General features: G+C 48.4%; 2 protein-coding genes and 1 long non-coding RNA gene across 4 annotated transcripts; 1 reads left to right on the top strand and 2 right to left on the bottom strand.

Moving 5' to 3' along the window:
* Window positions 1–43,347: 43,347 nt before the first annotated feature.
* On the top strand, window positions 43,348–98,243 carry SCAP (SREBF chaperone). The gene is made up of 23 exons (XM_073677085.1): window positions 43,348–43,500; window positions 62,868–63,079; window positions 73,777–73,900; window positions 77,272–77,429; window positions 77,700–77,920; window positions 79,104–79,209; window positions 79,309–79,481; window positions 80,087–80,213; window positions 80,340–80,452; window positions 80,539–80,633; window positions 83,229–83,327; window positions 84,365–84,577; window positions 84,648–85,093; window positions 85,211–85,402; window positions 91,354–91,555; window positions 91,632–91,747; window positions 93,136–93,727; window positions 95,610–95,695; window positions 95,768–95,850; window positions 96,160–96,326; window positions 96,418–96,498; window positions 96,573–96,779; window positions 97,015–98,243. The coding sequence occupies exons 2-23, from the start codon at window positions 62,958–62,960 to the stop codon at window positions 97,258–97,260; spliced, it is 3,969 nt and encodes a 1,322-aa protein (XP_073533186.1). The 5' UTR covers window positions 43,348–43,500; window positions 62,868–62,957; the 3' UTR covers window positions 97,261–98,243.
* Window positions 46,328–63,082, bottom strand: LOC141264780 (uncharacterized). Of its 2 annotated transcripts, XR_012320010.1 has the most exons (3): window positions 61,895–63,082; window positions 57,093–57,205; window positions 46,328–46,552 (listed from the first exon to the last, which is right to left on the bottom strand). It is a non-coding gene; the product is annotated as an uncharacterized lncRNA (long non-coding RNA). The 2 variants fall into 2 exon arrangements; XR_012320009.1 differs by lacking the exon at window positions 46,328–46,552 and having other exon boundaries at window positions 56,792–57,205.
* A 1,742-nt stretch (window positions 98,244–99,985) lies between the features above and the next one.
* Window positions 99,986–111,313, bottom strand: ELP6 (elongator acetyltransferase complex subunit 6). The gene is made up of 7 exons (XM_073676450.1): window positions 111,124–111,313; window positions 104,866–104,944; window positions 104,547–104,617; window positions 102,296–102,423; window positions 101,834–102,023; window positions 100,606–100,752; window positions 99,986–100,410 (listed from the first exon to the last, which is right to left on the bottom strand). Exons 1-7 carry the CDS (start codon window positions 111,175–111,177, stop codon window positions 100,297–100,299), a joined length of 783 nt encoding a protein of 260 aa, XP_073532551.1. The 5' UTR covers window positions 111,178–111,313; the 3' UTR covers window positions 99,986–100,296.
* Window positions 111,314–144,179: the final 32,866 nt, after the last annotated feature.

The following is a 144,179-nucleotide window of genomic DNA, read 5'->3' as shown; positions in this document are numbered from 1 at the left end:
GGCAGAAGTGTGGAGAATAAGAGGCAGAAGTGTGGAACATAAGGGGCAGAAGTGTGGAGAATAAGGGACAGGAGTCTGGAGAATAAGGGGCAGAAGTGTGGAGAATAAGGGGCAGAAGTCTGGAGAATAAGGTGCAGAAGTGTGGAGAATAATGGACAGAAGTGTGGAGAATAAGGGGCAGAAGTGTGGAGAATAAGAGGCAGAAGTGTGGAGAATAAGGGGCAGAAGTGTGGAGAATAAGAGGCAGAAGTCTGGAGAATAAGGGGCAGAAGTGTGGAGAATAAGGGGCAGCAGTGTGGAGAATAAGGGGCAGAAGTGTGGAGAATAAGAGGCAGAAGTGTGGAGAATAAGGGGCAGAAGTGTGGAGAATAAGAGGCAGAAGTCTGGAGAATAAGGGGCAGAAGTGTGGAGAATAAGGGGCAGCAGTGTGGAGAATAAGGGGCAGAAGTGTGGAGAATAAGAGGCAGAAGTGTGGAGAATAAGGGGCAGAAGTCTGGAGAATAAGGGGCAGAAGTGTGGAGAATAAGGGGCAGAAGTCTGGAGAATAAGGGGCAGAAGTGTGGAGAATAATGGGGCAGAAGTCTGGAGAATAAGGGGCAGAAGTGTGGAGAATAAGGGGCAGAAGTCTGGAGAATAAGGTGCAGAAGTGTGGAGAATAAGGGACAGAAGTGTGGAGAATAAGGGGCAGAATTGTGGAGAATAAGAGGCAGAAGTGTGGAGAATAAGGGGCAGAAGTGTGGAGAATAAGAGGCAGAAGTCTGGAGAATAAGGGGCAGAAGTGTGGAGAATAAGGGGCAGCAGTGTGGAGAATAAGGGGCAGAAGTGTGGAGAATAAGAGGCCGAAGTGTGGAGAATAAGGGGCAGAAGTGTGGAGAATAAGGGACAGGAGTCTGGAGAATAAGGGGCAGAAGTGTGGAGAATAAGGGGCAGAAGTGTGGAGAATAAGGGGCAGAAGTGTGGAGAATAAGGGGTAGAAGTTTGGAGATTAAGGGACAGGAGTCTGGAGAATAAAGGTCAGAAGTGTGGAGAATAAGGGGCAGGAGTCTGGAGAATAAGAGGCAGAAGTGTGGAGAATAAGGGGCAGGAGTCTGGAGAATAAGGGGCAGAAGTGTGGAGAATAAGGGACAGAAGTGTGGAGAATAAGGGGGCAGAAGTGTGGAGAATAAGGGGCAGAAGTGTGGAGAATAAGTGGCAGGAGTCTGGAGAATAAGAGGCAGAAGTGTGGAGAATAAGGGGCAGGAGTCTGGAGAATAAGGGGCAGAAGTGTGGAGAATAAGGGACAGAAGTGTGGAGAATAAGGGACAGGAGTGTGGAGAATAAGGGGCAGAAGTGTGGAGAATAAGGGGCAGAAGTGTGGAGAATAAGGGGCAGAAGTGTGGAGAATAAAGGGCAGGAGTCTGGAGAATAAGGGGCAGAAGTGTGGAGAATAAGGGGCAGAAGTCTGGAGAATAAGGGACAGGAGTGTGGAGAATAAGGGGCAGAAGTCTGGAGAATAAGGGGCAGAAGTGTGGAGAATAAGGGGCAGGAGTGTGGAGAAAAAGGGCAGGAGTGTGGAGAATAAGGGGCAGGAGTGTGGAGAATAAGGGGGCAGAAGTGTTGAGAATAAGAGACAGAAGTGTGGAGAATAAGGGGGCAGAAGTGTGGAGAATAAGGGGGCAGAAGTGTGGAGAATAAGGGGGCAGAAGTGTGGAGAATAAGGGGGCAGAAGTGTGGAGAATAAGAGGCAGAAGTGTGGAGAATAAGAGGCAGAAGTGTGGAGAATAAGGGACAGGAGTGTGGAGAATAAGGGGCAGAAGTGTGGAGAATAAGGGGCAGAAGTGTGGAGAATAAGAGGCAGAAGTGTGGAGAATAAGAGGCAGAAGTGTGGAGAATAAGGGGCAGAAATGTGGAGAATAAGAGGCAGAAGTGTGGAGAATAAGGGGCAGAAGTGTGGAGAATAAGGGGCAGATGTGTGGAGAATAAGAGGCAGAAGTGTGGAGAATAAGAGGCAGAAGTGTGGAGAATAAGGGGCAGAAGTGTGGAGAATAAGGGGCAGAAGTGTGGAGAATAAGGGACAGAAGAGTGGAGAATAAGGGGGCAGAAGTCTGGAGAATAAGGGGCAGAAGTGTGGAGAATAAGGGGCAGAAGTCTGGAGAATAAGGGGCAGCAGTGTGGAGAATAAGGGGCAGAAGTGTGGAGAATAAGAGGCAGAAGTGTGGAGAATAAGAGGCACAAGTGTGGAGAATAAGAGGCAGAAGTGTGAAGAATAAGGGGCAGAAGTGTGGAGAATAAGGGCAGAAGTGTGGAGAATAAGGGACAGAAGTGTGGAGAATAAGGGGGCAGAAGTGTGGAGAATAAGGGGCAGAAGTGTGGAGAATAAGGGGCAGAAGTCTGGAGAATAAGAGGCAGAAGTGTGGAGAATAAGGGGCAGAAGTGTGGAGAACAAGGGACAGGAGTCTGGAGAATAAGGGGCAGAAGTGTGGAGAATAAGGGGCAGAAGTGTGGAGAGTAAGGGGCAGAAGTGTGGAGAATAAGGGGTAGAAGTGTGGAGAATAAGGGACAGGAGTCTGGAGAATAAAGGGCAGAAGTGTGGAGAATAAGGGGCAGGAGTCTGGAGAATAAGAGGCAGAAGTGTGGAGAATAAGGGGCAGGAGTCTGGAGAATAAGGGGCAGAAGTGTGGAGAATAAGGGACAGAAGTGTGGAGAATAAGGCGGCAGAAGTGTGGAGAATAAGGGGCAGAAGTGTGGAGAATAAGGGGCAGGAGTCTGGAGAATAAGAGGCAGAAGTGTGGAGAATAAGGGGCAGGAGTCTGGAGAATAAGGGGCAGAAGTGTGGAGAATAAGGGACAGAAGTGTGGAGAATAAGGGGGCAGAAGTGTGGAGAATAAGGGGCAGAAGTGTGGAGAATACGGGGCATAAGTGTGGAGAATAAGGGGCTGAAGTGTGGAGAATAAGGGGCAGGTGTCTGGAGAATAAGAGGCAGAAGTGTGGAGAATAAGGGGCAGGAGTCTGGAGAATAACGGGCAGAAGTGTGGAGAATAAGGGGCAGAAGTGTGGAGAATAAGGGGCAGAAGTGTGGAGAATAAGGGGCAGGAGTCTGGAGAATAAGAGGCAGAAGTGTGGAGAATAAGGGGCAGGAGTCTGGAGAATAAGGGGCAGGAGTGTGGAGAATAAGGGGCAGGAGTGCGGAGAATAAGGGGCAGGAGTGTGGAGAGTAAGGGACAGAAGTGTGGAGAATAAGGGGCAGGAGTGTGGAGAGTAAGGGGCAGAAGTGTGGGGAATAAGGGGCAGGAGTGTGGAGAATAAGGGGCAGAAGTGTGGAGAATAAGGGGCAGAAGTGTGGAGAATAAGGGGCAGGAGTCTGGAGAATAAGAGGCAGAAGTGTGGAGAATAAGGGGCAGGAGTCTGGAGAATAAGGGGCAGAAGTGTGGAGAATAAGGAACAGAAGTGTGGAGAATAAAGGTGCAGAAGTGTGGAGAATAAGAGGCAGGAGTGTGGAGAGTAAGGGGCAGAAGTGTGGAGAATAAGGGGCAGGAGTGTGGAGAGTAAGGGGCAGAAGTGTGGAGAATAAGGGGCAGAAGTGTGGAGAAAAAGGGGCAGGAGTCTGGAGAATAAGGGGCAGAAGTGTGGAGAATAAGGGACAGAAGTCTGGAGAATAAAGGTGCAGAAGTGTGGAGAATAAGAGGCAGAAGTGTGGAGAATAAGGGGGCAGAAGTGTGGAGAATAAGAGGCAGGAGTGTGGAGAATAAAGGGGCAGAAGTGTGGAGAATAAGGGACGGGAGTGTGGAGAGTAAGGTGCAGGAGTGTGGAGAATAAAGGGGCAGAAGTGTGGAGAATAAGGGGGCAGAAGTGTGGAGAATAAAGGACAGGAGTCTGGAGAATAAGGGGCAGAAGTGTGGAGAGTAAGGGGCAGAAGTGTGGAGAATAAGGGACAGAAGTGTGGAGAATAAGGGGACAGAGGTGTGGAGAATAAGGGGGCAGAAGTGTGGAGAATAAGGGACAGAAGTGTGGAGAATAATGGGACAGAAGTGTGGAGAATAAGGGGGCAGAAGTGTGGAGAATAAGGGACAGGAGTCTGGAGAATAAGGGGCAGAAGTGTGGAGAGTAAGGTGCAGAAGTCTGGAGAATAAGAGGCAGGAGTGTGGAGAGTAAGGGGCAGAAGTGTGGAGAAAAAGTGACAGAAGTGTGGAGAATAAGGGGACAGAAGTGTGGAGAATAAGGGGGCAGAAGTGTGGAGAATAAGGTGCAGAAGTGTGGAGAATAAGGGGGCAGAAGCATGGAGAATAAGGGACAGAAGTGTGGAGAATAAGGGGGCAGAAGTGTGGAGAATAAGGGGCAGAAGTGTGGAGAATACGGGGCATAAGTGTGGAGAATAAGGGGCTGAAGTGTGGAGAATAAGGGGCAGGAGTCTGGAGAATAAGAGGCAGAAGTGTGGAGAATAAGGGGCAGGAGTCTGGAGAATAACGGGCAGAAGTGTGGAGAATAAAGGGCAGAAGTGTGGAGAATAAGGGGCAGAAGTGTGGAGAATAAGGGGCAGGAGTCTGGAGAATAAGAGGCAGAAGTGTGGAGAATAAGGGGCAGGAGTCTGCAGAATAAGGGGCAGGAGTGTGGAGAATAAGGGGCAGGAGTGCGGAGAATAAGGGGCAGGAGTGTGGAGAGTAAGGGACAGAAGTGTGGAGAATAAGGGGCAGGAGTGTGGAGAGTAAGGGGCAGAAGTGTGGGGAATAAGGGGCAGGAGTGTGGAGAATAAGGGGCAGAAGTGTGGAGAATAAGGGCCAGAAGTGTGGAGAATAAGGGGCAGGAGTCTGGAGAATAAGAGGCAGAAGTGTGGAGAATAACGGGCAGGAGTCTGGAGAATAAGGGGCAGAAGTGTGGAGAATAAGGAACAGAAGTGTGGAGAATAAAGGTGCAGAAGTGTGGAGAATAAGAGGCAGGAGTGTGGAGAGTAAGGGGCAGAAGTGTGGAGAATAAGGGGCAGGAGTGTGGAGAGTAAGGGGCAGAAGTGTGGAGAATAAGGGGCAGAAGTGTGGAGAAAAAGGGGCAGGAGTCTGGAGAATAAGGGGCAGGAGTCTGGAGAATAAGGGGCAGAAGTGTGGAGAATAAGGGACAGAAGTCTGGAGAATAAAGGTGCAGAAGTGTGGAGAATAAGAGGCAGAAGTGTGGAGAATAAGGGGGCAGAAGTGTGGAAAATAAGAGGCAGGAGTGTGGAGAATAAAGGGGCAGAAGTGTGGAGAATAAGGGACGGGAGTGTGGAGAGTAAGGTGCAGAAGTGTGGAGAATAAAGGGGCAGAAGTGTGGAGAATAAGGGGGCAGAAGTGTGGAGAATAAGGGGCAGGAGTGTGGAGAATAAGAGGCAGGAGTGTGGAGAGTAAGGGGCAGGAGTGTGGAGAATAAGGGGCAGAAGTCTAGAGAATAAGGGGGCAGAAGTGTGGAGAATAAGGGACAGAAGTGTGGAGAATAAGGGGCAGAAGTGTGGAGAATAAGGGGGCAGAAGTCTAGAGAATAAGGGGCAGAAGTGTGGAGAATAAGGGGCAGAAGTGTGGAGAATAAGGGACAGAAGTGTGGAGAATAAGGGGGCAGAAGTGTGGAGAATAAGGGACAGGAGTCTGGAGAATAAGGGGCAAAAGTGTGGAGAATAAGGGGCAGAAGTGTGGAGAATAAGGGACAGGAGTGTGGAGAATAAGAGTCAGGAGTGTGGAGAATAAGGGACAGGAGTGTGGAGAATAAGGGGCAAAAGTGTGGAGAATAAGGTGCAGAAGTGTGGAGAATAAGGGGCAGAAGTTTGGAGAATAAGGGGCAGAAGTGTGGAGAATAGGGGGCAGAAGTCTGGAGAATAAGGGACAGGAGTGTGGAGAATAAGGGGCAGAAGTCTGGGGAATACGGTGCAGAAGTGTGGAGAATAAAGGGGCAGAAGTGTGGAGAATAAGGGGGCAGAAGTGTGGAGAATAAGGGGCAGGAGTGTGGAGAATAAGAGGCAGGAGTGTGGAGAGTAAGGTGCAGAAGTTTGGAGAATAAGGGGCAGGAGTGTGGAGAGTAAGGGGCAGGAGTATGGAGAATAAGGGGGCAGAAGTGTGGAGAATAAGGGACAGAAGTGTGGAGAATAAGGGGCAGAAGTGTGGAGAATAAGGGGGCAGAAGTCTAGAGAATAACGGTCAGAAGTGTGGAGAATAAGGGGCAGAAGTGTGGAGAATAAGAGACAGAAGTGTGGAGAATAAGGGGACAGAAGTGTGGAGAATAAGGGGGCAGAAGTGTGGAGAATAAGGGACAGGAGTCTGGAGAATAAGGGGCAGTAGTGTGGAGAATAAGGGACAGAAGTGTGGAGAATAAGGGGACAGAAGTGTGGAGAATAAGGGGGCAGAAGTGTGGAGAATAAGGGACAGAAGTGTAGAGAATAAGGGGGCAGAAGTCTAGAGAATAAGGGGGCAGAAGTCTAGAGAATAAGGGGCAGGAGTGTGGAGAATAAGGGGGCAGAAGTGTGGAGAATAAGGGGCAGAAGTGTGGAGAATAAGGGATAGAAGTGTGGAAAATAAGGGGGCAGAAGTGTGGAGAATAAGGGACAGGAGTCTGGAGAATAAGGGGCAGAAGTGTGGAGAGTAAGGGGCAGAAGTGTGGAGAATAAGGGACAGAAGTGTGGAGAATAAGGGGACAGAAGTGTGGAGAATAAGGGGGCAGAAGTGTGGAGAATAAGGGACAGAAGTGTGGAGAATAAGGGGACAGAAGTGTGGAGAATAAGGGGGCAGAAGTGTGGAGAATAAGGGACAGGAGTCTGGAGAATAAGGGGCAGAAGTGTGGAGAGTAAGGTGCAGAAGTCTGGAGAATAAGAGGCAGAAGTGTGGAGAGTAAGGGGCAGAAGTGTGCAGAAAAAGTGACAGAAGTGTGGAGAATAAGGGGACAGAAGTGTGGAGAATAAGGGGGCAGAAGTGTGGAGAATAAGGTGCAGAAGTGTGGAGAATAAGGGGGCAGAAGTGTGGAGAATAAGGGGGCAGAAGTGTGGAGAATAAGGGACAGAAGTGTAGAGAATAAGGGGCAGAAGTCTGGAGAATAAGGCGCAGAAGTGTGGAGAATAAGGGGCAGAAGTCTGGAGAATAAGGGGCAGAAGTGTGGAGAATAAGGGGCAGAAGTGTGGAGAATAAGAGGCAGAAGTGTGGAGAATAAGGGGCAGAAGTGTGGAGAATAAGGGAAAGGAGTCTGGAGAATAAGGGGCAGAAGTTTGGAGAATAAGGGGCAGAAGTGTGGAGAATAAGGGGCACAAGTGTGGAGAATAAGGGGTAGAAGTGTGGAGAATAAGGGACAGGAGTCTGGAGAATAAAGGGCAGAAGTGGGGAGAATAAGGGGCAGGAGTCTGGAGAATAAGAGGCAGAAGTGTGGAGAATAAGGGGCAGGAGTCTGGAGAATAAGGGGCAGAAGTGTGGAGAATAAGGGACAGAGGTGTGGAGAATAAGGGGGCAGAAGTGTGGAGAATAAGGGGCAGAAGTGTGGAGAATAAGGGGCAGAAGTGTGGAGAATAAGGGGTAGAAGTGTGGAGAATAAGGGGCAGGAGTCTGGAGAATAAGTGGCAGAAGTGTGGAGAATAAGGGGCAGGAGTCTGGAGAATAAGGGACAGAAGTGTGGAGAATAAGGGAAAGAAGTGTGGAGAATAAGGGGACAGAAGTGTGGCGAATAAGGGGCAGAAGTGTGGAGAATAAGGGGCAGAAGTGTGGAGAATAAGGGGCAGAAGTGTGGAGAATAAGGGGCAGGAGTCTGGAGAATAAGAGGCAGAAGTGTGGAGAATAAGGGGCAGGAGTCTGGAGAATAAGGGGCAGAAGTTTGGAGAATAAGGGGCAGAAGTGTGGAGAATAAGGGGCAGAAGTGTGGAGAATAAGGGGCAGGAGTCTGGAGAATAAGAGGCAGAAGTGTGGAGAATAAGGGGCAGGAGTCTGGAGATTAAGGGGCAGGAGTGTGGAGAATAAGGGGCAGGAGTGTGGAGAATAAGGCGCAGGAGTGTGGAGAGTAAGGGACAGAAGTGTGGAGAGTAAGGGGCAGGAGGGTGGAGAGTAAGGGGCAGAAGTGTGGAGAATAAGGGGCAGGAGTGTGGAGAATAAGGGGCAGAAGTGTGGAGAATAAGAGCAGAAGTGTGGAGAATAAGGGACAGAAGTGTGGAGAATAAGGGACAGAAGTGTGGAGAATAAGGGGCAGGAGTCTGGAGAATAAGAGGCAGAAGTGTGGAGAATAAGGGGCAGGAGTCTGGAGAATAAGGGGCAGAAGTGTGGAGAATAAGGAACAGAAGTGTGGAGAATAAGGGACAGAAGTGTGGAGAATAAAGGTGCAGAAGTGTGGAGAATAAGAGGCAGGAGTGTGGAGAGTAAGGGGCAGAAGTGTGGAGAATAAGGGGCAGGAGTGTGGAGAATAAGGGGCAGAAGTGTGGAGAATAAGGGGCAGAAGTGTGGAGAATAAGGGACAGGAGTCTGGAGAATAAGGGGCAGAATTCTGGAGAATAAGGGGCAGAAGTGTGGAGAATAAGGGGCAGAAGTGTGGAGAATAATGGGCAGAAATGTGGAGAATAAGGGACAGGAGTCTGGAGAATAAAGGCCAGAAGTGTGGAGAATAAAGGGCAGGAGTCTGGAGTATAAGAGGCAGAAGTGTGGAGAATAAGGGGCAGGAGTCTGGAGAATAAGGGGCAGAAGTGTGGAGAATAAGGGACAGAAGTGTGGAGAATAAGGCGGCAGAAGTGTGGAGAATAAGGGGCAGAAGTGTGGAGAATAAGGGGCAGAAGTGTGGAGAATAAGGGGCAGAAGTGTGGAGAATAAGGGGCAGGAGTCTGGAGAATAAGGGGCAGAAGTGTGGAGAATAAGGGACAGAAGTGTGGAGAATAAAGGTGCAGAAGTGTGGAGAATAAGAGGCAGGAGTGTGGAGAGTAAGGGGCAGAAGTGTGGAGAATAAGGGGCAGGAGTGTGGAGAATAAGGGGCAGAAGTGTGGAGAATAAGGGGCAGAAGTGTGGAGAATAACGGACAGAAGTGTGGAGAATAAGGGACAGGAGTCTGGAGAATAAGGGGCAGAAGTGTGGAGAATAAGGGGCAGGATACTGGAGAATAAGAGGCAGAAGTGTGGAGAATAAGGGGCAGGAGTCTGGAGAATAAGGGGCAGAAGTGTGGAGAATAAGGGACAGAAGTGTGGAGAATATAGGTGCAGAAGTGTGGAGAATAAGAGACAGGAGTGTGGAGAGTAAAGGGTCAGAAGTGTGGAGAATAAGGGGCAGGAGTGTGGAGAATAAGGGGCAGAAGTGTGGAGAATAAGGGGCAGAAGTCAGGAGAATAAGGGGCAGAAGTCTGGAGAATAAGGGGCAGAAGTGTGGAGAATAAGGGGCAGAAGTGTGGAGAATAAGGGGCAGAAGTGTGGAGAATAAGGGGCAGAAGTCTGGAGAATAAGGGACAGGAGTGTGGAGAATAAGGGGCAGAAGTGTGGAGAATAAGGGACAGGAGTGTGGAGAATAAGGGGCAGAAGTGTGGAGAATAAGGGGAAGAAGTGTGGAGAATAAGAGGCAGAAGTGAGGCGAATAAGGGGCAGAAGTGTGGAGAATAAGGTGCAGAAGTGTGGAGAATAAGGGGCAGAAGTGTGGAGAATAAGGGGCAGAAGTGTGGAGAATAAGGGACAGAAGTGTGGAGAATAAGGGGGCAGAAGTGTGGAGAATAAGGGGGCAGAAGTGTGGAGAATAAGGGACAGAAGTGTGGAGAATAAGGGGACAGAAGTGTGGAGAATAAGGGGGCAGAAGTGTGGAGAATAAGGGGGCAGAAGTGTGGAGAATAAGGGACAGAAGTGTGGAGAATAAGGGGGCAGAAGTGTGGAGAATAAGGGGGCAGAAGTGTGGAGAATAAGGGACAGAAGTGTGGAGAATAAGGGGACAGAAGTGTGGAGAATAAGGTGCAGAAGTGTGGAGAATAAGGGGCAGAAGTGTGGAGAATAAGGGGCAGAAGTGTGGAGAATAAGGGACAGAAGTGTGGAGAATAAGGGGACAGAAGTGTGGAGAATAAGGGGGCAGAAGTGTGGAGAATAAGGGACAGGAGTCTGGAGAATAAGGGGCTGAAGTGTGGAGAGTAAGGTGCAGAAGTCTGGAGAATAAGAGGCAGGAGTGCGGAAAGTAAGGGGTAGAAGTGTGGAGAATAAGGGACAGAAGTGTGGAGAATAAGGGGACAGAAGTGTGGAGAATAAGGCGGCAGAAGTGTGGAGAATAAGGTGCAGAAGTGTGGAGAATAAGGGGGCAGAAGTGTGGAGAATAAGGGACAGAAGTGTAGAGAATAAGGGGCAGTAGTCTAGAGAATAAGGGGCAGAAGTGTGGAGAATAAGGGGCAGAAGTGTGGAGAATAAGGGACAGAAGTGTGGAGAATAAGGGGGCAGAAGTGTGGAGAATAAGGGACAGGAGTCTGGAGAATAAGGGGCAGAAGTGTGGAGAATAAGGGGCAGAAGTGTGGAGAATAAGGGGCAGAAGTGTGGAGAATAAGGGACAGGAGTCTGGAGAATAAGGGGCAGAAGTGTGGAGAATAAGGGACAGAAGTGTGGAGAATAAGGGACAGAAGTGTGGACAATAAGGGACAGGAGTCTGGAGAATAAGGGGCAGAAGTGTGGAGAATAAGGGGCAGAAGTGTGGAGAATAAGGGGCAGGAGTGTGGAGAATAAGAGGCAGAAGAGTGGAGAATAAGGGGCAGGAGTCTGGAGAATAAGGGGCAGAAGTGTGGAGAATAAGGGACAGAAGTGTGGAGAATAAAGGTGCAGAAGTGTGGAGAATAAGAGGCAGGAGTGTGGAGAGTAAGGGGCAGAAGTGTGGAGAATAAGGGGCAGGAGTGTGGAGAGTAAGGGGCAGAAGTGTGGAGAATAAGGGGCAGAAGTGTGGAGAATAAGGGGCAGGAGTCTGGAGAATAAGGGGCAGAAGTGTGGAGAATAAGGGACAGAAGTCTGGAGAATAAAGGTGCAGAAGTGTGGAGAATAAGAGGCAGAAGTGTGGAGAATAAGGGGGCAGAAGTGTGGAAAATAAGGGGCAGGAGTGTGGAGAATAAGAGGCAGGAGTGTGGAGAATAAAGAGACAGAAGTGTGGAGAATAAGGGGCAGAAGTGTGGAGAATAAGGGGGCAGAAGTGTGGAGAATAAGGGGCAGGAGTGTGGAGAATAAGAGGCAGGAGTGTGGAGAGTAAGGTGCAGAAGTTTGGAGAATAAGGGGCAGGAGAGTGGAGAGTAAGGGGCAGGAGTGTGGAGAATAAGGGGCAGAAGTCTAGAGAATAAGGGGGCAGAAGTGTGGAGAATAAGGGACAGAAGTGTGGAGAATAAGGGGCAGAAGTGTGGAGAATAAGGGGGCAGAAGTCTAGAGAATAAGGGGCAGAAGTGTGGAGAATAAGGGGCAGAAGTGTGGAGAATAAGGGACAGAAGTGTGGAGAATAAGGGGGCAGAAGTGTGGAGAATGAGGGACAGGAGTCTGGAGAATAAGGGGCAGAAGTGTGGAGAATAAGGGGCAGAAGTGTGGAGAAAAAGGGGCAGAAGTGTGGAGAATAAGGGGCAGAAGTCTGGAGAATAAGGGACAGGAGTGTGGAGAATAAGGGGCAGAAGTCTGGAGAATAAGGGGCAGAAGTGTGGAGAATAAGGGGCTGGAGTGTGGAGAATAAGGGGCAGAAGTGTGGAGAATAAGGGGCAGGAGTGTGGAGAATAAGGGGGCAGAAGTGTGGAGAATAAGGAACAGAAGTGTGGAGAATAAGGGACAGAAGTGTGGAGAATAAGGGTCAGGAGTGTGGAGAATAAGGGGGCAGAAGTGTGGAGAATAAGGGGGCAGAAGTGTGGAGAATAAGGGGGCAGAAGTGTGGAGAATAAGAGGCAGAAGTGTGGAGAATAAGAGGCAGAAGTGTGGAGAATAAGGGACAGGAGTGTGGAGAATAAGGGGCAGAAGTGTGGAGAATAAGGGGCAGAGGTGTGCAGAATAAGAGGCAGAAGTGTGGAGAATAAGAGGCAGAAGTTTGGAGAATAAGGGGCAGAACTGTGGAGAATAAGAGGCAGAAGTGTGGAGAATAATGGGCAGAAGTGTGGAGAATAAGGGGCAGAAGTGTGGAGAATAAGAGGCAGAAGTGTGGAGAATAAGAGGCAGAAGTGTGGAGAATAAGGGGCAGAAGTGTGGAGAATAAGGGGCAGGAGTGTGGAGAGTAAGGGGCAGAAGTGTGGAGAATAAGGGGCAGAAGTGTGGAGAATAAGGGGCAGGAGTCTGGAGAATAAGGGGCAGAAGTGTGGAGAATAAGGGACAGAAGTCTGGAGAATAAAGGTGCAGAAGTGTGGAGAATAAGAGGCAGAAGTGTGGAGAATAAGGGGGCAGAAGTGTGGAAAATAAGGGGCAGGAGTGTGGAGAATAAGAGGCAGGAGTGTGGAGAATAAAGAGACAGAAGTGTGGAGAATAAGGGGCAGAAGTGTGGAGAATAAGGGGGCAGAAGTGTGGAGAATAAGGGGCAGGAGTGTGGAGAATAAGAGGCAGGAGTGTGGAGAGTAAGGTGCAGAAGTTTGGAGAATAAGGGGCAGGAGAGTGGAGAGTAAGGGGCAGGAGTGTGGAGAATAAGGGGCAGAAGTCTAGAGAATAAGGGGGCAGAAGTGTGGAGAATAAGGGACAGAAGTGTGGAGAATAAGGGGCAGAAGTGTGGAGAATAAGGGGGCAGAAGTCTAGAGAATAAGGGGCAGAAGTGTGGAGAATAAGGGGCAGAAGTGTGGAGAATAAGGGACAGAAGTGTGGAGAATAAGGGGGCAGAAGTGTGGAGAATGAGGGACAGGAGTCTGGAGAATAAGGGGCAGAAGTGTGGAGAATAAGGGGCAGAAGTGTGGAGAAAAAGGGGCAGAAGTGTGGAGAATAAGGGGCAGAAGTCTGGAGAATAAGGGACAGGAGTGTGGAGAATAAGGGGCAGAAGTCTGGAGAATAAGGGGCAGAAGTGTGGAGAATAAGGGGCTGGAGTGTGGAGAATAAGGGGCAGAAGTGTGGAGAATAAGGGGCAGGAGTGTGGAGAATAAGGGGGCAGAAGTGTGGAGAATAAGGAACAGAAGTGTGGAGAATAAGGGACAGAAGTGTGGAGAATAAGGGTCAGGAGTGTGGAGAATAAGGGGGCAGAAGTGTGGAGAATAAGGGGGCAGAAGTGTGGAGAATAAGGGGGCAGAAGTGTGGAGAATAAGAGGCAGAAGTGTGGAGAATAAGAGGCAGAAGTGTGGAGAATAAGGGACAGGAGTGTGGAGAATAAGGGGCAGAAGTGTGGAGAATAAGGGGCAGAGGTGTGCAGAATAAGAGGCAGAAGTGTGGAGAATAAGAGGCAGAAGTTTGGAGAATAAGGGGCAGAACTGTGGAGAATAAGAGGCAGAAGTGTGGAGAATAATGGGCAGAAGTGTGGAGAATAAGGGGCAGAAGTGTGGAGAATAAGAGGCAGAAGTGTGGAGAATAAGAGGCAGAAGTGTGGAGAATAAGGGGCAGAAGTGTGGAGAATAAGGGACAGGAGTCTGGAGAATAAAGGGCAGAAGTGTGGAGAATAAGGGGCAGGAGTGTGGAGAATAAGAGGCAGAAGTGTGGAGAATAAGGGGCAGAAGTGTGGAGAATAAGGGGCAGAAGTGTGGAGAATAAGGGGCAGAAGTGTGGAGAATAAGGGGCAGAAGTGTGGAGGAATAAGGGGCAGAAGTGTGGAGAATAAGGGGCAGAAGTCTGGAGAATAAGGGGCAGAAGTCTGGAGAATAAGGGGCAGAAGTGTTGAGAATAAGGGGGCAGAAGTGGGGAGAATAAGGGGCAGGAGTCTGGAGAATAAGGGGCAGAAGTGTGGAGAATAAGGGACAGAAGTCTGGAGAATAAAGGTGCAGAAGTGTGGAGAATAAGAGGCAGAAGTGTGGAGAATAAGGCGGCAGAAGTGTGGAGAATAAGGGGCAGGAGTGTGGAGAATAAGATGCAGGAGTGTGGAGAATAAAGGGGCAGAAGTGTGGAGAATAAGGGGCAGAAGTCTGGAGAATAAAGGTGCAGAAGTGTGGAGAATAAGAGGCAGAAGTGTGGAGAATAAGGCGGCAGAAGTGTGGAGAATAAGGGACAGGAGTGTGGAGAGTAAGGTGCAGAAGTGTGGAGAATAAAGGGGCAGAAGTGTGGAGAATAAGGGGGCAGAAGTGTGGAGAATAAGGGGCAGGAGTGTGGAGAATAAGGGTCAGAAGTGTGGAGAATAAGGGGCAGGAGTGTGGAGAGTAAGGTGCAGAAGTGTGGAGAATAAAGGGGCAGAAGTGTGGAGAATAAGGGGGCAGAAGTGTGGAGAATAAGGGGCAGGAGTGTGGAGAGTAAGGTGCAGAAGTTTGGAGAATAAGGGGCAGGAGTGTGGAGAATAAGGGGGCAGAAGTGTGGAGAATAAGGGACAGAAGTGTGGAGAATAAGGGGCAGAAGTGTGGAGAATAAGGGGGCAGAAGTCTAGAGAATAAGGGGCAGAAGTGTGGAGAATAAGGGGCAGAAGTGTGGAGAATAAGGGGCAGGAGTGTGGAGAATAAGGGGCAGAAGTGTGGAGAATAAGGGGCAGAAGTCTGGAGAATAAGGGGCAGAAGTGTGGAGAATAAGGGGCAGAAGTGTGGAGAATAAGGGGCAGAAGTGTGGTGAATAAGGGACAGGATTGTGGAGAATAAGGGGCAGGAGTGTGGAGAATAAGGGACAGGAGTGTGGAGAATAAGGGGCAGAAGTGTGGAGAATAAGGGGCAGAAGTGTGGAGAATAAGGGACAGGAGTGTGGAGAATAAGGGGCAGAAGTCTGGAGAATAAGGGGCAGAAGTGTGGAGAATAAGGGGCAGAAGTGTGGAGAATAAGGGGCAGAAGTGTGGAGAATAAGGGGCAGGAGTGTGGAGAATAAGGGGCAGAAGTGTGGAGAATAAGGGGCAGAAGGGTGGAGAATAAGGGGCAGAAGTCTGGAGAATAAGGGGCAGGAGTGTGGAGAATAAGGGGCAGAAGTGTGGAGAATAAGGGGCAGGAGTGTGGAGAATAAGGGGCAGAAGTGTGGAGAATAAGGGACAGAAGTGTGGAGAATAAGGGACAGAAGTGTGGACAATAAGGGACAGGAGTCTGGAGAATAAGGGGCAGAAGTGTGGAGAATAAGGGGCAGGAGTCTGGAGAATAAGAGGCAGAAGTGTGGAGAATAAGGGGCAGGAGTCTGGAGAATAAGGGGCAGAAGTGTGGAGAATAAGGGACAGAAGTGTGGAGAATAAAGGTGCAGAAGTGTGGAGAATAAGAGGCAGGAGTGTGGAGAGTAAGGGGCAGAAGTGTGGAGAATAAGGGGCAGGAGTGTGGAGAGTAAGGGGCAGAAGTGTGGAGTATAAGGGGCAGAAGTGTGGAGAATAAGGGGCAGGAGTCTGGAGAATAAGGGGCAGAATTGTGGAGAATAAGGGACAGAAGGCTGGAGAATAAAGGTGCAGAAGTGTGGAGAATAAGATACAGAAGTGTGGAGAATAAGGGGGCAGAAGTGTGGAGAATAAGGGGCAGGAGTGTGGAGAAAAAGAGGCAGTAGTGTGGAGAATAAAGGGGCAGAAGTGTGGAGAATAAGGGGCAGAAGTTTGGAGAATAAGGGGGCAGAAGTGTGGAGAATAAGGGGCAGGAGTGTGGAGAATAAGAGGCAGGAGTGTGGAGAGTAAGGTGCAGAAGTTTGGAGAATAAGGGGCAGGAGTGTGGAGAATAAGGGACAGGAGTGTGGAGAATAAGGGGCAGAAGTGTGGAGAATAAGGGGCAGAAGTGTGGAGAATAAGGGACAGGAGTGTGGAGAATAAGGGGCAGAAGTGTGGAGAATAAGGGGCAGAAGTGTGGAGAATAAGGGACAGAAGTGTGGACAATAAGGGACAGGAGTCTGGAGAATAAGGGGCAGAAGTGTGGAGAATAAGGGACAGGAGTCAGGAGAATAAGAGGCAGAAGTGTGGAGAATAAGGGGCAGGAGTCTGGAGAATAAGGGGCAGAAGTGTGGAGAATAAGGGGCAGAAGTGTGGAGAATAAGGGGCAGGAGTCTGGAGAATAAGGGGCAGAAGTGTGGAGAATAAGGGACAGAAGTGTGGAGAATAAAGGTGCAGAAGTGTGGAGAATAAGAGGCAGGAGTGTGGAGAGTAAGGGGCAGAAGTGTGGAGAATAAGGGGCAGGAGTGTGGAGAATAAGGGGCAGAAGTGTGGAGAATAAGGGGCAGAAGTGTGGAGAATAAGGGACAGAAGTGTGGAGAATAAGGGACAGGAGTCTGGAGAATAAGGGGCAGAAGTGTGGAGAATAAGGGGCAGGATACTGGAGAATAAGAGGCAGAAGTGTGGAGAATAAGGGGCAGGAGTCTGGAGAATAAGGGGCAGAAGTGTGGAGAATAAGGGACAGAAGTGTGGAGAATATAGGTGCAGAAGTGTGGAGAATAAGAGACAGGAGTGTGGAGAGTAAAGGGTCAGAAGTGTGGAGAATAAGGGGCAGGAGTGTGGAGAATAAGGGGCAGAAGTGTGGAGAATAAGGGGCAGAAGTCAGGAGAATAAGGGGCAGAAGTCTGGAGAATAAGGGGCAGAAGTGTGGAGAATAAGGGGCAGAAGTGTGGAGAATAAGGGGAAGAAGTGTGGAGAATAAGGGGCAGAAGTCTGGAGAATAAGGGACAGGAGTGTGGAGAATAAGGGGCAGAAGTGTGGAGAATAAGGGACAGGAGTGTGGAGAATAAGGGGCAGAAGTGTGGAGAATAAGGGGCAGAAGTATGGAGAATAAGAGGCAGAAGTGAGGCGAATAAGGGGCAGAAGTGTGGAGAATAAGGTGCAGAAGTGTGGAGAATAAGGGGCAGAAGTGTGGAGAATAAGGGGCAGAAGTGTGGAGAATAAGGGACAGAAGTGTGGAGAATAAGGGGGCAGAAGTGTGGAGAATAAGGGGGCAGAAGTGTGGAGAATAAGGGACAGAAGTGTGGAGAATAAGGGGACAGAAGTGTGGAGAATAAGGGGGCAGAAGTGTGGAGAATAAGGGGGCAGAAGTGTGGAGAATAAGGGACAGAAGTGTGGAGAATAAGGGGGCAGAAGTGTGGAGAATAAGGGGGCAGAAGTGTGGAGAATAAGGGACAGAAGTGTGGAGAATAAGGGGACAGAAGTGTGGAGAATAAGGTGCAGAAGTGTGGAGAATAAGGGGCAGAAGTGTGGAGAATAAGGGGCAGAAGTGTGGAGAATAAGGGACAGAAGTGTGGAGAATAAGGGGACAGAAGTGTGGAGAATAAGGGGGCAGAAGTGTGGAGAATAAGGGACAGGAGTCTGGAGAATAAGGGGCTGAAGTGTGGAGAGTAAGGTGCAGAAGTCTGGAGAATAAGAGGCAGGAGTGCGGAAAGTAAGGGGTAGAAGTGTGGAGAATAAGGGACAGAAGTGTGGAGAATAAGGGGACAGAAGTGTGGAGAATAAGGGGGCAGAAGTGTGGAGAATAAGGTGCAGAAGTGTGGAGAATAAGGGGGCAGAAGTGTGGAGAATAAGGGACAGAAGTGTAGAGAATAAGGGGCAGTAGTCTAGAGAATAAGGGGCAGAAGTGTGGAGAATAAGGGGCAGAAGTGTGGAGAATAAGGGACAGAAGTGTGGAGAATAAGGGGGCAGAAGTGTGGAGAATAAGGGACAGGAGTCTGGAGAATAAGGGGCAGAAGTGTGGAGAATAAGGGGCAGAAGTGTGGAGAATAAGGGGCAGAAGTGTGGAGAATAAGGGACAGGAGTCTGGAGAATAAGGGGCAGAAGTGTGGAGAATAAGGGACAGAAGTGTGGAGAATAAGGGACAGAAGTGTGGACAATAAGGGACAGGAGTCTGGAGAATAAGGGGCAGAAGTGTGGAGAATAAGGGGCAGAAGTGTGGAGAATAAGGGGCAGGAGTGTGGAGAATAAGAGGCAGAAGAGTGGAGAATAAGGGGCAGGAGTCTGGAGAATAAGGGGCAGAAGTGTGGAGAATAAGGGACAGAAGTGTGGAGAATAAAGGTGCAGAAGTGTGGAGAATAAGAGGCAGGAGTGTGGAGAGTAAGGGGCAGAAGTGTGGAGAATAAGGGGCAGGAGTGTGGAGAGTAAGGGGCAGAAGTGTGGAGAATAAGGGGCAGAAGTGTGGAGAATAAGGGGCAGGAGTCTGGAGAATAAGGGGCAGAAGTGTGGAGAATAAGGGACAGAAGTCTGGAGAATAAAGGTGCAGAAGTGTGGAGAATAAGAGGCAGAAGTGTGGAGAATAAGGGGGCAGAAGTGTGGAAAATAAGGGGCAGGAGTGTGGAGAATAAGAGGCAGGAGTGTGGAGAATAAAGAGACAGAAGTGTGGAGAATAAGGGGCAGAAGTGTGGAGAATAAGGGGGCAGAAGTGTGGAGAATAAGGGGCAGGAGTGTGGAGAATAAGAGGCAGGAGTGTGGAGAGTAAGGTGCAGAAGTTTGGAGAATAAGGGGCAGGAGAGTGGAGAGTAAGGGGCAGGAGTGTGGAGAAAAAGGGGCAGAAGTCTAGAGAATAAGGGGGCAGAAGTGTGGAGAATAAGGGACAGAAGTGTGCAGAATAAGGGGCAGAAGTGTGGAGAATAAGGGGGCAGAAGTCTAGAGAATAAGGGGCAGAAGTGTGGAGAATAAGGGGCAGAAGTGTGGAGAATAAGGGACAGAAGTGTGGAGAATAAGGGGGCAGAAGTGTGGAGAATGAGGGACAGGAGTCTGGAGAATAAGGGGCAGAAGTGTGGAGAATAAGGGGCAGAAGTGTGGAGAAAAAGGGGCAGAAGTGTGGAGAATAAGGGGCAGAAGTCTGGAGAATAAGGGACAGGAGTGTGGAGAATAAGGGGCAGAAGTCTGGAGAATAAGGGGCAGAAGTGTGGAGAATAAGGGGCTGGAGTGTGGAGAATAAGGGGCAGAAGTGTGGAGAATAAGGGGCAGGAGTGTGGAGAATAAGGGGGCAGAAGTGTGGAGAATAAGGAACAGAAGTGTGGAGAATAAGGGACAGAAGTGTGGAGAATAAGGGTCAGGAGTGTGGAGAATAAGGGGGCAGAAGTGTGGAGAATAAGGGGGCAGAAGTGTGGAGAATAAGGGGGCAGAAGTGTGGAGAATAAGAGGCAGAAGTGTGGAGAATAAGAGGCAGAAGTGTGGAGAATAAGGGACAGGAGTGTGGAGAATAAGGGGCAGAAGTGTGGAGAATAAGGGGCAGAGGTGTGCAGAATAAGAGGCAGAAGTGTGGAGAATAAGAGGCAGAAGTTTGGAGAATAAGGGGCAGAACTGTGGAGAATAAGAGGCAGAAGTGTGGAGAATAATGGGCAGAAGTGTGGAGAATAAGGGGCAGAAGTGTGGAGAATAAGAGGCAGAAGTGTGGAGAATAAGAGGCAGAAGTGTGGAGAATAAGGGGCAGAAGTGTGGAGAATAAGGGACAGGAGTCTGGAGAATAAATGGCAGAAGTGTGGAGAATAAGGGGCAGGAGTGTGAAGAATAAGAGGCAGAAGTGTGGAGAATAAGGGGCAGAAGTGTGGAGAATAAGGGGCAGAAGTGTGGAGAATAAGGGGCAGAAGTGTGGAGAATAAGGGGCAGAAGTGTGGAGGAATAAGGGGCAGAAGTGTGGAGAATAAGGGGCAGAAGTCTGGAGAATAAGGGGCAGAAGTCTGGAGAATAAGGGGCAGAAGTGTTGAGAATAAGGGGGCAGAAGTGGGGAGAATAAGGGGCAGGAGTCTGGAGAATAAGGGGCAGAAGTGTGGAGAATAAGGGACAGAAGTCTGGAGAATAAAGGTGCAGAAGTGTGGAGAATAAGAGGCAGAAGTGTGGAGAATAAGGCGGCAGAAGTGTGGAGAATAAGGGGCAGGAGTGTGGAGAATAAGATGCAGGAGTGTGGAGAATAAAGGGGCAGAAGTGTGGAGAATAAGGGGCAGAAGTCTGGAGAATAAAGGTGCAGAAGTGTGGAGAATAAGAGGCAGAAGTGTGGAGAATAAGGCGGCAGAAGTGTGGAGAATAAGGGACAGGAGTGTGGAGAGTAAGGTGCAGAAGTGTGGAGAATAAAGGGGCAGAAGTGTGGAGAATAAGGGGGCAGAAGTGTGGAGAATAAGGGGCAGGAGTGTGGAGAATAAGGGACAGAAGTGTGGAGAATAAGGGGCAGGAGTGTGGAGAGTAAGGTGCAGAAGTGTGGAGAATAAAGGGGCAGAAGTGTGGAGAATAAGGGGGCAGAAGTGTGGAGAATAAGGGGCAGGAGTGTGGAGAGTAAGGTGCAGAAGTTTGGAGAATAAGGGGCAGGAGTGTGGAGAATAAGGGGGCAGAAGTGTGGAGAATAAGGGACAGAAGTGTGGAGAATAAGGGGCAGAAGTGTGGAGAATAAGGGGGCAGAAGTCTAGAGAATAAGGGGCAGAAGTGTGGAGAATAAGGGGCAGAAGTGTGGAGAATAAGGGGCAGGAGTGTGGAGAATAAGGGGCAGAAGTGTGGAGAATAAGGGGCAGAAGTCTGGAGAATAAGGGGCAGAAGTGTGGAGAATAAGGGGCAGAAGTGTGGAGAATAAGGGGCAGAAGTGTGGTGAATAAGGGACAGGATTGTGGAGAATAAGGGGCAGGAGTGTGGAGAATAAGGGACAGGAGTGTGGAGAATAAGGGGCAGAAGTGTGGAGAATAAGGGGCAGAAGTGTGGAGAATAAGGGACAGGAGTGTGGAGAATAAGGGGCAGAAGTCTGGAGAATAACGGGCAGAAGTGTGGAGAATAAGGGGCAGAAGTGTGGAGAATAAGGGGCAGAAGTGTGGAGAATAAGGGGCAGGAGTGTGGAGAATAAGGGGCAGAAGTGTGGAGAATAAGGGGCAGAAGGGTGGAGAATAAGGGGCAGAAGTCTGGAGAATAAGGGGCAGGAGTGTGGAGAATAAGGGGCAGAAGTGTGGAGAATAAGGGGCAGGAGTGTGGAGAATAAGGGGCAGAAGTGTGGAGAATAAGGGACAGAAGTGTGGAGAATAAGGGACAGAAGTGTGGACAATAAGGGACAGGAGTCTGGAGAATAAGGGGCAGAAGTGTGGAGAATAAGGGGCAGGAGTCTGGAGAATAAGAGGCAGAAGTGTGGAGAATAAGGGGCAGGAGTCTGGAGAATAAGGGGCAGAAGTGTGGAGAATAAGGGACAGAAGTGTGGAGAATAAAGGTGCAGAAGTGTGGAGAATAAGAGGCAGGAGTGTGGAGAGTAAGGGGCAGAAGTGTGGAGAATAAGGGGCAGGAGTGTGGAGAGTAAGGGGCAGAAGTGTGGAGTATAAGGGGCAGAAGTGTGGAGAATAAGGGGCAGGAGTCTGGAGAATAAGGGGCAGAATTGTGGAGAATAAGGGACAGAAGGCTGGAGAATAAAGGTGCAGAAGTGTGGAGAATAAGATGCAGAAGTGTGGAGAATAAGGGGGCAGAAGTGTGGAGAATAAGGGGCAGGAGTGTGGAGAAAAAGAGGCAGTAGTGTGGAGAATAAAGGGGCAGAAGTGTGGAGAATAAGGGGCAGAAGTTTGGAGAATAAGGGGGCAGAAGTGTGGAGAATAAGGGGCAGGAGTGTGGAGAATAAGAGGCAGGAGTGTGGAGAGTAAGGTGCAGAAGTTTGGAGAATAAGGGGCAGGAGTGTGGAGAATAAGGGACAGGAGTGTGGAGAATAAGGGGCAGAAGTGTGGAGAATAAGGGGCAGAAGTGTGGAGAATAAGGGACAGGAGTGTGGAGAATAAGGGGCAGAAGTGTGGAGAATAAGGGGCAGAAGTGTGGAGAATAAGGGACAGAAGTGTGGACAATAAGGGACAGGAGTCTGGAGAATAAGGGGCAGAAGTGTGGAGAATAAGGGGCAGGAGTCTGGAGAATAAGAGGCAGAAGTGTGGAGAATAAGGGGCAGGAGTCTGGAGAATAAGGGGCAGAAGTGTGGAGAATAAGGGACAGAAGTGTGAAGAATAAAGGTGCAGAAATGTGGAGAATAAGAGGCAGGAGTGTGGAGAGTAAGGGGCAGAAGTGTGGAGAATAAGGGGCAGGAGTGTGGAGAGTAAGGGGCAGAAGTGTGGAGAATAAGGGGCAGAAGTGTGGAGAATAAGGGGCAGGAGTCTGGAGAATAAGGGGCAGAATTGTGGAGAATAAGGGACAGAAGTCTGGAGAATAAAGGTGCAGAAGTGTGGAGAATAAGATGCAGAAGTGTGGAGAATAAGGGGGCAGAAGTGTGGAGAATAAGGGGCAGGAGTGTGGAGAAAAAGAGGCAGGAGTGTGGAGAATAAAGGGGCAGAAGTGTGGAGAATAAGGGGCAGAAGTTTGGAGAATAAGGGGGCAGAAGTGTGGAGAATAAGGGGCAGGAGTGTGGAGAATAAGAGGCAGGAGTGTGGAGAGTAAGGTGCAGAAGTGTGGAGAATAAGGGGCAGGAGTGTGGAGAGTAAGGGGCAGAAGTGTGGAGTATAAGGGGCAGAAGTGTGGAGAATAAGGGGCAGGAGTCTGGAGAATAAGGGGCAGAATTGTGGAGAATAAGGGACAGAAGGCTGGAGAATAAAGGTGCAGAAGTGTGGAGAATAAGATGCAGAAGTGTGGAGAATAAGGGGGCAGAAGTGTGGAGAATAAGGGGCAGGAGTCTGGAGAATAAGGGGCAGAATTGTGGAGAATAAGGGACAGAAGGCTGGAGAATAAAGGTGCAGAAGTGTGGAGAATAAGATGCAGAAGTGTGGAGAATAAAGGGGCAGAAGTGTGGAGAATAAGGGACAGGAGTGTGGAGAGTAAGGTGCAGAAGTGTGGAGAATAAACGGGCAGAAGTGTGGAGAATAAGGGGGCAGAAGTGTGGAGAATAAGGGGCAGGAGTGTGGAGAATAAGGGACAGAAGTGTGGAGAATAAGGGGCAGGAGTGTGGAGAGTAAGGTGCAGAAGTGTGGAGAATAAAGGGGCAGAAGTGTGGAGAATAAGGGGGCAGAAGTGTGGAGAATAAGGGGCAGGAGTGTGGAGAGTAAGGTGCAGAAGTTTGGAGAATAAGGGGCAGGAGTGTGGAGAATAAGGGGGCAGAAGTGTGGAGAATAAGGGACAGAAGTGTGGAGAATAAGGGGCAGAAGTGTGGAGAATAAGGGGGCAGAAGTCTAGAGAATAAGGGGCAGAAGTGTGGAGAATAAGGGGCAGAAGTGTGGAGAATAAGGGGCAGGAGTGTGGAGAATAAGGGGCAGAAGTGTGGAGAATAAGGGGCAGAAGTCTGGAGAATAAGGGGCAGAAGTGTGGAGAATAAGGGGCAGAAGTGTGGAGAATAAGGGGCAGAAGTGTGGTGAATAAGGGACAGGATTGTGGAGAATAAGGGGCAGGAGTGTGGAGAATAAGGGACAGGAGTGTGGAGAATAAGGGGCAGAAGTGTGGAGAATAAGGGGCAGAAGTGTGGAGAATAAGGGACAGGAGTGTGGAGAATAAGGGGCAGAAGTCTGGAGAATAAGGGGCAGAATTGTGGAGAATAAGGGGCAGAAGTGTGGAGAATAAGGGGCAGAAGTGTGGAGAATAAGGGGCAGGAGTGTGGAGAATAAGGGGCAGAAGTGTGGAGAATAAGGGGCAGAAGGGTGGAGAATAAGGGGCAGAAGTCTGGAGAATAAGGGGCAGGAGTGTGGAGAATAAGGGGCAGAAGTGTGGAGAATAAGGGGCAGGAGTGTGGAGAATAAGGGGCAGAAGTGTGGAGAATAAGGGACAGAAGTGTGGAGAATAAGGGACAGAAGTGTGGACAATAAGGGACAGGAGTCTGGAGAATAAGGGGCAGAAGTGTGGAGAATAAGGGGCAGGAGTCTGGAGAATAAGAGGCAGAAGTGTGGAGAATAAGGGGCAGGAGTCTGGAGAATAAGGGGCAGAAGTGTGGAGAATAAGGGACAGAAGTGTGGAGAATAAAGGTGCAGAAGTGTGGAGAATAAGAGGCAGGAGTGTGGAGAGTAAGGGGCAGAAGTGTGGAGAATAAGGGGCAGAAGTGTGGAGAATAAGGGGCAGGAGTCTGGAGAATAAGGGGCAGAATTGTGGAGAATAAGGGACAGAAGGCTGGAGAATAAAGGTGCAGAAGTGTGGAGAATAAGATGCAGAAGTGTGGAGAATAAGGGGGCAGAAGTGTGGAGAATAAGGGGCAGGAGTGTGGAGAAAAAGAGGCAGTAGTGTGGAGAATAAAGGGGCAGAAGTGTGGAGAATAAGGGGCAGAAGTTTGGAGAATAAGGGGGCAGAAGTGTGGAGAATAAGGGGCAGGAGTGTGGAGAATAAGAGGCAGGAGTGTGGAGAGTAAGGTGCAGAAGTTTGGAGAATAAGGGGCAGGAGTGTGGAGAATAAGGGACAGGAGTGTGGAGAATAAGGGGCAGAAGTGTGGAGAATAAGGGGCAGAAGTGTGGAGAATAAGGGACAGGAGTGTGGAGAATAAGGGGCAGAAGTGTGGAGAATAAGGGGCAGAAGTGTGGAGAATAAGGGACAGAAGTGTGGACAATAAGGGACAGGAGTCTGGAGAATAAGGGGCAGAAGTGTGGAGAATAAGGGGCAGGAGTCTGGAGAATAAGAGGCAGAAGTGTGGAGAATAAGGGGCAGGAGTCTGGAGAATAAGGGGCAGAAGTGTGGAGAATAAGGGACAGAAGTGTGAAGAATAAAGGTGCAGAAATGTGGAGAATAAGAGGCAGGAGTGTGGAGAGTAAGGGGCAGAAGTGTGGAGAATAAGGGGCAGGAGTGTGGAGAGTAAGGGGCAGAAGTGTGGAGAATAAGGGGCAGAAGTGTGGAGAATAAGGGGCAGGAGTCTGGAGAATAAGGGGCAGAATTGTGGAGAATAAGGGACAGAAGTCTGGAGAATAAAGGTGCAGAAGTGTGGAGAATAAGATGCAGAAGTGTGGAGAATAAGGGGGCAGAAGTGTGGAGAATAAGGGGCAGGAGTGTGGAGAAAAAGAGGCAGGAGTGTGGAGAATAAAGGGGCAGAAGTGTGGAGAATAAGGGGCAGAAGTTTGGAGAATAAGGGGGCAGAAGTGTGGAGAATAAGGGGCAGGAGTGTGGAGAATAAGAGGCAGGAGTGTGGAGAGTAAGGTGCAGAAGTTTGGAGAATAAGGGGCAGGAGTGTGGAGAGTAAGGGGCAGGAGTGTGGAGAATAAGGGGCAGAAGTCTAGAGAATAAGGGGGCAGAAGTGTGGAGAATAAGGGACAGAAGTGTGGAGAATAAGGGGCAGAAGTTTGGAGAATAAGGCGGCAGAAGTCTAGAGAATAAGGGGCAGAAGTGTGGAGAATAAGGGGCAGAAGTGTGGAGAATAAGGGACAGAAGTGTGGAGAATAAGGGGGCAGAAGTGTGGAGAATGAGGGACAGGAGTCTGGAGAATAAGGGGCAGAAGTGTGGAGAATAAGGGGCAGAAGTGTGGAGAATAAGGGACAGGAGTGTGGAGAATAAGGGGCAGGAGTGTGGAGAATAAGGGACAGGAGTGTGGAGAATAAGGGGCAGAAGTGTGGAGAATAAGGGGCAGAAGTGTGGAGAATAAGGGGCAGAAGTCTGGAGAATAAGGGACAGGAGTGTGGAGAATAAGGGGCAGAAGTCTGGAGAATAAGGGGCAGAAGTGTGGAGAATAAGGGGCAGGAGTGTGGAGAATAAGGGGCAGAAGTGTGGAGAATAAGGGGCAGGAGTGTGGAGAATAAGGGGGCAGAAATGTGGAGAATAAGGGGGCAGAAGTGTGGAGAATAAGGGGGCAGAAGTGTGGAGAATAAGAGGCAGAAGTGTGGAGAATAAGGGGCAGAAGTGTGGAGAATAAGAGGCAGAAGTGTGGAGAATAAGGGGCAGGAGTGTGGAGAAAAAGAGGCAGGAGTGTGGAGAATAAAGGGGCAGAAGTGTGGAGAATAAGAGGCAGAAGTGTGGAGAATAAGGGGGCAGAAGTGTGGAGAATAAGGGGCAGAAGTGTGGAGAATAAGGGGCAGGAGTGTGGAGAATAAGAGGCAGGAGTGTGGAGAGTAAGGTGCAGAAGTTTGGAGAATAAGGGGCAGGAGTGTGGAGAGTAAGGGGCAGGAGTGTGGAGAGTAAGGGGCAGGAGTGTGGAGAATAAGGGGCAGAAGTCTAGAGAATAAGGGGGCAGAAGTGTGGAGAATAAGGGACAGAAGTGTGGAGAATAAGGGGCAGAAGTTTGGAGAATAAGGGGGCAGAAGTCTAGAGAATAAGGGGCAGAAGTGTGGAGAATAAGGGGCAGAAGTGTGGAGAATAAGGGACAGAAGTGTGGAGAATAAGGGGGCAGAAGTGTGGAGAATGAGGGACAGGAGTCTGGAGAATAAGGGGCAGAAGTGTGGAGAATAAGGGGCAGAAGTGTGGAGAATAAGGGACAGGAGTGTGGAGAATAAGGGGCAGGAGTGTGGAGAATAAGTTACAGGAGTGTGGAGAATAAGGGGCAGAAGTGTGGAGAATAAGGGGCAGAAGTCTGGAGAATAAGGGGCAGAAGTCTGGAGAATAAGGGACAGGAGTGTGGAGAATAAGGGGCAGAAGTCTGGAGAATAAGGGGCAGAAGTGTGGAGAATAAGGGGCAGGAGTGTGGAGAATAAGGGGCAGAAGTGTGGAGAATAAGGGGCAGGAGTGTGGAGAATAAGGGGGCAGAAATGTGGAGAATAAGGGACAGAAGTGTGGAGAATAAGGGGCAGAAGTGTGGAGAATAAGGGGCAGGAGTGTGGAGAATAAGGGGGCAGGAGTGTGGAGAATAAGGGGGTAAAATTTTGGAGAATAAGGGGGCAGAAGTGTGGAGAATAAGGGGGCAGAAGTGTGGAGAATGAGAGGCAGAAGTGTGGAGAATAAGGGGCAGAAGTGTGGAGAATAAGGGGCAGAGGTGTGCAGAATAAGAGGCAGAAGTGTGGAGAATAAGAGGCAGAAGTGTGGAGAATAAGGGGCAGAAGTGTGGAGAATAAGAGGCAGAAGTGTGGAGAATAAGGGACAGGAGTGTGGAGAATAAGGGGCAGAAGTGTGGAGAATAAGGGGCAGAGGTGTGCAGAATAAGAGGCAGAAGTGTGGAGAATAAGAGGCAGAAGTGTGGAGAATAAGGGGCAGAAGTGTGGAGAATAAGAGGCAGAAGTGTGGAGAATAAGGGGCAGAAGTGTGGAGAATAAGAGGCAGAAGTGTGGAGAATAAGAGGCAGAAGTGTGGAGAAAAAGGGGCAGAAGTGTGGAGAATAAGGGGCAGGAGTGTGGAGAATAAGGGGGCAGGAGTGTGGAGAATAAGGGGGTAGAATTTTGGAGAATAAGGGGGCAGAAGTGTGGAGAATAAGGGGGCAGAAGTGTGGAGAATGAGAGGCAGAAGTGTGGAGAATAAGGGGCAGAAGTGTGGAGAATAAGGGGCAGAGGTGTGCAGAATAAGAGGCAGAAGTGTGGAGAATAAGAGGCAGAAGTGTGGAGAATAAGGGGCAGAAGTGTGGAGAATAAGAGGCAGAAGTGTGGAGAATAAGGGACAGGAGTGTGGAGAATAAGGGGCAGAAGTGTGGAGAATAAGGGGCAGAGGTGTGCAGAATAAGAGGCAGAAGTGTGGAGAATAAGAGGCAGAAGTGTGGAGAATAAGGGGCAGAAGTGTGGAGAATAAGAGGCAGAAGTGTGGAGAATAAGGGGCAGAAGTGTGGAGAATAAGAGGCAGAAGTGTGGAGAATAAGAGGCAGAAGTGTGGAGAAAAAGGGGCAGAAGTGTGGAGAATAAGGGACAGGAGTCTGGAGAATAAAGGGCAGAAGTGTTGAGAATAAGGGGACAGAAGTCTGGAGAATAAGGGGGCAGGAGTGTGGAGAATAAGAGGCAGAAGTGTGGAGAATAAGGGGCAGAAGTGTGGAGAATAAGGGGCAGAAGTGTGGAGAATAAGAGGCAGAAGTGTGGAGAATAAGGGGCAGAAGTGTGGAGAATAAGGGACAGGAGTCTGGAGAATAAGGGGCAGAAGTGTGGAGAATAAGGGGCAGAAGTGTGGAGATTAAGGGGCAGAAGTGTGGAGAATAAGGGGCAGGAGTCTGGAGAATAAGGGGCAGAAGTGTGGAGAATAAGGGACAGAAGTGTGGAGAATAAGGGGGCAGAAGTGTGGAGAATAAGGGGCAGAAGTGTGGAGAATAAGGGGCAGAAGTGTGGAGAATAAGGGGCAGAAGTGTGGAGAATAAGGGGCAGAAGTGTGGAGAATAAGGGGCAGGAGTCTGGAGAATAAGGAGCAGAAGTGTGGAGAATGAGGGACAGAAGTGTGGAGAATAAAGGTGCAGAAGTGTGGAGAATAAGAGGCAGGAGTGTGGAGAGTAAGGGGCAGAAGTGTGGAGAATAAGGGGCAGGAGTGTGGAGAATAAGGGGCAGAAGTGTGGAGAATAAGGGGCAGAAGTGTGGAGAATAAGGGACAGGAGTGTGGAGAATAAGGGGCAGAAGTGTGGAGAATAAGGGGCAGAAGTGTGCAGAATGAGGGACAGATGTGTGGAGAATAAGGGGCAGAAGTGTGGAGAATAAGGGGCAGAAGTGTGGAGAATGAGGGGCAGAAGGGTGGAGAATAAGGGGCAGAAGTGTGGAGAATAAGGGGCAGGAGTCTGAAGAATAAGGGGCAGAAGTGTGGAAAATAAGTGACAGAAGTCTGGAGAATAAAGGTGCAGAAGTGTGGAGAATAAGAGGCAGAAGTGTGGAGAATAAGGGGGCAGAAGTGTGGAGAATAAGGGGCAGGAGTGTGGAGAATAAGATGCAGGAGTGTGGAGAATAAAGGGGCAGAAGTGTGGAGAATAAGGGACAGGAGTGTGGAGAGTAAGGTGCAGAAGTGTGGAGAATAAAGGGGCAGAAGTGTGGAGAATAAGGGGGCAGAAGTGTGGAGAATAAGGGGCAGGAGTGTGGAGAATAAGAGGCAGGAGTGTGGAGAATAAGGTGCAGAAGTTTGGAGAATAAGGGGCAGGAGTGTGGAGAATAAGGGGGCAGAAGTGTGGAGAATAAGGGACCGAAGTGTGGAGAATAAGCGGCAGAAGTGTGGAGAATAAGGGGGCAGAAGTCTAGAGAATAAGGGGCAGAAGTGTGGAGAATAAGGGGCAGAAGTATGGAGAATAAGGGGCAGGAGTGTGGAGAATAAGGGGCAGAAGTCTGGAGAATAAGGGGCAGAAGTCTGGAGAATAAGGGGCAGAAGTGTGGAGAATAAGGGGCAGAAGTGTGGAGAATAAGGGGCAGAAGTGTGGAGAATAAGGGACAGGATTGTGGAGAATAAGGGGCAGGAGTGTGGAGAATAAGGGACAGGAGTGTGGAGAATAAGGGGCAGAAGTGTGGAGAATAAAGGGCAGAAGTGTGGAGAATAAGGGACAGGCGTGTGGAGAATAAGGGGCAGAAGTCTGGAGAATAAGGGGCAGAAGTCTGGAGAATAAGGGGCAGAAGTGTGGAGAATAAGGGGCAGAAGTGTGGAGAATAAGGGGCAGGAGTGTGGAGAATAAGGGGCAGAAGTGTGGAGAATAAGGGGCAGAAGTGTGGAGAATAAGGGGCAGAAGTCTGGAGAATAAGGGACAGGAGTGTGGAGAATAAGGGGCAGAAGTGTGGAGAATAAGGGGCAGGAGTGTGGAGAATAAGAGACAGAAGTGTGGAGAATAAGGGGCAGAAGTGTGGAGAATAAGGGGCAGGAGTGTGGAGAATAAGGGGTAGAAGTGTGGAGAATAAGGGGCAGCAGTGTGAAGGAATAAGGGGCAGAAGTGTGGAGAATAAGGGGCAGGAGTGTGGAGAATAAGGGGCAGAAGTGTGGAGAATAAGGGGCAGAAGTGTGGAGAATAAGGGGCAGGAGTGTGGAGAATAAGGGGCAGAAGTGTGGAGAATAAGGGGCAGAAGTGTGGAGAATAAGGGGCAGAAGTCTGGAGAATAAGGGGCAGAAGTCTGGAGAATAAGGGGGCAGAAGTGTGGAGAATAAGGGGCAGAAGTCTGGAGAATAAGGGGCAGGAGTGTTGAGAATAAGGGGCAGAAGTGTGGAGAATAAGGGGGCAGAAGTGTGGAGAATAAGGGACAGGAGTCTGGAGAATAAAGGGCAGAAGTGTGGAGAATAAGGGGCAGAAGTCTGGAGAATAAGGGGCAGGAGTGTGGAGAATAAGGGGCAGAAGTCTGGAGAATAAGGGGCAGAAGTGTGGAGAATAAGGGGCAGAAGTGTGGAGAATAAGAGGCAGAAGTGTGGAGAATAAGGGGCAGAAGTGTGGAGAATAAGGGACAGAAGTCTGGAGAATAAGGGGCAGAAGTGTGGAGAATAAGGGGCAGAAGTGTGGAGAATAAGGGGCAGAAGTGTGGAGAATAAGGGGCAGAAGTGTGGAGAATAAGGGGCAGGAGTCTGGAGAATAAGAGGCAGAAGTGTGGAGAATAAGGGGCAGGAGTCTGGAGAATAAGGGGCAGAAGTGTGGAGAATAAGGGACAGAAGTGTGGAGAATAAGGGGGCAGAAGTGTGGAGAATAAGGGGCAGAAGTGTGGAGAATAAGGGGCAGAAGTGTGGAGAATAAGGGGCAAAAGTGTGGAGAATAAGGGGCAGGAGTCTGGAGAATAAGGGGCAGAAGTTTGGAGAATAAGGGACAGAAGTCTGGAGAATAAAGGTGCAGAAGTGTGGAGAATAAGAGGCAGAAGTGTGGAGAATAAGGGGGCAGAAGTGTGGAGAATAAGGGGCAGGAGTGTGGAGAATAAGATGCAGGAGTGTGGAGAATAAAGGGGCAGAAGTGTGGAGAATAAGGGACAGGAGTGTGGAGAGTAAGGTTCAGAAGTGTGGAGAATAAAGGGGCAGAAGTGTGGAGAATAAGGGGGCAGAAGTGTGGAGAATAAGGGGGCAGAAGTGTGGAGAATAAGGGGCAGGAGTGTGGAGAATAAGAGGCAGGAGTGTGGAGAGTAAGGTGCAGAAGTTTGGAGAACAAGGGGCAGGAGTGTGGAGAATAAGGGGGCAGAAGTGTGGAGAATAAGGGACAGAAGTGTGGAGAATAAGGGGCAGAAGTGTGGAGAATAAGGGGGCAGAAGTCTAGAGAATAAGGGGCAGAAGTGTGGAGAATAAGGGGCAGAAGTGTGGAGAATAAGGGGCAGGAGTGTGGAGAATAAGGGGAAGAAGTCTGGAGAATAAGGGGCAAAAGTGTGGAGAATAAGGGGCAGAAGTGTGGAGAATAAGGGGCAGAAGTGTGGAGAATAAGGGGCAGAAGTGTGGAGAATAAGGGGCAGAAGTGTGGAGAATAAGGGGCAGAAGTGTGGAGAATAAGGGACAGGATTGTGGAGAATAAGGGGCAGGAGTGTGGAGAATAAGGGACAGGAGTGTGGAGAATAAGGGGCAGAAGTGTGGAGAATAAGGGGCAGAAGTGTGGAGAATAAGGGACAGGAGTGTGGAGAATAAGGGGCAGAAGTCTGGAGAATAAGGGGCAGAAGTGTGGAGAATAAGGGGCAGAAGTGTGGAGAATAAGGGGCAGGAGTGTGGAGAATAAGGGGCAGAAGTGTGGAGAATAAGGGGCAGAAGTGTGGAGAATAAGGGGCAGAAGTCTGGAGAATAAGGGGCAGAAGTGTGGAGAATAAGGGGCAGGAGTGTGGAGAATAAGGGGCAGAAGTGTGGAGAATAAGGGGCAGAAGTGTGGAGAATAAGGGGCAGGAGTGTGGAGAATAAGGGGCAGAAGTGTGGAGAATAAGGGGCAGCAGTGTGGAGGAATAAGGGGCAGAAGTGTGGAGAATAAGGGGCAGGAGTGTGGAGAATAAGGGGCAGAAGTGTGGAGAATAAGGGGCAGAAGTGTGGAGAATAAGGGGCAGGAGTGTGGAGAATAAGGGGCAGAAGTGTGGAGAATAAGGGGCAGAAGTGTGGAGAATAAGGGGCAGGAGTCTGGAGAATAAGAGGCCGAAGTGTGGAGAATAAGGGGCAGAAGTGTGGAGAATAAGGGGCAGAAGTGTGGAGAATAAGGGGCAGAAGTGTGGAGAATAAGAGGCAGAAGTGTGGAGAATAAGGGGCAGAAGTGTGGAGAATAAGGGACAGGAGTCTGGAGAATAAGGGGCAGAAGTGTGGAGAATAAGGGGCAGAAGTGTGGAGAATAAGGGGCAGAAGTGTGGAGAATAAGGGGCAGAAGTGTGGAGAATAAGGGATAGGAGTCTGGAGAATAAAGGGCAGAAGTGTGGAGAATAAGGGGCAGGAGTCTGGAGAATAAGAGGCAGAAGTGTGGAGAATAAGGGGCAGGAGTCTGGAGAATAAGGGGCAGAAGTGTGGAGAATAAGGGACAGAAGTGTGGAGAATAAGGGGGCAGAAGTGTGGAGAATAAGGGGCAGAAGTGTGGAGAATAAGGGGAAGAAGTGTGGAGAATAAGGGGCAGAAGTGTGGAGAATAAGGGGCAGAAGTGTGGAGAATAAGGGGCAGGAGTCTGGAGAATAAGGGGCAGAAGTGTGGAGAATAAGGGACAGAAGTCTGGAGAATAAAGGTGCAGAAGTGTGGAGAATAAGGGGCAGGAGTGTGGAGAAAAAGGGGCAGGAGTCTGGAGAATAAGGGGCAGAAGTGTGGAGAATAAGGGACAGAAGTGTGGAGAATAAGGGGGCAGAAGTGTGGAGAATAAGGGGCAGGAGTGTGGAGAAGAAGATGCAGGAGTGTGGAGAATAAAAGGGCAGAAGTGTGGAGAATAAGGGACAGGAGTGTGGAGAGCAAGGTTCAGAAGTGTGGAGAATAAAGGGGCAGAAGTGTCGAGAATAAGGGGGCAGAAGTGTGGAGAATAAGGGGGCAGAAGTGTGGAGAATAAGGGGCAGGAGTGTGGAGAATAAGAGACAGGAGTGTGGAGAGTAAGGTGCAGAAGTTTGGAGAATAAGGGGCAGGAGTGTGGAGAATAAGGGGGCAGAAGTGTGGAGAATAAGGGACAGAAGTGTGGAGAATAAGGGGCAGAAGTGTGGAGAATAAGGGGGCAGAAGTGTGGAGAAAAAGGGGGCAGAAGTCTAGAGAATAAGGGGCAGAAGTGTGGAGATTAAGGGGCAGAAGTGTGGAGAATAAGGGGCAGGAGTGTGGAGAATAAGGGGCAGAAGTCTGGAGAATAAGGGGCAGAAGTGTGGAGAATAAGGGGCAGAAGTGTGGAGAATAAGGGACAGGATTGTGGAGAATAAGGGGCAGGAGTGTGGAGAATAAGGGACAGGAGTGTGGAGAATAAGGGGCAGAAGTGTGGAGAATAAGGGGCAGAAGTGTGGAGAATAAGGGACAGGAGTGTGGAGAATAAGGGGCAGAAGTCTGGAGAATAAGGGGCAGAAGTCTGGAGAATAAGGGGCAGAAGTGTGGAGAATAAGGGGCAGAAGTGTGGAGAATAAGGGGCAGGAGTGTGGAGAATAAGGGGCAGAAGTGTGGAGAATAAGGGGCAGAAGTGTGGAGATAAGGGGCAGAAGTGTGGAGAATAAGGGGCAGGAGTGTGGAGAATAAGGGGCAGAAGTGTGGAGAATAAGGGGCAGAAGTCTGGAGAATAAGGGACAGGAGTGTGGAGAATAAGGGGCAGAAGTGTGGAGAATAAGGGGCAGGAGTGTGGAGAATAAGGGGCAGAAGTGTGGAGAATAAGGGGCAGAAGTGTGGAGAATAAGGGGCAGGAGTGTGGAGAATAAGGGGCAGAAGTGTGGAGAATAAGGGGCAGAAGTGTGGAGAATAAGGGGCAGGAGTGTGGAGAATAAGGGGCAGAAGTGTGGAGAATAAGGGAAAGAAGTCTGGAGAATAAGGGGCAGAAGTCTGGAGAATAAGGGGGCAGAAGTGTGGAGAATAAGGGGCAGAAGTCTGGAGAATAAGGGGCAGGAGTGTGCAGAATAAGGGGCAGAAGTGTGGAGAATAAGGGGGCAGAAGTGTGGAGAATAAGGGACAGGAGTCTGGAGAATAAAGGGCAGAAGTGTGGAGAATAAGGGGCAGAAGTCTGGAGAATAAGAGGCAGAAGTGTGGAGAATAAGAGGCAGAAGTGTGGAGAATAAGGGGCAGAAGTGTGGAGAATAAAGGGGCAGAACTGTGGAGAATAAGGTGCAGGAGTGTGGAGAATAAGAGGCAGGAGTGTGGAGAGTAAGGTGCAGAAGTTTGGAGAATAAGGGGCAGGAGTGTGGAGAATAAGGGGGCAGAAGTGTGGAGAGTAAGGTGCAGAAGTTTGGAGAATAAGGGGCAGGAGTGTGGAGAATAAGGGGGCAGAAGTGTGGAGAATAAGGGACAGAAGTGTGGAGAATAAGGGGCAGAAGTGTGGAGAATAAGGGGGCAGAAGTCTAGAGAATAAGGGGCAGAAGTGTGGAGATTAAGGGACAGAAGTGTGGAGAATAAGGGGCAGGAGTGTGGAGAATAAGGGGCAGAAGTCTGGAGAATAAGGGGCAGAAGTGTGGAGAATAAGGGGCAGAAGTGTGGAGAATAAGGGACAGGATTGTGGAGAATAAGGGGCAGGAGTGTGGAGAATAAGGGACAGGAGTGTGGAGAATAAGGGACAGGAGTGTGGAGAATAAGGGGCAGAAGTGTGGAGAATAAGGGGCAGAAGTGTGGAGAATAAGGGACAGGAGTGTGGAGAATAAGGAGCAGAAGTCTGGAGAATAAGGGGCAGAAGACTGGAGAATAAGGGGCAGAAGTGTGGAGAATAAGGGGCAGAAGTTTGGAGAATAAGGGGCAGGAGTGTGGAGAATAAGGGGCAGAAGTGTGGAGAATAAGGGGCAGAAGTGTGGAGATAAGGGGCAGAAGTGTGGAAAATAAGGGGCAGGAGTGTGGAGAATAAGGGGCAGAAGTGTGGAGAATAAGGGGCAGAAGTCTGGAGAATAAGGGACAGGAGTGTGGAGAATAAGGGGCAGAAGTGTGGAGAATAAGGGGCAGGAGTGTGGAGAATAAGGGGCAGAAGTGTGGAGAATAAGGGGCAGAAGTGTGGAGAATAAGGGGCAGGAGTGTGGAGAATAAGGGGCAGAAGTGTGGAGAATAAGGGGCAGCAGTGTGGAGGAATAAGGGGCAGAAGTGTGGAGAATAAGGGGCAGGAGTGTGGAGAATAAGGGGCAGAAGTGTGGAGAATAAGGGGCAGAAGTGTGGAGAATAAGGGGCAGGAGTGTGGAGAATAAGGGGCAGAAGTGTGGAGAATAAGGGGCAGAAGTGTGGAGAATAAGGGGCAGAAGTCTGGAGAATAAGGGGCAGAAGTCTGGAGAATAAGGGGGCAGAAGTGTGGAGAATAAGGGACAGGAGTCTGGAGAATAAAGGGCAGAAGTGTGGAGAATAAGGGGCAGAAGTCTGGAGAATAAGAGGCAGAAGTGTGGAGAATAAGAGGCAGAAGTGTGGAGAATAAGGGGCAGAAGTGTGGAGAATAAGGGACAGGAGTCTGGAGAATAAAGGGCAGAAGTGTGGAGAATAAGGGGCAGAAGTCTGGAGAATAAGAGGCAGAAGTGTGGAGAATAAGAGGCAGAAGTGTGGAGAATAAGGGGCAGAAGTGTGGAGAATAAAGGGGCAGAACTGTGGAGAATAAGGTGCAGGAGTGTGGAGAATAAGAGGCAGGAGTGTGGAGAGTAAGGTGCAGAAGTTTGGAGAATAAGGGGCAGGAGTGTGGAGAATAAGGGGGCAGAAGTGTGGAGAGTAAGGTGCAGAAGTTTGGAGAATAAGGGGCAGGAGTGTGGAGAATAAGGGGGCAGAAGTGTGGAGAATAAGGGACAGAAGTGTGGAGAATAAGGGGCAGAAGTGTGGAGAATAAGGGGGCAGAAGTCTAGAGAATAAGGGGCAGAAGTGTGGAGATTAAGGGACAGAAGTGTGGAGAATAAGGGGCAGGAGTGTGGAGAATAAGGGGCAGAAGTCTGGAGAATAAGGGGCAGAAGTGTGGAGAATAAGGGGCAGAAGTGTGGAGAATAAGGGACAGGATTGTGGAGAATAAGGGGCAGGAGTGTGGAGAATAAGGGACAGGAGTGTGGAGAATAAGGGACAGGAGTGTGGAGAATAAGGGGCAGAAGTGTGGAGAATAAGGGGCAGAAGTGTGGAGAATAAGGGACAGGAGTGTGGAGAATAAGGAGCAGAAGTCTGGAGAATAAGGGGCAGAAGACTGGAGAATAAGGGGCAGAAGTGTGGAGAATAAGGGGCAGAAGTTTGGAGAATAAGGGGCAGGAGTGTGGAGAATAAGGGGCAGAAGTGTGGAGAATAAGGGGCAGAAGTGTGGAGATAAGGGGCAGAAGTGTGGAGAATAAGGGGCAGGAGTGTGGAGAATAAGGGGCAGAAGTGTGGAGAATAAGGGGCAGAAGTGTGGAGAATAAGGGGCAGGAGTGTGGAGAATAAGGGGCAGAAGTGTGGAGAATAAGGGGCAGCAGTGTGGAGGAATAAGGGGCAGAAGTGTGGAGAATAAGGGGCAGGAGTGTGGAGAATAAGGGGCAGAAGTGTGGAGAATAAGGGGCAGAAGTGTGGAGAATAAGGGGCAGGAGTGTGGAGAATAAGGGGCAGAAGTGTGGAGAATAAGGGGCAGAAGTGTGGAGAATAAGGGGCAGAAGTCTGGAGAATAAGGGGCAGAAGTCTGGAGAATAAGGGGGCAGAAGTGTGGAGAATAAGGGGCAGAAGTCTGGAGAATAAGGGGCAGGAGTGTGCAGAATAAGGGGCAGAAGTGTGGAGAATAAGGGGGCAGAAGTGTGGAGAATAAGGGACAGGAGTCTGGAGAATAAAGGGCAGAAGTGTGGAGAATAAGGGGCAGAAGTGTGGAGAATAAGGGGCAGAAGTCTGGAGAATAAGAGGCAGAAGTGTGGAGAATAAGAGGCAGAAGTGTGGAGAATAAGGGGCAGAAGTGTGGAGAATAAAGGGGCAGAAGTGTGGAGAATAAGGGGCAGGAGTGTGGAGAATAAGAGGCAGGAGTGTGGAGAGTAAGGTGCAGAAGCTTGGAGAATAAGGGGCAGAAGTGTGGAGAATAAGGGGCAGAAGTGTGGAGAATAAGGGGCAGAAGTGTGGAGAATAAGGGGCAGGAGTGTGGAGAATAAGGGGGCAGAAGTGTGGAGAATAAGGGACAGAAGTGTGGAGAATAAGGGGGCAGAAGTCTAGAGAATAAGGGGCAGAAGTGTGGAGAATAAGGGGCAGGAGTGTGGAGAATAAGGGGCAGGAGTGTGGAGAATAAGGGGCAGAAGTGTGGAGAATAAGGGGCAGAAGTCTGGAGAATAAGGGGCAGAAGTGTGGAGAATAAGGGGCAGAAGTGTGGAGAATAAGGGACAGGATTGTGGAGAATAAGGGGCAGGAGTGTGGAGAATAAGGGACAGGAGTGTGGAGAATACGGGGCAGAAGTGTGGAGAATAAGGGGCAGAAGTGTGGAGAATAAGGGACAGGAGTGTGGAGAATAAAGGGCAGAAGTCTGGAGAATAAGGGGCAGAAGTCTGGAGAATAAGGGGCAGAAGTGTGGAGAATAAGGGGCAGAAGTGTGGAGAATAAGGGGCAGGAGTGTGGAGAATAAGGGGCAGAAGTGTGGAGAATAAGGGGCAGAAGTGTGGAGAATAAGGGGCAGAAGTCTGGAGAATAAGGGACAGGAGTGTGGAGAATAAGGGGCAGAAGTGTGGAGAATAAGGGGCACGAGTGTGGAGAATAAGGGGCAGAAGTGTGGAGAATAAGGGGCAGAAGTGTGGAGAATAAGGGGCAGGAGTGTGGAGAATAAGGGGCAGCAGTGTGGAGAATAAGGGGCAGCAGTGTGGAGGAATAAGGGGCAGAAGTGTGGAGAATAAGGGGCAGGAGTGTGGAGAATAAGGGGCAGAAGTGTGGAGAATAAGGGGCAGAAGTGTGGAGAATAAGGGGCAGGAGTGTGGAGAATAAGGGGCAGAAGTGTGGAGAATAAGGAGCAGAAGTGTGGAGAATAAGGGACAGGAGTCTGGAGAATAAGGGGCAGAAGTGTGGAGAATAAGGGTTAGAAGTGTGGAGAATAAGGGGCAGAAGTGTGGAGAATAAGGGACAGGAGTCTGGAGAATAAAGGGCAGAAGTGTGGAGAATAAGGGGCAGGAGTCTGGAGAATAAGAGGCAGAAGTGTGGAGAATAAGGGGCAGGAGTCTGGAGAATAAGGGGCAGAAGTGTGGAGAATAAGGGGCAGAAGTGTGGAGAATAAGGGACAGAAGTGTGGAGAATAAGGGGGCAGAAGTGTGGAGAATAAGGGGCAGAAGTGTGGAGAATAAGGGGCAGAAGTGTGGAGAATAAGGGGCAGAAGTGTGGAGAATAAGGGGCAGGAGTCTGGAGAATAAGGGGCAGAAGTGTGGAGAATAAGGGACAGAAGTGTGGAGAATAAGGGGCAGAAGTGTGGAGAATAAGGGACAGGATTGTGGAGAATAAGGGGCATGAGTGTGGAGAATAAGGGACAGGATTGTGGAGAATAAGGGGCAGGAGTGTGGAGAATAAGGGGCAGAAGTGTGGAGACTAAGGGACAGGAGTGTGGAGAATAAAGGGCAGAAGTCTGGAGAATAAGGGGCAGAAGTCTGGAGAATAAGGGGCAGAAGTGTGGAGAATAAGGGGCAGAAGTGTGGAGAATAAGGGGCAGGAGTGAGGAGGAATAAGAGGCAGAAGTGTGGAGGAATAAGGGGCAGAAGTGTGGAGAATAAGGGGCAGGAGTGTGGAGAATAAGGGGAAGGAGTGTGGAGAATAAGGGGCAGAAGTGTGGAGAATAAGGGGCAGAAGTGTGGAGAATAAGGGGAAGGAGTGTGGAGAATAAGGGGCAGAAGTGTGGAGAATAAGGGGCAGAAGTGTGGAGAATAAGGGGCAGAAGTGTGGAGGAATAAGGGGCAGAAGTGTGGAGAATAAGGGGCAGAAGTGTGGAGGAATAAGGGGCAGAAGTGTGGAGAATAAGGGGCAGGAGTGTGGAGAATAAGGGGAAGGAGTGTGGAGAATAAGGGGCAGAAGTGTGGAGAATAAGGGGCAGAAGTGTGGAGAATAAGGGGAAGGAGTGTGGAGAATAAGGGGAAGGAGTGTGGAGAATAAGGGGCAGAAGTGTGGAGAATAAGGGGCAGAAGTGTGGAGAATAAGGGGCAGAAGTGTGGAGAATAAGGGGCAGAAGTGTGGAGAATAAGGGGCAGGAGTGTGGAGAATAAGGGGCAGAAGTGTGGAGACTAAGGGACAGGAGTGTGGAGAATAAAGGGCAGAAGTCTAGAGAATAAGGGGCAGAAGTCTGGAGAATAAGGGGCAGAAGTGTGGAGAATAAGGGGCAGAAGTGTGGAGAACAAGGGGCAGGAGTGAGGAGGAATAAGGGGCAGAAGTGTGGAGGAATAAGGGGCAGAAGTGTGGAGAATAAGGGGCAGGAGTGTGGAGAATAAGGGGACGGAGTATGGAGAATAAGTTGCAGAAGTGTGGAGAATATGGGGGCAGGAGTGTGGAGAATAAGAGGCAGGAGTGTGGAGAATAAGGGGCAGAAGTGTGGAGAATAAGGGGCAGAAGTCTGGAGAATAAGGGGCAGAAGTGTGGAGAATAAGGGTCAGGAGTGTGGAGAATAAGGGGCAGAAGTGAGAAGAATAAGGGGCAGAAGTGTGGAGAATAAGGGGCAGAAGTCTGGAGAATAAGGGGCAGAAGTGTGGAGAATAAGGGGCAGAAGTCTGGAGAATAAGGGGCAGAAGTCTGGAGAATAAGGGGCAGAAGTGTGGAGAATAAGGGGCAGAAGTCTGGAGAATAAGAGGCAGGAGTGTGGAGAATAAGGGGCAGAAGTGTGGAGAATAAGGGGCAGAAGTCTGGAGAATAAGGGGCAGAAGTCTGGAGAATAAGGGGCAGAAGTGTGGAGAATAAGGGGCAGAAGTGTGGAGAATAAGGGGCAGAAGTCTGGAGAATAAGGGGCAGAAGTCTGGAGAATAAAGGGCAGAAGTGTGGAGAATAAGGGGCAGGAGTGTGGAGAATAAGGTGCAGAAGTGTGGAGAATAAGAGGCAGGAGTGTGGAGAATAAGGTGCAGAAGTGTGGAGAATAAGAGGCAGGAGTGTGGAGAATAAGGGGCAGAAGTCTGGAGAATAAGGGGCAGAAGTGTGGAGAATAAGGGTCAGGAGTGTGGAGAATAAGAGGCAGGAGTGTGGAGAATAAGGAGCAGGAGTGTGGAGAATAAGGTGCAGAAGTGTGGAGAATAAGAGACAGGAGTGTGGATAATAAGGTGCAGAAGTGTGGAGAATAAGGGGCAGAAGTGTGGAGAATAAGGGGCAGAAGTGAGGAGAATAAGGGGCAGGAGTGTGGAGAATAAGGGGCAGAAGTGTGGAGAATAAGGGGCAGAAGTGTGGAGAATAAGGGGCAGAAGTGTGGAGAATAAGGGGCAGGAGTGTGGAGAATAAGAGGCAGGAGTGTGGAGAATAAGGTGCAGAAGTGTGGAGAATAAGGGGCAGAAGTGTGGAGAATAAGGGGGCAGAAGTCTGGAGAATAAGGGGCAGAAGTGTGGAGAATAAGGGGCAGAAGTGTGGAGAATAAGGGGCAGAAGTCTGGAGAATAAGGGGCAGAAGTGTGGAGAATAAGGGACAGGATTGTGGAGAATAAGGTGCAGAAGTGTGGAGAATAAGGGGCAGAAGTCTGAAGAATAAGGGGCAGAAGTCTGGAGAATAAGGGGCAGAAGTGTGGAGAATAAGGGGCAGGAGTCTGGAGAATAAGAGGCAGAAGTGTGGAGAGTAAGGGGCAGGAGTCTGGAGAATAAGGGGCAGAAGTGTGGAGAATAAGGGGCAGAAGTGTGGAGAATAATGGACAGAAGTGTGGAGAATAAGGGGGCAGAAGTGTGGAGAATAAGGGGCAGAAGTGTGGAGAATAAGGGGCAGAAGTGTGGAGAATAAGGGGCAGAAGTGTGGAGAATAAGGGGCAGAAGTGTGGAGAATAAGGGGCAGAAGTGTGGAGAATATGGGGCAGAAGTGTGGAGGAATAAGGGGCAGAAGTGTGGAGAATAAGGGGCAGGAGTGTGGAGAATAAGGGGAAGGAGTGTGGAGAATAAGGGGCAGAAGTGTGGAGAATAAGGGGCAGAAGTGTGGAGAATAAGGGGAAGGAGTGTGGAGAATAAGGGGAAGGAGTGTGGAGAATAAGGGGCAGAAGTGTGGAGAATAAGGGGCAGAAGTGTGGAGAATAAGGGGCAGAAGTGTGGAGAATAAGGGGCAGAAGTGTGGAGAATAAGGGGCAGGAGTGTGGAGAATAAGGGGCAGAAGTGTGGAGACTAAGGGACAGGAGTGTGGAGAATAAAGGGCAGAAGTCTGGAGAATAAGGGGCAGAAGTCTGGAGAATAAGGGGCAGAAGTGTGGAGAATAAGGGGCAGAAGTGTGGAGAATAAGGGGCAGAAGTCTGGAGAATAAGGGGCAGAAGTCTGGAGAATAAAGGGCAGAAGTGTGGAGAATAAGGGGCAGGAGTGTGGAGAATAAGGTGCAGAAGTGTGGAGAATAAGAGGCAGGAGTGTGGAGAATAAGGGGCAGAAGTCTGGAGAATAAGGGGCAGAAGTGTGGAGAATAAGGGTCAGGAGTGTGGAGAATAAGAGGCAGGAGTGTGGAGAATAAGGAGCAGGAGTGTGGAGAATAAGGTGCAGAAGTGTGGAGAATAAGAGGCAGGAGTGTGGAGAATAAGGTGCAGAAGTGTGGAGAATAAGAGGCAGGAGTGTGGAGAATAAGGTGCAGAAGTGTGGAGAATAAGGGGCAGAAGTGTGGAGAATAAGGGGCAGAAGTGAGGAGAATAAGGGGCAGGAGTGTGGAGAATAAGGGGCAGAAGTGTGGAGAATAAGGGGCAGAAGTGTGGAGAATAAGGGACAGGATTGTGGAGAATAAGGTGCAGATGTGTGGAGAATAAGGGGCAGAAGTCTGAAGAATAAGGGGCAGAAGTCTGGAGAATAAGGGGCAGAAGTGTGGAGAATAAGGGGCAGAAGTGTGGAGAATAAGGGGCAGAAGTGTGGAGAATAAGGGGGCAGAAGTGTGGAGAATAAGGGGGCAGAAGTGTGGAGAATAAGGGACAGGATTGTGGAGAATAAGGGGCAGAAGTCTGGAGAATAAGGGGCAGAAGTGTGGAGAATAAGGGGCAGAAGTGTGGAGAATAAGGGACAGAAGTGTGGAGAATAAGGGGCAGAAGTGTGGAGAATAAGGGGCAGAAGTGTGGAGAATAAGGGGGCAGAAGTCTGGAGAATAAGGGGCAGAAGTGTGGAGAATAAGGGACAGGATTGTGGAGAATAAGGGGCAGAAGTCTGGAGAATAAGGGGCAGAAGTCTGGAGAATAAGGGGCAGAAGTGTGGAGAATAAGGGGCAGAAGTGTGGAGAATAAGGGGCAGAAGTGTGGAGAATAAGGGGCAGAAGTCTGGAGAATAAGGGGCAGAAGTGTGGAGAATAAGAGGCAGAAGTGTGGAGAATAAGGGACAGGATTGTGGAGAATAAGGGGCAGAAGTGTGGAGAATAAGGGACAGGATTGTGGAGAATAAGGGGCAGAAGTCTGGAGAATAAGGGGCAGAAGTGTGGAGAATAAGGGGCAGAAGTGTGGAGAATAAGGGACAGGATTGTGGAGAATAAGGGGCAGAAGTCTGGAGAATAAGGGGCAGAAGTGTGGAGAATAAGGGGCAGAAGTGTGGAGAATAAGGGGCAGAAGTGTGGAGAATAAGGGGCAGAAGTCTGGAGAATAAGGGGCAGAAGTCTGGAGAATAAGAGGCAGAAGTGTGGAGAATAAGGGTGCAGAAGTCTGGAGAATAAGGGGCAGAAGTCTGGAGAATAAGGGGCAGGAGTGTGGAGAATAAGGGGCAGAAGTGTGGAGAATAAGGGGCAGAAGTCTGGAGAATAAGGGGCAGAAGTGTGGAGAATAAGGGGCAGAAGTCTGGAGAATAAGGGGCAGAAGTCTGGAGAATAAGGGGCAGGAGTGTGGAGAATAAGGGGCAGAAGTGTGGAGAATAAGGGGCAGAAGTCTGGAGAATAAGGGGCAGAAGTGTGGAGAATAAGGGGCAGGAGTCTGGAGAATAAGGGGCAGAAGTGTGGAGAATAAGGGGCAGAAGTGTGGAGAATAAGGGGCAGAAGTCTGGAGAATAAGGGGCAGAAGTACAGAGAATAAGAGGCAGAAGTGTGGAGAATAAGGGGGCAGAAGTGTGGAGAATAAGGGGCAGAAGTGTGGAGAATAAGGGGCAGAAGTGTGGAGAATAAGAGGCAGAAGTGTGGAGAATAAGGGGCAGAAGTGTGGAGAATAAGGGGCAGAAGTGTGGAGAATAAGGGGGCAGAAGTGTGGAGAATAAGGGGCAGAAGTGTGGAGAATAAGAGGCAGAAGTGTGGAGAATAAGGGGCAGAAGTGTGGAGAATAAGGGGCAGAAGTGTGGAGAATAAGGGGCAGAAGTCTGGAGAATAAGGGGCAGAAGTGTGGAGAATAAGGGGGCAGCGCTGGGAATATTGATGCGTCACAGAAACGTCATGGATGTCAATAAAATATAACAATTTATGGAATGTGTATAATTGTCCATTAGTAACCATGGAAAAAGCCTAATAAAGGAGCAAAAAAAAAGAGACAAATGTGAAAACCAGAATCTGTGAACTTTTCGCCTCAGCTGTAGATTATATTATGTGTATTAGAGCTATGTGATTTGTGATGTGCGCTCAGTTCCTCCTTTGGCCGCTAGGTGCCGCTGCTGGCGCTGTCCCGCTCTCTGTTGCAGCAGGTGTTAGGTGTGCTTCCCCCTCCGGCCTGAGGGCGCCGCTGTAGCTCAGCAGATCTGGCGGTGACAGCCGGGCTGGGGGGCGTCGCCGGGTGAGAGGGGAAGGGTCGGGGGTTGCGGGGCGGCACGGAGCCGTGTGTGCCGGATACCAGCGCTCAGTCCCCGCTCTGTGGATACGGTCCCGCCACATGATCAGTCGCAGGTGTCTCTTACCTCGCTCACAGGTAATATCACCGCCGCCATTACCTCACACCATGTGACGTCATACACCACGCTGCATGACGCAATACCCTGTAATGTACGAGCCGTAGTGACATCATAACAACCCATGGACTGACACCTGTGAACCTTCCCACATCTGTAAATTATATGAGGAGGGGTCTGGGGGTCTCTATTACTTATACATTATATGAGGAGGGGTCTGGGGGTCTCTATTACTTATACATTATATGAGGAGGGGTCTGGGGGTCTCTATTATTTATACATTATATGAGGAGGGGTCTGGGGGTCTCTATTATTTATACATTATATGAGGAGGGGTCTGGGGGTCTCTATTACTTATACATTATATGAGGAGGGGTCTGGGGGTCTCTATTATTTATACATTATATGAGGAGGGGTCTGGGGGTCTCTATTACTTATATGTTATATAAGGAGGGGTCTGGGGATCTCTATTATTTATACATTATATGAGGAGGGGTCTGGGGGGTCTCTATTATTTATACATTATATGAGGAGGGGTCTGGGGGTCTCTATTACTTATACATTATATGAGGAGGGGTCTGGGGTCTCATTTATACATTATATGAGGAGGGGTCTGGGGGTCTCTATTATTTATACATTATATGAGGAGGGGTCTGGGGGGTCTCTATTATTTATACATTATATGAGGAGGGGTCTGGGGGGGTCTCTATTATTTATACATTATATGAGGAGGAGTCTGGGGGTCTCTATTATTTATACATTATATGAGGAGGGGTCTGGGGGTCTCTATTATACATTATATGAGGAGGGGTCTGGGGGTCTCTATTATTTATACATTATATGAGGAGGGGTCTGGGGGTCTCTATTATTTATACATTATATGAGGAGGGGTCTGGGGGTCTCTATTATTTATACATTATATGAGGAGGGGTCTGGGGGTCTCTATTACTTATACATTATATGAGGAGGGGTCTGGGGTCTCATTTATACATTATATGAGGAGGGGTCTGGGGGTCTCTATTATTTATACATTATATGAGGAGGGGTCTGGGGGTCTCTATTATTTATACATTATATGAGGAGGGGTCTGGGGGTCTCTATTATTTATACATTATATGAGGAGGGGTCTGGGGGTCTCTATTACTTATACATTATATGAGGAGGGGTCTGGGGTCTCATTTATACATTATATGAGGAGGGGTCTGCGGGTCTCTATTATTTATACATTATATGAGGAGGGGTCTGGGGGTCTCTATTACTTATACGTTATATGAGGAGGGGTCTGGGGGGTCTCTATTATTTATACATTATATGAGGAGGGGTCTGGGGGTCTCTATTATTTATACATTATATGAGGAGGGGTCTGGGGGTCTTTATTACTTATACATTATATGAGGAGGGGTCTGGGGGGTCTCTATTACTTATGTTATATGAGGAGGGGTCTGGGGGTCTCTATTACTTATACATTATATGAGGAGGGGTCTGGGGGTCTCTATTATTTATACATTATATGAGGAGGGGTCTGGGGGTCTCTATTACTTAACATTATATGAGGAGGGGTCTGGGGGTCTCTTACTTAACATTATATGAGGAGGGGTCTGGGGGTCTCTATTACTTATACATTATATGAGGAGGGGTCTGGGGGTCTCTATTACTTATACATTATATGAGGAGGGGTCTGGGGGTCTCTATTATTTATACATTATATGAGGAGGGGTCTGGGGGTCTCTATTACTTAAAATTATATGAGGAGGGGTCTGGGGGTCTCTATTACTTATATGTTATATGAGTAGGGGTCTGGGGGTCTCTATTACTTATACATTATATGAGGAGGGTTCTGGGGTCTCATTTATACATTATATGAGGAGGGGTCTGCGGGTCTCTATTACTTATACATTATATGAGGAGGGGTCTGGGGGTCTCTATTACTTATACGTTATATGAGGAGGGGTCTGGGGGTCTCTATTACTTATACGTTATATGAGGAGGGGTCTGGGGGTCTCTATTACTTATACATTATATGAGGAGGGGTCTGGGGGCCTCTTATACATTATATGAGGAGGGGTCTGGGGGTCTCTATTATTTATACATTATACGAGCAGCGTTCTGGGGGTCTCTATTACTTATACAATATATGAGGAAGGGTTTGGGGGTCTCTATATGTATACAATATATGAGGAGGGGTCTATTATTTATACATTATATGATCCCCTTCCCCATCTGTAGTATTTCTTTATTTTCTCCCATGATGCATCATTTCCGGCGATTGGCTTTAGCTCCTCTTTCCTCCTAATCCAGAGCTGCGTTCATAATTCTGCCTGTTCATGGAAACAATCAGCATGCTTGTTTTCCTGGCATTTGACCTTCCCATATATGACGGGATGATACCGCTCTGATCCTTGGCGTCCTGTGGATGATGAGGGTGATGGTATGTCTGCTGTCCCTGTAACCTTCGCAGCCATCGCTCTTGGATCAGAGCCCAACCTTGGCGTGGACGGCGAGAAGCAGCGAGACGCCGCTCAGCCCCGGCCCCGGGAGGCCTCCGATTATCACGGCTCTCCATATCTTCACAAGTCGTCCGGTTCAGTGATGAAGGAGCCGTTTCTTAATGCTTTTCACCTCCTGACAATGACGATCTTTAGTCGTCTCTTGTTTCGATGATATCAGAGTTTTCCTTTTACTGCTACATATAACTAATGCATATAAGTTTCAGTACTTTAAAACATTATTATTTTTGCAAATATGAAGATGCTGAATATTTTGTGACAATTTTCTGATATTTATTTAGAGGAAACTTAGTAATAATTCCAATAAGTAAAACGTCTAAACTCTATTGTGCGTTATAAACAGTTCCAGAAATCGCTCTCCAACATTCGCTCCTCAGTCAGTGACGTCTCTTTCCTTCTTGTCTCTTGTTCTCCCGCATCGGATCGTCTCTTACAGTCGTCCTCAGTAATCTTCAGCATTGATGGATCCGGTCTCCTTGATTTCTTTTCTGCGTAGCCGCAGTTTCTTGGTGACATCTCTCCCCGTGCTCGGCGCTCGCTGCCCCGCAGTTTGGTGTAACAAAGTCTAGATGTGAATGTAAGAAATGAATCTTTAAGGACAGGTTACAGCCATGATCCTGATATGTTTTCAGGAGATTTTCCACCAGCTCTTCATAGTTATCTGCTCTTGAGTTCCCACTAATGTGAATGTGGCCCATGCAGCCTTTTTCTTGCCCTGCAACAAACGGAGAAACTCCTCATCTTATAGAAGCTTACCAATCTGAGGTCCAATAAAGACTCCTTCCTTTATCTTTGCTTCACTCAACCTAGGAAATTTATCAGATATACTTGATGCTTTTGCATTTTTATCCATTTCCTTTACAAGTTCTTCATTAGGCCCAATGTGATCTGCAATGTTGGTAACTAAATCTTATGTGGTTCAGCAAGTGCTTCTACTCTTTCCGGGCTGAAGTGAATGTCGGAGAGCCCGGTCTCTTTTATTGTAGTGATGTTTTCTTGCACGACTATCCCACTCACACAGAAAGCGGCAGGACTTTGTGTATCCACCCTGGAGACCAAGTAAGAGGGCAACCACCTTCGAGTCACCACAGAGGGTCCACAAATGTTGGCCATAGTTCAAACCCCTCAGCAGCTGGTTCCTGTTGCCGTTGCTTTCTTACATGTGGACGGCAGAACAGCTGGAATTGAAGGGAGCGCATTGTCATTATGCAGCAAGGTTTGTTTTGGATGAATCGATGAAGAAGCCTCCATTCCTCTGGACTATGACTTATCTTCAGAGCTTCCATTAATCTGTTGATGTTGTTGCCACAAGATCTCCCTCCATGAAGAAGTATTGGACAAGGTCTTTATCATGGTTGTGGAATAAAGAAATCCGACCATCGGCCGCTAGGAGATCCCACTGCTGTAGCCGGGAACCTGAGAGCTCAGCCTTAGGGCTTTTTCACACGTCCGTGTGTCCAGTACTTGTGGTGACGGTTTCCACACATACCGGAGACACTGACACATGCAGAACCATTCACATCTATGGGTCTGTACACACCTCAGTGTGTTTCCATAGACCGTGTGTCCGTGTGCTCCACACGCTGACATGTCCATTTTTTTGCGGATGCACGGTGCGCAAAAGTTCACACTGAACACACACGGACGACATCTATCGGTCGCATGGATTACAGCAAGGGACACTTAGGACCGGTGAGTATATGGATTTTTTTATTTTAATCTTATTTTCTCCAATAACGCTGCCCTCATCATGGTTCCCTGCCGGCGCTGTGATCAGAACCAGCAAGGACAATGATAAGGGTAGCAGTAATCTGCTCCCACAGTGTCCCTGTGTAAAAATAGAATTAGACTTACCGGTAATTCGGTTTGTAATAAGCCTCCACGACAGCACCAAAGGAGGATGTCACCCCACCCAATAGAGACAGGAAGCTCAAAGAGGTCAAATAGCCCCTCCCTCATCCTCCCTCCAGTGTTTTTTCCTGTCCCTATTGGGATGAAGAGGTCATCCAGGGTGCTCTGTGCCAGCGGCAGACACCTAACCATACCTTAAAGCTGGGCAGCTGGGATCGAGCGGTTTTTTTCCTCCTCCCTGTAAGCTGCTCCCGTCTCCTCCGGGACTTGGGACCCTCCTCCCCACCGTGTCCGCACCTTCGGGTAAGGTCCGGTGGGTGCCGTGCTGGAGGCCTCCTTGATCTTTCCAGCCCAGTACCCCCCCCCCCCCCTCAGGTGGCCTCCGGAGCGGCTCAGACGGTCTCCATAGCGGAGGAGACGCGCGCCGGATCCCGGAAGTGACGCGGACCGCTGGATTAAGTCACTTCCGGTCTGCGTTCCACCCTGGAACACAAGAGCCGTGGGACGCCGGAACAGGGTCCCTGAAGTTACTGCCGGTCCATGTACGGCGCACACATATTAAGGCCATATGAAAAGATAAAAAAAAAGGGAGAAAACTTTAGGTGATCGCAGGTGTTCCTGCTTCACACTTGGACCAAGGGGGAGGAGTTTCCCCACCCCCCCTCCCCAGGGGAAGGAGGGAGAGCGCTGAGTCCAGTCGCCTATATAAGAGCCCTGGACAAAAGACATCTTAAGGTAGGACCTAATCCGTTTTGTATGTTATACACTAGGTGGTTCGAGAATCTATCTTCTCTATGTCTGCCCAGCGCGATTCCAGTCCCAAGAAGTGTCTGGCACTGGGGGTCCTAGTCCTAGGTGCAGGTTAAAATTGATACAATTAATTACCTTTCTCCCTCTTTTTGGGGGGGACAAGGATCCTGCACCAGGAAATAAATCTAGCCGGAAGTGTGCAAAAAAAAGCTATCTTCTTCAAACCAAACATATCTACGCCAAAAATGTACAGAGAAAATTATTAGGGAAGAGCAGCCGTCTCTCATAGACGAAATCAAGGGGATAGTCCCTCAAGAGGATCAATCCTCATTGGCCTCCTTCTCCCTATCCACTTCTGATTCTCCTCCAAAGGCTAAGAAGTTTCCCTGGAAGAAAGAAGAGACTCAGACTCTCTGGACGTGATATCCCTTCCAGAAGACCTCATAGAGGAAGATGAGCTTAGCCCAGCAGAGGAAGGTCTGGAAAATAAGAATTATTATTTCTCAGCGTAATTTATGGAAGACCTCCTCACAGCGGTAAGAAGAACGATGGAAGTGGAAGAAGAGAGGCCCACTAGAACGGTCCAAGAAGAGATGTTTGGTGGTCTCCGTTCAAAGAAAAAGATGGTGCTTCCAATACATAAAAGTATTCAGGACTTGATCCTGGACGAATGGGAAAATCCGGAAAGACGGCTGAATGTACCAACAGAATTAAAAGATCGGTTTCCGGTAGATGAAGAAACCTCAAAATGTTGAACCGAGATACCTAAGGGCGATATTCAACTGGCAAGAGTCGCAAAAAAGACAACATTGCCATTCGAGGATTCTGCACAACTGAAGGATCCTCTGGTCCGCAAGATGGACAGCCTTCTCCAAAAATCCTGGGAAACATCAGCAGCCCTTCTGAAGACAAACATAGACTCCACGTGTATTACATGATCCATGTCAAGATGGCTCAACCAACTTGAAGAGCATCTGGCTATGGGCACATCCAGAGAAGAGATACAAGCTTCCCTACCTTTACTGCAGAAGGCCACTGACTTTCTGGCAGATCCTTCAGCAGAATCTGTGAGGGTAACCGCCAGGGCCGCAGTCCTATCAAACTCCACAAGGCGAGCGCTATGGCTGAAATCGTGGAACGGTGATGTGGCCTCCAAAATAAAACTCTGTTCTATTCCCTTCTGGGGAGAATATATGTTTGGCCAGGCCCTTGACGACCTCCTGGAGAAGGCGGCTGATAAAAAGAAATCCCTGCCTGAACCCAGACACTACAAGAAGACCCCTTGAACTTTTCTACCTTTTGCCACATTTCTGGCTTCAAACATAAAGAAATAAAATTCAAATTTTTGGGGGAAGAATCAACAACAAGTGGGACACAATCGTGAAGTGGAATTAAATTTATTGGATATTTTAAATTTTTTAAAAAAATTAAAAACTGAAAAGTGGGGCGTGCAATATTATTCGGCCCCCTTGAGTTGATACTTTGTAGCGCCACCTTTTCCTGCGATTACAGATGCAAGTCTCTTGGGGTATGTCTCTATCAGTTTTGCACATCGTGAGGCTGAAATTCTTGCCCATTCTTCCATGCAAAACAGCTCGAGCTCAGTGAGGTTGGATGGAGGGCGTTTGTGAACAGCTGTTTTCAGCTCTTTCCACAGATTCTCGATTGGATTCAGGTCTGGACTTTGACTTGGCCATTCTAACACCTGGATACGTTTATTTTTGAACCATTCCATTGTAGATTTTGCTTTATGTTTGGGATCATTGTCTTGTTGGAAGATAAATCTTCGTCCCAGTCTCAGGTCTTTTAGACTCCAACAGGTTTTCTTCCAGAATGGTCCTGTATTTGGCTCCGTTCATCTTCCCATCAATTTTAACCATCTTCCCTGTCCCTGCTGAAGAAAAGCAGGCCCAAACCATGATGCTGCCACCACCATGTTTGACAGTGGGGATGGTGTTTTGAGGGTGATGAGCTGTTTTGCATTGTGGCCAAAAAGTTTGATTTTGGTTTCATCTGACCAGAGCACCTTATTCCACATGTCTGCTGTGTCTCCCAGGTGGCTTGTGGCAAACTTCAAACGAGACTTTTTATGGATATCTTTGAGAAATGGCTTTCTTCTTGCCACTCTTCCATAAAGGCCAGATTTGTGCAGTGTATGACTGATTGTTGTCCTGTGGACAGACTCTCCCACCTCAGCTGTAGATCTCTGCAGTTCATCCAGAGTGGTCATGGGCCTTTTGGCTGCATCTCTGATCAGTCTTCTCCTTGTTCGAGATGAAAGTTTAGACGGATGGCCGGGTCTTGGTAGATTTGCAGTGGTCTGATACTCCTTCCATTTCAATATGATCGCTAGCACAGTGCTCCTTGAGATGTTTAAAACTTGGGAAATCTTTTTGTATCCAAATCCGGCTTTAAACTTTGCCACAACAGTATCTCGGAGCTGCCTGGTGTGTTCCTTGGTCTTCATGATGCTCTCTGCACTTGAAACAGAACCCTGAGACTATCACAGAGCAGGTGCATTTATACCGAGACTTGATTACACACAGGTGGATTCTAGTTATCATTACCAGTCATTTAGGATGACATTGGATCCTTCAGAGATCCTCACTGAACTTCTGGAGTGAAAGTAAAGGGGCCGAATAATATTGCACGCCCCACTTTTCCGTTTTTAATTTGTTAAAAAAGTTTAAAATATCCAATAAATTTCGTTCCATTTCACGATTGTGTCCCACTTGTAGATTCTTCCCCAAAAAATTAGAATTTTATATCTTTGTTTGAAGCCAGAAATGTGGCAAAAGGTAGAAAAGTTCAAGGGGGCCAAATACTTTCACAAAGCACTGTGTATTCTCACACAGTGGGACGGATACCCAGATTCCCTAAACAGGAAGATCATGATCCCTCATTACATCCCTGACATGGTGGCTCAGCCCAAGAAACCTAAGAACAGGGGTTCCATGGACTCGGTTCCCTCTGATAACAGTTACGGTAGACACCAGCAAGACTGGATGGGGAGCAGTCATCGCCCAGACCCCCTTCCAAGGTGTCTGGACAGAAGAGACCAGCAGACAATCCTCCAACTTCCGCGAATTAAAGGCAGTGGAGGAGGCACTCAAAATATCGGCTCCAATCATTGCGGACAGACACATAAAGGTCTATTCAGACAACATGACTACCGTAGCTCACCTTTCCCATCAAGGGGGAAACTTTTTTAGTAGCGATTACCACGGCCAGGAGAGTGGGAGAAATCCAGGCTTTCTCAGTAAATGACCCTTTTTTGAGAATTCTGGATGATAGAATTATTCTACAACTGGACCCATCTTTCTTACCAAAAGTGGTCTCAGACTTTCATAGATCACAGGAGATAATCCTGCCCTCCTTCTGTCAGGACCCGAGAAATAAAAGAGAAGAAGAATTCCATTCTTTAGACGTAAGGCGGGTCGTTCTTCACTACCTCCAAAAAACAGGCCTGGAGGAAGGATCAGAACCTCTTTATTCAGCCATTTGGTCAAAACAGAGGAAAGAAAGTCTCGAAGAGAACCATTGCTAGTTGGATCAAGAAAGCAATTGTAAAATCATACCAGATCCATAATCTCTCACCGCCAGAGAAGCTGAAAGCGCACTCTACTAGAGCCATGTCCGTCTCCTGGGCAGAGAAGGCAAACGCTTCCCTCGAGCAGATATGTAGAGCAGCTACCTGGTCCTCGGTCCATACCTTCACCAAGCATTACAAACTTAATTTAATGTCCATTAAAGACTTGGCCTTTGGGCGGAAAGTGCTTCAGGTTGTTGTCCCTCCCTAAACATTAGTCTTTGGTACTCCTCCTTTGGTGCTGTTGTGGGGGGTTATTGGAGAAAATAGAATTAGATTTTCCGGTAAGTCGGTTTCTAATAACCCTCCACGACAGCACGGGTAATTCCCTCCCTGGCTTGATTAGCCAAAAAATCATTTAATTTGAAGCATCCATACTTGTGTGGTCCTTTTATAAAAACACTGGAGAGATGATGAGGGAGGGGCTATTTGACCTCTTTGTATTTCCTGTCCCTATTAGGGTGGGGTGACATCCTCCTTTGGTGCTGTCGTGGAGGGTTATTACAAACCGAATTACTGGTAAGTCTAATTCTATTTTTACACAGGGACACTGTGGGAGCCGATTACTGCTACCCTCATCATTGTCCCTGCTGGTGCTGATCACAGCGCCGGCAGGGAACCATGATGAGGGCAGCGTTAAGTACCCAGCGCTTGGGAACAGCGATAATTGTAGCACTGATTCCCAGGCGCCGGTATGTGTGATCCTGATGAGACACACGGGCGGCACACGTGTGACGCACACGGACACATGGGACACGAATATCTTCGGTACTGTTTTTTCCGGTACTGGAAATATACGGATGTGTGAAACCGGCCTTAGTCTTGGGCAGATCCAAATCTCTAAACTGATCATTCAGGTCACTTTGTGTTATTAGGTTCAGGTGAGGTTGCTGACAGAAAGTCTAGGTCGTGAGTGGAAGATGCTTCATGACACCAAGCGCCCTCTTCTTCCTCACTTGGCTCAACTGAAAATGTTTCTGGTGCTTTTGGAGTCGGCAGTTCTCTATGTGGTACTGGGTGAATTGCAGGTGGAAGTTTTGGATACGGTAAAGTCCACTTCTCCTACATTGAAACTCCTTTCCTAATGGGGGGCACCATGCAGAAATAGCAATTGGTAGTGTGATCGGTGGGCTCTCCAGATCATTTGGACTGCAAAAGGCACAGATTGCCTCTTCCCGTCTAACCACTGGGTACGATGTGATGCACATCTACTGCTGGATATATGCTTAGCCCAACTCTTGCCCTGATCTCCTGTTATGCAGCCAAAATACAGGTTGTAGGCTTTCCTTATCATAGTAGTGAAGTTTCACCTTTGTGACGCAAAAGTGACTTCTCCGCATATGTTGCAAAAACTATCCACTTTGTTAATGCAAGAACAAGGCATATCAGAAAAAACATGGAAGCCTGTTAATATGCTAAGAAATCCTAAAATTGTATAACTTACACAGAGCATTTATAAAAGTAGATGATGCAGCTGTAATTAGGATTATGTCCCAGCAGTCGGACCCCCAATGATCGTGAAGTTATCCCCTATCCTATGGAGTTGTGGCTTTTTCGCTGGTACCCGGCTTATTTGGGAGAAGTGGTGCTCAGGTGTATTCGGAAGGAAGAAGCGGTGCCCGGTGCGTTCATCATTCTCTCGGTGACTGCGCTCAGGGCTGTGGGCACAGAGTGCACGTTGTGCCGGTGACCCCTCCTGTCCCGGCCTCATGTTTCCCGTGGGAATGTAGAGCAGTCGGGACCCCTGTATACGGGCGGCTCTATACCCCCCGGTCACACACAGAGGGTTGTGTTCTGGAGCAGATCTACAGTGCAGCGGACAGCTGATCTCTCTGCACAGGAGCTGCGGTACCATCCTGTCCTGGGATACAGGCAGCACTGTCACTGCAGTCCTAGACCTTCCCCTCCCCCATCTCAGGTCATGTGACTACGGAGATTTTCCATACAATTTTCCTAGAACAGGCTGCTTGTGTTTATAACCCGGCCGGTAAGAGACAGAACACAGAGTGTCAGTATGTCCCATCCATGGGGAACGGGGTGTATGCAGGGGGCTCGTGTACAAGAAAACACCCCCTGTGCTGCACAGCAGCGCTCACAATCACATCACCGTGGAACGCGGCTTGTCATCTATGAAGGTTACAGGTCACGGCTCCTCCTATCTGTGCGCTTCCGGGGTCAGTAAATCATTTTCTAAAGTCCCCTGAATAACTAAGAAAATGATGTAAATTACATAAACTGAATGGTGATAATAAAGTATCAGCCCTACCCGCCTGGCCAGTGCAGCCTCCCCATCCTACCCGCCTGGCCGGTGCAGCCCCCCCATCTTATCCACCTGGCCGGTGCAGCCCCCCCATCTTATCCGCCTGGCCTGTGCAGCCCCCCCCCATCTTATCCGCCTGGCCGGTGCAGCCCCCCCCATCTTATCCGCCTGGCCTGTGCAGCCCCCCCCATCCTACCCGCCTGGCCGGTGCAGGCCCCCCATCCTACCTGCCTGGCCGGTGCAGCCCCCCGGTCCTGTGTACCTTGACGACACTCCTGAAATGCTTCACCTGTTACATTGTTGCTGTCACTCTCCATGTTCTTACTTGTCACACATTATCACTATTTCTGCCCTTTGTGTCGCTTCTGCCCTTTGTGTCGCTTGTTCTCAGTATGAAATAATCGCTGCATAAATCAATAGTACAAGTGAATGTAGGAAACGTCATCACACCGTGACACATCTTATCAGAGGAATCTGCTTCTTTCTCCATGTATGAGCCACTTCTCCCCTCCTTCCAATCGCCTCCTGAACTCGCCATGTACCTGCCCTGCTGTAGACAGGAGGGGTCGGAAGCTCACTGAGGGGTCGGAAGCTCACTTAGGGGTCGGAAGCTCACTGAGGGATCAAAAGCTCACTGAGGGATCAGATTAAAGCTGCCTTGTAACGTCAATGGAGCGGTTGGGGTGAGACATGGGCAGAGAAACAGGTTGTGCTGCAGCTTTCTCGTAAGTGTTTATCTCACCCCAGAGCTGGATTCACAGCTACATGCTCATCAATATTGTACTATTCACTAAGCAAGTTCAAGCAGGTTATGGGCAGTAGATTCTGTGATGGGTCGTTGATCCAGGGAGCTCGTCTGATCGCTCTATGTGGAGTGGGAAGGAGTTTATCCCCTAATATGGGGCAATTAGTATCTGCATCATGGGGTTTTTCCTTTCCTCAGGTCATGTGTTGAACTCAATGAACTTATGTCTCTTTCAACCTTAAAACTATATCATGTCCTCCATGCTGCTGCTTTCTAGCATTTTGTTTCTTATCCAATTGATGAATTTACAGCTACAGTGCTCAGCTCAGCCCTGCTGTATAATGTCCTCCAATTCTTGTACTCTTAGTAAGTGTTTTATCTCCCCTCAGTGCTGGAGTCACAGTTAGACTGCTCAGTACTGCTCCATAATGTCCTCCATGTTTCTGCAGCTTTTTAAGAAGTGTTTTTTCTCATCCCACGATGCGTTCACACAGTCAGACTGGTCAGTGCTGCTGTACAATGTCCGACATGCTGCTGCTACCTCCTAGTTAGTGTTTAATCTCACCTCATTGGTGGATTCACATCTACCCTGCTCATTACTGCTGTATAATGTCCACCATGCTGTTGCTGCCTCTGAACTAGTGCTACATAGAGACAGGAGAGCAGGAATCCCTCACGTCTGTGTGTCGTGTATGTGAGGCATCATAGCCGCTGCTCTGCACCCGGTAACTCAGAGACAACTGCCGGTGTATGTGTGTCACGGGATTGGCGTGTGCCCGGCGTGTTCACACACGTGAGGTGCAGTGTGGACCAGAGCACTTATCTACTATACTCCTCTTTAGATGATGTAGTGCTGTTATATGATGTGCTGCAGTCCCATGCAAACCGCTCGCTGCAGTTGCAGTGATTTATGCGGTAAGTGCAGATCCATGACGTACGTGGCATTGACCGGGCTCGTATACTGGTTGCTGGGCAGCCACAGCCCATAATGCTGCACACGGACCAAGACCATTCATGACAGTGATGTCTGCAGGGCTGTGGAGTCAGTAAGCCAAACCTCCGACTCCAACTCCTCAATTCCCACGACTCCGACTCCCTCATACACGACTCCGACCCCCTCATACACGACTCCGACCCCCTCATACACGACTCCGACCCCCTCATACACGACTCCGACCCCCTCATACACGGCTCCGACCCCCTCATACACGGCTCCGACCCCCTCATACACGGCTCCGACCCCCTCATACACGGCTCCGACCCCCTCATACACGGCCCCGGCTCCCTCATACACGGCCCCGGCCCGCTCATACACGGCCCCGGCCCGCTCATACACGGCCCCGGCCCGCTCATACACGGCCCCGGCCCGCTCATACACGGCCCCGGCCCGCTCATACACGGCCCCGGCCCCCTCATACACGGCCCCGGCCCCCTCATACACGGCCCCGGCCCCCTCATACACGGCTCATGTGTAAGTGATGAATTTACTGCAGCACAGATTCATCTCAGCTAAAAGTCCAGACCCTTAGATCAGGAATAGGACAGACATTTATAGGACATTTCATAACTTTCCCAAATTCTTATGAAAAAATATTCCCCACAAACTGCATTGAACTACTGTACCCAATTTATTATAGATTTTAGGAGTCAATTGGTCCATTTTATACCGACTCCGACTCCACAGCCCTGGTTGTCTGAGCTGCTTAATTAACACCAGAGACCTCTGGATTTTCCTGCCATTCTCCGGTAAGATGGGTTGATGTTGCTAATGACATTCTGCTATGTGTTGTATGTAGCAGAGCTCAACACGACTCATTCTCTGTAAACCGTCCCTGCGCTGAGTTACAGGGCGAGAAAAAATAACAGGAAGGTGTAAAAGAGGAGCAGCGAGGTCTGAGGAAGCCAATCACCATGAATGAGTCGTCCTGTGGTTACTCTCCAGCACATGGAGGGCGAGAGCGACTGTCTGCACTCTCATTTCTGCTTTTCTTATAATGTGGTCAAGGCTGAAATGGCCATTCTGCTGTGGAGGAAAATATATATAACATTTGTATCTGCACTCACTATGTACATACATTACATCACTGATCCTGTATTATACCCCAGAGCTGCGCTCACTATTCTGCTGGTGCAGTCACTGTGTACATACATTACATTACTGATCCTGAGTTACCTCCTGTATTATACTCCAGAGCTGCGCTAACTATTCTGCTGGTGCAGTCACGGTGTACATACATTACGTTACTGATCCTGAGTTACATCCTGTATTATACTCCAGAGCTGTGCTCACTATTCTGCTGGTGCAGTCACTGTGTACATACATTACATTACTGATCCTGAGTTACATCCTGTATTATACTCCAGAGCTGCACTCACTATTCTGCTGGTGCAGTCACAGTGTACATACATTACATTACTGATCCTGAGTTACATCCTGTATTATACTCCAGAGCTGCACTCACTATTCTGCTGGTGCAGTCACTGTGTACATACATTGCATTACTGATCCTGAGTTACATCCTGTATTATACTCCAGAGCTGCACTCACTATTCTGCTGGTGCAGTCACTGTGTACATACATTGCATTACTGATCCTGAGTTACATCCTGTATTATGCTCCAGAGCTGCACTCACTATTCTGCTGGTGCAGTCACTGTGTACATACATTACATTACTGATCCTGAGTTACCTCCTGTATTATACCCCAGAGCTGCACTCACTATTCTGCTGGTGCAGTCACTGTGTACATACATTACATTACTGATCCTGAGATACATCCTGTATTATACCCCAGAGCTGCGCTCACTATTCTGCTGGTGCAGTCACTGTGTACATACATTACATTACTGATCCTGAGTTACATCCTGTATTATACTCCAGAGCTGCACTCACTATTCTGCTGGTGCAGTCACTGTGTACATACATTACATTACTGATCCTGAGTTACATCCTGTATTATACTCCAGAGCTGCACTCACTATTCTGCTGGTGCAGTCACTCTGTACATACATTACATTACTGATCCTGAGTTACCTCCTGTATTATAATCCAGAGCTGCACTCACTATTCTGCTGGTGCAGTCACTGTGTATATACATTACATTACTGATCCTGAGTTACATCCTGTGTTATACTCCAGAGCTGCACTCACTATTCTGCTGGTGCAGTCACTGTGTATATACATTACATTACTGATCCTGAGTTACATCCTGTGTTATACTCCAGAGCTGCACTCACTATTCTGCTGGTGCAGTCACTGTGTACATACATTACATTACTGATCCTGAGTTGCCTCCTGTATTATACTCCAGAGCTGCACTCACTATTCTGCTGGTGCAGTCACTGTATATATACATTACATTACTGATCCTGAGTTACATCCTGTGTTATACTCCAGAGCTGCACTCACTATTCTGCTGGTGCAGTCACTGTGTACATACATTACATTACTGTTCCTGAGTTACCTCCTGTATTATACTCCAGAGCTGCACTCACTATTCTGCTGGTGCAGTCACTGTGTACATACATTACATTACTGATCCTGAGTTACCTCCTGTATTATACCCCAGAGCTGCACTCACTATTCTGCTGGTGCAGTCACTGTGTACATACATTACATTACTGATCCTGAGTTACCTCCTGTATTATACTCCAGATGAGGACTCACTATTCTGCTGGTGCAGTCACTGTATATATACATTACATTACTGATCCTGAGTTACATCCTGTGTTATACTCCAGAGCTGCACTCACTATTCTGCTGGTGCAGTCACTGTGTACATACATTACATTACTGTTCCTGAGTTACCTCCTGTATTATACTCCAGAGCTGCACTCACTATTCTGCTGGTGCAGTCACTGTGTACATACATTACATTACTGATCCTGAGTTACATCCTGTATTATACTCCAGAGCTGCACTCACTATTCTGCTGGTGCAGTCACTGTGTACGTACATTACATTACTGATCCTGAGTTACATCCTGTATTATACTCCAGAGCTGCACTCACTATTCTGCTGGTGCAGTCACTGTGTACATACATTACATTACTGATCCTGAGTTACCTCCTGTATTATACTCCAGAGCTGCACTCACTATTCTGCTGGTGCAGTCACTGTGTACATACATTACATTACTGATCCTGAGTTACATCATGTATTATACTCCAGAGCTGCACTCACTATTCTGCTGGTGCAGTCACTGTGTACATACATTACATTACTGATCCTGAGTTACATCCTGTATTATACTCCAGAGCTGCACTCACTATTCTGCTGGTGCAGTCACTGTGTATATACATTACATTACTGATCCTGAGTTACCTCCTGTATTATACTCCAGAGCTGCACTCACTATTCTGCTGGTGCAATCACTGTGTACATAAATTACATTACTGATCCTGAGTTACATCCTGTATTATACCCCAGAGCTGCACTCACTATTCTGCTGGTGCAGTCACTGTGTACATTCATTACATTACTGATCCTGAGTTACCTCCTGTATTATACTCCAGAGCTGCACTCACTATTCTGCTGGTGCAGTCACTGTGTACATACATTACATTACTGATCCTGAGTTACATCCTGTATTATACTCCAGAGCTGCACTCACTATTCTGCTGGTGCAGTCACTGTGTACGTACATTACATTACTGATCCTGAGTTACATCCTGTATTATACTCCAGAGCTGCACTCACTATTCTGCTGGTGCAGTCACTGTGTACATACATTACATTACTGATCCTGAGTTACATCCTGTATTATACTCCAGAGCTGCACTCACTATTCTGCTGGTGCAATCACTGTGTACGTACATTACATTACTGATCCTGAGTTACATCCTGTATTATACTCCAGAGCTGCACTCACTATTCTGCTGGTGCAGTCACTGTGTACGTACATTACATTACTGATCCTGAGTTACATCCTGTATTATACTCCAGAGCTGCACTCACTATTCTGCTGGTGCAGTCACTGTGTACATACATTACATTACTGATCCTGAGTTACATCCTGTATTATACTCCAGAGCTGCACTCACTATTCTGCTGGTGCAGTCACTGTGTACATACATTACATTACTGATCCTGAGTTACATCATGTATTATACTCCAGAGCTGCACTCACTATTCTGCTGGTGCAGTCACTGTGTACATACATTACATTACTGATCCTGAGTTACATCCTGTATTATACTCCAGAGCTGCACTCACTATTCTGCTGGTGCAGTCACTGTGTATATACATTACATTACTGATCCTGAGTTACCTCCTGTATTATACTCTAGAGCTGCACTCACTATTCTGCTGGTGCAGTCACTGTGTACATACATTACATTACTGATCCTGAGTTACATCCTGTATTATACCCCAGAGCTGCACTCACTATTCTGCTGGTGCAGTCACTGTGTACATTCATTACATTACTGATCCTGAGTTACATCCTGTATTATACTCCAGAGCTGCACTCACTATTCTGCTGGTGTAGTCACTGTGTACATACATTACATTACTGATCCTTAGTTACATCCTGTATTATACTCCAGAGCTGCACTCACTATTCTGCTGGTGCAGTCACTGTGTACATACATTACATTACTGATCCTGAGTTACATCCTGTATTATACTCCAGAGCTGCACTCACTATTCTGCTGGTGCAGTCACTGTGTATATACATTACATTACTGATCCTGAGTTACATCCTGTGTTATACTCCAGAGCTGCACTCACTATTCTGCTGGTGCAGTCACTGTGTACATACATTACTGATCCTGAGTTACCTCCTGTATTATACTCCAGAGCTGCACTCACTATTCTGCTGGTGCAGTCACTGTGTACATACATTACATTACTGATCCTGAGTTACCTCCTGTATTATACCCCAGAGCTGCACTTACTATTCTGCTGGTGCAGTCACTGTGTACATACATTACATTACTGATCCTGAGTTACCTCCTGTATTATACTCCAGAGCTGCACTCACTATTCTGCTGGTGCAGTCACTGTGTACATACATTACATTACTGATCCTGAGTTACATCCTGTATTATACTCCAGAGCTGCACTCACTATTCTGCTGGTGCAGTCACTGTGTACATACATTACATTACTGATCCTGAGTTACCTCCTGTATTATACTCCAGAGCTGCACTCACTATTCTGCTGGTGCAGTCACTGTGTACATACATTACATTACTGATCCTGAGTTACATCCTGTATTATACTCCAGAGCTGCACTCACTATTCTGCTGGTGCAGTCACTGTGTACATACATTACATTACTGATCCTGAGTTACCTCCTGTATTATACTCCAGAGCTGCACCCAGTATGATGCTGGTGGAGTCACTGTGTACATACATTACATTACTGATCCTGAGTTACATCCCGTATTATACTCCAGAGCTGCACTCACTATACTGCTGGTGCAGTCACTGTGTACATACATTACATTACTGATCCTGAGTTACATCCTGTATTATACTCCAGAGCTGCACTCACTATTCTGCTGGTGCAGTCACTGTGTACATACATTACATTACTGATCCTGAGTTACATCCTGTATTATACTCCAGAGCTGCACTCACTATTCTGCTGGTGCAGTCACTGTGTACATACATTACATTACTGATCCTGAGTTACCTCCTGTATTATACCCCAGAGCTGCACTCACTATTCTGCTGGTGCAGTCACTGTGTACATTTATCCTCTTACATGGGGCTGCTTGCGGCCGATCCTGTCCTGGTCTGTGCTGTGTTGTGTGGTCGGTGGTTTCCGCAGTCTTTTTCTGCAGTGACAGAGTCCAGTGTTGATTATGTAATAGTAAAAAAAATTCCCATCGGAAAGAAGCGGCGCCGGCCATGAATCCATTAACACCTGTGCTGGTGCCTCTTCCCCGCCCCGCAGTGTACAGTTGCCGCTTTGCCCCAGCACTAACCACTGACTGATCGTCTCTGCCATCACACCCACAGTTTTAATACTTTGTGTGTTGCTTTAGTGTCTGCTTACTGTCAGCGAATGGAAATGTTCCTTTTTTACGTCTCATCCTGTATTGTATCGGGTGCAGATAATGATCGGAGGTGATTGGATCCTTCTCCTGCGCTGATGGTTTGTTACAGTGTGTCAGTGTGATCTGTACCGCCATTTCTGATATAGAGGTATGATTTATATCACCCGTGTGTCGTCCTCCGCGTCTTTCTTTCTCCCGGGTGACTGCAGGCCCAGAGGACGCGGCCCCGGAGGACGGTGCGGACAGGCAGGGGCCTGTAGGTGGCGGTCCCCGGAGCCGCCCGTCCTGCATATTTCTCTGTAGTTCCCCTTCCACATGTTTCTCAGTTCTGGATTATGAATCCGAGAACGTCGAGCGTATCGTGAATATTACTACCATTATGATTAGCGCTCTGTAGTCGCTAAATAACTAATAAAAAAATACACGGAAACCATCAGTAAGCAGGTCTGTTGCTGATAACGGATCTCTTATTTATCCTATTATATATATTTTTTTAAGCATTTTTATTCCATCAGGCGTCCTGCTTATTGGCCTTTTCTGACCCTACTTGTTGACGGTTTCCAGTAGTAACAAAGTAGTTTTTTGTAAATTGGTAAGAATCAGATGTGGGAGCGCCCTGGCAGAGCATGCTGGGGGTTATACTTCCGTCCATTGCTGATTGGGTTTCCTCTCTCGCAGGTCGCTGATGTTTCTTGGAAGCCGGCCGTCCCCCGTGGAGTTGCCTGTCGGGCGCGTTTCGTGATGGGGCGCAGGTGACAGCATCTGAGGATGCCCTTCACTGACAAGCTGCGGGAGAAGATATCACAGGCCTTCTACCGCCATGGTCTGCTGTGCGCGTCCTACCCCATCCCCATCATCATCTTCACTGCGCTCTGCATCCTCGCCTGCTGGTGAGTGCTGATAACCAGAGCGGAAATACGGGGGATGTAGTGTGTCCCTGCGACAACACTTCTTGTCATGTTGTTTGTGTATGGGATATTTCTGGCAGATCCCTCGTGCTGCTGCTGTCAGGGAGCTGTAATGTATACTGCCAGCTGCATGACGCTGCGGAGCGGCTGCCACAACATTGTAAGATGAGTCGCCTCCACAGCGGGAGCCTCGTACATCCGATACCTGAGAATTTACATTGGAAATAATCAGGATGGAAGTCAGCGGCGCGTGTAATATCCTTCATGTACCGCCACATCCCCCCCTCCGCAGTGGATGTGGTCTTCTGGGATCAGGTGAACCCATGTACTGCAGGCGCCGCTGATCTCTGTCCGTCTATTACGCCCTTGTGTGTCCAGAGACGTATGGCGTAATGTTTAATGACTTCCCGTCAGTAGATAATAACCCGGCTCAGAGATGGAGGACGGGACTGTGAGGACAGTGGAAACATAACAAAGTCTCCCGAAAGCCTCAGCCCCCAATATAGGGCGCAATGTTAACATGGTGCAGCGACCTGCGCCGGCCTTAATGAGTGACGAGGTTCTGTAACTAGTCTGTAAGGGCACATGGCTGACACCACCGAGTCACCGGTGTGCACGAACAATGGTCCCCGGACACAACGGACGCCCGCATTATAAAAGGCGACATCTCTTTACAGTGCGGACTACAAGCAGCAGCAACACCTCATCAGCCCGACCCTGTTTACTCTTACATATAATATCAGTATGGAGTTTATCATAAGGAAGTCCATTACAGAGAATCATCCTCTGTGCTGAGAATTCACCTGTCCCATATCACTGCGAAACATAGAAATACTTTACAGGTTATATGCAAACATGAGAGTATAACTGCTATAATACTGCCCCCTATACACAACAATATAACTACTGTAATACTGCCCCCTATGTACAAGAATATAACTACTGTAATACTGCCCCCTATACACAACAATATAACTACTGTAATACTGCCCCCTATGTACAAGGATATAACTACTATAATACTGCTCCTATGTACAAGAATATAACTACTATAATACTGCTCCTATGTACAAGAATATAACTACTATAATACTGCCCCTATGTACAAGAATATAACTACTATAATACTGCTCCCTATGTACAAGAATATAACTACTATAATACTGCTCCTATGTACAAGAATATAACTACTATAATACTGCCACCTATGTACAAGAATATAACTACTATAATACTGCCCCTATGTACAAGAATATAACTACTATAATACTGCCCCCTATGTACAAGAATATAACTACTATAATACTGCCCCTATGTACAAGAATATAACTACTATAATACTGCTCCCTATGTACAAGAATATAACTACTATAATACTGCTCCTATGTACAAGAATATAACTACTATAATACTGCTCCTATGTACAAGAATATAACTACTATAATACTGCTCCTATGTACAAGAATATAACTACTATAATACTGCTCCTATGTACAAGAATATAACTACTATAATACTGCCCCTATGTACAAGAATATAACTACTATAATACTGCCCCTATGTACAAGAATATAACTACTATAATACTGCCCCCCTATGTACAAGAATATAACTACTATAATACTGCCCCTATGTACAAGAATATAACTACTATAATACTGCTCCTATGTACAAGAATATAACTACTATAATACTGCTCCTATGTACAAGAATATAACTACTATAATACTGCCCCTATGTACAAGGATATAACTACTATAATACTGCTCCTATGTACAAGAATATAACTACTATAATACTGCTCCTATGTACAAGAATATAACTACTATAATACTGCCCCTATGTACAAGAATATAACTACTATAATACTGCTCCTATGTACAAGAATATAACTACTATAATACTGCCCCCTATGTACAGGAATATAACTACTATAATACTGCTCCTATGTACAAGGATATAACTACTATAATACTGCCCCCTATGTACAAGAATATAACTACTATAATACTGCTCCTATGTACAAGAATATAACTACTATAATACTGCTCCTATGTACAAGAATATAACTACTATAATACTGCCCCTATGTACAAGAATATAACTACTATAATACTGCCCCTATATACAAGAATATAACTACTATAATACTGCTCCCTATGTGCAAGAATATAACTACTATAATACTGCTCCTATGTACAAGAATATAACTACTATAATACTGCCCCTATGTACAAGAATATAACTACTATAATACTGCCCCTATGTACAAGAATATAACTACTAAAATACTGCTCCTATGTACAAGAATATAACTACTATATTACTGCCCCTATGTACAAGAATATAACTACTATAATACTGCCTCCTATGTACAAGAATATAACTGCTATAATACTGCTCCTATACACAACAATATAACTGCTATAATACTGCCCCCTATACACAACAATATAACTACTGTAATACTGCCCCTATGTACAAGAATGTAACTACTATAATACTGCCACTATGTACAAGAATATAACTGCTATAATACTGCTCCTAAGTACAAGAATATAACTACTATAACACCGCCCCCTATGTACAATAATATAACTACTATAATACTGCTCCCTATATACAAGAATATAACTACTATAATACTGCCCCCCTATGTACAAGAATATAACTACTATAATACCGTTCCTATGTACAAGAATATAACTACTATAATACTGCTCCTATGTACAAGAATATAACTACTATAATACTGCCCCTATGTACAAGAATATAACTACTATAATACTGCTCCCTATGTACAAGAATATAACTACTATAATACTGCTCCCTATATACAAGAATATAACTGCTATAATAGTGCTCCTATGTACAAGAATATAACTACTATAATACTGCCCCCTATATACAAGAATATAACTACTATAATACTGCTCCCTATATACAAGAATATAACTACTATAATACTGCTCCCTATATAAAAGAATATAACTACTATAATACTGCTCCCTATATAAAAGAATATAACTACTATAATACTGCCCCCTATGTACAAGAATATAACTACTATAATGCTGCTCCCTATATGCAAGAATAGAACTACTATAATACTGTCCCCTATGTACAGGAATATAACTACTATAATACTGCCCCTATGTACAAGAATATAACTACTGTAATACTGCCCCTATGTACAAGAATATAACTACTATAATACTGCTCCTATGTACAGGAATATAACTGCTATAATACTGCCCCCTATGTACAAGAATATAACTACTATAATACTGCTCCTAAGTACAAGAATATAACTACTATAATACTGCCCCCTATGTACAAGAATATAACTACTATAATACTGCCCCCTATGTACAGGAATATAACTACTATAATACTGCCCCCTATATACAAGAATATAACTGCTATAATACCGCCCCTATGTACAAGAATATAACTACTATAATACTGCCCCTATGTACAAGAATATAACTACTATAATACTGCTCCTATGTACAAGGATATAACTACTATAATACTGCTCCTATGTACAAGAATATAACTACTATAATACTGCCCCTATGTACAAGAATATAACTACTATAATACTGCTCCTAAGTACAAGAATATAACTACTATAATACTGCCCCTATGTACAAGAATATAACTCCTATAATACTACCCCTATGTATTAGAATATAACTGCTATAATACTGCTCCTATGTACAAGAATATAACTACTATAATACTACCCCTATGTACAAGAATATAACTACTATAATACTGCTCCCTATGTACAAGAATATAACTACTATAATACTGCCCCCCTATGTACAAGAATATAACTACTATAATACTGCTCCTATGTACAAGAATATAACTACTATAATACTGCTCCTATGTACAAGAATATAACTCCTATAATACTGCCCCCTATGTACAAGAATAGAACTACTATAATACTGCCCCCTATGTACAAGAATAGAACTACTATAATACTGCCCCCTATGTACAAGAATAGAACTACTATAATACTGCCCCCTATGTACAAGAATAGAACTACTATAATACTGCCCCTATGTACAAGAATATAACTACTATAATACTGCCCCTATGTACAAGAATATAACTACTATAATACTGCCCCTATGTACAAGAATATAACTACTATAATACTGTCCCCTATGTACAAGAATATAACTACTATAATACTGCCCCTATGTACAAGAATATAACTACTATAATACTGCCCCCTATGTACAAGAATATAACTACTATAATACTGCCCCTATGTACAAGAATATAACTACTATAATACTGCTCCCTATGTACAAGAATATAACTACTATACTGCCCCTATGTGCAAGAATATAACTACTATAATACTGCTCCTATATACAAGAATATAACTACTACAATACTGCCCCCTATGTACAAGAATATAACTACTATAATACTGCCCCTATGTACAAGAATATAACTACTATAATACTGCTCCCTATGTACAAGAATATAACTACTATACTGCCCCTATGTGCAAGAATATAACTACTATAATACTGCCCCTATGTACAAGAATATAACTACTATAATACTGCTCCCTATGTACAAGAATATAACTACTATAATACTGCCCCTATGTACAAGAATATAACTACTATAATACTGCTCCTATGTACAAGGATATAACTACTATAATACTGCTCCTATGTACAAGAATATAACTACTATAATACTGCCCCTATGTACAAGAATATAACTACTATAATACTGCTCCTAAGTACAAGAATATAACTACTATAATACTGCCCCTATGTACAAGAATATAACTCCTATAATACTACCCCTATGTATTAGAATATAACTGCTATAATACTGCTCCTATGTACAAGAATATAACTACTATAATAATACCCCTATGTACAAGAATATAACTACTATAATACTGCTCCCTATGTACAAGAATATAACTACTATAATACTGCCCCCCTATGTACAAGAATATAACTACTATAATACTGCTCCTATGTACAAGAATATAACTACTATAATACTGCTCCTATGTACAAGAATATAACTCCTATAATACTGCCCCCTATGTACAAGAATAGAACTACTATAATACTGCCCCCTATGTACAAGAATAGAACTACTATAATACTGCCCCCTATGTACAAGAATAGAACTACTATAATACTGCCCCCTATGTACAAGAATAGAACTACTATAATACTGCCCCTATGTACAAGAATATAACTACTATAATACTGCCCCTATGTACAAGAATATAACTACTATAATACTGCCCCTGTGTACAAGAATATAACTACTATAATACTGCCCCTATGTACAAGAATATAACTACTATAATACTGTCCCCTATGTACAAGAATATAACTACTATAATACTGCCCCTATGTACAAGAATATAACTACTATAATACTGCCCCCTATGTACAAGAATATAACTACTATAATACTGCCCCTATGTACAAGAATATAACTACTATAATACTGCTCCCTATGTACAAGAATATAACTACTATACTGCCCCTATGTGCAAGAATATAACTACTATAATACTGCTCCTATATACAAGAATATAACTACTACAATACTGCCCCCTATGTACAAGAATATAACTACTATAATACTGCCCCTATGTACAAGAATATAACTACTATAATACTGCTCCCTATGTACAAGAATATAACTACTATACTGCCCCTATGTGCAAGAATATAACTACTATAATACTGCCCCTATGTACAAGAATATAACTACTATAATACTGCTCCCTATGTACAAGAATATAACTACTATAATACTGCCCCTATGTACAAGAATATAACTACTATAATACTGCTCCCTATGTACAAGAATATAACTACTATACTGCCCCTATGTGCAAGAATATAACTACTATAATACTGCCCCTATGTACAAGAATATAACTACTATAATACTGCCCCTGTGTACAAGAATATAAGTACTATAATACTGCCCCTTATATACAAGAATATAACTACTATAATACTGCCCCTATGTACAAGAATATAACTACTATAATACTGCCCCTTATATACAAGAATATAACTACTATAATACTGCCCCTATGTACAAGAATATAACTACTATAATACTGCTCCTATATACAAGAATATAACTACTATAATACTGCCCCCTATGTACAAGAATATAACTACTATAATACTGCCCCTATGTACAAGAATATAACTACTATAATACTGCTCCCTATGTACAAGAATATAACTACTATACTGCCCCTATGTGCAAGAATATAACTACTATAATACTGCCCCTATGTACAAGAATATAACTACTATAATACTGCCCCTGTGTACAAGAATATAACTACTATAATACTGCCCCTATGTACAAGAATATAACTACTATAATACTGTCCCCTATGTACAAGAATATAACTACTATAATACTGCCCCTATGTACAAGAATATAACTACTATAATACTGCCCCCTATGTACAAGAATATAACTACTATAATACTGCCCCTGTGTACATGAATATAACTACTATAATACTGCTCCCTATGTACAAGAATATAACTACTATACTGCCCCTATGTGGAAGAATATAACTACTATAATACTGCTCCTATGTACAAGAATATAACTACTATAATACTGCTCCTATGTACAAGAATATAACTACTATAATACTGCTCCTATGTACAAGAATATAACTACTATAATACTGCTCTCTATGTACAGGAATATAACTACTATAATACTGCCCCTGTGTACAAGAATATAACTACTATAATACTGCCCCTTATGTACAAGAATGTAACTACTATAATACTGCCCCCTATGTACATGAATATAACTACTATAATACTGCCCCTATGTACAAGAATATAACTACTATAATACTGCCCCTGTGTGCAAGAATATAACTACTATAATACTGCTCCTATGTACAAGAATATAACTACTATAATACTGCCCCTATGTACAAGAATATAACTACTATAATACTGCCCCTATGTACAAGAATATAACTACTATAATACTGCCCCCTTTGTACAAGAATATAACTACTATAATACTGCCCCCTATGTACAAGAATATAACTACTATAATACTGCCCCCTATGTACAAGAATATAACTACTATAATACTGCCCCCTATGTACAAGAATATAACTACTATAATACTGCCCCCTATGTACAAGAATATAACTACTATAATACTGCCCCCTATGTACAAGAATATAACTACTATAATACTGCCCCCTATGTACAAGAATATAACTACTATAATACTGCCCCCTATGTACATGAATATAACTACTATAATACTGCCCCCTATGTACAAGAATATAACTACTATAATACTGCCCCTGTGTACAAGAATATAGCTACTATAATACTGCCCCCTATGTATAAGAATATAGCTACTATAATACTGCCCCCTATGTATAAGAATATAACTACTATAATACTGCCCCCTATGTACAAGAATATAACTACTATAATACTGCTCCTATGTACAAGAATATAACTACTATAATACTGCCCCCTATGTACAAGAATATAACTACTATAATACTGCCCCTATGTACAAGAATATAACTACTATAATACTGCCCCTGTGTACAAGAATATAACTACTATAATACTGCTCCCTATGTACAAGAATATAACTACTATAATACTGCTCCCTATGTACAAGAATATAACTACTATAATACTGCCCCCTATGTACAAGAATATAACTACTATAATACTTCCCCCTATGTATAAGAATATAACTACTATAATACTGCCCCTGTGTACAGGAATATAACTACTATAATACTGCCCCTGTGTACAGGAATATAACTACTATAATACTGCCCCTGTGTACAGGAATATAACTACTATAATACTGCTCCTATGTACAAGAATATAACTACTATAATACTGCCCCTGTGTACAGGAATATAACTACTATAATACTGCCCCTGTGTACAGGAATATATCTACGATAATACTGCTCCTATGTACAAGAATATAACTACTATAATACTGCCCCCTATGTACAAGAATATAACTACTATAATACTGCTCCTATGTACAAGAATATAACTACTATAATACTGCCCCTGTGTACAGGAATATAACTACTATAATACTGCCCCTGTGTACAGAAATATAACTGCTATAATACTGCCCCTGTGTACAAGAATATAACTACTATAATACTGCCCCTGTGTACAGGAATATAACTGCTATAATACTGCCCCTGTGTACAGGAATATAACTGCTATAATACTGCCCCTGTGTACAGGAATATAACTGCTATAATACTGCCCCTGTGTACAGGAATATAACTACTATAATACTGCCCCTGTGTACAGGAATATAACTGCTATAATACTGCCCCTGTGTACAGGAATATAACTGCTATAATACTGCCCCTGTGTACAGGAATATAACTACTATAATACTGCCCCTGTGTACAGGAATATAACTGCTATAATACTGCCCCTGTGTACAGGAATATAACTGCTATAATACTGCCCCTGTGTACAGGAATATAACTGCTATAATACTGCCCCTGTGTACAAGAATATAACTGCTATAATACTGCCCCTGTGTACAGGAATATAACTGCTATAATACTGCCCCTGTGTACAGGAATATAACTGCTATAATACTGCCCCTGTGTACAAGAATATAACTGCTATAATACTGCCCCTGTGTACAGGAATATAACTGCTATAATACTGCCCCTGTGTACAGGAATATAACTACTATAATACTGCTCCTATGTACAAGAATATAACTACTATAATACTGCCCCTGTGTACAGGAATATAACTACTATAATACTGCCCCTGTGTACAGGAATATATCTACGATAATACTGCTGCTATGTACAAGAATATAACTACTATAATACTGCCCCCTATGTACAAGAATATAACTACTATAATACTGCTCCTATGTACAAGAATATAACTACTATAATACTGCCCCTGTGTACAGGAATATAACTGCTATAATACTGCCCCTGTGTACAAGAATATAACTACTATAATACTGCTCCTGTGTACAAGAATATAACTACTATAATACTGCTCCTATGTACAAGAATATAACTACTATAATACTGCCCCTGTGTACAGGAATATAACTACTATAATGCTGCCCCTGTGTACAGGAATATAACTGCTATAATACTGCCCCTGTGTACAGGAATATAACTGCTATAATACTGCCCCTGTGTACAGGAATATAACTGCTATAATACTGCCCCTGTATACAAGAATATAACTACTATAATACTGCCCCTGTGTACAGGAATATAACTGCTATAATACTGCCCCTGTGTACAAGGATATAACTACTATAATACTGCCCCTGTGTACAGGAATATAACTGCTATAATACTGCCCCTGTGTACAGGAATATAACTGCTATAATACTGCCCCTGTGTACAGGAATATAACTGCTATAATACTGCCCCTGTGTACAAGAATATAACTACTATAATACTGCCCCTGTGTACAGGCTTGTATAATGCTGTGTGGTTTAGTGTTCTGCTTCCTGCCTCCTCTCTCATGTCTGCTGCGGTTACACCAGGGCTCGCAGTGTCGGCTCGCACTAGTTTGCGGTGGCGTCTTCAGGTGGAGGTTTCACCTTTGCTTCAGTTACTGATATTACCGGCTGGGCCACTTCTGTGGAGCTGGTTGCAGATCAGGACTATGGAGGGGATGATGCATAGGTTTGCGGAGCAGTGTGATGCGGGCTCCTTTCTGCTCTGGCACAGGTGTGGTTCTTATTCTTCTTCTCCTGCATCCTCTGTAACACTGCGATGCTGCTTTGTATGTGACCTGTGTGGTCACTGCTGCACCGTTGTGATTATGTTCTTTAGTTTGCACTCATGGAACTAAGTCTTGCAGTAAAATTACCCAGAGGTCCGGTCCTAGGCCTGGGCCGCTGATTCAAGTGGAGAATAACAGTAATTTTGGCCATTATATGCATTTTCACCAGTTTTCCCCTCTGTAGACTCGATCGCTAATTTTCAGTTGTCTCGGAGCTGGTGGGAGAAGAATAACTGCTATGATGCCTCCTATACATGGTATAGACAGACATGAGGGATTCCTGCTTGCTCTCCTGTCTCTGTAGGACATGTTCAGAATCATCAGCAGCATGGAGGACAGCAGTACTGAGCATTGTAGCTGTGCATCCACTACTCGGGTGAGATAAGCACTTACTAGACAGCTGTAACACAGATGAAATTATATCCGTACTGAGCAGTGTAGGTATGAATCAAGTTTTGGATGGGATATAACGCTTGAAAGCAACAACATGTAGGCTATTATGCACCAGTTTTCAGCAGTGTAGCTGTGAATCCAGTAGTGGGGAGAGATAAAACTCTTACTAGAAAGCTGCAACACAGAGGATATTACATAGCAGTACTGAGAAGTGTAGCTGTGGATACAGCTCTGGCATATAGCCTATAATTGGCCGCTGTAATCTGATCACTCATGTTTCTTTCTGGACCCGTCTTGGATTTAATGAGTGTCGCAGGGTCCAGCAGGTCAGGGCCCCGCTGTATAGTCCCCGTCAGCTCAACTTTGGCGCAGTGACCAGAAGTGAATGAGGAGCCTTCATCTTACTGACTCCGTCACTGACTCTTCCTCCTCTCAGCTCTCCTCTCCTGAAGCTTCCTCTGCCCGGCACAGGACCCGTCGAGTTCATCACACCCGTGAAGGACTACTCCCCACCTCCAGCTGAACAGAGCCCGGACGACCGCAGCGACCGCCCGGACTGGGTGAGTAGCGACCTTGCCTTTCTAGCAGTAGAGTTATCAGTTTGCCCTTCAGCCTCTAGGAAATCTGGACGAAGCCTCGGAGCCGACGCCATAGAGCAAGATCATGGTACTGAAGACAATAAGAAGAGTCTGAGGATCCTTATGTAGACCCCAGACATGCCAATGAGTCGCAGTAGGGCTGCGCCCGTGTCACAGGTACCACCCTGTGCCCGCTCCACACAGAAAGACGAAACCTTAGCAGATCACAGAGGGAGCGACCTTGTTCTCCTTCCTGTTATCTGACCACGTGTGATGTTATCTGCACAAAAAGGATCTGAACTTAGTACCAGGATATGGATGAGGCAGCGACATCCCCCAAAATGCAGCGTGCTGCCGGGTGCACAATATATAGCGTGTGTGTAATGTATATATGCATCACTGCTGGTGCAGTCACAGTGTACATACATTACATTACTGATCCTGAGTTACATCCTGTATTATACTCCAGAGCTGCACTCACTATTCTGCTGGTGCAGTCACTGTGTACATACATTACATTACTGATCCTGAGTTACATCCTGTATTATACTCCAGAGCTGCACTCACTATTCTGCTGGTGCAGTCACAGTGTACATACATTACATTACTGATCCTGAGTTACATCCTGTATTATACTCCAGAGCTGCACTCACTATTCTGCTGGTGCAGTCACAGTGTACATACATTACATTACTGATCCTGAGTTACATCCTGTATTATACTCCAGAGCTGCACTCACTATTCTGCTGGTGCAGTCACAGTGTACATACATTACATTACTGATCCTGAGTTACATCCTGTATTATACTCCAGAGCTGCACTCACTATTCTGCTGGTGCAGTCACAGTGTACATACATTACATTACTGATCCTGAGTTACATCCTGTATTATACTCCAGAGCTGCACTCACTATTCTGCTAGTGCAGTCACTGTGTACATACATTACATTACTGATCCTGAGTTACATCCTGTATTATACTCCAGAGCTGCACTTACTATTCTGCTGGTGCAGTCACAGTGTACATACATTACATTACTGATCCTGAGTTACATCCTGTATTATACTCCAGAGCTGCACTCACTATTCTGCTGGTGCAGTCACAGTGTACATACATTACATTACTGATCCTGAGTTACATCCTGTATTATACTCCAGAGCTGCACTCACTATTCTGCTGGTGCAGTCACTGTGTACATACATTACATTACTGATCCTGAGTTACATCCTGTATTATACTCCAGAGCTGCACTCACTATTCTGCTGGTGCAGTCACTGTGTACATACATTACATTACTGATCCTGAGTTACATCCTGTATTATACTCCAGAGCTGCACTCACTATTCTGCTGGTGCAGTCACTGTGTACATACATTACATTACTGATCCTGAGTTACATCCTGTATTATACCCCAGAGCTGCACTCACTATTCTGCTGGTGAAGTCACTGTGTACATACATTACATTACATTACTGATCCTGAGTTGCATCATGTATTATACCCCAGAGCTGCACTCACTATTCTGCTGGTGCAGTCACTGTGTACATACATTACATTACTGATCCTGAGTTACATCCTGTATTATACCCCAGAGCTGCACTCGCTATTCTGCTGGTGCAGTCACTGTGTACATACATTACATTACTGATCCTGAGTTACATCCTGTATTATACCCCAGAGCTGCACTCACTATTCTGCTGGTGCAGTCACTGTGTACATACATTACTGATCCTGAGTTACATCCTGTATTATACCCCAGAGCTGCACTCACTATTCTGCTGGTGCAGTCACTGTGTACATACATTACATTACATTACTGATCCTGAGTTACCTCCTGTATTATACTCCAGAGCTGCACTCGCTATTCTGCTGGTGCAGTCACAGTGTACATACATTACATTACATTACTGATCCTGAGTTACCTCCTGTATTATACTCCAGAGCTGCACTCGCTATTCTGCTGGTGCAGTCACAGTGTACATACATTACATTACAGATCCTGAGTTACCTCCTGTATTATACTCCAGAGCTGCACTCGCTATTCTGCTGGTGCAGTCACAGTGTACATACATTACATTACATTACTGATCCTGAGTTACCTCCTGTATTATACTCCAGAGCTGCACTCGCTATTCTGCTGGTGCAGTCACAGTGTACATACATTTCATTACATTACTGATCCTGAGTTACCTCCTGTATTATACTCCAGAGCTTCACTCACTATTCTGCTGGTGCAGTCACTGTGTACATACATTACATTGCTGATCCTGAGTGACATCCTGTATTATACTCCAGAGCCGCACTCACTATTCTGCTGGTGCAGTCACTGTGTACATACATTACATTACTGATCCTGAGTTACCTCCTGTATTATACTCCAGAGCTGCACTCACTATTCTGCTGGTGCAGTCACTGTGTACATGCATTACATTGCTGATCCTGAGTTACATCCTGTATTATACTCCAGAGCTTCACTCACTATTCTGCTGGTGCAGTCACTGTGTACATACATTACATTGCTGATCCTGAGTTACCTCCTGTATTATACTCCAGAGCTGCACTCACTATTCTGCTGGTGCAGTCACTGTGTACATACATTACATTGCTGATCCTGAGTTACCTCCTGTATTATACTCCAGAGCTGCACTCACTATTCTGCTGGTGCAGTCACTGTGTACATACATTACATTGCTGATCCTGAGTTACATCCTGTATTATACTCCAGAGCTTCACTCACTATTCTACTGGTGCAGTCACTGTGTACATAAATTACATTACTGATCCTGAGTGACATCCTGTATTATACTCCAGAGCTGCACTCACTATTCTGCTGGTGCAGTCACTGTGTACATAAATTACATTGCTGATCCTGAGTGACATCCTGTATTATACTCCAGAGCTGCACTCACTATTCTGCTGGTGCAGTCACTGTGTACATACATTACATTACTGATCCTGAGTTACATCCTGTATTATACTCCAGAGCTGCACTTACTATTCTGCTGGTGCAGTCACTCTGTACATACATTACATTACTTATCCTGAGTTACATCCTGTATTATACTCCTGAGCTGTACTCACTATTCTGCTGGTGCAGTCACTGTGTACATACATTACATCACTGATCCTGAGTTACATCCTGTATTATACCCCAGAGCTGCACTCACTATTCTGCTGGTGCAGTCACTGTGTACATACATTACATTACTGATCCTGAGTCACACCCTGTATTATACTCCAGAGCTGCACTCACTATTCTGCTGGTGCAGTCACTGTGTACATACATTACATGACTTATCCTGTATTATACTCCAGAGCTGCACTCTGTTACACGTGTGTTCTGGTCTCTGCAGTATCTCGGTCGGCCCGTTTCCTACATCCAGCAGGTTCTGGTGAAGGCGGTGGTTTCTCCGTGGGACAAGAACTTCCTGGCGGTGGACGTCTTCCGCTCTCCTCTCTCCCGGGTGTTCGGATTGGTGGAGGAGATCAGGAATCATGTGCTCAGGGAGAGGTAATGCTGAGAACTGTATATGGGGATGGGGGATTCTGCTGATTGTCTTGGTAACAGTCAGTAAGTAGGTCTACCTACCACCTCTACTTGCCGACCAGATCTAGTCCTGTTCACACAGCTGTCAGCTTGTTACAGTGTGTCGGTGTAGATAAGGTCCAGGAGATGAGGAGTTTTCTCTTTTCACTGACATGAAGCAGTGATTTTGAAAATGGTGAGTTTTATGCCTTTATTCACATTACTGGACTTTTTTTTTTTTTTCCTTTCACCCAGGAGTAGCGAGACAAGCCTGGAAGACGTCTGTCTGCAAGTGACCGACCTCCTGCCGGGACTCAAGAAACTCAGAGAGAAACTTCCAGAACATGGCTGCCTCCTCCTTTCTCCGGGCAACTTCTGGCAGAACAACCGAGAACGATTCAACCAGGATCCCGACCTCATCCGGACCATCCAACAGCATGAGCCCAAAACTCTGCAGACGTCGGCCACACTCCGAGGTAGGAGCGGCCCCTATCTTCCCTTAGCGCTATCTTCCCGTGGCGGCGGCCCTTTTCGCCTTGTAGCGGCGTGCCTCCTCGCAGTCGCCCTCCTCGCGGTGTGCCTCCTCGCAGCCGCCCCTCTCGCAGTCGCCCTCCTCGCGGCGTGCCTCCTCGCAGCCACCCTCCTCGTGACGTGCCTCCTCGCAGCCACCCTCCTCGCAGCGTGCCTCCTCGCAGCCACCCTCCTCGCGGCGTGCCTCCTCGCAGCCACCCTCCTCGCGGCCGCCCCTCTCGCGGCCGCCCCTCTCGCAGTGGCCCCTCTCGCAGTCGCCCTCCTCGCAGCGTGCCTTCTCACAGCCGCCCCTCTCGTAGCCGCCCCTCTCGCAGTCGCCCTCCTCGCGGCGTGCCTCCTCACAGCCGCCCCTCTCGCAGTCGCCCTCCTCGCGGCGTGCCTCCTCGCGACGTGCCTCCTCGCAGCCACCCTCCTCGTGGCGTGCCTCCTCACAGCCGCCCCTCTCGCAGCCGCCCCTCTCGCAGCCGCCCCTCTCGCAGCCGCCCCTCTCGCAGCCGCCCTTCTCGCAGCCGCCCCTCTCGCAGTCGCCCTTCTCGCAGCCACCCTCCTCGCGGCATGCCTCCTCGCAGCCACCCTCCTCGCGACGTGCCTCCTCACAGCCGCCCCTCTCGTAGCCGCCCCTCTCGCAGTCGCCCTCCTCGCGGCGTGCCTCCTCACAGCCGCCCCTCTCGCAGTCGCCCTCCTCGTGGCGTGCCTCCTCGCAGCCACCCTCCTCGCTGCGTGCCTCCTCGCGACGTGCCTCCTCGCAGCCACCCTCCTCGTGGCGTGCCTCCTCACAGCCGCCCCTCTCGTAGCCGCCCCTCTCGCAGTCGCCCTTCTCGCAGCCGCCCCTCTCGCAGCCGCCCCTCTCGCAGCCGCCCCTCTCGCAGCCGCCCCTCTCGCAGCCGCCCCTCTCGCAGCCGCCCCTCTCGCAGCCGCCCCTCTCGCAGCCGCCCTTCTCGCAGCCGCCCCTCTCGCAGTCGCCCTTCTCGCAGCCACCCTCCTCGCGGCATGCCTCCTCGCAGCCACCCTCCTCGCGACGTGCCTCCTCACAGCCGCCCCTCTCACAGTCGCCCTTCTAGCAGCCGCCCTTCTCGAGCAGCCATAGTGTTTTTCAGTGGGTCATTCCGGTCCTCTTCTCTTCTGCAGATCTGCTCTTCGGGGTCCCCGGGAAGCAGAGCGGTGTCAGCCTGTACAATCGGAAGCGGATCGTGTCGTACACCATCACACTGGCCCTGCGCGGATACGATGCAAGGTAGGTCCCGAGCGCTGCTTCACTTCAGGGTATGTCACAGTGTCACGAACCTTGCCCTGTGTATGGTTGGCTCAGATTACATGCCTGTTATTTCGGCAGGTTTCTGAGCAGCCTGAGAACCCGTCTGAGACAGCTGCACCCCAACACCAACTGCACCTCCCGGGGTCAGAACATCGTCCACGTCCACTTCAAGGAGGAGATCGGAATCGCGGAGCTCATTCCTCTGGTCACCACTTACTTCATACTGTTTGCTTACATCTACTTCTCCACCAGTACGTCCACGCTCACAGAGGGAGGGCTAGGGGGGTCTTATTGACTGGTAGTAGAATCATCCATAGGTCTGCATATGAGCTGCATACAGAAAACGGCTGGAGAATTTTTATGGTGTTGTTTTGACTTGATAAATGGGTAAAATGCCAAAGTGCTGATAAAAATGAATAACTTTACAATTGACCCATTCTTAAAAATCCTCAGACTGGAGCTATTTCCAGCATGTTGCCTAGGTTATCAGCCACCTCTGCAGTCTATCAGTGGTAGGCGGTTTCCTAAGCAACCTGTGTGCACTCGCAAGCTGTATGCTGGATGACAGTGTCGGTGCGCTGTGCTCCTCCGATGCTGCAGAGAAATGTGCAAGAGAGAACATGACCTTTCTCTGAACCTCCAGTCCTCAGCAGCGCGCTGCTCCCCGACGGGAGGAGGCCGGGAGGCTGAGGAGCTGCTGACAGAGCAGATGGCGTCGCCCTTTATTCCAGAGGATTTGCTACACTTTTTAGTTGCATTGGGACAATAGAAATCTTAGTACAGATGGCAATAAGGTCTGATCACCGTATGTTTGTGCTATTATTTATTTATTTGTTGGGTTTTTTTTGCTTTAAAGGGAAGATCGACCTGGTGAAGTCCAAATGGGGCTTGGCGCTGGCGGCGGTGGTGACCGTGCTGAGCTCGCTGCTGATGTCGGTGGGACTGTGCACTCTCTTTGGGTTGACCCCGACCCTCAATGGCGGGTATGTAGCCGTGTATGAGAAGACGGCGTGCAGCACCTGGACCGTGGACACTTCTTTCATTAGTTTAGGGTCCTGGACCCCCACTTCTCGGCGGCTATAGTCACCTCTTTATGTCTCTTCCCGCAGGGAGATCTTCCCTTATCTGGTCGTGGTCATCGGATTAGAGAATGTTTTGGTGCTGACGAAATCTGTTGTGTCCACTCCGGTTGACCTTGAGGTGAAACTCCGCATAGCACAAGGTGAGTGACCCAGGGGTCCTTCTGGTTGTGGGACATGTATGGATTCCCCTCTAATCTACCTACTGCCTTCTCTCTGGCATGTTCAGGGTTAAGTAACGAGAGCTGGTCCATCATGAAGAACATGGCCACGGAGCTGGGGATCATCCTGATCGGATATTTCACTCTGGTTCCTGCCATTCAGGTGAGGTGATCAGTGATCGGCGGTGTCCGGGGATTCCCTCGTATCTCTGCGCTCCGTTATCAGATCTAACCAAGGACATTGCTTCTCTGCACTCGGTGAACCCTCGCCGCCTCGATACCGGCGAGCACAGGACGTCCCATAGTGAGCGGCGCCCGCTGGGGCTGCACAGGGAATGGTTTCTAGACCTGTGAACGCCGGGCTCTGGGAAGAATGGGCCGTTCTCTGGGATTGCGGGACCCCACATACAGTGGGGAAAATAAGTATTTGATACAGTGTGGATTTTGCAAGTTTTCCCACCTACAAAGAATGGAGAGATCTGTAATTTTTATCGTAGGTCACTTCACCTGTGAGAGACAGAAGCTAAGAATAAAATCCAGAAAATCACATTGCAGGATTGTTACATAATTAATTTGCATTTTATTGTATGAAATAAGTATTTGATCACCGACCAACCAGCAAGAATCCTGCCTCTCACAGACCTGTTAGTTTTTCTTTAAGAAGCCCCCCTACTCTGCACTCATTACTTGTATTAATTGGGCAAGCAGCGTGGTGAGAAGGCAACAACTGTTGGCACAATTATTAGAGAATGGAAGAAACACATGATGACTGTCAATCTTCCTCGGTCTGGGGTTCCATGCAAGATCTCGCCTTGTGGGGTAAGGATGATTCTGAGAAAGGTCAGGAATCTGCCCAGAACTACACGGGAGGACCTGGTCAATGACCTGAAGAGAGCTGGGACCACAGTCTCAAACGTTACTGTTAGTAACACTCTACACCGTCATGGATTGAAATCCCGCCAGGCACACAAGGTCCTCCTGCTCACGCCAGCACATGTCCAGGCCCGTTTGAAGTTCACCAATGACCATCAGGATGATCCAGAGGAGGCATGGGAGAAGGTCATGTGGTCAGATGAGACCAAAATAGAACTTTTTGGTATCAGCTCCCCTCGCCGTGTTTGGAGGAAGAAGAAGGATGAGTACAACCCCAAGAACACCGTCCCAACCATTAAGCATGGTGGGGGAAACATCATACTTTGGGGGTGCTTTTCTGCAAAGGGGACAGGACGACTGCACTGTATAGAAGGGAGGATGGATGGGGTCATGTATCGCGAGATTTTGGCCAGCAATCTCCGTCCCTCAGTAAGAGCATTGAAGATGGGTCGTGGCTGGGGCTTCCAGCATGACAATGATCTGAAACACACAGCCAGGGCAACTAAGGAGCGGCTCCGTAAGAAGCATTTCAAGGTCCTGGAGTGGTCTAGCCAGTCTCCAGCCCTGAACCCAATAGATAATCATTGGATGGAGCTGAAACTCAATGTTGCCCAGCGACAGCCCCGAAACCTGAAAGATCTGGAGAAGATCTGTATGGAGGAGGGGGCCAAAATCCCTGCCGCAGTATGTGCAAACCTGGTCAAGAACTACCGGAAACCTCTGACCTCTGTAATTATAACAAAGGTTTCTGCACTAAATATTAGGTTCTATTTTTCTATTGTATCAAATACTTATTTCATGTAATAAAATGCAAATTAATTATGTAACAATCATACAATGTGATTTTCTGGATTTTGATTCTGTCTCTCACAGGTGAAGTGACCTACGATACAAATTACAGATCTCTCCATTCTGTGTAAGTGGGAAAACATGCAAAATTGGAAGAGAATCAATTACTTATTTTCCCCACTGTATATAACTAGTGGCCAGGTCAGTGGTTGGGTCAGTGGTTGGGTCAGTGGCCGGGTCAGTGGCCGGGTCAGTGGTTGGGTCAGTGGCCGGGTCAGTGATCGGGTCAGTGGTCCAGTGGTTGGGTCAGTGGCCGGGTCAGTGATCGGGTCAGTGGTCCAGTGGTTGGGTCAGTGGTTGGGTCAGTGGTTGGGTCAGTGGTTGGGTCAGTGGCCGGGTCAGTGGCCGGGTCAGTGGTTGGGTCAGTGGTTGGTTCAGTGGCCGGGTCAGTGATCGGGTCAGTGGTCCAGTGGTTGGGTCAGTGGCCGGGTCAGTGGCCGGGTCAGTGGTTGGGTCAGTGGTTGGGTCAGTGGCCGGGTCAGTGGTTGGGTCAGTGGCCGGGTCAGTGGTTGGGTCAGTGGTCCATGGCTGCTGGATGAGAGCCCTGTAAATTACCTCCTACATGTCAACGTCCGCGGCTCCTGTTTTGATCACCTGACCTGGCGCTACGACATGTCGCTTTTCTACAATAACATCGCGCCAGGCCGAGTAATCAGAGGAGCGGACGCTGGGAGGAGGTTTGCAGGGCTCCCGGCTATGAACCACGGACTACTGACCCGGCCGCTGGACCCGGCTCTGCAGATTTATACGCTGATATCTACAAGTGGTTGAACTTCTCCGGTTTGGCAGAATCGGCCTAATATCTGTTATATGGTGGCTTTCTAGTCATTGGGATATATGGGGTTGTCTGTATCCTTGGGTGGTGACACACGAGTTTGGAGGTTTGTGCCCCTGACAGCGATCTGTTAAGCTGCGGCTCATCTGTACATAGTGATGGGTTTAGGAGGTGGACGATGGGGATCTTCTCCTCACACTTGGGCCTCGTCCTCGGCTGGATGTTCCTCTTCTCATGTTCTTCCCGTTTCTTCTCTCCCAGGAGTTCTGCCTCTTCGCTGTGGTCGGGTTGGTATCGGACTTCTTCCTGCAGATGTTCTTCTTCACCACCGTATTATCCATCGACATCCGCAGAATGGAGGTATGAGAGGTGCTCCGGAAAGCCGATGAGCGCAGTGACTCTCTGTAAGACGGGTCACCCTCCCTGCCGCTGCTGTGGAGGTCCGACCCCGCGGCTGTCTGCATGTCATTAACCTGCTGACACATTTGCCTGCACAGTAATAGGAAGAGATGGATGGCGTCCGTGTGGCCAGATGTGAGGCAGCTGTAAAGATCTCCACAAATGTATATGTAGATCCCAAGGGATGTCTAATGAGCCTCTTGCCTAGTACATTTCGGGGATCGTCTTATATTCTTATGCATTTTTTTTGGAAGCAGATATCAGCCGCCGGGCTGCACAGACCTAATCACTGCACAGCAGATAAGGCTGATCCTTGAGGGTCCTCCCGGCGTGTGGATGCACGTGCCGATGCTTGTGCTCCGCTGCGCGGGATATGAAGCCGAGTGGGGCAGGGATCACTGCAGGACACGTGGATTTCCTGCCGCACACTACACGTGATCCTTCAGTACAAATGATTTAGTGTGAGCCCATGGGGGGACAGTAATAAGAGGCGCACCGGAGAAAGATGCGCTACATTTGTAGGCAGCCCCTCCGCCACAAGCGGAAGCTCGTGACAGACCTGACCTAGAGATGTCCGCTATAATGTAAAGCCGTTGTAGTAGATCCATCAGGACGTGGCAGCCCCGGTCCTTCCACCTAAACACAATGCAGCCGTGAAAACCGATAAAATGTCCACAAGTCTGCGCAGGTTTGGTTTCCATACAGCTATTCAGCCTTTTTATGTCCCAATATTGGTGCACGGCCGCTCATATGCCAAACCCCCCATTCCCACTCCCCCAATAATCCTGGAAGCCGGGTCTCCCGCTGCTGGGACCTCCATCCATCAGTCCAGCTGGAACCCAGCAATGAGTGTTGAGTTCACCTGCAGCGCCACCACATGGGCAGTTAGGTACTATACCTTGTCATTGCCATCCATGTACTGTTCATGTGATGCATGGGCACGCAGGAGTCAGGCGCTGCTCGCAGCCGCTCTCATCGGGTGCTCCCCTTACCTGCAGCTCGCGGACCTGAACAAGAGGATGCCAGCCGAGGCCTGCATGCCGCCATCCAAGCCTTTGTCACGTACACCGAAATACGAGCGTCAGCAAGCCCTGCGCCCCAACACCCCTCACACCATCACCCTGCAGCCCCTGCGAAACCTGCGCCTGCCCAAAAGACTGCGGCTCATCTACTTCTTTGCCAGGACGCGGCTGGCCCAGAGGATCATCATGGTAAGTGCAGGGTGGCGACAGGTGCCCGGCCCTATAAATGGCCGTTGTATAACACGTCTCTTCTCTACAGGCAGGGACTGTGGTGTGGATAGGGATCCTCCTCTACACCGACCCTGCCGGCCTCAGTACCTACCTGACCACTGTTCAGGTCACAGAGCAGAGCCCTCTAGGGGGCGCCGTAGTGCCACCCATTCCTGTACCCGTAATGCCAGCTGCTGACCCGCAGAGCTCCCTCTCTATCCTCCCCACTGGCTCCTCTCAGCTCCTGGAGAATCAGTCTCAACGAGACCACAATGAAGGGATGGAGACCCTCCGAGGGGCCTTAGAGGGAACTTCCAGAGGCAGCTGGGCAGAGAGGCAGCGTAAGGACCAAAGCAAAGTCGGACCAGAACTCAAGGAGGACTGGGCCCACACAGAGGTCACCTGGGGCCCCGAAGATGAAGAAACGTGGCGCAAACTGTCCTTCCGGCACTGGCCAACGCTCTTCAGCTACTATAACCTCACCCTGGCAAAGAGGTAAGAAGGGTCTCTTGTATGGTGGTATGTTAACTCTTTCCTCTCTGTATTCATGGGGGTGCCTATAATTTGTCTTGGTGTGCACTGCATGATCTCGTCGCAATGTGTCGGCCGTAGGTACATCAGCATATTGCCCATGATCCCCATCACCCTGTATCTCACCCCGGAGGAGGTGTTTGAGGCACGGCATCCTCAGGAGGTCCAGCACTCGCAGATATTTCAGCAGCAGAGGGATGAACGTTCGGAGGAAATCAAAGTGGCTCCGTCTGTGCCCAAAACCCAGGGATCTGTGGACGTCACCCTGTACAAGTAAGACTGGAAAGATGGTGGCCTGCTCCCGACACCTCCTTACCTATCCCGATAATCTCGTCCCATGCCCCCATCCTCAGCGCTCCGCTTCCTCCCTCACATGCCGCCATCGTCCGCGCCCCGCTCCCTCTCTTTCGCATGTCACCATCCTTCACGCCCCGCTTCCTCCCGCTCACATGTCACCATTGTCTACGCCAGTGTTTCCCAAACCCCATGCTCGCGGACCCCCACAGGTCATGTTTTCAGGATCTCCTTAGTATTACACAGGTGACTGAAGTATCAAGGCATCAGGCATCTCACCTGTGCAATACTAAGGAGATCCTGAAAACATGACCTGTGGGGGGCCGTGAGGATGGGGTTTGGGAAACTCTGGTCTACGTCCTGCTTCCTCCCTCTCACATGCCCCCATCCTCCGCGCCCCGCTCCCTCTCTCTCTTGTGCTCCCATCTTCCGCGCCCCGCTTCCTCTTTCTCTCGTGCCCCCATCCTCCGCGCCCCTCTTCCTCCCTCTCTCGTGCCCCCATCCTCTGCACCCCGCTTCCTCTCTCTCGTGCCCCCATCTTCCGCGACCCGCTTCCTCTCTCTCGTGCCCCCATCTTCTGCGCCCCGCTTCCTCTCTTTCTCTTGGCCCCATCCTCCGCGCCCCGCTTCCTCCCTCTCGCTTGCCCCCATCCTCCGTGCCCCGCTTCCTCCCGCTCGCTTGCCCCCATCCTCCACGCCCCGCTTCCTCTCTCTCGTGCCCCCATCCTCTGATCCCCACTTCCTCCCTCTCACATGTCACCATTGTCTACGCCAGTGTTTCCCAAACCCCATGCTCGCGGACCCCCACAGGTCATGTTTTCAGGATCTCCTTAGTATTACACAGGTGACTGAAGTATCATCAAGGCATCTCACCTGTGCAATACTAAGGAGATCCTGAAAACATGACCTGTGGGGGGCCGTGAGGATGGGGTTTGGGAAACACTGGTCTACGTCCTGCTTCCTCCCTCTCACATGCCCCCATCCTCCGCGCCCCGCTCTCTCTCTCTCTTGTGCTCCCATCTTCCGCGCCCCGCTTCCTCTCTCTCTCGTGCCCCCATCCTCCGCGCCCCTCTTCCTCCCTCTCTCGTGCCCCCATCCTCCGCACCCCGCTTCCTCTCTCTCGTGCCCCCATCTTCCGTGCCCCTCTTCCTCCCTCTCTCGTGCCCCCATCCTCCGCACCCCGCTTCCTCTCTCTCGTGCCCCCATCTTCCGCGCCCCGCTTCCTCTCTCTCATGCCCCCATCTTCCGCGCCCCGCTTCCTCTCTTTCTCTTGCCCCCATCCTCCACGCCCCGCTTCCTCCCTCTCGCTTGCCCCCATCCTCCGCGCCCCGCTTCCTCCCGCTCGCTTGCCTCCATCCTCCACGCCCCGCTTCCTCTCTCTCGTGCCCTCATCCTCTGCGCCCCGCTTCCTCCCTCTCTTGTGCCCCCATCTTCCGCGCCCCGCTTCCTGTCTCTTGTGCCCCCATCCTCCGCGCCCCGCTTCCTCTCTCTCGTGCCCCGCTTCCTCCCTCTCTCGTGCTCCCATCTTCCGCGCCCCGCTTCCTTCCTCTCTTGTGCTCCCATCCTCCGCACCCCGCTTCCTCCCTCTCTCTTGTGGTCCCATCCTCCGCGCCCCGCTTCCTCTCTCTCGTGTCCCCATCCTCCGCGCCCCGTTTCCTCTCTCGTGCCCCCATCCTCCACGCCCCGCTTCCTCCCTCTAACATGCCCCCATAGTCTACACCCCGCTTCCTCTCTCTCTCAAGCCCCCATCCTCCGCACCCCGCTTCCTCCCTCTCTCGTGCCCCCATCCTCCGCGCCCCGCTTCCTCTCTTTCTCTTGGCCCCATCCTCCACGCCCCGCTTCCTCCCTCTCTCGTGCCCCCATCCTCCGCGCCCCGCTTCCTCCCTCTCTCGTGCTCCCATCCTCCGCGCCCCGCTTCCTCTCTCGTGCCCCCACCCTCCGCGCCCCACTTCCTCCCTCTCTCGTGACCCCACCCTCCGCGCCCCGCTTCCTCCCTCTCTCGTGACCCCACCCTCCGCGCCCCGCTTCCTCCCTCTCTCGTGACCCCATCCTCCGCGCCCCGCTTCCTCTCTCTCGTGCCCCCATTTTCCGTGCCCCGCTTCCTCTCTTTCTCTTGGCCCCATCCTCCACGCCCCGCTTCCTCCCTCTGTCGTGCCCCCATCCTCCGCGCCCTGCTTCCTCTCTCTCGTGCCCCCATCTTCCGCGCCCTGCTTCCTCTCTCTCGTGCCCCCATCTTCCGCGCCCCACTTCCTCTCTTTCTCTTGGCCCCATCCTCCACGCCCCGCTTCCTCCCTCTCGCTTGCCCCCATCCTCCACGCCCCGCTTCCTCCCTCTCGCTTGCCCCCATCCTCCGCGCCCCGCTTCCTCCCGCTCGCTTGCCCCCATCCTCCGCGCCCCGCTTCCTCCCTCTCGTGCCCCCATCCTCTGCGCCCCGCTTCCTCCCTCTCTTGTGCCCCCATCCTCTGCGCCCCGCTTCCTCCCTCTCTTGTGCCCCCATCTTCCGCGCCCCGCTTCCTCTCTCTTGTGCCCCCATCTTCCGCGTCCCGCTTCCTCCCTCTCTTGTGCCCCCATCTTCCGCGCCCCGCTTCCTCCCTCTCATGCCCCCATCCTCTGCGCCCCGCTTCCTCTCTCTCTTGTGCCCCCATCTTCCGCGCCCCGCTTCCTCTCTCGTGCCCCCATCCTCCGCGCCCCGCTTCCTCTCTCTCGTGCCCCCATCTTCCGCGCCCCGCTTCCTCTCTCGTGCCCCCATCCTCCGCGCCCCGCTTCCTCTCTCGTGCCCCCATCCTCCGCGCCCCGCTTCCTCTCTCTCGTGCCCCCATCCTCCGCGCCCCGCTTCCTCTCTCTCGTGCCCCGCTTCCTCCCTCTCTCGTGCTCCCATCTTCCGCGCCCCGCTTCCTCTCTCTCGTGCCCCCATCCTCCGCGCCCCGCTTCCTTCCTCTCTTGTGCCCCATCCTCTGCGCCCCGCTTCCTTCCTCTCTTGTGCTCCCATCCTCCGCGCCCCGCTTCCTCCCGCTCTCGTGCCCCCATCCTCCACGCCCCGCTTCCTCTCTCTCGTGCCCCCATCCTCTGCGCCCCGCTTCCTCCCTCTCTTGTGCCCCCATCTTCCGCGCCCCGCTTCCTCTTTCGTGCCCCCATTCTCCGTGCCCCGCTTCCTGTCTCTCGTGTCCCCATCCTCCGTTCCCCGCTTCCTCTCTCTCGTGCCCCGCTTCCTCCCTGTCGCTTGCTCCCATCCTCCGCGCCCCGCTTCCTCCCTCTCTCGTGCCCTCATCCTCCGCGCCCCACTTTCTCCCTCTCTCGTGCCCCCTTCCTCCGCGCCTCGCTTCCTCCCTCTCGCTTGCCCCCATCCTCCGCTTCCTCCCTCTCTCGTGCCCCTATCCTCCGCGCCCCGCTTCCTCTCTCTCATGCCCCCATCCTCCGCACCCCGCTTCCTCTCTCTCGTGCCCCCATCCTCTGCGCCCCGCTTCCTCTCTCTCGTGCCCCCATCCTCTGCGCCCCGCTTCCTCTCTCTCGTGCCCCCATCCTCTGCGCCCCGCTTCCTCTCTCTCGTGCCCCCATCCTCCGCGCCCGGTTTCCTCTCTTGTGCCCCCATCCTCCACGCCCCGCTCCCTCCCTCTCTCGTGCCCCCATCCTCCGCGCCCCGCTTCCTCCCTCTCTCGTGCCCCCATCCTCCGCGCCCCGCTTCCTCTCTCTCGTGCCCCCATCCTCCGCGCCCCGCTTCCTCCCTCTCGTGCCCCGCTTCCTCCCTCTCTTGTGCCCCCATCTTCCGCGCCCCGCTTCCTCTCTCTTGTGCCCCCATCTTCCGCGCCCCGCTTCCTCTCTCGTGCCCCCATCTTCCGCGCCCCGCTTCCTCTCTCGTGCCCCCATCCTCCGCGCCCCGCTTCCTCTCTCGTGCCCCCATCCTCCGCGCCCCCATCCTCCGCGCCCCGCTTCCTCTCTCTCGTGCCCCGCTTCCTCCCTCTCTCGTGCTCCCATCTTCCGCGCCCCGCTTCCTCTCTCTCGTGCCCCCATCCTCCGCGCCCCGCTTCCTTCCTCTCTTGTGCCCCATCCTCTGCGCCCCGCTTCCTTCCTCTCTTGTGCTCCCATCCTCCGCGCCCCGCTTCCTCCCGCTCTCGTGCCCCCATCCTCCACGCCCCGCTTCCTCTCTCTCGTGCCCCCATCCTCTGCGCCCCGCTTCCTCCCTCTCTTGTGCCCCCATCTTCCGCGCCCCGCTTCCTCTTTCGTGCCCCCATTCTCCGTGCCCCGCTTCCTGTCTCTCGTGTCCCCATCCTCCGTTCCCCGCTTCCTCTCTCTCGTGCCCCGCTTCCTCCCTGTCGCTTGCCCCCATCCTCCGCGCCCCGCTTCCTCCCTCTCTCGTGCCCTCATCCTCCGCGCCCCACTTTCTCCCTCTCTCGTGCCCCCTTCCTCCGCGCCTCGCTTCCTCCCTCTCGCTTGCCCCCATCCTCCGCTTCCTCCCTCTCTCGTGCCCCTATCCTCCGCGCCCCGCTTCCTCTCTCTCATGCCCCCATCCTCCGCACCCCGCTTCCTCTTTCTCGTGCCCCCATCCTCTGCGCCCCGCTTCCTCTCTCTCGTGCCCCCATCCTCTGCGCCCCGCTTCCTCTCTCTCGTGCCCCCATCCTCTGCGCCCCGCTTCCTCTCTCTCGTGCCCCCATCCTCCGCGCCCGGTTTCCTCTCTCTTGTGCCCCCATCCTCCACGCCCCGCTCCCTCCCTCTCTCGTGCCCCCATCCTCCGCGCCCCGCTTCCTCCCTCTCTCGTGCCCCCATCCTCCGCGCCCCGCTTCCTCTCTCTCGTGCCCCCATCCTCCGCGCCCCGCTTCCTCCCTCTCGTGCCCCGCTTCCTCCCTCTCTTGTGCCCCCATCTTCCGCGCCCCGCTTCCTCTCTCTTGTGCCCCCATCTTCCGCGCCCCGCTTCCTCTCTCGTGCCCCCATCTTCCGCGCCCCGCTTCCTCTCTCGTGCCCCCATCCTCCGCGCCCCGCTTCCTCTCTCTCGTGCCCCCATCCTCCGCGCCCCCATCCTCCGCGGCCCGCTTCCTCTCTCTCGTGCCCCGCTTCCTCCCTCTCTCGTGCTCCCATCTTCCGCGCCCCGCTTCCTCTCTCTCGTGCCCCCATCCTCCGCGCCCCGCTTCCTTCCTCTCTTGTGCCCCATCCTCTGCGCCCCGCTTCCTTCCTCTCTTGTGCTCCCATCCTCCGCGCCCCGCTTCCTCCCGCTCTCGTGCCCCCATCCTCCACGCCCCGCTTCCTCTCTCTCGTGCCCCCATCCTCTGCGCCCCGCTTCCTCCCTCTCTTGTGCCCCCATCTTCCGCGCCCCGCTTCCTCTTTCGTGCCCCCATTCTCCGTGCCCCGCTTCCTGTCTCTCGTGTCCCCATCCTCCGTTCCCCGCTTCCTCTCTCTCGTGCCCCGCTTCCTCCCTGTCGCTTGCCCCCATCCTCCGCGCCCCACTTTCTCCCTCTCTCGTGCCCCCTTCCTCCGCGCCTCGCTTCCTCCCTCTCGCTTGCCCCCATCCTCCGCTTCCTCCCTCTCTCGTGCCCCTATCCTCCGCGCCCCGCTTCCTCTCTCTCATGCCCCCATCCTCCGCACCCCGCTTCCTCTCTCTCGTGCCCCCATCCTCTGCGCCCCGCTTCCTCTCTCTCGTGCCCCCATCCTCTGCGCCCCGCTTCCTCTCTCTCGTGCCCCCATCCTCTGCGCCCCGCTTCCTCTCTCTCGTGCCCCCATCCTCCGCGCCCGGTTTCCTCTCTCTTGTGCCCCCATCCTCCACGCCCCGCTCCCTCCCTCTCTCGTGCCCCCATCCTCCGCGCCCCGCTTCCTCCCTCTCTCGTGCCCCCATCCTCCGCGCCCGGTTTCCTCTCTCTCGTGCCCCCATCCTCTGCGCCCCGCTTCCTCCCTCGCCCCTCTTCCCGTCCTCCCCAGAAGTAAATCCATCTTTTCTCTCCTCAGGGTCGGAGCTTTGGGTTTAGCGTCTGGAATTCTGTTGGTTTTGCTCCTCTTCTGTCTTTACCGACTGCTGTGCCCTAAAAACTACGGGCAGAACGGTCTGTCTCACAGCCGCCGGAAGAAAGGGGACCTGCCCTGTGACGACTACGGGTATTCGCCCCCTGAAACAGAGATCGTGCCTCTTGTCCTGAGAGGTCATCTCCTGGTGCGTGGCCTGACGTCTTCATCAGGTATCTGTTTGCGCTGTACTCTCATCCTCATCCTCTCCTGCTGTCTCGCAGGACATCGAGTGTCTCGCCAGTGATGGGATGCTGTTAGTGAGCTGCTGCCTGGCCGGTCAGATCCGAGTGTGGGACGCTCAGACGGGAGACTGCCTGACCGTCATTCCCAAGCAAGGGTAAGAGGCGAACCGCATTGTACGTGTGATATAACCGGAGGCGATGCGTGCGCCCAAGCGTGGAGCTCTCGATGGGGCGCGGAGGTATTGGGATGATGGTGACGTGCGGCCGCTTCTCATATACTTTGCTGCAGGTTTCATCTTGTAAAAGGTGATTCAATCATCAAAGGAGCCGAAGTCACCAAACTCCATATAAATACCAAATACCTGCTGCACCCATAGGATCGTAGGCAGAGGCTTCTTTATAAGATTCCCTGATGTCCATTACAGCAGAATGACCACATACAGTACAGATAATAATCACCTCATGGATTTCCAAGTAATTCTCCTTATTCCACAAGAGTTTACGGAGACGCTGAGGTCAGTATGAGCCGCAGCTTAGGGAAAGACTCCGCACGTCTCCGTCAGAAACCTGGATCCACGGATCCTGCTGTGCGGGCGGCCCGGGGATGTGTGGTGCCCGGTGAGCCCCGAAATCTGCGTCCCCTCCACGGCCGTGATTAAGAATGAAGCCATCTGAAGACCATCGTCCCTTCCTAGACCCCCTTATCCAGAAAGAGATGAACCACAGGAGATAGGCGACACCAGAACAAATCTATCAGACGCTTTCTATTACTGGAGACCCTGGAGCTGCTGCCATTACACGCAGAACGTGTCCCGGGACGGCGTCCTGACCCCTGGATTGTGCTGGTGAAGGCTCCTCGGCGCTTCCAGACTTGTCAGCAGCCGAGTGAGTGCAGAAAATGCATCTGTGCCGGGTGTCTGATAAAGCGCCCGAGCCGCCGCACCCTCCGGAGTCACGGCGAGGACGGCTGCGCATCTTACACACATCTTAATGATGAGGCTGCCGAGCGTGACGAGTTCAGGTGTCGACATTCTCCGCCTGGGATCCGTGTTGTGAGGATATTTATGATCTTCTGGATCCCGTATCTGGTGAAGAAGTGATCTAATAGAAAAACATTACATCTTCTTAGGATCTTCAGTGGATGCAGGTTTCCTCCTCTGGGGACCCCGGCAGCTCATACTGACATCAGCGTCTCTGCCGACTCTTGGGGGGAAAAGGAGAATTCCTTGGAAATCCAGGCGGTGATTATTTGTCTGTACTGTACGATGTCCTGGACGTTATGGACAATACTATTTATATGACGAGTGCTGCTGCTCAGCCGACTCCATCGGAGCACAGCTAGGACGCCAGCATCATCTTATCTCGTTAGAGGATCAGGCTGCTGCTTTGTGCTTCCCCTGTGCTTTACACTGCAGCTTTGCTTGTTCAGAATTGTAGCTGAGCAGTAAGTCATTACCTGAGGTAGAAGTATTATGGCAGCGTATCATTTCCATCCGGGTCTTATGTGCGGCCGTTGACCGTGTCTGCGTTTCCTCCCGTCCAGGCTGCGCAGGGAGAGCAGTGGGACCTTCGAGTATCAGGACACCTGGGAGCAATTCCCCGAATGTAAATACCCCGAGGACTCCTTGGAAAATGGTTACTTGAAGAGGAGACAGCCACCCTCGCTGCTGCCGCCGCTCTTCTATGATCAACCCGATCTTTCAAGTCTGATAGATACGAACTTCTGCGAGCAGGTGAAGCCGGAGGAGCCGGAGGGCGGCCGGGGACCGGTGAGGCCGGAGGGCGGCCATGGACCGGTGAGGCCAGAGTCGGAGTCCAGCGGGTACGACTTCAGCAGTCTGGTGCAGCGGGTCTACGAGGAGCACGGATCCTCCTGCAGTGTTCCTCCTGTCTTCTCGCCGGCCCCCTATGGACAGTGCCAGCTCATACCAGGCGGGCGCAACAGATCACCCGGGAGCCGGTCCGACGGCGGCTGTGCTTCTGTTAGGAGGAAGAGCTCTGCAGAAGAGCTGGCGCTGTGTAACGGCACGTCCTCGCCTGTGTCCGGATGGGGTGAAGATTCCGACAGTTCGGTGTGGAGTTTGGGACTACAAGGAAACCTCATTGTAGCTGGGAGGAGTAACGGAAAGCTCGAGGTATACAGATATCAATGGTTTATAGCTGAGTGTATGGTGATTGATGGGGCTCTGGCTGAGGTAGGCGGGCCCCAAGGTGCACCCAGCAGAGGTAGGCAGGCCCCTAGTTTTGGTTGGCGGGCCCCTAGGTGCGCTCGGCTGAGGTAGGCAGGCCCCTGGTTTTGGTTGGCGGGCCCCTAGGTGCGCTCGGCTGAGGTAGGCAGGCCCCTGGTTTTGGTTGGCGGGCCCCTAGGTGCGCTCGGCTGAGGTAGGCAGGCCCCTGGTTTTGGTTGGCGGGCCCCTAGGTGCGCTCGGCGGAGGTAGGCAAGCCCCTAGTTTTGGTTGGCGGGCCCCTGGGTGTGCCCAGCGGAGGTAGGCAGGCCCCTGGTTTTGGTTGGCGGGCCCCTAGGTGCGCCAAGCGGAGGTAGGCAGGCCCCTGGTTTTGGTTGGCGGGCCCCTAGGTGCGCCCGGCGGAGGTAGGCAGGCCCCTGGTTTTGGTTGGCGGGCCCCTAGGTGCGCCAGGCGGAGGTAGGCAGGCCCCTGGTTTTGGTTGGCGGGCCCCTAGGTGCGCCAGGCGGAGGTAGGCAGGCCCCTCGTTTTGGTTGGCGGGCCCCTAGGTGCGCCAGGCGGAGGTAGGCAGGCCCCTGGTTTTGGTTGGCGGGCCCCTAGGTGCGCTCGGCGGAGGTAGGCAGGCCCCTGGTTTTGGTTGGCAGGCCCCTGGTTTTGGTTGGCGGGCCCCTAGGTGCGCTCGGCGGAGGTAGGCGGGCCCCTGGTTTTGGTTGGCGGGCCCCTAGGTGCGCTCGGCTGAGGTAGGCAGGCCCCTGGTTTTGGTTGGCGGGCCCCTAGGTGCGCCCGGCGGAGGTAGGCAGGCCCCTGGTTTTGGTTGGCGGGCCCCTAGGTACGCTCGGCTGAGGTAGGCAGGCCCCTGGTTTTGGTTGGCGGGTCCCTAGGTGCGCCTGGTGGAGGTAGGCAGGCCCCTGGTTTTGGTTGGCGGGTCCCTAGGTGCGCTCAGCGGAGGTAGGCAGGCCCCTAGTTTTGGTTGGCGGGCCCCTGGGTGTGCCCGGCGGAGGTAGGCAGGCCCCTCGCTGCATTTAGGAAGGTTTATGATTGTATGGTGACTATGTCCGAGTTACGCACGACATCGCACCATAGTGTAATATGGCCATGTGGCTGCAATCATGAAACACAAGGTATTAAAAAAATCCAAATGGCAGCAGACCGCATGCACAGACATTATGTGTGCAGATAGCCTCGTCACAAGGGAATAGAACACGGCTTCTAGCGCCCCCTACTGGAGGTGCCAGTCCTAAATTAATATTAACACATTTTTCACACACAATAAAGCCAATCCAGAATCTTCTCAGCTGTTTTGGGGTTCTTGCACCTCATCAGTTGGTTGGGGGAGGCTCTTTAACCCCTTAACGACCTGTGACGAACATTTTTCATCACCGCTCTGCTCTATACCAAGCATATGCGGCTGTAGCGTGCGCCGATCGCTGCTCTTTAACCATTTAAGTGCCACTATCCTTCCCAGACCATGTCATTTAAATGTCACGATTGCCGTTGCAGTCATGGAGGCGCCCATGGCTGCCAGTTACACTGTATACGGCATCACTGGGAACTGCAGTTTTCCCCCCGTTTTTTCATACATTATACGGTAGGATCGGTGGCTCTGAAGACCCCCCGCCGGCCTATAAGCCTCCCTACACAAGCTGCTTCCAGGGGTCATCCAGTGCTGACAACGTCTCACCGCTCCCATAGATTTCCCCAGAAAACTCCTGGTGTGATGCAGTTAACGCCGTGGCCCCCGTGTAGCCCCCCCGTCTGATTCTCCTTCCATTATCCATGTGCTGGATGCTTCGGCCGATGCTTTATATCATCTCCATTGTTTCTTCGCCCGTAGGTGTGGGACGCCATCGAGGGGGTCCTCCGCTGCAGTAACGGCGACTGTCAGAGCGGGATCACTGCGCTGGTTTTCCTGAATCACAGGTTTGTCCTCGCTCCGGCTCCGTACGTGCAGATTACAGGACGCTCATAATGACGGGTGTTTCCATCTTTCAGGATTGTCGCCGCTCGGCTGAATGGCTCCTTGGATTTCTTCTCTCTGGATTTGCAGAAGTCGTCCAGCCCGTTACAATTCAGAGGTGAGTGGCCTCCCGTCCGTGGTCCGGGCCCAATGTTTCGGCCGGTGCTTTCCTGATCAGTCTATTTCTTCTGCGTTCACTCCTGGAGTAAATATTCTGGGCCCCATCTTGTACTGACGAGGTTCTCGTTCCCCATCTTGTACTGACGAGGTTCTCGTTCCCCATCTTGTACTGACGAGGTTCTCGTTCCCCATCTTGCACTGACGAGGTTCTCGTTCCCCATCTTGTACTGACGAGGTTCTCGTTCCCCATCTTGTACTGACGAGGTTCTCGTTCCCCATCTTGTACTGACGAGGTTCTTGTTCCCAGGAGCGGCCGTCCGCAGCGCCGTCCCCAGCTCTCCGCTCTACTCCAGCGATGACATCATCCGCTGTCACATGACTCACACTGTGTCATGTGCCCACCAGAAGCCAATCACAGTGTTAAAGGCCGCGGCCGGGCGGCTGGTGACCGGCAGCCAGGACCACACTCTGAGAGTGAGTGAGATGCGGACGATTTCTAGTTTGGTTCCTTAAGAGTCCTGGCAGCCGGGGCTGTGATATGTAACGGGGTCTCGTCTGTCTCTAGGTGTACCGCCTGGAGGACGCTTGCTGCTTGTTCACACTGCAGGGTCACTCAGGAGGGATCACGGCCATTTATGTAGATCAGGTGAGTGCCTGCACTTGGGGCGGGAGAGACGCTGCCCCTTTGGGACCTCCATACTTACCCGTCCTCATCTGCAGACCATGGTCCTGGCCAGTGGGGGACAAGATGGAGCCATCTGTTTATGGGATGTTCTCACCGGAAGTCGGGTCGCTCACATGCACGGGCACCGAGGAGACATCACCTCCCTGTTGTGCACGGCGTCCTACGTCATCAGCAGCGGCCTGGACGATGTGATCAGTATATGGGACCGCAGCTCCGGGATAAAGCTGTACTCCATACAGCAAGTGAGTGATGATGGGGGTGATGGGTCTGTGTCCACTGCTGGGAAGACATGCACAATGTCACTGTGCACAGGACTGACAAGCTGCACCAAGTCCTCAGGTTTCATGCAAAGGGTTAATCCATGGTATCCCTCTTCCCTCGGGAGATCTTACAGACTGCCCCTATTAGTCTCCTGTCCATAGACATTGGATCCCCCCGCTGTGTCCTGTCTGACGGCTTCACGTTCTCTCTCCTCAGGACTTGGGTTGTGGCTCCAGTTTGGGTCTCATCTCTGATAACCTGCTTGTGACGGGCGGCCAGGGCTGCGTGTCCTTCTGGGACATTGGTTACGGAGACCTCCTGCAGACCGTCTACCTGGGAAAGTGTGAGGAAGCGCAGCCGGCGCGGCAGATCCTGGTCCTGGACAACGCGGCGATTGTCTGCGACTTCGGCAGCGAGCTCAGCCTGGTCTACGTCCCGTCGGTCCTGGAGAAGCTCGACTGAAGGGTCCTTCCACCACGAGGAGACGAGCTAAGAAACGATCCGTCTCCTCGCGTCTCTATACTTCCAATGGAATTGTACAATTTACAGCACCCCATTTTCTAGGGTTCGGCCTTCAGCCGTCGGCGATGCCCCAGAAAATGCAGCACCCCGGAAAGATTCGTAATGAATCGACAGCACGTAGCGATCGCACATGACGGAGGGGTAACCCTGCGGTGTTGTACACCTCGGACTGAAGGGTCTCTCGGGACCCTCAAGGGCAGATTAGGCCGGCGATGATGGGAATGTTTGGAAAAGTAAAAATTCTGTGATCTGGACATGCAGCAAAATACACGATGCTGAGTATGGAGGAGCCGCGCGTCGCTCCTTCTGCTGCAGAGGAGGACAGAACCGTGTCCTGCCATAGACAGGAGCCAGTGGCCCCTGGGGACGGGTGCACATAAAGACCTGCAGGAGCAGATCCCTGGGATCGTCCCACCAGCCGGCATCCTCGACTCGTGAGGACGAGTCTAGTCCATTCAGCACTGCCACGGGATCAGGCTCCTTACCATGCATAGCGATTGTGGGGGCTGCAGTGACCAGGTCGTATGAATCCCCCCCAGTGCGAGGCGATAGAGGTGTGGGGGGAGGGTGTCATTAATAAATGCCAGCAATGTTCCCCCTTTCCAACGCGCCCCCTTCCTGGGAAGTGTCCCCTGAGAAAAACCCAGATCCAGTAAAATGACAGTGAGCATAGCGCTATGATGGCGGCGCGGCGCGCTCTGCTCCAGCCGTACGGTCACCCACCCGCCGTGCGACAGCTCATGTGACTGGAGTCGCTGCCCCCGAAACGGTCCATGGCGCTGAACCGACTACTGTTAACGTCAGGTGGGACTGGCGGCCGCGGAGAGGAGAATATTTTTGGTAAAGGCTATAATTTATTTTGCTGTAGGTTGGAGCCGCTGCGTGTACAGACTCTTAGGTTCTTGGAATATTTTTAATTTAGTTTTTTTTTTTTCGATCTTCTGTAATTTTCATAAATAAAACTTTCTCTGAAGCGTCGTGCTTTGTTTGTTGGCTGCGCGAGAACAGACACAATCAGCAAAGTGCATGCTATGCAACAATTAAATAGCGGGGTGATATACCCCAAAATCAAGCGCAGAATAGCAGGGTGTGTACACTGATGAAACGTAACCTTTATTTCAATATACATCAATAAAATACAAACACCCCGTTATTTTTAGCAGTTTCTGACTAAGCAGAATCAACTTTGGTAAAGAGGAAAGTCAGTGTAAGAATATAGATGAGAAGCAGCGATGGCTTCAGACGGAGGACAGCCGGCTCTGCAGCGGCTTCAGGCGGAGGACGGCCGGCTCTGCAGCGGCTTCAGGCGGAGGACGGCCGGCTCTGCAGCGGCTTCAGGCGGAGGACGGCCGGCTCTGCAGCGGCTTCAGGCGGAGGACGGCCGGCTCTGCAGCGGCTTCAGGCGGAGGACGGCCGGCTCTGCAGCGGCTTCAGGCGGAGGACGGCGGTTTCTATTACTATGATGGAAATTGTCTCTTCAGAGAGGGAGAATTAGAACTCTAGCGCCACCTACAGGAAGTAGCAATCCTAAAAGTCAATAGTGACCCTTCAAGGAGCCTTATCACATGACTTAGGAGGGCGAGGGGCTGTACCCCGAAACACAGTGTCTGCAAATTGAAATTTTGGTTTTGGCCATTATGCACAGCTTTCCCTGGTGGACAAAATAGCCCTATACAGCCCCAATGTGCCTCCCTATGGGCTACTGTGTCCACCAGGGAAAGCGGTGTCCTGCCCTTGTAAGGAGCGGAGTCCTGGGGACCTAGGGTGGTCTAGTCCTAACAGGGCCCACTAGGGCCAGATCCGGACCCCCATCCCTCTGCACCAGAAGGTTTCTCTGCCGGACAATCAACATCTGAACTTCGTCCCTGACAAAGATTCTGGATACAAGAGAGATTGGGGAGATGGATCCCATTCTTTATAATGCTGTCAGCACAGCCGTCTGGTCCCGCATTGTCCTGGCAATAGAAACCGCTGGATTCAGATGGAAGCCATTGCAGAGCCGGCCGGCCTCCGCCTGAAGCCGTTGCAGAGCCGGCCGGCCTCCGCCTGAAGCCGTTGCAGAGCCGGCCGGCCTCCGCCTGAAGCCGTTGCTGCTTCTCATCTGTATTCTTACACTGACTTTCCTAGATTGTACTTAGAAACTGCTAAAAAGAACGGGGTGTTATTAAAAATAAGCGTTTATTGGTGAATTTTATTTATATATATTGAAGGAAAAGTTAAGTTTTAACACTGTACACACCGCACTATCGAGCTACGCAGGAACAGATCATCATGTGAAGGATCCCACGGGAAAAGGGGATATCTGATCCCAAAACATCAGCGCTAGTGTCCTGTCATGACCAAATCGATCGCAGATTATACTGATGACTGTCCAGCATGCCTTGGAGCCGCTCTGAGCTAGTCCTACTGAGCATGTGCAGATCAGCTCTAATGACACACTGGACATGCTCAGTGCAACTAGCTCAGAGATAATGTACCACCTGCCTCCGTCACGGACCCTCGCCCTGTGTACCGCGCGCCTCCGTCACGGACCCTCGCCCTGTGTACCGCGCGCCTCCGTCACGGACCCTCGCCCTGTGTACCGCGCGCCTCCGTCACGGACCCTCGCCCTGTGTACCGCGCGCCTCCGTCACGGACCCTCGCCCTGTGTACCATGCACAGAGTGTAATACGCAACATATTTTATTTTCTTTTTGCAATATAAACTCCTATGTGGTTCAGCAAATCCACAACATATCAGCAAGAAAGAATGACTGACTGTGCAGCCCCAGACGTCCCCCCACGGCGGCGGCGCACAGACCATGCGAGTCTCATCACCTGGTACACAGAGCGGCTGCTCCGCCACCAACCAGAACAGGATTCCTCGAGTCCATCCATGTAGATGTGTATACGCTGCCTCCACCCCTCAGTCTCGTCTGTAGCGCCCCCTCTGTGTGATACAATAACTGCTCCTGATGCCCGGCGTCACGTCTGCAGGTTACAGGACGGCTGCAGACAGTCCCCTGGCGAAGAAGCTGACGGTCTTGTCGTGGATCTTGTACTGATAGATGAGCGGCCGATGTTGCTCCCGTGTCCTCCGGGTGATGCTCAGCTGTGAGGGGTACAGAGCAGAACGCTCCAGTCACAACACAAGCAGCAAACACCTGACTATGGCTCCCGTAGGCAATGTGCTTCTGCAGGGCCCCTCATTACCGTGGCCCTCATGAGGGGGACGTATCACCAATGGTACAATCCTTCACATTACACGTGGGTGGTATAAGAGACTGCTGCTCCGAGATAAACCCACCTGTCCATGCACGTCCTTACAGAAGCCGGTGACGAGACCCTCCACCCGCAGGACCAGCCCACTCTGGTGCCACAGAGACTTCAGCAGCCACTCGTTATCAGCGTCCTCTGATCCGTCATCTCCCTGCAGCAGACAAACCACGGCCCCCTGAGAGGCCAAAGACCGCGGTTACCTGCAGTCCTATGTAACACCACAGATAACACAGTGATGACTCTGAGTACAGATAATGTAGTAGATGTCACCTGCAGTCCTATGTAACACCACAGATAACACAGTGATAACTCTCTGAGTACAGATAATGTAGTAGATGTCACCTGCAGTCCTATGTAACACCACAGAAAACACAGTGATAACTCTCTGAGTACAGATAATGTAGTAGATGTCACCTGCAGTCCTATGTAACACCACAGATAACACAGTGATAACTCTCTGAGTACAGATAATGTAGTAGATGTCACCTGCAGTCCTATGTAACACCACAGATAACACAGTGATAACTCTGAGTACAGATAATGTAGTAGATGTCACCTGCAGTCCTATGTAACACCACAGATAACACAGTGATAACTTTCTGAGTACAGATAATGTAGTAGATGTCACCTGCAGTCCTATGTAACACCACAGATAACACAGTGATAACTCTCTGAGTACAGATAATGTAGTAGATGTCACCTGCAGTCCTATGTAACACCACAGATAACACAGTGATAGCTCTCTGAGTACAGATAATGTAGTAGATGTCACCTGCAGTCCTATGTAACACCACAGATAACACAGTGATAACTCTCTGAGTACAGATAATGTAGTAGATGTCACCTGCAGTCCTATGTAACACCACAGATAACACAGTGATAACTTTCTGAGTACAGATAATGTAGTAGATGTCACCTGCAGTCCTATGTAACACCACAGATAACACAGTGATAACTTTCTGAGTACAGATAATGTAGTAGATGTCACCTGCAGTCCTATGTAACACCACAGAAAACACAGTGATAACTCTCTGAGTACAGATAATGTAGTAGATGTCACCTGCAGTCCTATGTAACACCACAGATAACACAGTGATAACTCTCTGTGCAGATAATGTAGTAGATGTCACCTGCAGTCCTATGTAACACCACAGATAACACAGTGATAACTCTCTGAGTACAGATAATGTAGTAGATGTCACCTGCAGTCCCATGTAAGCACAGATGATGGATTGTCCATGATGGAGGGCACACACCTGGTACCTGTGGCACACGCTGGCTCTGCAGTAGTGGAGGAGGTCTTGCACTTGTAGAGTGGTGACCCCCAGACTGAGCAGCACACTGACATCATCGATAATCAGCACCGGGCACTTCCACTGTTCACCTGCAGAGGGCGTTAGTGCGGCAGTAATGAAGTCATAGAGGGGTCTGAGGTCACTCCCCGTCCTAAAAGAGACAGAGCAGCAATAAGGATATTACAGCCGCTCCCCCGTGCTCCCAGCCCTATACTCTTCTGTGCTCACTGCTATATAATCTGCCCACCTGACTTTCTGCGAAACCAAACTGAGCAAGCAAAGCTGCAGTGTAAAGAATAGTGGACATGACATACAGATCAGTGGCATAAGCCTCTGAAGAGCCAGGATATGGATTTTAGACTAACAGACTCCAGTGCCGCCGAGCCGGAGTCACTGATCCTGGGGAGGACACAAAACACCGACCTTAGAAAACGCAGCGGATTCTCAGCTTCAGTCTCTGGGGTCTCTGTAAGGAGCAGGCGGGTGTAAGATCTCAGCCCCTCCAGGAAGGACAGCTGCCCCTGATCCCGGGCGCCCACCAGACTCACACCCTGCAAAGTACAAGCAACAGAAACCTGAGAGGGAGCGCAGCTCCGGAGTATAATACAGGAGGTAACTCAGGATCAGTAATGTAATGTATGTACACAGTGACTGCACCAGCAGAATAGTGAGTGCAGCTCTGGAGTATAATACAGGAGGTAACTCAGGATCAGTAATGTATGTACACAGTGACTGCACCAGCAGAATAGTGAGTGCAGCTCTGGGGTATAATACAGGATGTAACTCAGGATCAGTAATGTAATGTATGTACACAGTGACTGCACCAGCAGAATAGTGAGTGCAGCTCTGGAGTATAATACAGGATGTAACTCAGGATCAGTAATGTAATGTATGTACACAGTGACTGCACCAGCAGAATAGTGAGTGCAGCTCTGGAGTATAATACAGGATGTAACTCAGGATCAGTAATGTATGTACACAGTGACTGCAGGAGCAGAATAGTGAGTGCAGCTCTGGAGTATAATACAGGAGGTAACTCAGGATCAGTAATGTAATGAATGTACACAGTGACTGCACCAGCAGAATAGTGAGTGCAGCTCTGGAGTACAATACAGGATGTAACTCAGGATCAGTAATGTAATGAATGTACACAGTGACTGCACCAGCAGAATAGTGAGTGCAGCTCTGGAGTATAATACAGGAGGTAACTCAGGATCAGTAATGTATTTACACAGTGACTGCATGAGCAGAATAGTGAGTGCAGCTCTGGAGTATAATACAGGAGGTAACTCAGGATCAGTAATGTATGTACACAGTGACTCCACCAGCAGAATAGTGAGTGCAGCTCTGGAGTATAATACAGGATGTAACTCAGGATCAGTAATGTAATGTATGTACACAGTGACTGCACCAGCAGAATAGTGAGTGCAGCTCTGGAGTATAATACAGGAGGTAACTCAGGATCAGTAATGTATGTACACAGTGACTGCACCAGCAGAATAGTGAGTGCAGCTCTGGAGTATAATACAGGATGTAACTCAGGATCAGTAATGTAATGTATGTACACAGTGACTGCACCAGCAGAATAGTGAGTGCAGCTCTGGAGTAGAATACAGGAGGTAACTCAGGATCAGTAATGTAATGTATGTACACAGTGACTGCACCAGCAGAATAGTGAGTGCAGCTCTGGAGTATAATACAGGAGGTAACTCAGGATCAGTAATGTAATGTATGTACACAGTGACTGCACCAGCAGAATAGTGAGTGCAGCTCTGGAGTATAATACAGGAGGTAACTCAGGATCAGTAATGTAATGTATGTACACAGTGACTGCACCAGCAGAATAGTGAGTGCAGCTCTGGAGTATAATACAGGATGTAACTCAGGATCAGTAATGTAATGTATGTACACAGTGACTGCATGAGCAGAATAGTGAGTGCAGCTCTGGAGTATAATACAGGAGGTAACTCGGGATCAGTAATGTATGTACACAGTGACTCCACCAGCAGAATAGTGAGTGCAGCTCTGGAGTATAATACAGGAGGTAACTCAGGATCAGTAATGTAATGAATGTACACAGTGACTGCACCAGCAGAATAGTGAGTGCAGCTCTAGAGTATAATACAGGAGGTAACTCAGGATCAGTAATGTATGTACACAATGACTGCATGAGCAGAATAGTGAGTGCAGCTCTGGAGTATAATACAGGAGGTAACTCAGGATCAGTAATGTATGTACACAGTGACTTCACCAGCAGAATAGTGAGTGCAGCTCTGGAGTATAATACAGGATGTAACTCAGGATCAGTAATGTATGTACACAGTGACTGCACCAGCAGAATAGTGAGTGCAGCTCTGGAGTATAATACAGCATGTAACTCAGGATCAGTAATGTAATGTATGTACACAGTGACTGCACCAGCAGAATAGTGAGTGCAGCTCTGGAGGATAATACAGGATGTAACTCAGGATCAGTAATGTAATGTATGTACACAGTGACTGATGGGTTTTTAGATAAAGATGTATGTAATTATTATCACTGTGCAGTGATACAGAGATTGGTGGGGAATGTAATATATATATATATATATATATATATATATATATATATATATATATATATATATGGCAGCAGAGGTCTTCATTACAGCCATGTTGCCCTTTCTGGGACTCACCAGCTTCTGGCCGATGATGTTGTAGTGATTGAACGACTGAGCGAGGGCCATGAAGCAGACGCGACACCCGGCTGCCGAGATAAAAATGGGTCGTTAGTAGTTTTGATCGAGCGTGTTCTATTAACCTCTTCAGCGAGCATGCTCAGGTGCTCGCCGAGTATTTTGGCATGCTCGCCAATTCTTTTACGGTCGCCGCACCTGCAAGTGTCTTGCTCGCTGAAGGGGTTAAAAGAACCCGCTCGATCATCACTAGTCGTTACCATTGGAGACAACACTATAAGCCCCGCCTCCAATACATGACATCATGGGTATCGCTCACCCCTCAGGTAATAGGACAGGAAGTGATGCAGCAGGAAGCCGGCGTCCGTCTTGTGGCCGCTGATCAGGATGAACTGGGCCTGCAAAACAAGAGGAAACAGAGACCCTGAAACGGCGGAACTACAACTCCCAGCATGGTCAGCGGGCCGCTGGTTGGAGGTCACTGCTTGAGGGGCCATAATGTGACCCCTAGTGATCAGTGCTGCGGCCCCCACATAACAGAGGGGGGCGCAGGATCCGAAATGAGAACAATCAGAAACGTAACAAGCAGAAGTAGAATACAATGTGTTTTCTGTTTGTCGCTCGTCTTCTCCAGACGCAAATATTAGAATGGGAAGAGATCGAAGAAGAAATCTGAGTGCGTGCTGACGTCGAGTGTGAACTGGCCCGAAATTATAAAATGGCAGCATTGCTGCCCGGAGGCAAAAACTGCAAGAAAAAGTGATGAGAACGTCGCACGCACCGAAATCACAGAGGAGAAATCACAGGAGGAGGAGGAGAAATCACAGAAGAGGAGGAGGAGAAATCACAGAAGAGGAGAAATCGCAGGAGGAGGAGGAGAAATCACAGGAGGAGGAGGAGAAATCACAGGAGGAGGAGGAGAAATCACAGGAGGAGGAGGAGAAATCACAGGAGGAGAAGGAGAAATCGCAGAAAAGGAGGAGGATAAATCGCAGGAGGAGAAATCACAGAAGAGGAGAAATCGCAGGAGGAGGAGGAGAAATCGCAGGAGGAGGAGGAGAAATCGCAGGAGGAGGAGGAGAAATCGCAGGAGGAGGAGGAGAAATCACAGGAGGAGGAGGAGGAGAAATCACAGGAGGAGGAGGAGGAGAAATCGCAGGAGGAGGAGGAGGAGAAATCGCAGGAGGAGGAGGAGGAGAAATCGCAGGAGGAGGAGGAGAAATCACAGGAGGAGGAGGAGAAATCACAGGAGGAGGAGGAGAAATCACAGGAGGAGGAGGAGAAATCGCAGGAGGAGGAGGAGAAATCGCAGGAGGAGGAGGAGAAATCACAGGAGGAGGAGGAGAAATCGCAGAAAAGGAGGAGGATAAATCGCAGGAGGAGAAATCACAGAAGAGGAGAAATCGCAGGAGGAGGAGGAGAAATCACAGAAGAGGAGGAGGAGAAATCGCAGGAGGAGGAGGAGAAATCGCAGGAGGAGGAGGAGAAATCGCAGGAGGAGGAGGAGAAATCACAGGAGGAGGAGGAGAAATCGCAGGAGGAGGAGGAGAAATCGCAGGAGAGGAGAAATCGCAGGAGGAGGAGAAATCGCAGGAGGAGAAGAAATCGCAGGAGGAGGAGGAGAAGAAATCGCAGGAGGAGGAGGAGAAATCACAGGAGGAGGAGGAGAAATCACAGGAGGAGGAGGAGAAATCACAGGAGAGGAGAAATCACAGGAGGAGGAGAAATCACAGGAGGAGGAGAAATCACAGGAGGAGGAGAAATCACAGGAGGAGGAGGAGAAATCACAGGAGGAGGAGGAGAAATCACAGGAGGAGGAGAAATCACAGGAGGAGGAGAAATCACAGGAGAGGAGAAATCACAGGAGAGGAGAAATCACAGGAGGAGGAGAAATCACAGGAGGAGGAGGAGGAGAAATCGCAGGAGGAGGAGGAGAAATCACAGGAGGAGGAGGAGGAGAAATCACAGGAGGAGGAGGAGGAGAAATCGCAGGAGGAGGAGGAGGAGAAATCGCAGGAGGAGGAGGAGGAGAAATCGCAGGAGGAGGAGGAGAAATCGCAGGAGGAGGAGGAGGAGAAATCACAGGAGGAGGAGAAATCGCAGGAGGAGGAGAAATCACAGGAGGAGGAGGAGAAATCGCAGGAGGAGGAGGAGAAATCACAGGAGGAGGAGGAGAAATCACAGGAGGAGGAGGAGAAATCACAGGAGGAGAAGGAGAAATCGCAGAAAAGGAGGAGGATAAATCGCAGGAGGAGAAATCACAGAAGAGGAGAAATCGCAGGAGGAGGAGGAGAAATCGCAGGAGGAGGAGGAGAAATCGCAGGAGGAGGAGGAGAAATCGCAGGAGGAGGAGGAGAAATCACAGGAGGAGGAGGAGGAGAAATCACAGGAGGAGGAGGAGGAGAAATCGCAGGAGGAGGAGGAGGAGAAATCGCAGGAGGAGGAGGAGGAGAAATCGCAGGAGGAGGAGGAGAAATCACAGGAGGAGGAGGAGAAATCACAGGAGGAGGAGGAGAAATCACAGGAGGAGGAGGAGAAATCGCAGGAGGAGGAGGAGAAATCGCAGGAGGAGGAGGAGAAATCACAGGAGGAGGAGGAGAAATCGCAGAAAAGGAGGAGGATAAATCGCAGGAGGAGAAATCACAGAAGAGGAGAAATCGCAGGAGGAGGAGGAGAAATCACAGAAGAGGAGGAGGAGAAATCGCAGGAGGAGGAGGAGAAATCGCAGGAGGAGGAGGAGAAATCGCAGGAGGAGGAGGAGAAATCACAGGAGGAGGAGGAGAAATCGCAGGAGGAGGAGGAGAAATCGCAGGAGAGGAGAAATCGCAGGAGGAGGAGAAATCGCAGGAGGAGAAGAAATCGCAGGAGGAGGAGGAGAAGAAATCGCAGGAGGAGGAGGAGAAATCACAGGAGGAGGAGGAGAAATCACAGGAGGAGGAGGAGAAATCACAGGAGAGGAGAAATCACAGGAGGAGGAGAAATCACAGGAGGAGGAGAAATCACAGGAGGAGGAGAAATCACAGGAGGAGGAGGAGAAATCACAGGAGGAGGAGGAGAAATCACAGGAGGAGGAGAAATCACAGGAGGAGGAGAAATCACAGGAGAGGAGAAATCACAGGAGAGGAGAAATCACAGGAGAGGAGAAATCACAGGAGGAGGAGAAATCACAGGAGGAGGAGAAATCGCAGGAGGAGGAGAAATCGCAGGAGGAGGAGGAGAAATCGCAGGAGGAGGAGGAGAAATCGCAGGAGGAGGAGGAGGAGAAATCGCAGGAGGAGGAGGAGAAATCGCAGGAGGAGGAGGAGGAGAAATCGCAGGAGGAGGAGGAGAAATCGCAGGAGGAGGAGGAGAAATCGCAGGAGGAGGAGGAGGAGAAATCGCAGGAGGAGGAGGAGGAGAAATCGCAGGAGGAGGAGGAGGAGAAATCGCAGGAGGAGGAGGAGAAATCGCAGGAGGAGGAGAAATCGCAGGAGGAGGAGAAATCGCAGGAGGAGGAGGAGGAGAAATCGCAGGAGGAGGAGGAGGAGAAATCGCAGGAGGAGGAGAAATCGCAGGAGGAGGAGAAATCGCAGGAGGAGGAGAAATCGCAGGAGGAGGAGAAATCGCAGGAGGAGGAGAAATCGCAGGAGGAGGAGAAATCGCAGGAGGAGGAGGAGGAGAAATCGCAGGAGGAGGAGAAATCGCAGGAGGAGGAGGAGGAGAAATCGCAGGAGGAGGAGGAGGAGAAATCGCAGGAGGAGGAGGAGGAGAAATCGCAGGAGGAGGAGGAGGAGAAATCGCAGGAGGAGAAATCGCAGGAGGAGGAGGAGGAGTAATCGCAGGAGGAGGAGGAGGATGGGAAATCGCAGGAGGAGGAGGAGGAGGAGAAATCGCAGGAGGAGGAGGAGGAGAAATCGCAGGAGGAGGAGGAGGAGAAATCGCAGGAGGAGGAGGAGAAATCGCAGGAGGAGGAGGAGAAATCGCAGGAGGAGGAGGAGGAGGAGAAATCGCAGGAGGAGGAGGAGGAGAAATCGCAGGAGGAGGAGGAGGAGAAATCGCAGGAGGAGGAGGAGGAGAAATCGCAGGAGGAGGAGGAGGAGAAATCGCAGGAGGAGGAGGAGGAGAAATCGCAGGAGGAGGAGGAGGAGAAATCGCAGGAGGAGGAGAAATCGCAGGAGGAGGAGGAGGAGAAATCGCAGGAGGAGGAGGAGGAGGAGAAATCGCAGGAGGAGGAGGAGAAATCGCAGGAGGAGGAGGAGAAATCGCAGGAGGAGGAGGAGGAGGAGAAATCACAGGAGGAGGAGGAGGAGAAATCACAGGAGGAGGAGGAGGAGAAATCACAGGAGGAGGAGGAGAAATCACAGGAGGAGGAGGAGAAATCACAGGAGGAGGAGGAGAAATCACAGGAGGAGGAGGAGAAATCACAGGAGAGGAGAAATCACAGGAGAGGAGAAATCACAGGAGAGGAGAAATCACAGGAGAGGAGAAATCACAGGAGAGGAGAAATCACAGGAGAGGAGAAATCACAGGAGGAGGAGAAATCGCAGGAGGAGGAGAAATCGCAGGAGGAGGAGAAATCGCAGGAGGAGGAGGAGGAGAAATCGCAGGAGGAGGAGGAGGAGAAATCGCAGGAGGAGGAGAAATCGCAGGAGGAGGAGGAGGAGAAATCGCAGGAGGAGGAGGAGGAGAAATCGCAGGAGGAGGAGGAGGAGAAATCGCAGGAGGAGGAGGAGGAGGAGAAATCGCAGGAGGAGGAGGAGGAGGAGAAATCGCAGGAGGAGGAGAAATCGCAGGAGGAGGAGGAGGAGAAATCGCAGGAGGAGGAGGAGGAGAAATCGCAGGAGGAGGAGAAATCGCAGGAGGAGGAGGAGGAGAAATCGCAGGAGGAGGAGGAGGAGAAATCGCAGGAGGAGGAGGAGGAGAAATCGCAGGAGGAGGAGGAGGAGAAATCGCAGGAGGAGGAGGAGGAGAAATCGCAGGAGGAGGAGGAGGAGAAATCGCAGGAAGAGGAGGAGGAGAAATCGCAGGAGGAGGAGGAGGAGAAATCGCAGGAGGAGGAGGAGGAGGAGAAATCGCAGGAGGAGGAGGAGGAGAAATCGCAGGAGGAGGAGGAGGAGAAATCGCAGGAGGAGGAGAAATCGCAGGAGGAGGAGAAATCGCAGGAGGAGGAGAAATCGCAGGAGGAGGAGGAGGAGGAGAAATCGCAGGAGGAGGAGGAGAAATCGCAGGAGGAGGAGGAGAAATCGCAGGAGGAGGAGAAATCGCAGGAGGAGGAGGAGGAGAAATCGCAGGAGGAGGAGGAGGAGAAATCGCAGGAAGAGGAGGAGGAGAAATCGCAGGAAGAGGAGGAGGAGAAATCGCAGGAGGAGGAGGAGGAGGAGAAATCGCAGGAGGAGGAGGAGGAGGAGAAATCGCAGGAGGAGGAGGAGGAGGAGAAATCGCAGGAGGAGGAGGAGGAGAAATCGCAGGAGGAGGAGGAGGAGAAATCGCAGGAGGAGGAGAAATCGCAGGAGGAGGAGAAATCGCAGGAGGAGGAGAAATCGCAGGAGGAGGAGAAATCGCAGGAGGAGGAGAAATCGCAGGAGGAGGAGGAGGAGAAATCGCAGGAGGAGGAGGAGGAGAAATCGCAGGAGGAGGAGGAGGAGAAATCGCAGGAGGAGAAATCGCAGGAGGAGAAATCGCAGGAGGAGGAGGAGGAATTGTTAAGATCTGCAACAAGTACTAAGGAAAGATAGGGGAAAGCTGTCCCTACAGTAAGACTAAGCTGAATCCCTACGATGCAGCGGGCTGACTGTTCTTAGCGAACAGACCCGCCTTAGTCCTAGGCTAGTCTGAACGAAGACCTATAGCATAAAGGGAGGGGTCCCTAAAAGAACTAAGGACTGGGACACCTCCTAAACAGAGAAGTTGTTGCAGAACACAAAAAGACAAACTGACAAAAGGTACTAGAGGTCCCAGAAGGACCAAGCGAACTGACAGAGAAGGCACAGAAGCACCTGGCTAGCAAAACAGTCAAACACTGAAGTCCAGCACAGCCAAAGGGGCGGAGCTGGAATATAAAGGCAGATGGTCACGTGACCGCAAAACACAAGATGGAAAAAACTAACAGGAGGGGTCTAACAGAAATGACAGGAGGAGAAATCACAGAAGAGAAGGAATCACAGGAGGAGGAGAAATCGTGGAGGAGAAACCGAGACGGCTCAGCGGAAACAAGACGGAAAGAAGAAAACCGGCGGGAAAGACGATGAATGAGGAAACGGCACGATCCGATGACACGGGCGCGTCCGAGCCGCAGTCACCGGCCACGAACACCACAACATGAAGAAAAAAGAAAACAACCGGAGCTTGTGCTTTCTGCTTTTTATTCCCGGAGAATATTTATTAAAAATGGCAGCGGAAAGAGGCGACATCTGCTTATATAGAGGGGCTGGGGTCAGGCTCATAATGGAGGCACGACGAAATGACAGCTGCGGTACAGCACCGTCTAGTCCGCTATCTACACGGTGCCGTACACTGAAGGACGCCATGTTGGCTCCAGTCCCCACACACAGCTGCGGGAATCCGGGGTACAGTCAGGCAACACACGTCATTCTCTCACCCGCTCCGGGCACTCAGGATCCGCCCCCAGCAGGGTGTTCAGCTCCGGAAACATTACGCTCTGCCCGCGAGGGTACTATGCTGAAGAAGAGCCCATCACTTCCTAAATGCCTGACAAGACCAATTCCATCCTGGCCACCGTATCCAGACCGCGCCGCCATCTTGTGAGTGGCAGAACTACGGTGTATATAAACATATGCTGCACTACCTAGAGTCTCCGAAAGAGGGAAATAGCTGAGTACAAATAGTCTGTGGATAAGTATACTGCACTACCCGAGAAACACCGGGAGGGGGAGATAGAGACTGCAGGTCAGTTATGAATCTCGTTCGTTTACAAGGGCCCCGTCTGTCACGGTCTGATCCTGGGGTCACATCCTCCACCAATGACACCCGGGAAGGTGGGAAGACAGCACAGCTCTGAACTCCGGGGGCAAGGAAACCGGAAACAGACCAAACAAGGGCAACGAGAACACGACAGGAACCAATAGCTAACCACAGTGCCTCCATAATAACAGTGATATCCACAGTGCCCCCATAATAACAGCGATATCCACAGTGCCCCCATAATAACAGTGACATCCACAGTGCTCCCATAATAACAGTGACATCCACAGTGCTCCCATAATAACAGTGACATCCACAGTGCTCCCATAATAACAGTGATATCCACAGTGCTCCCATAATAACAGTGATATCCACAGTGCTCCCATAATAACAGCGACATCCACAGTGCTCCCATAATAACAGTGATATCCACAGTGCTCCCATAATAACAGTGACATCCACAGTGCTCCCATAATAACAGTGACATCCACAGTGCCCCCATAATAACAGTGACATCCACAGTGCTCCCATAATAACAGTGATATCCACAGTGCTCCCATAATAACAGTGACATCCACAGTGCTCCCATAATAACAGTGATATCCACAGTGCTCCCATAATAACAGTGACATCCACAGTGCTCCCATAATAACAGCGACATCCACAGTGCTCCCATAATAACAGTGATATCCACAGTGCTCCCATAATAACAGTGATATCCACAGTGCTCCCATAATAACAGTGATATCCACAGTGCTCCCATAATAACAGTGACATCCACAGTGCTCCCATAATAACAGCGACATCCACAGTGCTCCCATAATAACAGTGATATCCACAGTGCTCCCATAATAACAGCGACATCCACAGTGCTCCCATAATAACAGCGACATCCACAGTGCTCCCATAATAACAGTGATATCCACAGTGCTCCCATAATAACAGTGATATCCACAGTGCTCCCATAATAACAGTGATATCCACAGTGCTCCCATAATAACAGTGATATCCACAGTGCTCCCATAATAACAGTGACATCCACAGTGCTCCCATAATAACAGCGACATCCACAGTGCTCCCATAATAACAGTGATATCCACAGTGCTCCCATAATAACAGCGACATCCACAGTGCTCCCATAATAACAGTGACATCCACAGTGCTCCCATAATAACAGCGACATCCACAGTGCTCCCATAATAACAGTGATATCCACAGTGCTCCCATAATAACAGTGATATCCACAGTGCTCCCATAATAACAGTGACAACCACAGTGCTCCCATAATAACAGTGATATCCACAGTGCTCCCATAATAACAGTGATATCCACAGTGCTCCCATAATAACAGCGACATCCACAGTGCTCCCATAATAACAGTGATATCCACAGTGCTCCCATAATAACAGCGATATCCACAGTGCCCCCATAATAACAGTGACATCCACAGTGCTCCCATAATAACAGTGATATCCACAGTGCTCCCATAATAACAGTGACATCCACAGTGCTCCCATAATAACAGTGACATCCACAGTGCTCCCATAATAACAGCGACATCCACAGTGCTCCCATAATAACAGTGATATCCACAGTGCTCCCATAATAACAGTGACATCCACAGTGCTCCCATAATAACAGTGACATCCACAGTGCTCCCATAATAACAGTGACATCCACAGTGCTCCCATAATAACAGTGATATCCACAGTGCTCCCATAATAACAGTGATATCCACAGTGCTCCCATAATAACAGCGACATCCACAGTGCTCCCATAATAACAGCGACATCCACAGTGCTCCCATAATAACAGTGACATCCACAGTGCTCCCATAATAACAGCGATATCCACAGTGCTCCCATAATAACAGCGACATCCACAGTGCTCCATAATAACAGTGACATCCACAGTGCTCCATAATAACAGTGACATCCACAGTGCTCCCATAATAACAGTGACATCCACAGTGCTCCCATAATAACAGTGATATCCACAGTGCTCCCATAATAACAGTGATATCCACAGTGCTCCCATAATAACAGTGATATCCACAGTGCTCCCATAATAACAGTGATATCCACAGTGCCCCCATAATAACAGTGACATCCACAGTGCTCCATAATAACAGTGATATCCACAGTGCTCCCATAATAACAGTGATATCCACAGTGCCCCCATAATAACAGTGACATCCACAGTGCTCCATAATAACAGTGACATCCACAGTGCTCCCATAATAACAGTGATATCCACAGTGCCCCCATAATAACAGTGACATCCACAGTGCTCCCATAATAACAGCGATATCCACAGTGCTCCCATAATAACAGTGATATCCACAGTGCCCCCATAATAACAGTGATATCCACAGTGCTCCCATAATAACAGTGATATCCACAGTGCCCCCATAATAACAGTGATATCCACAGTGCTCCCATAATAACAGTGATATCCACAGTGCTCCCATAATAACAGTGACATCCACAGTGCTCCCATAATAACAGTGATATCCACAGTGCCCCCATAATAACAGCGATATCCACAGTGCCCCCATAATAACAGTGATATCCACAGTGCTCCCATAATAACAGTGATATCCACAGTGCTCCCATAATCACAGTGATATCCACAGTGCTCCCATAATAACAGAGACATCCACAGTGCTCCCATAATAACAGTGACATCCACAGTGCCCCCATAATAACAGTGACATCCACAGTGCTCCCATAATAACAGTGACATCCACAGTGCTCCCATAATAACAGTGATATCCACAGTGCTCCCATAATAACAGTGACATCCACAGTGCTCCCATAATAACAGTGACATCCACAGTGCCCCCATAATAACAGTGACATCCACAGTGCTCCCATAATAACAGTGACATCCACAGTGCTCCCATAATAACAGCGATATCCACAGTGCTCCCATAATAACAGTGATATCCACAGTGCTCCCATAATAACAGCGACATCCACAGTGCTCCCATAATAACAGTGACATCCACAGTGCCCCCATAATAACAGTGACATCCACAGTGCTCCCATAATAACAGTGACATCCACAGTGCTCCCATAATAACAGCGATATCCACAGTGCCCCCATAATAACAGTGACATCCACAGTGCTCCCATAATAACAGTGACATCCACAGTGCCCCCATAATAACAGTGACATCCACAGTGCTCCCATAATAACAGTGATATCCACAGTGCTCCCATAATAACAGTGACATCCACAGTGCTCCCATAATAACAGTGACATCCACAGTGCCCCCATAATAACAGTGACATCCACAGTGCTCCCATAATAACAGTGACATCCACAGTGCCCCCATAATAACAGTGATATCCACAGTGCTCCCATAATAACAGTGACATCCACAGTGCTCCCATAATAACAGTGACATCCACAGTGCTCCCATAATAACAGTGACATCCACAGTGCCCCCATAATAACAGCGACATCCACAGTGCCCCCATAATAACAGTGATATCCACAGTGCTCCCATAATAACAGTGACATCCACAGTGCTCCCATAATAACAGAGACATCCACAGTGCTCCCATAATAACAGTGATATCCACAGTGCTCCCATAATAACAGTGACATCGACAGTGCTCCCATAATAACAGTGACATCCACAGTGCTCCCATAATAACAGTGACATCCACAGTGCCCCCATAATAACAGTGACATCCACAGTGCTCCCATAATAACAGTGACATCCACAGTGCTCCCATAATAACAGTGACATCCACAGTGCTCCCATAATAACAGTGATATCCACAGTGCTCCCATAATAACAGTGACATCCACAGTGCCCCCATAATAACAGTGACATCCACAGTGCCCCCATAATAACAGTGACATCCACAGTGCCCCCATAATAACAGTGATATCCACAGTGCTCCCATAATAACAGTGACATCCACAGTGCCCCCATAATAACAGTGACATCCACAGTGCCCCCATAATAACAGTGACATCCACAGTGCTCCCATAATAACAGTGACATCCACAGTGCTTCCATAATAACAGTGACATCCACAGTGCCCCCATAATAACAGTGACATCCACAGTGCTCCCATAATAACAGTGATATCCACAGTGCCCCCATAATAACAGTGACATCCACAGTGCCCCCATAATAACAGTGACATCCACAGTGCTCCCATAATAACAGTGATATCCACAGTGCTCCCATAATAACAGTGACATCCACAGTGCTCCCATAATAACAGCGACATCCACAGTGCTCTCATAATAACAATGACATCCACAGTGCTCCCATAACAGCGACATCCACAGTGCTCCCATAATAACAGTGATATCCACAGTGCTCCCATAATAACAGCGACATCCACAGTGCTCCCATAATAACAGTGATATCCACAGTGCTCCCATAATAACAGCGACATCCACAGTGCTCCCATAATAACAGTGACATCCACAGTGCTCCCATAATAACAGTGATATCCACAGTGCTCCCATAACAGCGACATCCACAGTGCTCCCATAATAACAGCGACATCCACAGTGCTCCCATAATAACAGCGACATCCACAGTGCCCCCATAATAACAGTGATATCCACAGTGCTCCCATAATAACAGTGATATCCACAGTGCTCCCATAATAACAGTGATATCCACAGTGCTCCCATAATAACAGCGACATCCACAGTGCCCCCATAATAACAGTGACATCCACAGTGCTCCCATAATAACAGTGATATCCACAGTGCTCCCATAATAACAGCGACATCCACAGTGCTCCCATAATAACAGTGACATCCACAGTGCTCCCATAATAACAGTGACATCCACAGTGCTCCCATAACAGCGACATCCACAGTGCTCCCATAATAACAGCGACATCCACAGTGCTCCCATAATAACAGCGACATCCACAGTGCTCCCATAATAACAGCGACATCCACAGTGCTCCCATAATAACAGTGACATCCACAGTGCTCCCATAACAGTGATATCCACAGTGCTCCCATAATAACAGTGATATCCACAGTGCTCCCATAACAGCGACATCCACAGTGCTCCCATAATAACAGCGACATCCACAGTGCTCCCATAATAACAGTGATATCCACAGTGCTCCCATAATAACAGCGACATCCACAGTGCTCCCATAATAACAGTGACATCCACAGTGCTCCCATAATAAGTGACATCCACAGTGCTCTCATAATAACAATGACATCCACGGTGCCCCCATAATAACAGTGACATCCACAGTGCTCCCATAATAACAGCGACATCCACAGTGCTCCCATAACAGCGACATCCACAGTGCTCCCATAATAACAGTGACATCCACAGTGCCCCCATAATAACAGTGACATCCACAGTGCTCCCATAATAACAGTGATATCCACAGTGCTCCCATAATAACAGCGACATCCACAGTGCTCCCATAATAACAGTGATATCCACAGTGCTCTCATAATAACAATGACATCCACAGTGCTCCCATAATAACAGTGATATCCACAGTGCTCCCATAATAACAGTGACATCCACAGTGCTCCCATAATAACAGCGACATCCACAGTGCTCCCATAACAGCGACATCCACAGTGCTCCCATAATAACAGCGACATCCACAGTGCTCCCATAACAGTGACATCCACAGTGCTCCCATAATAACAGCAACATCCACAGTGCTCCCATAACAGTGACATCCACAGTGCTCCCATAATAACAGTGATATCCACAGTGCTCCCATAATAACAGTGACATCCACAGTGCTCCCATAATAACAGTGATATCCACAGTGCTCCCATAATAACAGTGATATCCACAGTGCTCTCATAATAACAATGACATCCACAGTGCTCCCATAATAACAGTGATATCCACAGTGCTCCATAATAACAGTGATATCCACAGTGCTCCCATAATAAGTGACATCCACAGTGCTCTCATAATAACAATGACATCCACGGTGCCCCCATAATAACAGCGACATCCACAGTGCTCCCATAACAGCGACATCCACAGTGCTCTCATAATAACAATGACATCCACGGTGCCCCCATAATAACAGTGATATCCACAGTGCTCCCATAATAACAGTGATATCCACAGTGCTCCCATAATAAGTGACATCCACAGTGCTCCCATAATAACAGTGATATCCACAGTGCTCCCATAATAACAGTGATATCCACAGTGCTCCCATAATAACAGTGACATCCACAGTGCTCCATAATAACAGCGACATCCACAGTGCTCCCATAATAACAGTGACATCCACAGTGCCCCCATAATAACAGTGACATCCACAGTGCCCCCATAATAACAGTGACATCCACAGTGCCCCCATAATAACAGCGACATCCACAGTGCTCCCATAATAACAGTGACATCCACAGTGCTCCCATAATAACAGTGACATCCACAGTGCCCCCATAATAACAGTGACATCCACAGTGCCCCCATAATAACAGTGACATCCACAGTGCTCCCATAATAACAGTGACATCCACAGTGCTCCCATAATAACAGTGATATCCACAGTGCTCCATAATAACAGCGACATCCACAGTGCTCCCATAATAACAGTGACATCCACAGTGCCCCCATAATAACAGTGATATCCACAGTTCTCCCATAATAACAGTGATATCCACAGTGCTCCCATAACAACAGTGACATCCACAGTGCCCCCATAATAACAGTGACATCCACAGTGCTCCCATAATAACAGTGATATCCACAGTGCCCCCATAATAACAGTGACATCCACAGTGCTCCCATAATAACAGTGACATCCACAGTGCCCCCATAATAACAGTGACATCCACAGTGCTCCCATAATAAAAGTGATATCCACAGTGCCCCCATAATAACAGTGACATCCACAGTGCTCCCATAATAACAGTGATATCCACAGTGCCCCCATAATAACAGTGATATCCACAGTGCCCCCATAATAACAGTGATATCCACAGTGCTCCCATAATAACAGTGATATCCACAGTGCCCCCATAATAACAGTGACATCCACAGTGCTCCCATAATAACAGTGATATCCACAGTGCCCCCATAATAACAGTGATATCCACAGTGCTCCCATAATAACAGTGATATCCACAGTGCCCCCATAATAACAGTGATATCCACAGTGCTCCCATAATAACAGTGACATCCACAGTGCTCCCATAATAACAGTGACATCCACAGTGCTCCCATAATAACAGTGATATCCACAGTGCTCCCATAATAACAGCGACATCCACAGTGCTCCCATAATAACAGTGACATCCACAGTGCCCCCATAATAACAGTGATATCCACAGTGCTCCCATAATAACAGTGACATCCACAGTGCCCCCATAATAACAGTGACATCCACAGTGCCCCCATAATAACAGCGATATCCACAGTGCTCCCATAATAACAGTGACATCCACAGTGCCCCCATAATAACAGTGACATCCACAGTGCTCCCATAATAACAGTGATATCCACAGTGCCCCCATAATAACAGTGATATCCACAGTGCTCCCATAATAACAGTGATATCCACAGTGCTCCCATAATAACAGTGATATCCACAGTGCTCCCATAATAACAGTGATATCCACAGTGCTCCCATAATAACAGTGATATCCACAGTGCTCCCATAATAACAGTGATATCCACAGTGCCCCCATAATAACAGTGATATCCACAGTGCTCCCATAATAACAGTGATATCCACAGTGCTCCCATAATAACAGTGATATCCACAGTGCTCCCATAATAACAGTGATATCCACAGTGCTCCCATAATAACAGTGATATCCACAGTGCCCCCATAATAACAGTGATATCCACAGTGCTCCCATAATAACAGTGATATCCACAGTGCTCCCATAATAACAGTGACATCCACAGTGCTCCCATAATAACAGCGATATCCACAGTGCTCCCATAATAACAGTGATATCCACAGTGCTCCCATAATAACAGTGACATCCACAGTGCCCCCATAATAACAGTGACATCCACAGTGCTCCCATAATAACAGTGACATCCACAGTGCTCCCATAATAACAGCGACATCCACAGTGCTCCCATAATAACAGTGACATCCACAGTGCTCCCATAATAACAGTGACATCCACAGTGCTCCCATAATAACAGTGACATCCACAGTGCCCCCATAATAACAGTGACATCCACAGTGCTCCCATAATAACAGTGACATCCACAGTGCTCCCATAATAACAGTGACATCCACAGTGCTCCCATAATAACAGCGACATCCACAGTGCTCCCATAATAACAGTGATATCCACAGTGCCCCCATAATAACAGTGACATCCACAGTGCTCCCATAATAACAGTGACATCCACAGTGCTCCCATAATAACAGTGATATCCACAGTGCCCCCATAATAACAGTGATATCCACAGTGCTCCCATAATAACAGCGATATCCACAGTGCTCCCATAATAACAGTGATATCCACAGTGCTCCCATAATAACAGTGATATCCACAGTGCTCCCATAATAACAGTGATATCCACAGTGCTCCCATAATAACAGCGACATCCACAGTGCCCCCATAATAACAGTGACATCCACAGTGCTCCCATAATAACAGTGACATCCACAGTGCCTCCATAATAACAGTGATATCCACAGTGCCCCCATAATAACAGTGACATCCACAGTGCCCCCATAATAACAGTGACATCCACAGTGCCCCCATAATAACAGTGACATCCACAGTGCTCCCATAATAACAGTGACATCCACAGTGCCTCCATAATAACAGTGATATCCACAGTGCCCCCATAATAACAGTGATATCCACAGTGCCCCCATAATAACAGTGATATCCACAGTGCTCCCATAATAACAGCGACATCCACAGTGCCTCCATAATAACAGCGACATCCACAGTGCCCCCATAATAACAGTGACATCCACAGTGCTCCCATAATAACAGTGACATCCACAGTGCCCCCATAATAACAGTGATATCCACAGTGCCTCCATAATAACAGTGATATCCACAGTGCCCCCATAATAACAGTGACATCCACAGTGCTCCCATAATAACAGTGACATCCACAGTGCCCCCATAATAACAGTGACATCCACAGTGCTCCCATAATAACAGTGACATCCACAGTGCTCCCATAATAACAGTGACATCCACAGTGCTCCCATAATAACAGTGACATCCACAGTGCCTCCATAATAACAGTGATATCCACAGTGCCCCCATAATAACAGTGACATCCACAGTGCTCCCATAATAACAGTGACATCCACAGTGCCTCCATAATAACAGTGATATCCACAGTGCCCCCATAATAACAGTGACATCCACAGTGCCCCCATAATAACAGTGACATCCACAGTGCTCCCATAATAACAGTGATATCCACAGTGCTCCCATAATAACAGTGATATCCACAGTGCTCCCATAATAACAGCGATATCCACAGTGCCCCCATAATAACAGCGACATCCACAGTGCTCCCATAGTAACAGTGATATCCACAGTGCTCCCATAATAACAGTGACATCCACAGTGCTCCCATAATAACAGTGACATCCACAGTGTCCCCATAATAACAGTGACATCCACAGTGCTCCCATAATAACAGTGACATCCACAGTGCTCCCATAATAACAGCGATATCCACAGTGCTCCCATAATAACAGTGATATCCACAGTGCTCCCATAATAACAGTGATATCCACAGTGCTCCCATAATAACAGCGATATCCACAGTGCCCCCATAATAACAGCGACATCCACAGTGCTCCCATAATAACAGTGACATCCACAGTGCTCCCATAATAACAGTGATATCCACAGTGCCTCCATAATAACAGCGATATCCACAGTGCTCCCATAATAACAGTGACATCCACAGTGCCCCCATAATAACAGTGACATCCACAGTGCTCCCATAATAACAGTGACATCCACAGTGCTCCCATAATAACAGTGATATCCACAGTGCTCCCATAATAACAGTGACATCCACAGTGCCCCCATAATAACAGTGACATCCACAGTGCTCCCATAATAACAGTGACATCCACAGTGTCCCCATAATAACAGTGACATCCACAGTGCTCCCATAATAACAGCGATATCCACAGTGCTCCCATAATAACAGTGATATCCACAGTGCTCCCATAATAACAGTGATATCCACAGTGCTCCCATAATAACAGCGATATCCACAGTGCCCCCATAATAACAGCGACATCCACAGTGCTCCCATAATAACAGTGACATCCACAGTGCTCCCATAATAACAGTGATATCCACAGTGCCTCCATAATAACAGCGATATCCACAGTGCTCCCATAATAACAGTGATATCCACAGTGCTCCATAATAACAGTGATATCCACAGTGCTCCATAATAACAGTGACATCCACAGTGCTCCCATAATAACAGTGACATCCACAGTGCCCCCATAATAACAGTGACATCCACAGTGCCCCCATAATAACAGTGACATCCACAGTGCTCCCATAATAACAGTGATATCCACAGTGCTCCCATAATAACAGCGATATCCACAGTGCTCCCATAATAACAGTGACATCCACAGTGCTCCCATAATAACAGCGATATCCACAGTGCCCCCATAATAACAGCGACATCCACAGTGCTCCCATAATAACAGTGACATCCACAGTGCTCCCATAATAACAGTGATATCCACAGTGCCTCCATAATAACAGCGATATCCACAGTGCTCCCATAATAACAGTGACATCCACAGTGCTCCCATAATAACAGTGACATCCACAGTGCTCCCATAATAACAGTGATATCCACAGTGCTCCCATAATAACAGTGACATCCACAGTGCTCCCATAATAACAGTGATATCCACAGTGCTCCCATAATAACAGTGACATCCACAGTGCTCCCATAATAACAGTGACATGCACAGTGCCCCCATAATAACAGTGACATCCACAGTGCTCCCATAATAACAGTGACATCCACAGTGCTCCCATAATAACAGTGACATCCACAGTGCTCCCATAATAACAGTGACATCCACAGTGCTCCCATAATAACAGTGACATCCACAGTGCTCCCATAATAACAGTGACATTCACAGTGCTCCCATAATAACAGTGACATCCACAGTGCTCCCATAATAACAGCGACATCCACAGTGCTCCCATAATAACAGTGATATCCACAGTGCTCCCATAATAACAGTGATATCCACAGTGCTCCATAATAACAGTGATATCCACAGTGCTCCATAATAACAGTGACATCCACAGTGCTCCCATAATAACAGTGATATCCACAGTGCTCCATAATAACAGTGACATCCACAGTGCTCCATAATAACAGTGATATCCACAGTGCTCCATAATAACAGTGACATGCACAGTGCCCCCATAATAACAGTGACATCCACAGTGCTCCCATAATAACAGTGACATCCACAGTGCTCCCATAATAACAGTGATATCCACAGTGCTCCCATAATAACAGTGACATCCACAGTGCTCCCATAATAACAGTGATATCCACAGTGCTCCATAATAACAGTGATATCCACAGTGCTCCATAATAACAGTGACATCCACAGTGCCCCCATAATAACAGCGACATCCACAGTGCTCCCATAATAACAGCGACATCCACAGTACTCCCATAATAACAGTGATATCCACAGTGCTCCCATAATAACAGTGACATCCACAGTGCCCCCATAATAACAGTGACATCCACAGTGCTCCCATAATAACAGTGACATCCACAGTGCTCCCATAATAACAGTGATATCCACAGTGCTCCATAATAACAGTGATATCCACAGTGCTCCATAATAACAGTGACATCCACAGTGCTCCCATAATAACAGCGACATCCACAGTGCTCCCATAATAACAGCGACATCCACAGTGCCCCCATAATAACAGTGACATCCACAGTGCTCCCATAATAACAGTGACATCCACAGTGCCCCCATAATAACAGTGACATCCACAGTGCTCCCATAATAACAGTGACATCCACAGTGCTCCCATAATAACAGTGATATCCACAGTGCTCCCATAATAACAGTGACATCCACAGTACTCCCATAATAACAGTGACATCCACAGTGCTCCCATAATAACAGTGATATCCACAGTGCTCCATAATAACAGCGATATCCACAGTGCTCCCATAATAACAGCGATATCCACAGTGCTCCCATAATAACAGTGATATCCAGAGTGCCTCCATAATAACAGTGACATCCACAGTGCTCCCATAATAACAGTGACATCCACAGTGCCTCCATAATAACAGTGATATCCACAGTGCTCCCATAATAACAGTGACATCCACAGTGCTCCCATAATAACAGTGACATCCACAGTGCTCCCATAATAACAGTGATATCCACAGTGCTCCCATAATAACAGTGATATCCACAGTGCTCCCATAATAACAGTGACATCCACAGTGCTCCCATAATAACAGTGACATCCACAGTGCTCCCATAATAACAGTGATATCCACAGTGCCCCCATAATAACAGTGATATCCACAGTGCTCCATAATAACAGTGATATCCACAGTGCTCCATAATAACAGTGACATCCACAGTGCTCCCATAATAACAGCGACATCCACAGTGCTCCCATAATAACAGCGACATCCACAGTACTCCCATAATAACAGTGACATCCACAGTGCTCCCATAATAACAGTGATATCCACAGTGCTCCCATAATAACAGTGACATCCACAGTACTCCCATAATAACAGTGACATCCACAGTGCTCCCATAATAACAGTGATATCCACAGTGCTCCCATAATAACAGCGATATCCACAGTGCTCCCATAATAACAGTGATATCCACAGTGCTCCATAATAACAGTGACATCCACAGTGCTCCCATAATAACAGTGACATCCACAGTACTCCCATAATAACAGTGACATCCACAGTGCTCCCATAATAACAGTGACATCCACAGTGCTCCATAATAACAGCGATATCCACAGTGCTCCCATAATAACAGCGATATCCACAGTGCTCCCATAATAACAGTGATATCCACAGTGCCTCCATAATAACAGTGACATCCACAGTGCTCCCATAATAACAGTGACATCCACAGTGCTCCCATAATAACAGTGACATCCACAGTGCTCCCATAATAACAGTGACATCCACAGTGCTCCCATAATAACAGTGACATCCACAGTGCTCCCATAATAACAGTGACATCCACAGTGCTCCCATAATAACAGTGACATCCACAGTGCTCCCATAATAACAGTGACATCCACAGTGCTCCCATAATAACAGCGATATCCACAGTGCTCCCATAATAACAGTGACATCCACAGTGCTCCCATAATAACAGTGACATCCACAGTGCCCCCATAATAACAGTGACATCTACAGTGCCCCCATAATAACAGTGACATCCACAGTACTCCCATAATAACAGTGACATCCACAGTGCTCCCATAATAACAGTGACATCCACAGTGCTCCCATAATAACAGTGATATCCACAGTGCTCCATAATAACAGCGATATCCACAGTGCTCCCATAATAACAGTGACATCCACAGTGCTCCCATAATAACAGTGACATCCACAGTGCCCCCATAATAACAGTGACATCTACAGTGCCCCCATAATAACAGTGACATCCACAGTACTCCCATAATAACAGTGACATCCACAGTGCTCCCATAATAACAGTGACATCCACAGTGCTCCCATAATAACAGTGATATCCACAGTGCTCCATAATAACAGCGATATCCACAGTGCTCCCATAATAACAGTGACATCCACAGTGCTCCCATAATAACAGCGATATCCACAGTGCTCCCATAATAACAGTGATATCCACAGTGCCTCCATAATAACAGTGACATCCACAGTGCTCCCATAATAACAGTGACATCCACAGTGCTCCCATAATAACAGTGACATCCACAGTGCTCCCATAATAACAGTGACATCCACAGTGCTCCCATAATAACAGTGACATCCACAGTGCTCCCATAATAACAGTGACATCCACAGTGCTCCCATAATAACAGCGATATCCACAGTGCTCCCATAATAACAGTGACATCCACAGTGCTCCCATAATAACAGTGACATCCACAGTGCCCCCATAATAACAGTGACATCTACAGTGCCCCCATAATAACAGTGATATCCACAGTGCTCCCATAATAACAGTGACATCCACAGTGCTCCCATAATAACAGTGATATCCACAGTGCTCCCATAATAACAGTGACATCCACAGTGCTCCCATAATAACAGTGACATCCACAGTGCTCCCATAATAACAGCGATATCCACAGTGCTCCCATAATAACAGTGACATCCACAGTGCCCCCATAATAACAGTGATATCCACAGTGCTCCCATAATAACAGCGATATCCACAGTGCTCCCATAATAACAGTGACATCCACAGTGCTCCCATAATAACAGTGATATCCACAGTGCTCCCATAATAACAGTGATATCCACAGTGCCTCCATAATAACAGCGATATCCACAGTGCTCCCATAATAACAGTGACATCCACAGTGCTCCCATAATAACAGTGATATCCACAGTGCTCCCATAATAACAGTGATATCCACAGTGCTCCCATAATAACAGTGACATCCACAGTGCCCCCATAATAACAGTGACATCCACAGTGCTCCCATAATAACAGTGACATCCACAGTGCTCCCATAATAACAGTGATATCCACAGTGCTCCCATAATAACAGCGATATCCACAGTGCTCCCATAATAACAGTGATATCCACAGTGCCCCATAATAACAGCGATATCCACAGTGCTCCCATAATAACAGTGATATCCACAGTGCCTCCATAATAACAGCGATATCCACAGTGCTCCCATAATAACAGCGATATCCACAGTGCTCCCATAATAACAGCGATATCCACAGTGCTCCCATAATAACAGTGATATCCACAGTGCTCCATAATAACAGCGATATCCACAGTGCTCCCATAATAACAGCGATATCCACAGTGCCTCCATAATAACAGCGATATCCACAGTGCTCCCATAATAACAGTGACACCCACAGTGCTCCCATAATAACAGTGATATCCACAGTGCTCCCATAATAACAGTGACATCCACAGTGCTCCCATAATAACAGTGACATCCTCAGTGCCCCCATAATAACAGTGACACCCACAGTGCTCCCATAATAACAGTGATATCCACAGTGCTCCCATAATAACAGTGATATCCACAGTGCCCCCATAATAACAGTGACATCCTCAGTGCCCCCATAATAACAGTGACATCCTCAGTGCTCCCATAATAACAGTGATATCCACAGTGCCCCCATAATAACAGTGACACCCACAGTGCTCCCATAATAACAGTGATATCCACAGTGCCCCCATAATAACAGCGATATCCACAGTGCTCCCATAATAACAGCGATATCCACAGTGCTCCCATAATAACAGTGATATCCACAGTGCTCCCATAATAGCAGTGATATCCACAGTGCTCCCATAATAACAGTGACATCCACAGTGCTCCCATAGTAACAGTGACATCCACAGTGCCCCCATAATAACAGTGACACCCACAGTGCTCCCATAATAACAGTGACATCCACAGTGCTCCCATAATAACAGTGATATCCACAGTGCCCCCATAATAACAGTGATATCCACAGTGCTCCCATAATAGCAGTGATATCCACAGTGCTCCCATAATAGCAGTGATATCCACAGTGCTCCCATAATAACAGTGATATCCACAGTGCTCCCATAATAACAGTGACATCCACAGTGCTCCCATAGTAACAGTGACATCCACAGTGCCTCCATAATAACAGTGACACCCACAGTGCTCCCATAATAACAGTGATATCCACAGTGCTCCCATAATAACAGTGATATCCACAGTGCTCCCATAATAACAGTGATATCCACAGTGCCCCCATAATAACAGTGATATCCACAGTGCTCCCATAATAACAGTGACATCCACAGTGCTCCCATAGTAACAGTGACATCCACAGTGCCCCCATAATAACAGTGACACCCACAGTGCTCCCATAATAACAGTGACATCCACAGTGCTCCCATAATAACAGTGATATCCACAGTGCCTCCATAATAACAGCGACATCCACAGTGCCCCCATAATAACAGTGACATCCACAGTGCTCCCATAATAACAGCGATATCCACAGTGCCCCCATAATAACAGTGATATCCACAGTGCCCCATAATAACAGCGATATCCACAGTGCTCCCATAATAACAGTGACATCCACAGTGCCCCCATAATAACAGTGACATCCACAGTGCTCCCATAATAACAGTGATATCCACAGTGCTCCCATAATAACAGTGATATCCACAGTGCCTCCATAATAACAGCGACATCCACAGTGCCCCCATAATAACAGTGACATCCACAGTGCTCCCATAATAACAGTGATATCCACAGTGCTCCCATAATAACAGTGACATCCACAGTGCTCCCATAATAACAGTGATATCCACAGTGCTCCCATAATAACAGTGACATCCACAGTGCTCCCATAATAACAGTGATATCCACAGTGCTCCCATAATAACAGTGACATCCACAGTGCTCCCATAATAACAGTGACATCCACAGTGCTCCCATAATAACAGCGATATCCACAGTGCTCCCATAATAACAGTGACATCTACAGTGCTCCCATAATAACAGCGACATCCACAGTGCTCCCATAATAACAGCGATATCCACAGTGCTCCATAATAACAGTGATATCCACAGTGCCCCCATAATAACAGTGATATCCACAGTGCTCCATAATAACAGCGATATCCACAGTGCTCCGATAATAACAGTGACATCTACAGTGCTCCCATAATAACAGCGACATCCACAGTGCTCCCATAATAACAGCGATATCCACAGTGCTCCATAATAACAGTGATATCCACAGTGCCCCCATAATAACAGTGATATCCACAGTGCTCCATAATAACAGCGATATCCACAGTGCTCCATAATAACAGTGATATCCACAGTGCTCCATAATAACAGTGATATCCACAGTGCTCCATAATAACAGTGATATCCACAGTGCTCCCATAATAACAGTGACATCCACAGTGCTCCCATAATAACAGTGACATCCACAGTGCCCCCATAATAACAGTGATATCCACAGTGCTCCCATAATAACAGTGACATCCACAGTGCTCCCATAATAACAGTGACATCCACAGTGCTCCCATAATAACAGTGACATCCACAGTGCTCCCATAATAACAGTGACATCCACAGTGCTCCCATAATAACAGTGATATCCACAGTGCTCCCATAATAACAGTGACATCCACAGTGCTCCATAATAACAGTGATATCCACAGTGCCCCCATAATAACAGTGACATCCACAGTGCCCCCATAATAACAGTGATATCCACAGTGCTCCATAATAACAGTGATATCCACAGTGCCCCCATAATAACAGTGACATCCACAGTGCTCCCATAATAACAGTGACATCCACAGTGCCCCCATAATAACAGTGACATCCACAGTGCCCCCATAATAACAGTGATATCCACAGTGCTCCCATAATAACAGTGACATCCACAGTGTCCCCATAATAACAGTGACATCCACAGTGCTCCCATAATAACAGCGACATCCACAGTGCTCCCATAATAACAGAGACATCCACAGTGCCCCATAATAACAGTGACATCCACAGTGCTCCCATAATAACAGTGACATCCACAGTGCCCCATAATAACAGTGACATCCACAGTGCCCCCATAATAACAGTGACATCCACAGTGCTCCCATAATAACAGTGACATCCACAGTGCCCCATAATAACAGTGACATCCACAGTGCTCCCATAATAACAGTGACATCCACAGTGCTCCCATAATAACAGTGACATCCACAGTGCCCCATAATAACAGTGACATCCACAGTGCCCCCATAATAACAGTGACATCCACAGTGCTCCCATAATAACAGTGACATCCACAGTGCCCCATAATAACAGTGACATTCACAGTGCTCCCATAATAACAGTGACATCCACAATGTTCCCATAATAACAGTGATATCCACAGTGTCCCCATAATAACAGTGACATCCACAGTGCTCCCATAATAACAGCGATATCCACAGTGCTCCCATTATAACAGCGACATCCACAATGTTCCCATAATAACAGAGACATCCACAGAGCCACCATAATAACAGTGACATCCACAGTGCCCCCATAATAACAGTGACATTCACAGTGCTCCCATAATAACAGCGACATCCACAGTGCTCCCATAAAAACAGTGATATCCACAGTGCTCCCATAATAACAGTGACATTCACAGTGCTCCCATAATAACAGCGACATCCACAGTGCTCCCATAATAACAGTGATATCCACAGTGCTCCCATAATAACAGTGACATTCACAGTGCTCCCATAATAACAGCGACATCCACAGTGCTCCCATAAAAACAGTGATATCCACAGTGCTCCCATAATAACAGTGACATTCACAGTGCTCCCATAATAACAGCGACATCCACAGTGCTCCCATAATAACAGTGATATCCACAGTGCTCCCATAATAACAGCGACATCCACAGTGCTCCCATAATAACAGCGACATCCACAGTGCCCCCATAATAACAGCGATATCCACAGTGCTCCCATAATAACAGTGACATCCACAGTGCTCCCATAATAACAGTGATATCCACAGTGCTCCCATAATAACAGTGACATCCACAGTGCTCCCATAATAACAGCGATATCCACAGTGCTCCCATAATAACAGTGACATCCACAGTGCTCCCATAATAACAGTGATATCCACAGTGCTCCCATAATAACAGTGATATCCACAGTGCTCCCATAATAACAGTGACATCCACAGTGCCTCCATAATAACAGTGACATCCACAGTGCCCCCATAATAACAGCGACATCCACAGTGCCTCCATAATAACAGTGATATCCACAGTGCCCCCATAATAACAGCGATATCCACAGTGCTCCCATAATAACAGTGACATCCACAGTGCTCCCATAATAACAGTGACATCCACAGTGCCCCCATAATAACAGCGACATCCACAGTGCCTCCATAATAACAGTGATATCCACAGTGCCCCCATAATAACAGTGATATCCACAGTGCTCCCATAATAACAGTGATATCCACAGTGCTCCCATAATAACAGTGACATCCACAGTGCTCCCATAATAACAGTGACATCCACAGTGCTCCCATAATAACAGTGATATCCACAGTGCTCCCATAATAACAGTGACATCCACAGTGCTCCCATAATAACAGCGATATCCACAGTGCTCCCATAATAACAGTGATATCCACAGTGCTCCCATAATAACAGTGACATCCACAGTGCTCCCATAATAACAGTGACATCCACAGTGCTCCCATAATAACAGTGATATCCACAGTGCTCCCATAATAACAGTGACATCCACAGTGCTCCCATAATAACAGTGACATCCACAGTGCCCCCATAATAACAGTGATATCCACAGTGCCCCCATAATAACAGTGATATCCACAGTGCTCCCATAATAACAGTGATATCCACAGTGCTCCCATAATAACAGCGATATCCACAGTGCTCCCATAATAACAGTGATATCCACAGTGCTCCCATAATAACAGTGACATCCACAGTGCTCCCATAATAACAGTGATATCCACAGTGCTCCCATAATAACAGTGACATCCACAGTGCTCCCATAATAACAGTGACATCCACAGTGCTCCCATAATAACAGTGACACCCACAGTGCTCCCATAATAACAGTGACATCCGCAGTGCCCCCATAATAACAGTGATATCCACAGTGCTCCCATAATAACAGTGATATCCACAGTGCTCCCATAATAACAGTGACATCCACAGTGCTCCCATAATAACAGTGATATCCACAGTGCTCCCATAATAACAGTGATATCCACAGTGCTCCCATAATAACAGTGACATCCACAGTGTCCCCATAATAACAGTGATATCCACAGTGCTCCCATAATAACAGTGATATCCACAGTGTCCCCATAATAACAGTGACATCCACAGTGCTCCCATAATAACAGTGATATCCACAGTGTCCCCATAATAACAGTGATATCCACAGTGCTCCCATAATTACAGTGATATCCACAGTGTCCCCATAATAACAGTGACATCCACAGTGCTCCCATAATAACAGTGATATCCACAGTGCTCCCATAATAACAGTGACATCCACAGTGCTCCCATAATAACAGTGACATCCACAGTGCCCCCATAATAACAGTGATATCCACAGTGCTCCCATAATAACAGTGACATCCACAGTGCTCCCATAATAACAGTGACATCCACAGTGCTCCCATAATAACAGTGATATCCACAGTGCTCCCATAATAACAGTGACATCCACAGTGCCCCCATAATAACAGTGATATCCACAGTGCTCCCATAATAACAGTGACATCCACAGTGCTCCCATAATAACAGTGATATCCACAGTGCTCCCATAATAACAGTGACATCCACAGTGCTCCCATAATAACAGTGACACCCACAGTGCTCCCATAATAACAGTGACATCCACAGTGCCCCCATAATAACAGTGATATCCACAGTGCTCCCATAATAACAGTGACATCCACAGTGCTCCCATAATAACAGTGATATCCACAGTGCTCCCATAATAACAGTGATATCCACAGTGCCCCCATAATAACAGTGACATCCACAGTGTCCCCATAATAACAGTGATATCCACAGTGCTTCCATAATAACAGTGATATCCACAGTGTCCCCATAATAACAGTGACATCCACAGTGCTCCCATAATAACAGTGATATCCACAGTGCCTCCATAATAACAGCGATATCCACAGTGCTCCCATAATAACAGTGACATCCACAGTGCTCCCATAATAACAGTGATATCCACAGTGCTCCCATAATAACAGTGATATCCACAGTGCTCCCATAATAACAGTGACATCCACAGTGCTCCCATAATAACAGTGACATCCACAGTGCTCCCATAATAACAGTGACATCCACAGTGCCCCCATAATAACAGTGACATCCACAGTGCTCCCATAATAACAGTGATATCCACAGTGCTCCCATAATAACAGTGATATCCACAGTGCCCCATAATAACAGCGATATCCACAGTGCTCCCATAATAACAGTGATATCCACAGTGCCTCCATAATAACAGCGATATCCACAGTGCTCCCATAATAACAGCGATATCCACAGTGCTCCCATAATAACAGTGATATCCACAGTGCTCCCATAATAACAGCGATATCCACAGTGCTCCCATAATAACAGTGACATCCACAGTGCTCCCATAATAACAGTGATATCCACAGTGCTCCCATAATAACAGTGACATCCACAGTGCTCCCATAATAACAGTGATATCCACAGTGCTCCCATAATAACAGCGATATCCACAGTGCTCCCATAATAACAGTGACATCCACAGTGCTCCCATAATAACAGTGATATCCACAGTGCTCCCATAATAACAGTGATATCCACAGTGCCCCATAATAACAGCGATATCCACAGTGCTCCCATAATAACAGTGATATCCACAGTGCCTCCATAATAACAGCGATATCCACAGTGCTCCCATAATAACAGTGATATCCACAGTGCTCCCATAATAACAGCGATATCCACAGTGCTCCCATAATAACAGTGATATCCACAGTGCCCCATAATAACAGCGATATCCACAGTGCTCCCATAATAACAGTGATATCCACAGTGCCTCCATAATAACAGCGATATCCACAGTGCTCCCATAATAACAGCGATATCCACAGTGCTCCCATAATAACAGCGATATCCACAGTGCTCCCATAATAACAGTGATATCCACAGTGCTCCCATAATAACAGTGACATCCACAGTGCTCCCATAATAACAGCGATATCCACAGTGCTCCCATAATAACAGCGATATCCACAGTGCTCCCATAATAACAGTGATATCCACAGTGCTCCCATAATAACAGCGATATCCACAGTGCTCCCATAATAACAGCGATATCCACAGTGCCTCCATAATAACAGCGATATCCACAGTTCTCCCATAATAACAGTGACACCCACAGTGCTCCCATAATAACAGTGATATCCACAGTGCTCCCATAATAACAGTGACATCCACAGTGCTCCCATAATAACAGTGATATCCACAGTGCTCCCATAATAACAGTGACATCCACAGTGCTCCCATAATAACAGTGATATCCACAGTGCTCCCATAATAACAGTGACATCCACAGTGCTCCCATAATAACAGTGACACCCACAGTGCTCCCATAATAACAGTGATATCCACAGTGCTCCCATAATAACAGCGATATCCACAGTGCCTCCATAATAACAGCGATATCCACAGTGCTCCCATAATAACAGCGATATCCACAGTGCTCCCATAATAACAGTGATATCCACAGTGCTCCCATAATAACAGTGACATCCACAGTGCTCCCATAATAACAGTGATATCCACAGTGCCCCATAATAACAGTGACATCCACAGTGCTCCCATAATAACAGCGATATCCACAGTGCTCCCATAATAACAGTGACATCCACAGTGCTCCCATAATAACAGTGACATCCACAGTGCTCCCATAATAACAGTGATATCCACAGTGCCCCATAATAACAGTGACATCCACAGTGCTCCCATAATAACAGCGATATCCACAGTGCTCCCATAATAACAGTGACATCCACAGTGCTCCCATAATAACAGTGACATCCACAGTGCTCCCATAATAACAGTGACATCCACAGTGCTCCCATAATAACAGTGACATCCACAGTGCTCCCATAATAACAGTGACATCCACAGTGCTCCCATAATAACAGTGATATCCACAGTGCTCCCATAATAACAGTGACATCCACAGTGCTCCCATAATAACAGTGATATCCACAGTGCTCCCATAATAACAGTGACATCCACAGTGCTCCCATAATAACAGTGATATCCACAGTGCCCCCATAATAACAGAGACATCCACAGTGCTCCCATAATAACAGTGACATCCACAGTGCTCCCATAATAACAGTGACATCCACAGTGCTCCCATAATAACAGTGACATCCACAGTGCTCCCATAATAACAGTGATATCCACAGTGCCCCATAATAACAGTGACATCCACAGTGCTCCCATAATAACAGCGATATCCACAGTGCTCCCATAATAACAGTGACATCCACAGTGCTCCCATAATAACAGTGACATCCACAGTGCTCCCATAATAACAGTGACATCCACAGTGCTCCCATAATAACAGTGACATCCACAGTGCTCCCATAATAACAGTGACATCCACAGTGCTCCCATAATAACAGTGATATCCACAGTGCTCCCATAATAACAGTGATATCCACAGTGCTCCCATAATAACAGTGATATCCACAGTGCCCCCATAATAACAGCGATATCCACAGTGCTCCCATAATAACAGCGACATCCACAGTGCTCCCATAATAACAGCGATATCCACAGTGCTCCCATAATAACAGTGATATCCACAGTGCTCCCATAATAACAGTGATATCCACAGTGCTCCCATAATAACAGCGATATCCACAGTGCTCCCATAATAACAGTGACATCCACAGTGCTCCCATAATAACAGTGACATCCACAGTGCTCCCATAATAACAGCGATATCCACAGTGCTCCCATAATAACAGTGACATCCACAGTGCTCCCATAATAACAGTGACATCCACAGTGCTCCCATAATAACAGTGACATCCACAGTGCTCCCATAATAACAGTGACATCCACAGTGCTCCCATAATAACAGTGACATCCACAGTGCTCCCATAATAACAGTGATATCCACAGTGCTCCCATAATAACAGTGATATCCACAGTGCTCCCATAATAACAGTGATATCCACAGTGCCCCCATAATAACAGCGATATCCACAGTGCTCCCATAATAACAGCGACATCCACAGTGCTCCCATAATAACAGTGACATCCACAGTGCTCCCATAATAACAGCGATATCCACAGTGCTCCCATAATAACAGTGATATCCACAGTGCTCCCATAATAACAGCGATATCCACAGTGCTCCCATAATAACAGTGACATCCACAGTGCTCCCATAATAACAGCGATATCCACAGTGCTCCCATAATAACAGTGACATCCACAGTGCTCCCATAATAACAGCGATATCCACAGTGCTCCCATAATAACAGCGATATCCACAGTGCTCCCATAATAACAGCGATATCCACAGTGCTCCCATAATAACAGCGACATCCACAGTGCTCCCATAATAACAGTGACATCCACAGTGCCCCCATAATAACAGTGATATCCACAGTGCTCCCATAATAACAGTGATATCCACAGTGCTCCCATAATAACAGTGACATCCACAGTGCTCCCATAATAACAGCGATATCCACAGTGCTCCCATAATAACAGCGACATCCACAGTGCTCCCACAATAACAGCGATATCCACAGTGCTCCCATAATAACAGTGACATCCACAGTGCCCCCATAATAACAGCGACATCCACAGTGCTCCCATAATAACAGTGATATCCACAGTGCTCCCATAATAACAGCGATATCCACAGTGCTCCCATAATAACAGTGATATCCACAGTGCTCCCATAATAACAGCGATATCCACAGTGCTCCCATAATAACAGCGACATCCACAGTGCTCCCATAATAACAGCGATATCCACAGTGCTCCCATAATAACAGTGACATCCACAGTGCCCCCATAATAACAGCGACATCCACAGTGCTCCCATAATAACAGTGATATCCACAGTGCTCCCATAATAACAGCGATATCCACAGTGCTCCCATAATAACAGTGATATCCACAGTGCTCCCATAATAACAGTGATATCCACAGTGCTCCCATAATAACAGTGACATCCACAGTGCTCCCATAATAACAGCGATATCCACAGTGCTCCCATATTAACAGCGATATCCACAGTGCTCCCATAATAACAGCGACATCCACAGTGCCCCCATAATAACAGTGATATCCACAGTGCTCCCATAATAACAGCGATATCCACAGTGCTCCCATAATAACAGTGATATCCACAGTGCTCCCATAATAACAGCGATATCCACAGTGCTCCCATAATAACAGCGATATCCACAGTGCTCCCATAATAACAGCGATATCCACAGTGCTCCCATAATAACAGCGACATCCACAGTGCCCCCATAATAACAGTGATATCCACAGTGCTCCCATAATAACAGCGATATCCACAGTGCTCCCATAATAACAGCGATATCCACAGTGCTCCCATAATAACAGTGATATCCACAGTGCTCCCATAATAACAGTGACATCCACAGTGCCCCCATAATAACAGTGACATCCACAGTGCTCCCATAATAACAGTGATATCCACAGTGCTCCCATAATAACAGCGATATCCACAGTGCTCCCATAATAACAGCGACATCCACAGTGCTCCCATAATAACAGCGATATCCACAGTGCTCCCATAATAACAGTGACATCCACAGTGCCCCCATAATAACAGCGACATCCACAGTGCCTCCATAATAACAGTGACATTCACAGTGCTCCCATAATAACAGTGACATCCACAGTGCTCCCATAATAACAGTGATATCCACAGTGCTCCCATAATAACAGTGATATCCACAGTGCCCCCATAATAACAGTGATATCCACAGTGCCCCCATAATAACAGTGACATCCACAGTGCCCCCATAATAACAGTGATATCCACAGTGCTCCCATAATAACAGTGACATCCACAGTTCCCCCATAATAACAGTGATATCCACAGTGCCCCCATAATAACAGTGACATCCACAGTGCCCCCATAATAACAGTGATATCCACAGTGCCCCCATAATAACAGTGATATCCACAGTGCCCCCATAATAACAGTGACATCCACAGTGCCCCCATAATAACAGTGATATCCACAGTGCTCCCATAATAACAGTGATATCCACAGTGCTCCCATAATAACAGTGATATCCACAGTGCCCCCATAATAACAGTGATATCCACAGTGCCCCCATAATAACAGTGACATCCACAGTGCCCCCATAATAACAGTGATATCCACAGTGCCCCCATAATAACAGTGATATCCACAGTGCCCCCATAATAACAGTGATATCCACAGTGCTCCCATAATAACAGTGACATCCACAGTGCTCCCATAATAACAGTGATATCCACAGTGCTCCCATAATAACAGTGACATCCACAGTGCCCCCATAATAACAGTGACATCCACAGTGCTCCCATAATAACAGTGATATTCACAGTGCTCCCATAATAACAGTGATATCCACAGTGCTCCCATAATAACAGCGATATCCACAGTGCTCCCATAATAACAGTGACATCCACAGTGCTCCCATAATAACAGTGATATCCACAGTGCTCCCATAATAACAGTGATATCCACAGTGCTCCCATAATAACAGTGACATCCACAGTGCTCCCATAATAACAGTGATATCCACAGTGCTCCCATAATAACAGTGACATCCACAGTGCTCCCATAATAACAGCGACAACCACAGTGCCCCCATAATAACAGTGATATCCACAGTGCCCCCATAATAACAGTGACATCCACAGTGCTCCCATAATAACAGTGACATCCACAGTGCTCCCATAATAACAGTGACATCCACAGTGCTCCCATAATAACAGTGATATCCACAGTGCCCCCATAATAACAGTGACATCCACAGTGCTCCCATAATAACAGTGACATCCACAGTGCTCCCATAATAACAGTGACATCCACAGTGCTCCCATAATAACAGTGACATCCACAGTGCTCCCATAATAACAGTGACATCCACAGTGCTCCCATAATAACAGTGACATCCACAGTGCCTCCATAATAACAGTGACATCCACAGTGCTCCCATAATAACAGTGATATCCACAGTGCTCCCATAATAACAGTGACATCCACAGTGCTCCCATAATAACAGTGACATCCACAGTGCCCCCATAATAACAGCGACATCCACAGTGCTCCCATAATAACAGTGACATCCACAGTGCCCCCATAATAACAGTGATATCCACAGTGCTCCCATAATAACAGTGACATCCACAGTGCTCCCATAATAACAGTGACATCCACAGTGCTCCCATAATTACAGTGATATCCACAGTGCTCCCATAATAACAGTGACATCCACAGTGCTCCCATAATAACAGTGACATCCACAGTGCTCCCATAATAACAGTGACATCCACAGTGCTTCCATAATAACAGTGATATCCACAGTGCTCCCATAATAACAGTGATATCCACAGTGCTCCCATAATAACAGCGACATCCACAGTGCTCCCATAATAACAGCGACATCCACAGTGCTCCCATAATAACAGCGACATCTACAGTGCTCCCATAATAACAGTGATATCCACAGTGCTCCCATAATAACAGTGATATCCACAGTGCTCCCATAATAACAGTGATATCCACAGTGCTCCCATAATAACAGTGACATCCACAGTGCCCCCATAATAACAGTGACATCCACAGTGCTCCCATAATAACAGTGATATCCACAGTGCTCCCATAATAACAGTGATATCCACAGTGCTCCCATAATAACAGTGATATCCACAGTGCTCCCCATAATAACAGTGATATCCACAGTGCTCCCATAATAACAGTGATATCCACAGTGCTCCCATAATAACAGTGATATCCACAGTGCTCCCATAATAACAGTGACATCCACAGTGCTCCCATAATAACAGTGATATCCACAGTGCTCCCATAATAACAGTGATATCCACAGTGCTCCCATAATAACAGTGATATCCACAGTGCTCCCATAAAAAACAGCGACATCCACAGTGCTCCCATAATAACAGTGACATCCACAGTGCCCCCATAATAACAGTGATATCCACAGTGCTCCCATAATAACAGTGATATCCACAGTGCCCCCATAATAACAGTGATATCCACAGTGCCCCCATAATAACAGTGATATCCACAGTGCTCCCATAATAACAGTGATATCCACAGTGCTCCCATAATAACAGTGATATCCACAGTGCTCCCATAATAACAGTGATATCCACAGTGCTCCCATAATAACAGCGACATCCACAGTGCCCCCATAATAACAGTGATATCCACAGTGCTCCCATAATAACAGTGATATCCACAGTGCTCCCATAATAACAGTGATATCCACAGTGCTCCCATAATAACAGTGACATCCACAGTGCTCCCATAATAACAGTGACATCCACAGTGCTCCCATAATAACAGTGACATCCACAGTGCTCCCATAATAACAGTGACATCCACAGTGCCCCCATAATAACAGTGACATCCACAGTGCTCCCATAATAACAGTGACATCCACAGTGCTCCCATAATAACAGTGACATCCACAGTGCTCCCATAATAACAGTGACATCCACAGTGCCCCCATAATAACAGTGATATCCACAGTGCTCCCATAATAACAGTGATATCCACAGTGCTCCCATAATAACAGTGACATCCACAGTGCCCCCATAATAACAGTGATATCCACAGTGCTCCCATAATAACAGTGATATCCACAGTGCCCCCATAATAACAGTGACATCCACAGTGCCCCCATAATAACAGTGATATCCACAGTGCTCCCATAATAACAGTGATATCCACAGTGCCCCCATAATAACAGTGATATCCACAGTGCTCCCATAATAACAGTGACATCCACAGTGCCCCCATAATAACAGTGATATCCACAGTGCCCCCATAATAACAGTGACATCCACAGTGCCCCCATAATAACAGTGATATCCACAGTGCTCCCATAATAACAGTGATATCCACAGTGCTCCCATAATAACAGTGACATCCACAGTGCTCCCATAATAACAGTGACATCCACAGTGCCCCCATAATAACAGTGACATCCACAGTGCTCCCATAATAACAGTGATATCCACAGTGCCCCCATAATAACAGTGACATCCACAGTGCTCCCATAATAACAGTGACATCCACAGTGCTCCCATAATAACAGTGACATCCACAGTGCTCCCATAATAACAGTGATATCCACAGTGCTCCCATAATAACAGTGATATCTACAGTGCCCCCATAATAACAGTGACATCCACAGTGCTCCCATAATAACAGTGACATCCACAGTGCTCCCATAATAACAGTGACATCCACAGTGCTCCCATAATAACAGTGACATCCACAGTGCTCCCATAATAACAGTGATATCCACAGTGCTCCCATAATAACAGTGACATCCACAGTGCTCCCATAATAACAGTGATATCCACATTGCTCCCATAATAACAGTGATATCCACAGTGCTCCCATAATAACAGTGATATCCACAGTGCCCCCATAATAACAGTGATATCCACAGTGCTCCCATAATAACAGTGATATCCACAGTGCTCCATAATAACAGTGACATCCACAGTGCCCCCATAATAACAGTGACATCCACAGTGCTCCCATAATAACAGTGATATCTACAGTGCCCCCATAATAACAGTGATATCCACAGTGCTCCATAATAACAGTGACATCCACAGTGCCCCCATAATAACAGTGATATCCACAGTGCTCCCATAATAACAGTGACATCCACAGTGCCCCCATAATAACAGTGACATCCACAGTGCCCCCATAATAACAGTGATATCCACAGTGCTCCCATAATAACAGTGATATCCACAGTGCTCCATAATAACAGTGACATCCACAGTGCTCCCATAATAACAGTGATATCTACAGTGCCCCCATAATAACAGTGACATCCACAGTGCTCCCATAATAACAGTGATATCTACAGTGCCCCCATAATAACAGTGATATCCACAGTGCCCCCATAATAACAGTGACATCCACAGTGCTCCCATAATAACAGTGATATCCACAGTGCCCCCATAATAACAGTGATATCCACAGTGCCCCCATAATAACAGTGACATCCACAGTGCTCCCATAATAACAGTGACATCCACAGTGCCCCCATAATAACAGTGATATCCACAGTGCTCCCATAATAACAGCGACATCCACAGTGCTCCCATAATAACAGTGATATCCACAGTGCCCCATAATAACAGTGACATCCACAGTGGCCCCATAATAACAGTGATATCCACAGTGCTCCCATAATAACAGTGACATCCACAGTGCCCCCATAATAACAGTGACATCCACAGTGCTCCCATAATAACAGTGATATCCACAGTGCCCCCATAATAACAGTGACATCCACAGTGCTCCCATAATAACAGTGATATCCACAGTGCCCCCATAATAACAGTGACATCCACAGTGCTCCCATAATAACAGTGATATCCACAGTGCTCCCATAATAACAGTGATATCCACAGTGCTCCCATAATAACAGTGATATCCACAGTGCCCCCATAATAACAGTGACATCCACAGTGCCCCCATAATAACAGTGACATCCACAGTGCTCCCATAATAACAGTGATATCCACAGTGCCCCCATAATAACAGTGACATCCACAGTGCTCCCATAATAACAGTGATATCCACAGTGCCCCATAATAACAGTGACATCCACAGTGGCCCCATAATAACAGTGATATCCACAGTGCTCCCATAATAACAGTGACATCCACAGTGCTCCCATAATAACAGTGATATCCACAGTGCCCCCATAATAACAGTGACATCCACAGTGCTCCCATAATAACAGTGACATACACAGTGCTCCCATAATAACAGTGACATCCACAGTGCTCCCATAATAACAGCGATATCCACAGTGCTCCCATAATAACAGCGATATCCACAGTGCTCCCATAATAACAGCGACATCCACAGTGCTCCCATTATAACAGCGACATCCACAGTGCCCCCATAATAACAGTGATATCCACAGTGCTCCCATAATAACAGCGATATCCACAGTGCTCCCATAATAACAGTGATATCCACAGTGCTCCCATAATAACAGTGACATCCACAGTGCCCCCATAATAACAGTGACATCCACAGTGCTCCCATAATAACAGTGATATCCACAGTGCTCCCATAATAACAGCGATATCCACAGTGCTCCCATAATAACAGCGACATCCACAGTGCTCCCATAATAACAGCGATATCCACAGTGCTCCCATAATAACAGTGACATCCACAGTGCCCCCATAATAACAGCGACATCCACAGTGCCTCCATAATAACAGTGACATTCACAGTGCTCCCATAATAACAGTGACATCCACAGTGCTCCCATAATAACAGTGATATCCACAGTGCTCCCATAATAACAGTGATATCCACAGTGCCCCCATAATAACAGTGATATCCACAGTGCCCCCATAATAACAGTGACATCCACAGTGCCCCCATAATAACAGTGATATCCACAGTGCTCCCATAATAACAGTGACATCCACAGTGCCCCCATAATAACAGTGATATCCACAGTGCCCCCATAATAACAGTGGATATCCACAGTGCTCCCATAATAACAGTGACATCCACAGTGCTCCCATAATAACAGTGATATCCACAGTGCTCCCATAATAACAGTGACATCCACAGTGCCCCCATAATAACAGTGACATCCACAGTGCTCCCATAATAACAGTGACATCCACAGTGCTCCCATAATAACAGTGACATCCACAGTGCTCCCATAATAACAGCGACATCCACAGTGCCTCCATAATAACAGCGACATCCACAGTGCCCCCATAATAACAGTGACATCCACAGTGCCCCCATAATAACAGTGACATCCACAGTGCCCCCATAATAACAGTGACATCCACAGTGCCCCCATAATAACAGTGATATCCACAGTGCCTCCATAATAACAGTGACATCCACAGTGCTCCCATAATAACAGTGATATCCACAGTGCTCCCATAATAACAGTGACATCCACAGTGCTCCCATAATAACAGTGACATCCACAGTGCCCCCATAATAACAGCGACATCCACAGTGCTCCCATAATAACAGTGATATCCACAGTGCTCCCATAATAACAGTGATATCCACAGTGCTCCCATAATAACAGTGATATCCACAGTGCTCCCATAATAACAGTGATATTCACAGTGCTCCCATAATAACAGTGACATCCACAGTGCTCCCATAATAACAGCGACATCCACAGTGCTCCCATAATAACAGTGACATCCACAGTGCTCCCATAATAACAGTGATATCCACAGTGCTCCCATAATAACAGTGACATCCACAGTGCTCCCATAATAACAGTGATATCCACAGTGCTCCCATAATAACAGTGACATCCACAGTGCTCCCATAATAACAGTGACATCCACAGTGCTCCCATAATAACAGTGACATCCACAGTGCTCCCATAATAACAGCGACAACCACAGTGCCCCCATAATAACAGTGATATCCACAGTGCCCCCATAATAACAGTGACATCCACAGTGCTCCCATAATAACAGTGACATCCACAGTGCTCCCATAATAACAGTGACATCCACAGTGCTCCCATAATAACAGTGACATCCACAGTGCCTCCATAATAACAGCGACATCCACAGTGCCCCCATAATAACAGTGACATCCACAGTGCCCCCATAATAACAGTGA

Source organism: Phyllobates terribilis, unplaced genomic scaffold (genome assembly GCF_046119375.1).
Source record: "Phyllobates terribilis strain yellow unplaced genomic scaffold, ASM4611937v1 Scaffold_4__5_contigs__length_816908805, whole genome shotgun sequence".
Classification (NCBI taxonomy): domain Eukaryota; kingdom Metazoa; phylum Chordata; class Amphibia; order Anura; family Dendrobatidae; genus Phyllobates; species Phyllobates terribilis.
This window is presented reverse-complemented; position numbering and strand designations above follow the sequence as displayed.

Coding starts and splice junctions, on each gene's coding strand:
- SCAP (XM_073677085.1), top strand. CDS start 62,958: ATGCCCTTCACTGACAAGCTGCGGGAGAAGATATCACAGGCCTTCTAC. Junction 80,634..83,228: donor CTCTGGTTCCTGCCATTCAG/GTGAGGTGATCA, acceptor CTTCTCTCCCAG/GAGTTCTGCCTCTTCGCTGT. Junction 84,578..84,647: donor TGGCCCAGAGGATCATCATG/GTAAGTGCAGGG, acceptor TCTTCTCTACAG/GCAGGGACTGTGGTGTGGAT.
- ELP6 (XM_073676450.1), bottom strand. CDS start 111,177: ATGTTTCCGGAGCTGAACACCCTGCTGGGGGCGGATCCTGAGTGCCCG. Junction 104,618..104,865: donor CCTGTCCTATTACCTGAGGG/GTGAGCGATACC, acceptor TTATCTCGGCAG/CCGGGTGTCGCGTCTGCTTC. Junction 102,024..102,295: donor AATCCGCTGCGTTTTCTAAG/GTCGGTGTTTTG, acceptor TGTCTCTTTTAG/GACGGGGAGTGACCTCAGAC.